This window comes from Symphalangus syndactylus, chromosome 15 (assembly GCF_028878055.3).
Source record: "Symphalangus syndactylus isolate Jambi chromosome 15, NHGRI_mSymSyn1-v2.1_pri, whole genome shotgun sequence".
Lineage (NCBI taxonomy): Eukaryota > Metazoa > Chordata > Mammalia > Primates > Hylobatidae > Symphalangus > Symphalangus syndactylus.
Window position 1 is genome coordinate 13,660,955 of NC_072437.2, and position 144,179 is coordinate 13,805,133.

At 41.0% G+C, this 144,179-nt stretch overlaps 2 protein-coding genes across 6 annotated transcripts; both read left to right on the forward strand.

Moving 5' to 3' along the window:
• Positions 1–32,221: 32,221 nt before the first annotated feature.
• Positions 32,222–57,462, forward strand: ARGLU1 (arginine and glutamate rich 1). Of its 2 annotated transcripts, XM_055244236.2 has the most exons (4): positions 32,222–32,849; positions 41,107–41,332; positions 43,633–43,716; positions 56,624–57,462. In XM_055244236.2, exons 1-4 carry the CDS (start codon positions 32,503–32,505, stop codon positions 56,786–56,788), a joined length of 822 nt encoding a protein of 273 aa, XP_055100211.1. In that variant the 5' UTR covers positions 32,222–32,502; the 3' UTR covers positions 56,789–57,462. The 2 variants fall into 2 exon arrangements, with proteins under 2 accessions (XP_055100211.1, XP_063474715.1); XM_063618645.1 differs by lacking the exons at positions 43,633–43,716; positions 56,624–57,462 and adding an exon at positions 43,148–43,235 and having other exon boundaries at positions 32,258–32,849.
• Positions 57,463–65,039: 7,577 nt separating this feature from the next.
• On the forward strand, positions 65,040–110,878 carry EFNB2 (ephrin B2). 4 transcript variants are annotated; one of them, XM_055244545.2, is made up of 5 exons: positions 65,040–65,867; positions 87,864–88,147; positions 104,782–104,874; positions 105,627–105,740; positions 107,195–110,878. In XM_055244545.2, the coding sequence occupies exons 1-5, from the start codon at positions 65,746–65,748 to the stop codon at positions 107,581–107,583; spliced, it is 1,002 nt and encodes a 333-aa protein (XP_055100520.1). In that variant the 5' UTR covers positions 65,040–65,745; the 3' UTR covers positions 107,584–110,878. The 4 variants fall into 4 exon arrangements, with proteins under 4 accessions (XP_055100520.1, XP_055100522.1, XP_055100521.1 ...); XM_055244547.2 differs by lacking the exon at positions 105,627–105,740; XM_055244546.2 differs by lacking the exon at positions 104,782–104,874.
• Positions 110,879–144,179: the final 33,301 nt, after the last annotated feature.

Here is a 144,179-nt window from a genome sequence, read left to right on the forward strand (position 1 = left end):
AGTTACCAGTACTGTGCCAGTGTTAAGATGAGTTTTGATGCATACAATGGAGTCCTGTGAGATGTTAGCTTTCGGGGAAGCTGGGTGAAGGCATGAAGGAATTCTATGTAGTATCCTCACAACTCTTCCGTACGCCTAAAATCATTTCAAAATAAAACCACAAAGGAAAAAATAACTCGCCTGTTGGCTAAAAAAGCATATGGGCTCCATGAAGCAAAATCTTAGACCAGCGCCAAACGTGCAGGAGTAAATACTGAGTCCATACCAGGGAGGATGGAGACAAAACTGCGGCACCCACCATGTGGAGTCAGCCAGGCCATTTGCAGACAGAAGGCACTGCCTCCCAGCCTCTTCCTCAGCCCACTTGCTGCACAGTTAGATAGAACCAGCTTGCCTCACCTTCTGATAGAAAAGTGAGTTTAAATACAACAAAAATAAAAAGTAGAACGCAAGTTCGACTTGGACAGAAAATACATTTACTTAAACTAAAGCAACTCTCAAGGGAGTGTATGCTGCATGCCAGAGAAGTCCAGGCTAAGGTCCAGAAGATACAGGAGGGCTGAGGTGCCAGAAGACTCAGTGGAGGGAGTAGGTGTGAGTCTGGCTCCCTGACAGGTGTGTTGGAAGGGGGGAGTGGAGAGTGCATCACAGCTGAGAACCACGGTGAGAAAGTGAGATGGTGGGCAGGGTATTTAGGAAAAATTAGACCAACTGAAGTGAAAAGAAGGCCTTGTGGAAGGCCTGTGAGAGATAGTGTGGCAAGGTTTAGATGCTACACACACTGCACACACCAAACACACACAACACACAGTACAACACACACATCACGCACAACATGCAGCATAATGCACGCACCTATCACACCACACACACAGCACAACACATGCAGCACGCCATACACACACATCATACACATACAACCCATACAATGCACACAACACACATACACCAATCACATCACACACACACACACACACAGACACCACACATCACACATCCTTTGCATAAAATGAAAGTAAACACCTCATTCCTTGATCTAAAAATATTAAATACGGAAAAAACTACATTTGGTTGTAATATAACAATTTATTCATATTTCCATGATAAGATATTTGTTCCATCTTTCCTGTTTCCTCCCTCACTCCTTCCACTGGGCCTGGTGCCCAGGAGCCCAGCTCCTCCTGGCCTGGAGAATGGAGCCAGGCTCCTGCAGACATCTGGAGGCCTGGCCGCCTGCTCCTGGGTGTCAAAGGGCAGGCCAGCAATGTGACTGCTCTGTGCACAGATGCCAGGGTTCCTCCTCCTTCCAGACCATCCTGTCCTGCCTCCTCCACCCTCGATGCTTTACTTTCTCACTTCTTCTTGCTGTCCCCTTCTAGAAAGACTTCGATTCTAGATCTCCCACTCTCCCAACTCAGCTAGTTGCCATTTTGCTTCTACTTTCCACCGTCTAAAAATGCTCTGAATTTGTCATTCATCTGACATTGTCCTTCCTCATATTCTTTGTGTTTTTATGTTTATTGTTTATACTTTTATTAAAATTACTTTTCTGTTATTTCTGTTGAAGATTAGAGAAGGTAAGGAAATTGTAAATCACAGATGTTCAATGCGCTGTGTTTAAACAAAAGTCTCTATAATACATTTTAATTGTGGAAAAATGGGAAAAGAGCCTGGGTAATCCAGCAATTAAACTGAATTCCTTCTCATCTGAGAAAAAGTTTTGCTTTCATCCAACCCCTAGGTTTTTCCAAATAAATGCACACAAAAGCATGCACAAGCTCATCTATGTCCTCGTTCACACCCACCCACACACACTGCAGAGATTCAGAGACCAACCAAGGAGCACTACATTTGAAATAAAGTGATCTCAGATTTTTGGCAATAGGAGTGCTCAGCATGATATACAGCCTGTTTAGATAAAAATCATCATAGCTTTCGCCATAGATATAAATGTGCTCTAAGCATGCATGACGTTGCATCTTAATCCTGTCATTATCGAGTGGAAGCAACTTTTATGAAACAAACTTAAGCAATGGAAGCTGGTTATTTAAAATAAGCTGGAGTCCCTAGTCATCTAAACAAATAAGAAAATTGCGGACTTAAATTTCTGGATAGTATCTGGTTTTGCTCCAACCTTCAGACGTCAATCCCCCAGCTGAATCTTTAAAGCCGTACTCCCTACCACAAGCCAGGCTTTAGAGGACAAGATTGTCAGCTTTCAGAGGCTGCTGTCCCTACCACTCCTGCTCAGAGGCTTTGTGCGCTTCCCTGGCCACCAGTCCCCAGCCTCCAGGACGGCTGCAAACCCCCACCCCATTCTGCAACATTAGAAAGCATTGATGAATCCGTGGCATTTGTTTTAGGGGTGCTGCTGATAGGATTGGCGTGAGAAGGGATGTAGCAGAGATAGCCTCCAGGAAGTTGGAGACAAAATATTGTAATATTTCTTTTGTTTTTTTGAAAAGAGGGTGAACTTGAACAAGGACTTTGAGATCCTCCAGCTCTAACCCAAAAACAGAACTCCACAAATATAAAATCTTGTGAGGGCAGGCATCTTATCCTTCCTCATTGCGTCATCTGGAGGATCTAGCACAGTGCAAAGCACATACATTTTTGTTAGATGAATAAATAGTATTACTAAAGGAAAACAGTTCAGTAAAAACCCTGCACATGTACCAGGTCATTTTACTTTTTTTGTTTGTTTGTTTTTTGTTTTTTTTTTTTGTTTTTGTTTTGTTTTTTTTTTGAGACTGAGTCTGGCTCTGTTGCCCAGGCTGGAATGCAGTGATGCAATCTCGGCTCACTGCAACCTCTGCCTCCCAGGTTCACGCAATACTCCTGCCTCAGCCTCCCAAGTAGCTGGGACTACAGGCATGAGCCACCACATCCATCTAATTTTTGTGTTTTTTAATAGAGACAGAGTTTCACCTTGTTGGCCAGGTTGGTCTTGAACTCCTAACCTCAAATGATTTGCACACCTCAGCCTCCCAAAGTGTTGGGATTATAGGCGTGAGCTACTGCCCCCAGCTGGGTCATTTTACTTTAAACATTATTTCTAAAAATTTTTACCATAAGAAGCTTTAGGTTATTATTTCTTAAAATTTAGTAATACTTTCTCTTGTTTTTTCTTCAGGGTCATCTTTAAACAATTAGTCAATACATATGGAAACATAAAAATATCAAACCACAAGCATAGTTTTATTTTTACATTTAACTATTTAAAATATGAAAAAAAAACAAATACTTAAACTATAGATCAAAAAGCAAATTTGTACCAGGATGCGCAATACATAAAAACATAAGTTTAAAACCATTTCACCTGGAATTTATTTGCTTATTTGTCTATAGGCAAACAGGTGGGAAATGAAATTTATTTTTCCCCAAATGGTTAGTTAGCAAATTATGTCAATATCAATAAATAAATATCAATTATTTATCCACTAGTGTATGTCATATTTATTATGTATTAAAAGTTTATGAGAACTTGTGTTTGTTTTTGAATTTTCATTCATTCATTCAACCATTTTTATCGAGCAAATACTATGTTCTAGGCACTGTTTTAGGCACAAGGAATATAGCACTGAATACGATGGGCAAGACCGCTGCCTTTTGTAGCTTTTGTTTAAGCAGTAGGCACAGACCATGAACAGTGATTCCCGAAAACGAGGAAAAGCAAGCCACAGCAAGCCACAAGGGTGACTGTGTGGGAGAAGGCTGGGAGCCATGTGAGCAAGCATGGTCAGGACGGCTTCTGTGAGGGGTGGTCTTTGGGCAGACACCTGAAAAAAGCAGAAGGAATAGGAATAATGCAGGGAGTTCTGAGATGGAGTAAGGAAGTCAACCCCACAAAAGTATGGGGGTAAAGGAACAGGAAGCACAGAGAGCCTGGGGCAGGGACAGGTTGGTATCCGGGGGAAGAGCAAAAAGGCCACTGTGGCTGGACTGAAATAGACGAGGAAAAGTTTAGAGGTTTAGGTTGGGGTCTTTGGGGGCCATGGAATGGTATTTGAATTCTGCTTTATATTTGGTGGGAAGCTAAGGAAGACTTGTTTGCTAGGGAGTGCAGTCTGGTTCACATTGATTAAACAAGCACTTTTGTTGCTATGTGCAAAGAACTGGCATTCGTGAGCAGGGACAGGATGAGAAAGGCTAGGTGAGAAGCACTTCGATGGGTGTAGGAGACTAGGCTGGGGTTACAAAGATGCTGAGATGGGATCAGCTCTAGTGTATAGTTAACTGAGAGCTTTCCAAACCAGCTAATGTATTGAACATAAGGAAGAAATTTGGCAACGGAAGGAAATTTGGAGATGGTTTGAATAATGGGGTGAATGGTCGTGCCATTCACTTAGGTGGAAAAACTGCGGGTATGGGAAGTTCCAGTTAAGAACACCAAATTTTGTTTGGAACATGCTAAGGTTGAAAGTCTTCCTATCTATCCAAGGGGCAATGTTAAGCAGGTGATTGGATATACAGTTGATCCTTGGACACCGCAAAGGTTAGGGGTGCCAACCCTCCACGCAGTGAAAAATCTAACTTTGGACTCCCCAGAAACTTTACTAATAGTCTACTATTGACCAGAAGCCTTAGTGATAACATAAATAGCCCATTAACAAGTATTTTGTATGTTATATGTATTATATACTCTATTCTTACAATAAGTTAAGCTGGAGAAAAGAAAATGGTATTAAGGAAATCATAAGGAAGAGAAAATATATCTACTATTCACTAAATGGAGGTGGATCATCATAAAGGTCTTCTTCCTCATTGTTGTCACATTGAGTAGGCCAAGGAGGAAGAGGGAGAGGAGGGGCCATTCTTGCTGTCTCAGGGGTAGCAGAGGTCAAAGAGGTGGAGTAGGTGGAAGGGGAGGCAGGAGAAGCAGGCACTCTCGATGGAACTTTTATTGGAAATAAATTCAAATGGAAGTGGATCCACACATTTTAAGCCCGTGTTATTTAAGGGTCAACTCTACAAATCCGGACTCAGGGGAATGTTCAGGGCTGGAAATACAAGTTTGGAAAGCGGGATGGGGGTCTCCAGCATTCAGGTAGTGTGCAGGGCCTTGAGGAACTCCTTGGAGAAAGAGTATATAGAGATGAGAGGAGACCCAGGGGAAAAGGCAGAGGAATGACCAGTGAGTGGGGAGTGGGGAGTGGCTGGAACCAGTAGAAGAAAATACTTTGAGAAAGCAATAAGGAGATGCCCTGCCAAAGCAGCTGAGGGGTGAGTGAAATTGGGGCTGCACATGGTCCCCTGGACTTGGTGAGCTGGAGGTCACCGGCCATGCTGACAAGAGCTGCTCTCACATAGGAGTAGGGCTCCCAGCAGGGAGAGGAGTTGAAGGAGAATGGGGAAAAGACTAAGAAACAGTGAAAACAGAGATAGGTATATGGAGAACTGCTTGGAAAAATATGTAACCAGGGAGGTTTTCTGCTCGTTTGTTTTTAATGGGAGCTAATTTAGCATGTTTGCATGCTGATAAACCACAGGTGAAAGATAAAGTGACCCATGCTGATCAGACGGAATAAAGGCAAGGAAAAGAAGTGATTAAGATCTGGCCCCAATTCTTTAATCCATCTTGAATTAATTTTTGTATAAGGTGTAAGGAAGGGATCCAGTTTCAGCTTTCTACATATGGCTAGCCAGTTTTCCCAGCACCATTTATTAAATAGGGAATCCTTTCCCCATTGCTTGTTTTTGTCACGTTTGTCAAAGATCAGATAGTTGTAGATATGCGGCATTATTTCTGAGGGCTCTGTTCTGTTCCATTGATCTAGGTCTCTGTTTTGGTACCAGTACCATGCTGTTTTGGTTACTGTAGCCTTGTAGTATAGTTTGAAGTCAGGTAGCGTGATGCCTCCAGCTTTGTTCTTTTGGCTCAGGATTGACTTGGTGATGTGGGCTCTTTTTTGGTTCCATATGAACTTTAAAGTAGTTTTTTCCAATTCTGTGAAGAAAGTCATTGGTAGCCTGATGGGGATGGCATTGAATCTATAAATTACCTTGGGCAGTGTGGCCATTTTCACGATATTGATTCTTCCAACCCATGAGCATGGAATGTTCTTCCATTTGTTTGTATCCTCTTTTATTTCATTGAGCAGTGGTTTGTAGTTCTCCTTGAAGAGGTCCTTCGCATCCCTTGTAAGTTGGATTTCTAGGTATTTTATTCTCTTTGAAGCAATTGTGAATGGGAGTTCACTCATGATTTGGCTCTCTGTTTGTCTGTGATTGGTGTACAAGAATGCTTGTGATTTTTGTACATTGATTTTGCATCCTGAGACTTTGCTGAAGTTGCTTATCAGCTTAAGGAGATTTGGGGCTGAGAAAATGGGGTTATCTAGATATACAATCATGTCATCTGCAAACAGGGACAATTTGATTTCCTTTTTTCCTAATTGAATACACTTTATTTCCTTCTCCTGCCTGATTGCCCTCGCCAGAACTTCCAACACTATGTTGAATAGGAGTGGTGAGAGAGGGCATCCCTGTCTTGTGCCAGTTTTCAAAGGGAATGCTTCCAGTTTTTGCCCATTCAGTATGATATTGGCTGTGGGTTTGTCATAGATAGCTCTTATTATTTTGAGATATGTCCCATCAATACCTAATTTATTGAGAGTTTTTAGCATGAAGCATTGTTGAATTTTGTCAAAGGCCTTTTCTGCATCTATTGAGATAATCATGTGGTTTTTGTCTTTGGTTCTGTTTATATGCTGAATTACATTTATTGATTTGCGTATGTTGAACCAGCCTTACATCCCAGGGATGAAGCCCACTTGATCATGGTGGATAAGCTTTTTGATGTGCTGCTGATGGATTAAAGACTTACATGTTAGACCTAAAACCATAAAAACCCTAGAAGAAAACCTAGGCAATACCATTCAGGACATAGGCATGGGCAAGGACTTCATGTCTAAAACACCAAAAGCAATGGCAACAAAAGCCAAAATTGACAAATGGGATCTAATTAAACTAAAGAGCTTCTGCATGGCAAAAGAAACTACCATCAGAGTGAACAGGCAACCTACAAAATGGGAGAAAATTTTTGCAACCTACTCATCTGACAAAGAGCTAATATCCAGAATCTACAATGAACTCAAACAAATTTACAAGAAAAAAAAAAAAAACAACCCCATGAAAAAGTGGGCGAAGGATATGAACAGACACTTCTCAAAAGAAGACATTTATGCAGCCAAAAAGCACATGAACAAATGCTCATCATCACTGGCCATCAGAGAAATGCACATCCAAACCACAATGAGATACCATCTCACACCAGTTAGAATGGCCATCATTAAAAAGTCAGGAAACAACAGGTGCTGGAGAGGATGTGGAGAAATAGAACACTTTTACACTGTTGGTGGGACTGTAAACTAGTTTAACCATTGTGGAAGTCAGTGTGGCGATTCCTCAGGGATCTAGAACTAGAAATACCATTTGACCCAGCCATCTCATTACTGGGTATATACCCAAAGGACTATAAATCATGCTGCTATAAAGACACATGCACACGTATGTTTATTGTGGCACTATTCACAATAGCAAAGAGTTGGAACCAACCCAAATGTCCAACCACAATAGACTGGATTAAGAAAATGTGGCACATATACACCATGGAATACTATGCAGCCATAAAAAATGATGAGTTCATGTCCTTTGTAGGGACATGGATGAAACTGGAAAACATCATTCTCAGTAAACTATCGCAAAGACAAAAAACCAAACACCGCATGTTCTCACTCATAGGTGGGAATTGAACAATGAGAACTCATGGACACAGGAAGGGGAACATCACACTCCGGGGACTGTTGTGGGGTTGGAGGAGGGGGGAGGGACAGCATTAGGAGATATACCTAATGCTAAATGACGAGTTAATGGGTGCAGGAAATCAACATGGCACATGGATACATATGTAACAAACCTGCACATTGTGCACATGTACCCTAAAACCTAAAGTATAATAATAAAAAAAAGGGCTAATATTCAGAATCTACAATGAACTCCAACAAATTTACAAGAAAAAAACTAAACAACCCCATCAAAAAGTGGGCAAAGGATATGAACAGACACTTCTCAAAAGAAGACATTTATGCAGCCAAAAAACACATGAAAAATGCTCATCATCACTGGCCATCAGAGAAATGCACATCAAAACCACAATGAGATACCATCTCACACCAGTTAGAATGGCCATCATTAAAAAGTCAAGAAACAACAGGTGCTGGAGAGGATGTGGAGAAATAGGAACACTTTTACACTGTTGGTGGGACTGTAAACTAGTTTAACCATTGTGGAAGTCAGTGTGGCGATTCCTCAGGGATCTAGAACTAGAAATACCATTTGACCCAGCCATCCCATTACTGGGTATATACCCAAAGGATTATAAATCATGCTGCTATAAAGACACATGCACACGTATGTTTATTGCGGCACTATTCACAATAGCAAAAACTTGGAACCAACCCAAATGTCCAACCACGATAGACTGGATTAAGAAAACGTGGCCCATATACACCATGGAATACTATGCAGCCATAAAAAATGATAAGTTCATGTCCTTTGTAGGGACATGGATGAAACTGGAAATCATCATTTTCAGTAAACTATCGCAAGGACGAAAAACCAAACACTGCATGTTCTCACTCATAGGTGGGAATTGAACAGTGAGAACACATGGACACAGGAAGGGGAACATCACACTCCGGGGACTGTTGTGGGGTGGGGGGAGGAGGGAGGGATAGCATTAGGAGATATACCTAATGCTAAATGACGAGTTAATGTGTGCAGCACACCAACATGGCACATGTATACATATGTAACAAACCTGCACATTGTGCACATGTACCCTAAAACTTAAAGTATAATAATAATGAAATAAAATAAAAGTAAAAAAAAAAAGAACAGTGATCTATTGATTAATGAGGTTGAGATAAAATAAGTGCTTTCTTTTTAACTACATTGTAAACTGTTTTAAACATATATTAAACACATATTTTACATTCTCTTTGGTATATCATTAAATAATTTTCTGTAAAAAAAAAAAAAAATCTGGACCCAATTCAAGGGTTGAACTTCGTTTAGGGCAGGGACAATTCTTCCATTTCTATTCCAATCCCTTCATCTGTCTCTCTAACCTTGGGCTAAATCCACAACAACCTAACTCTAGAAATCTATGGAACATTTTAATGTCTGATAAAACAATAGACATTTTGCTAATGTTATATTTAATCCCTATTTTAAAAGTTTACTGTAGAGTATTTTGCACAATTTTTCCAGATGATCTTAAATTTTTAGTATAAAATTAATTTCAACTACTTTATTAATTGAAGTGACAATACATTCATATGGTTCAAAATTCAAAAGTTACAAATAACATACAATAAAAATCTCTCCTTTACTAGTGCTTCCCAAACACGTTTTTCCCTCCTGGATGCCAACATTGTCACCATTTCTTGAAAATTCTTCCAGAATTATTTTATGCGTATATAAACAAATATTGGTATTTTGTTCTCTTTCTCCTTTTTGCACAACTAGTGACATACAGCTCTGTCTGTTGCTTTTTTCACTTAAAATATATCAAAGATTTTTAAATATCAGTAACTAATGAGCATTCTCATTCTTTCAAAAGACAATCTGATTAAAAAAAAAAATCCTCCATGAAGTAAGGCCACATAAGAGAAACACAAAAACTCGAGTAAGAAATGGCAAGACAGACTGGGTGCAGTGGCTCACGCTGTAATCCCAGCACTTTGGGAGGCCAAGGCAGGTGGATCACAAGGTCAGGAGATCAAGACCATCCTGGCCAACACGGTAAAACCCCGTCTCTACTAAAAATACAAAAATTAGCTGGGCGTGGTGTTGCATGCCTGCAATCCCAGCTACTCGGGAGGCTGAGGCAGGAGAATTGCTTGAATCAGGGAGTCAGAGGTTGCCGTGAGCCAAGATCGTGCCACTGCACTCCAGCCTTGTGACAGAGCGAGACTCTGTCTCAAACAAAAAAAGAAATGGCAAGACAAAACAAAATAAAGCAAAACAAAAATTAAAGGAAAAATTATACAGAAATGAAGACAAATAGGAAGACAAGCAAGGGATAAGAGATACCGCTGAGAACATAGTAAGAGAAATAGAAGATAGAAATGAGAAAAACATGCAATTGAAATGGAAATTAAAAGTTTAATAGGATTCAAGAGAGATGAAAGACTGAAAAAAAACCAGTGTACTCAGTTAGAATCTTCCCACGTATAATAACATTATCAATAATAACAATAATAGAATAGAACATATTAATAAATTTAAAAACTTTCCTCACATAAAAGAAGATGTAATTTAAGGGAAAAAAAGTCTCCCACTATGTCCAGGAAACTGATTAGAATCATCAACACATATATCCTAGTAAAGTTATCTGACCACAAAAATAAAGAAAGACTGTGTTGGGCAGGTAGGTAAAAGGATTATTCTGGCTTCTGATTTCTTCACAGTGAAATTCAAAACCAGAAGACAATGGAGCAGTGACCCTAAGATTCGAAAAACAAACAGCAAGAACAGAAAACCTATGATTCAAGGATTTTATATCCAAGCAAGCTGTCTTCAAATACAAAGGTTCATAGATTTGAAATTGATGACCTCCCATGACATGCTCTTGAGGAACTGTCAGAGCAAGAACGTCAGCTGACTAAAATTACAACAGAATTACTAACTCTAATGTGGTGATTAAGGTTAAAGAGAAGAACATAAATGTCATATGTGCTGAGGATGTAGAGATGACACAACTGACAAACTTAAGGAGGGGAAGAGAGAGGGAGGTAGAGTCAATCCACACCAGTTGCTGGGAGTGGACGATGCACTTTAAAGATGATACATCAAGTACTAGAGGTGTTAAGCAGATTACACAACTCAGATGTAAAAACAGAAATACAGCATCATTGACTAAAAGCAGCTTATAGAATAAAGGGAGGGGAAAGATTCGAATATCATCATTGCTATTTTAAAAAAGTAAAGGAGTAAAGTATGTGCAATATTACATTTATCAAAGTAGCCAATAAAACCAAATACATACTTTAAATATAAGGACTCTACACAAAAAGCAAAGAGGGCAGATTATATAATGAAAGACTTTTTAGAACTACCCTAAAAACTGAAATACAGCACAAAATAATGTGAAAGAGCTAATATCAAACATTTCTGTTAATCACTAAGTGAAAACAGGATTAACTCACCTATTAAAAGGAAAGGGTCTTCAGATATGAACACAAAGCAAAATCCAACCCTATGCTATGCACAAGAGACATGCAGCACAAAAGCAATTCCATTCCACTGAAAATTAAAAGATGGGCCAAGTACAACCAAGCACATGCAAACAAGAAGAAAGCTGTGGTCTCAATATAAATATCAGACTGGGTAAAATCCAGGCCCCAAACCATTAAATGTGACATGAAGGGTGGTTTTTAATGCACTAAATACCCCACCAGCAGTATTACCAAGAGATTCCACGAGACACAAGGAGAAACAGACATAACCCAGCTGTAGAAAGAGACTTTAATTCATCTCTCAGCATATGACAAATTCACAGGACAAAGAAAAGGCAAGTATCAATTGTCAAAAGAAACAGTGATTTCAATATAAACACTAAGGAAAAATATGTTCAGTTATATTCAAGACAAAGGATAGATTTCCTAATATAAAAGAGCTCCCCAAAATTGATGAGAAAAACAAGAAACTTAGAAAAAGCAGCAGGCAAAGGATATAGACTGCTCATAGAAAAACCAGTGTGAATAACCCTTAAACATATGAAAAAATGCACAACCTCACTCATAATATGAAAAATAGTAATTGAAACTACACTGAGATGCACAATATCTAACTAATCAGCTTAGCAAAATCCCCAAGTTCTCCAGCATAGTCTGCCAGAGAGGCTGTGGGGAGGGTGGCACTGGTAGCTGGTAGGAATGTTCCAAATGGAAAAGGCCAACTTTGCAAATGCAGGCTTTGGGGAGTTGTCTATGAAGTGCAATCAGCAAGTTCCAGCAGTTCACAGGGTGCAGCAAGAACTTCCTTGACAGAAAGAAAAATGAAAACGATATGCAGTTAACATTGTGAGATTTAGCAAATGAAAATACAGGTTGTCCAGTTAAATTTGAATTTCAGATAAACAACACTTTCTTTTAGAATAAGTGTGTCCCAAGCATTGAGTATGTTCAGTGCAATATTTGTGGCATGCCTAGCCTAAAAAATGATTGTTGTTATTTAATCCAATTCAAATTGACTGGATGTCCCATATCTTATCTTGCAACTCTATACATAGTTAAATGTATAAATGGCCAAGAAGTCATCAAGAAAAAGGCACTCTTGATACTTAAAGCTTGATTTTGAGAGCTCAGTCATTTAGTAACTACATTTATTTTTTGTAAAACACATCACTACAAAGGGCCTAGAAAGTCAAGCCTCCAGCTCCCAGCAGTTCTTTGAGAACAATTCACAAAGCAAAGTGCCTTTTCCTCCCCTGGTCTTTCTTCCTGTTATTAGGTGTGTCTCTGTAAATTGTTTATCACACATGTCTCCACCTTCTGTAAATACTGTAGCTAAGGTAGTTTCACTGTCATTGAGGTCTGACTCAATGAAACCCTGCAACAGTCACAGTCATTGTTCTGGTCAATGAGATCCTCACTCACAGATCGAATGGAAAAAAAATACCTTCTGCAGGGTAATTGATCATCCTTCTGTATCAAGATCCACAAATGCTTTTCCCACAGTTTCCACAGAACCAGGAAGAGCAGGATGGTTTTGTTTTATTTTGTTTTTAAATCCAGTGATGAGGGGTCTGACATGGTAGCTATTTCAGTGGTTAGTAGTGGTGGTTTCCAAAAAGCTCTCTCTGAATGTCTGTTTGTGCAAAATGTAAAACAAACTCACCCCTGAGATGTGCACTGTTTGGAGCTGCAAGTGAAAAAAATCTATATTCTCTGTGTTGTGTTTTTAAAAATGATATACCCATATTTTTAAGGAAAAAAATTACTAATTCCCTTGTTAAAGTGCAGTAAGGCAGATTTTATCAGGGCCATCGCCATAGGAGTAGGGAGCATTGCAATACGGTTTTGCAGCAGGAGAGAGAGGGCAGGCTCAACTTGCAATACAGTAAGGAAAAGTAGAGATTTACAGCCAAGAAACAGGCCGGAGGTCATTGGGCACAAATTACTAAGAGGAAACATTAGGGGTGAAGGGGGATTCTGGTTAAACTGACCTAATAGGATTCTCACTGAAGGCGGGCTAAAGGGATCAATCACCTGGGAGATGGTGGAGGATGAGGAACCTGATAAGACACTGATAGTGATCAGATATAGAGGGTGGAGGGTTCTGGCTAAATTGACTTAGCAGGATTTGGGACCATGCAGAAAACACAGAAGCCCAAAATTCAGGACCCAGTTGAGACGAGAGTTCAGAAAAGCCTAACGAGATTTTGCTTGCTTGAGGAGAGAATCTTTGTCAACACACACACACACACACACACGCACACACACGCAGCCTTAAAAAAGCAGGCTTATTCTTTTCCCTGCACTAAGATGACTTCATTTTAATCAGGGTTCTCACTTTTCCAGGAAGGGCCACACCTCTTGCTTTCTTCTGACCATTATTCATAAAGAACATCCCATTTGTATTATTCCATTCTCACACTGCTAGAAAAATACTACCATAGACCGGATAATTTATAAACAAAGGAGGTTTAATTGACTCACAGTTCTGCATGGCTGAGAGGCCTCAGGAAACTTACAAACATATGGTGGGAGGGGAAGCAGGCACTTTCTGCACAATGTGGCAGGAGACAGGGTGAGTATGTGAAGGAGGAACTGTCAAACACTTATAAAACCATCAGATCTCATGAGAACTCACTCACTATCATGAGAACAGCATGGGGTGAACCACCCCATGATCCAATCACTTCCCACCACATCCCTCCCATACATAACATGTTGGGATTATGGGGATTACAATTCAAGATGAGATTTTGGTGGGTAGAGACAGCCAAACCATATCATTCTGCCCCTAGCCCCTCCCAAATCATGTCCTCACATTTCAGAAGACAATCATGCCTTCCCAACAGTCCCCCAGAGTCTCAGCTTATTCCAGGATTAGCCCAAAAGTCCAAGTCTACAGTCTCATCTGAGACAAGGCAAGTCCCGTCCATCTAGGAGTCTGTAAAATCAAAAGCAAGTTTCATTACTTCCAACATACAATGGGGGTACAGGAGTTGGATAAATGCTCCCATTCCAAATGAAAGAAATTGACCAAAACAAGGTGGCTACAGGTGCCACACTAGTCCAAAATCCAGCAGGGCAGTCATCAAATCTTAAATTTCCAAAACAATCTCCTTTGACTCCATGTCTCAGATCCAGGGCATGCTGATACAAGGAGTAGGTTCCCACAGCCTTGGGCAGATCCTTCATGGGCTGGCATTGAGTGCCCACAGCTTTTCCAGGCACATGGTACAATCTGTCAGTGAATCGACCATTCTGGGATCTGGAAGACAGTGGCCCTCTTCTCACAGATCCACTAGGCAGTGCCCCAGTGGGGACTCTGTGTGGGGGCTCCAACCCCACATTTCCCTTCTGTACTTCTCTAGTAGAAGGTCTCCATGAGGGCTCCACCCCTGCAGCAGACTTCTGCCTGGAAACCCATGCATTTCCATACATCCTCTGAAATCTAGGCAGACATTTCCAAACCTCAAATTCTTGACTTACAGGTACCTGCAAACCCAACACCACATGGAAACAGCCAAGGCTACAGGCTTGCACCCTCTGAAGCAATGGTCCAAGCTGTACCTTGGCCTCTTTTAGCAACAGCTGGAGCTGAAGTGGCTGGGGGATTAGGCAGGCCCTGGGCCTAACCCATGAAACCATTTTTCTTCCTAGGCCTCTAGGCCTGTGACAGAAGGGGCTGCCACCAAGATCTCTGACATGCCCTAGAGATGTTTTCCCCATTGTCTTGGTGATTAGTATTTGGCTCCTCACTACTTATGCAAGCTTCTACAGACAGCTTCAATTTCTCCCCAGAAAATGGTTCTTTCTTTTCTATCACATCATCAGGCAGCAAGTTTTCCAAACTTTTATGCTCTACTTCCCTTTTAAACATAAGCTTTAATTCCAAACCATCTTTTTGTGAACACATAAAACTGAACACTTTCAGAATAATACTGGTCACATCTTGAATGTTTTGCTGCTTAGAAATTTTTTCCATCAGATACCCTAAATCATGTCTCTCAAGTTCAAAGTTCCACAGATCTCTAGGGCAGGGGCAAAAATTCAGTCAGTCTCTTTGCTAAACCATAGCATGAGTCCCCTTTACTCCAGTTACCAATAAGTTCATCATCTCCATCTGAGACCATCTCAGCCTGGACTTCATTGTTCACATCACGATCAGCATTTTGGCAGAAATCATTCAACAAATCTCTAGGAAGCTCCAAACTTTCCCACATCTTCCTGTCTTCTTCTGAACCCTCCAAACTGTTCCAACTTCTGCCCATTACCCAGTTCCAAAGTCACTTCCACATTTTCAAGTATTTTTATAGCAGTACCTCACTCTCTGCAGTACCAATTTACTGTATTAGTCTGTTCTCACACTGCTACAAAGATACCACCCAAGACTGGGTAATTTATAAACAAAAGAGGTTTAATTTACTCAGTTCCGTATGACTGGGGAGTTCCCAGGAAACTTACAATCATGGCAAAAGGGGAAGCAAGTACCCTCTTCACAAGGCAGCAGGAGAGGGTGTGAGTGTGTGAAGGAGGAACTGTCAAACACGTATAAAACCATCAGCTCTTATGAGAACTCACTCACTATCACTAGAACAGAATGGGGGAAATGGCCCTCATGATTCAGTTACCTCCAGCTGTTTTTTCCTTGACATGTGGGGATTATGGGGATTATCAGAAGTACAATTCAAGATGAGATTTAGGTAGGGATACAACCAAACCATATGACCATTTTTATTCAAACTCCTAATATCTCCATCACTTTGCTGATAATGTTTCAAGTCATTGGTTTCAAGTGAAGCTTTGCAGTCTGTAAAAGTCTCACTGGTTTTAAGAGAGACTTTGAAGTCCTCTCAACTGCTGTCCACTCCTACCTGATACCCAAGGAGCCTTGTCACCTACTACCATCTTGGATCATCGGTAACCAAGGTTCTGCCCCCACAATCCATAGTCTTCAGGAGCATCTTTTGCTCACTGTGGATGGCTGTTGCTCTGGGGACACTGGTGGATATTTACTTTACAGAAGACTATGAGGTCCACCTCTGTGAAATTGTGGGCACATCTTTACAGTGGCCATTCCAAAAGGAAAGGGGGTAAGCCTGCCCTTTCTTACCTGCATTATAGCTTATGCGATGGTATGTCTCCTTGAGGTCATAGTTTCTCCCTCGAACAGGAGTACTGCCTTTAGCAAATGGGTAGTAAATAAACTGGATTTCTACAACAGGTAGCACTGTTCCTACGGCCAGAGTGTTTAAAGCTATTTTCATGTGTTTCTCTGTATTAATTTTTCTCAAAAAGAACCCTGCCTTTTTCTATACAGCTGGGCCCCATGAAACCATATTAATTTTTTATCAGATGTACAATCTAGAAATGTTGTTTTGTTTTTCTCTCATTTTTTAATTGTGTGAAGTCATGAAGATACGCTCAGTGAAGAGAGTGGTATAATGACCCATATAACCTTTGCTTAGACGTAATTATTGTTAACATTTTGCTGTATTTGCTGCTCATATTTTTGTCACTGTCTGTAATACACATATCATGAAATTTTATTCCTAAACATTTTAAAATATACTATTAAAGTCTTAGGGCATTTTCTTACATAATCATAATTATCATGGTCACATATAAAATTAACAAAAATTCTTCAACATCATTCAATACCCAAGTTTCCTTTATTGTCCTCAAGGTGTCCTTTACAGGTGGTTGGTTTAAACTTTGATTGATTCAACAGGGACACGCATTGCATTTAATTATCTTATCTAGGAAAGTCAGCCTCCTTCCAACACCTTGGCTGTTTATTTGTTTGTTTTTGTGTTTCACATTGATTGTTGACCAGTCTGATTCCAGATTTTGGCTACAAGTAACCAGAGACCCAAATCAAAATGCTTCATACAATACAGGAATTTGTTATCCTATGAAACAAGAAATCAGAAGGGAGGGCAAGGCCACAGCTGGCAATTCAGTGGTTAAGCCAGTGGCTCAACAATAAAATCAAGGTCAGAGGCTTTCTCTGCCTTTCTTCTCTGCCATCTGCATCATGCTAGCTTCCATCCTCATGCTTATCCTATGGAAGTTGCAAGAGAACTGCAGCACTTTCAAGCATCTTAATCCCATAGGTTTAGAAAAATCAGAACATTCCTTCAAGAGTCCCTTTAATAGAATGAGACAAACTTTCTCAGAAGCCTCCCAGCAGAATTTTCCTAATATTTTGTTTGCCAGATTGTGTTACACGCTCACTCCTAAACCACTCACGGCCAAAAGGAACAGAGCAGCAGTGATTGTCTTCAATACATTAATATTTACCCCCACAGGGGCTAAGGACGGACCAAAACAACATGGCCTCATGACACCTGAATAATGTAGGTTATTTGTGACAGCGAAGTATGGAGGGAGGCTGGTGGTTAGGCAGTCAATTGCATTGCAGCAAGCCTTGTCCTAATAATCCTTGTGTATTATCAGTTCCACATAATATATATGTTATTAAATATTTCCTTCCAGATTTGGAAATCAGTCATGCTGTTGATGCATATTCACAATGCAAAGCCAAAATGTAACTGATGTGCCTTATTTATCTGGCAGCAATGATCAGGGCTTAGTAACCCACAGACTAGCTGTAAGGTGCATCTATATTATGACTGTCCAATGCATCCCTCTTCTGCAGTGTAGGGTATATCTGCCTCAGTCCCTGTTCTGTTGCTTATAACAGAATATCTGAAAGTGGGTAATTTATAAAGAAAAGGAATTTATTTCTTACAGTTATGGAGGTTGGGAAGCCCAAGGTCAAAAGGCCATCCTGGTGAGGGCCTTCTTGCTGGTGGGGACTCTCTGCAGAGTCCCGAGGCAATGCAGGATACAACATGGTGAAAGGATGGAGCATGCTGGCTTAAGTCTCTCTTTCTCTTCTTATAAAGCCACTAGTTGCACACCCATAGAACTCATTAATCCAGTAACCCATTAGTCCTTAATTTATGAATGGATTAGTCCAGTCATGAGGGTAGGACCTACCTCTTAACACTGTCACTTTGGGGACTAAATTTCAACATGAGTTTAGGAGGGGACAAATGTTCAAACCATAGCAACATTTGTTTTGGGACAAATTCATCTCAAACCAGATGCTATTGGATCTGGTTTGAAACCACTGATTCCTTACTTTGCCCACAGTAAAACAGAGCCCTAAGACACAGATTCAACTGTTCATGATCTGGAGAAACCTGGTAGAAGAGCAGAGCAGTGAGAGAGGGAAGACGAAGCAGCCAGTAACAGTAAATCATCAAGCCACTGCCGCTGTGGGCAGCTGCACCCTAATCCTGCAGGGGAAGCTGGGGAACAGTGTGGAACTTAGCTGGGAGGCATTGCACCTAAGGAGTCAGGGGCTGGCACAAGGGGAAGTAAGTTAAGTGAGAGCCTGGTGCCAGGTATGCATGGAGAACAAGACCACGCACCAGGATGAAGGGCAGAGGGTGTGTACTGATGAGCACTGGGGAAGACAATCTGGACGGGATGGGGCAGTCTGGACAGGTACAGGGATCCAGAGTATAGATGCCACTGAAAGGTAGGTTGAGAAGCTTGGATTCAAGTGACAGGCGCTTACATGCCATTTACAGCTTCAGAAATGAGGAACAAAGTCCTGGGCTTGGATGGAGACTAAGAGCAGAGAGAGAAAGATAAAAGGGAAAATCATTTTGGAGAAAGGATGAATAGGACCAGGGCCAGATCCAGGGCCAGGTGACCTGTAGTCACACAGCACCCTGAGCTCACAAAGGCTGGCACCTAGCTTAATGCTCTGCTACTCCCCTCTTCAGATTCTTAATCTTATCTTTGAGGGTGTTTTCTATGTAAAGTTTGATGAGAAATGAAGCATGCTGTGGAGTGGGGGACCTTGCAGCCTTGGCTCACATGAAACCCACCTTCACCACCTCCCCTGCCCAAGCCAGCAGCACCACATCTAAGGCCAATGACAGAATGAGCCCCCACCCAGATGTTAGCTTGACCCGATGTGGAGATCACGCATTGGCCATGGATTGGGCATTGCCTTTGGAAAGGAGGTGTGCCTGCCTGCCTCAGTTCCCTCGCTCTCAGCTAGGACATGAATCCCAAGTTGGTGGGCAGGGGGTGCGAGGGTGGCAGCAGGATGCTTTTGAGGGTCTGCATTTGCCTGTGGACCCTTTCCTTTTTTAGGAGAAAACCAGACATTAAATTACAAGAAAAACAAAAACAAAAATTATCATTACAGCTCGAGAAAGAAACCACTGAAGAAATGAAAAAGCTTTATAGTTTAGTATCTTTAACAACACTCTTTTTCCTGCTTTTTGAAGAAAAAGTCCCCATGTTTTCATTTGCAGTGGGTTTTTCAAATTATGCAGCCAATCCTGGATAGGAATGAGTACCTAGTGGAGGGGGAAATCGTGATGAATCAAGATGGTGCTAAAGTTTCAATGGTGGATGATGGGGAAATCTGACAAAACTCAACATGTTTATGGAGAGAAGACAGAAGACAGGTGTGGGCTCAGAGTTAGAGTGCCTGGATTCAAATACAGTGCTATTTAACAGCTGCCTGTTGCCTTCCTAGACAAGTGATTTAAGTCCAACCAGATTCATTTTCTTCTTCTGTCAAATGGAGGAAAACAAATATGTTAGTTATCTCTCTCTCATTTCTTGTAAGGATCCATGGAAAATGCTGAGCTTTGTATCTGCCACATGGGAAACTGGTATTGTTATTGGCCACCTGAGAGGTGCCTTTCATCTGATGACAGGAGCTTCTGCATTCTGAGTCATTCATGGGTGCCAATATGCCTGACTGGAGTTTTCTGGCAATTTCCTTCCCATGGGACTTCACTTTAGCCAAGCCAGAAACACCACCTCTATCCTCCACCTCCTCCCACCTCCTGACTGCCTTCTATTTTCATGAACACAGCAGCTTTGCTTCTGATGATTAATAGTCTTGGGGCCAGGCACAGTGGCTCACGCCTGTAATCCCAACACTTTTGGGGGCCAAGGCGGGTGGATCACGAGGTCAGGAGTTCAAGACCAGCCTGGCCAATATGGCGAAACCCCGTCTCTACTAAAAACACAAAAATTAGCCGGCTGTGGTGGCGTGAACCTGTAGTCCCAGTTACTTGAGAGGCTGAGGCAGAAGAATCGCTTGAGCCCGGGAGGCGGAGGTTGCAGTGAGCCAAGATCATGCCACTGCACTCCAGCCTGGGCAACAGAGCGAGACTCTGTCTCAAAAAAAAGAAAAAAAAAATGTCTGGGATCCTGGACAATTCCTAAAGGAGGCAAAGAAGGACACCTTTACAGTGAATGGGGTGGGCCCATGCAGAGCCTTCAAAAAATGTCTACAAGAAATACCAAGGCTAGCATTGTTGTGGGTATTGAGAGCAAATGAGGCAAAGAAATGGCTTTCAGCACGAGGCAATACGTGGTAGCTATACCTGCTATGAATAATAATAGGAAGAACTAGAATTGAAACATTGAGATTAGATGTGTTTCTACCTCATTCTGCCATAGACAGCTAAGTGTGGCAAAATAATGTCCTCTCAGATAAATGTTGGCTATAAAATTCAGTCTTGAATCTCTAATGATTCGATTGGCACAATTACAGGAAGAAGCCAAATCACAGCTCTGCTAAGGACCTGTGGAGTCCACTCAGTGCGACCTTTCATTTTGCAGTTAAGGAAAGTAAGGACTAGAGAGGTGCAACATCTTACTCAAAATTAAACAGAAATCCATCAGTATCTTTCAACTAGAAGTTGATGCCATTGTCATTGTATGTTACGTGAAACATGTATCTATTAAAAGCATTATGATGATTTTAAAACACACATTCTTTTAATTCTTTCCATCCAGAAGTTGAGCTTAGTTCTCCTCCCATTAAATCTGGGCCAATTGTAGGGACTTCACTGGTAACCAGTAGAATATAGCACAGCTTTTGAAGCTATGAGAAAAGCCTCTGTTGCTTCTGTCTAATTCTCTTGGGTCACCTGCATTTGGATCACTGAGCTGCCACAAGACCACCATGTTGTGAGGAAGCCCAGGCCATATGAAGAGGCCACATGAAGGTGAAACAGCTGATAGCCTCAGGTGAAGTTCCAGGCAACAGCCAGCATCAACTGCCAAATTGAGTCATGCTCCCCATTCTGCCTTTGACTCTTCTCAGCTCAGCCCCGAGACATTGTGGAACACAGACAAGCCATTCTCACTGTGTCCTTCTCTGAATTGCTTACCCACAGAATTTTTGAGCATAATAAAATGGACGACTTTTTTGCCACTGTGTTTTAGGGTGATTTGTTAACCAGCAGTTGAAACAGGAGCAGTATTTTTGTTCTACTACAGACTTTTGGATGAGAAGCAAAAAAGAAAAATTCATTCCTAGTCTATTTTACTTTCACTCAAGGCCAACTAAAGCCAAAGTACTGTATTTGGTTTGAAAAGAGAAATAAAACTGGGCTCTGCATTTTCACTTTCTGCAGCACAGATTCTTTGAGGAACAAATAGAAGGCAACCCCAAGAGGTTTTTCTTTTTTAAATGTCACGAGATTTTTCAGATGATAAACGTTTGCTTGGCAGTATAGCTCCCAAGCAAATATCAGGCAATTCATTAATCACACATATACAACAATTTTTCTGTGGAGAAATTTTTTCATTAAAAATGCAAATATTTTAAATGCTAAAAATATTTTCCATGCTTTAAACATCTCTTAAAAAATATTTGAAAATATGAGTAACAAAGGGTTTCTCTGCTCTAAAGTACAATACAGCTGATTTACTTTTATAATATAAATATCATTTTTTCTCCTAATGCTGAAAGCCAAGTAAACAGCAAGGTGGGCTGAGGGCTTGTGTGGGTCAGATGTGCTTTTGGCAGTCACTGAGTTTGCCTGAGGAAAGTCTAGAGGGCAGACAGACACAGTCAGCAACACGGAAAACCAAGGCAGTATACTCAGTATTTTTATTCATTTCCTAGGGCTGCTATCATAAATCACCTCAAACATGGAAGCTTAAAACAACAGAGATGTATTATCTCACGGTTATGGAGGCTAGAAATCCTCAATTAAGGTGCCGAGAGGGTCATGGTCTTTCTGCAGGTTCCAGGGGCGGCGCCTTCCTGGCCTCTGGTAGTGGCTGGCAATGCTTGACATGACTTGGAGCCACACCGCTCCCATCTCTGCTACGTTGTGTTCTCCTCTGTGTGTGTGTCCATGTCTCCTTTCCTCTTCTTATAGGATACCTGTCATGTTGGATTAAGGGCCCCCCTACTCAAGTACGGCCTCATCTTCACTCAATTATATCTGAAAAGACCCTATTTCCAAATAAGGTCATGTTCACAAGTACCAGGGGTTAAGACATCAACCCAGCTTTTAGGGAGACACGGTTCAACCCACAGCAGTGTCCTAAACAAAAAATCTAAATAAACAGCTGTGGTGGCAGGAGGAGATGAGGATTAATCCGGGGCACCCCTGCTGCTGCTTTGCAGGTGGCCCGAAGACCCCGGCTGTAAATACCGACTGGCTGTGAAGCTGTGCAAAAGTGACTTCCCTCACCAGTCTCAGAGTTCTTACCTGTGAGTGGGGGCTGACTGAGACCAGTGGCCCTGGGCAGGCCCTGCAAGCACATCCTCCTGCAAAACGCTGACACCCAGGCTGCACCCCAGCCAGCTGAGCCAGAACTTGCATGTTACCAGATCTCTCGATGATTCTGTGCACATTAAAGCTTGAGGACTACCTAACACAGTTCTTGGGGCATAATGATTTGCCAATAAATGCTAATCCCTTCTATTCATAAACAGCACAAAAGCACTTCAATAAAACAGCTGAGTTTACATTTAATTTAATAACTATGGACTGCAATGAAAGGGAGAAGGGAGGAAAGTAGGCCGTGTTTAAACTAACTTCCTCCTCCAGAAGGAAACTGGCTAACAAACAACAGGCTGTGTGAGACACTAACTTTGGGGACTCTTTTGAATATCTCAGCTTTCTTTTTTTACTTAAGGAAAGATCGCTAGGCTCAAGTGGGAAAAAGCCATTCAGAGAGAGGAGGTAGCTCAGATACATTTTTTTGAAAGGTCATGTTAACTGAAAAAAACAAACACAGGAGTTTAGAGATCATTAGTGTATAATTCTAATGAGAATTTAAATATACATTCACATTAAAATCTAAAAACAACAACCAACGAAATAAAAATGCTTGGAAGTCATCTCTACCCCTCTCCGAACAACAACAAAAACAAGCTGAAAATCAATCACTTTTCTTAGATCCATCACAGAACTGAGGTGGGGGATAAATCAGCACCCTGAAAACTGAAGAGATGGGTGAGTAGGGAAAGTGCAGATCAGCTCGCCGGAGGCACAGGCCACTGGAGCTGGTGAGAACACTTGAAGGGTGCAGCTGACAAATCTCCAGGGGCTGAGGGTGGACTAACATGAGAGTTAAAAACTACTGGGGACCCTAGAGCAGGGTTGTGTGACATATTTTTTTTTCCTCCAAGAACCCCACCAGGTGGGGTGAATATACCCCATGCATGGCCAGGGAGAAGGGAAGAGTAACCATTTTGAAATACGCCCAGATCATTCTTCACAACAAACACCAACAAGCCAGAGCTTTATCCAATTTGGGGGAAAGGAAATGACCCAATTGCAGTCCCCTCTAGCCTGCCTTTTCTGGCATGAGAAGAGAAAAACCATCAGAGAAACACTGATGAAGGTCACAGCCCGGGGTCACAGGTTCACTGAAATACTGAGACCTGGTCATAGGATCATGAACTGGTTCCCCATCCCACATCTTATCCCACATCAACAGGGCTCCCATATAATAGCAGGGGGGTGCAGCACAATAAAACTTCAAGGACCAGACTCCTAAGAAAAAGTTCCTGAGAAACCCACAAACAAAAGGAGAGCCAAAAACCAGGACCGAGGACAAATAAGCTTCTGACACGTACAGCTACAGGGGACAGTAAGCACAGACTAACTTTTAGCCAGAAAAACATCAAACTTCTCACCAAAGGCCTGTCTGCTTGAGTTCTCATAACCCAGTACATCATGTCTGGCTTTTCACAAGAAATTACAAGACATGACAGAAGGCATGGAAAAGATAAAGCAAGCATCACAGTCAGACTCAGATATGGCAGAGGCTTCAAAATCATTATATCAGGAATTCAAAGTAACTGTGGTTAAAATGTTAATGAAAAAATTGGACAACATGCAAGAACAGATGGGTAATATAAGCAGAGAGATGAAGATTATAAGAAAGAAGCAAAGAAATCTTAGAAACCAAAACCACTTCTGTAACAAAAATGAAGCATGCACCCTGATGGGCTCATGAGTAGACTGGACACAGCCGAAGAAAGAATCAGTGAGCTTGAAGAGACATCAATAGAAACTTCCCAAACTCAAATGCAAGGAGCAGAAAAAAAAAATTTTAAAAGAAATAGAATATGCAAGAATGGTGAGACATAACACTAATGAATACCAAAAGGAGAACAAAGAAAGTGAAGGAGCAGAAGAAATATTTAAAGATTATAATAATGACTGAGAATTTTCTAAAATTATTAACAAAAATCAAACCATAGATTAAAGAAGCTCAGAGAACATCAAGCACAATTAATATCCCCAAGTCAACACCTCAGCATATCATACTCAGACTACAGAAAAACAAAGACCTAGAGAAAAATCTTGAAAAAAGCGTGGCGTGGGGGTGGCATGGTGGAGGACACCCACCCAGAGAGGAACAAAGATGTGCATTCCATTAGACTTCTAGTCCGTAACCAGGCAAGTGAGAGAGTGGAATAAAAGATTCAAAGATTTGAAAGAATAAAAAACTCATGTAAAATTTTGTATCCTGCAAAATTATCCTTCAAAGGTGATGGAGAAATTAAGACTCAAATCAACAAAACTGAGGGAATTTGTCACCAGTAAATCTGCCTTGCAAGAAATGTTGAAAGAAGTTCTTCAGAGGGAAGGAAAAAGATATAGGTCAGGAACTGTTCTCTACCTAAAGAAAGGAAGAGAGTTGGGGAAGGAATAAAAGAGGAATCTTAAGTTGTCCTTAGAAGCCCTTACGGCTGACAGTGTTGAATTTTACCTGTGTTCTTAGAAAACAGAGGAGGCTAAGAAATCTCCCATCCTTTGTGTTAGAGGAAATGACTTAACTTCAAGATCCCTCTACCCTGTATGACTTAAATTAGATTCATGGAAGCCCCCTGTATTAGTCTGTTTTCATACTGCTATAAAGAGCTGCTGAAGGCTGGGTAATTTATTACTTTCAATGGCAAAAACCACAATTACTTTTGCACCACCCTAATATAAAGGAAAGAGATTTAATTGAATCACAGTTCAGCATGACTGGGGAGGCCTCAGGGAACTTACAATCATGGCGTAAGGCCATGGGGAAGCAAGGCGTCTTCTTCACAAGGCAGCAGGAAGGAGAAGTGCTGAACAAACGGAGAAGAGCCCCTTATAAAACCATCAGATCTCACGATAACTCACTCATTATCACAAGACCAGCATGGGAGAAACCACATCCATGATTCAATTTCCTCCACCTGGTCTCTCCCTTGACAAGTGGGGATTATGGGGACTACAATTCAAGGTGAGATTTGGGTGGAGACACAAAGCCTAACCATATCACCCCACCCCCGCCCCCATTTACTTATGACGGGCCAGACATGGGCCTTCCAAATTCCTATTCTTTGCCTCATAAATTAGCTGAACTATTTTTTCCCCTGAAATTAATGGAAACAAAATGCTTGTTTATTGAACTTTGGTTAAGTTTATCTCCTTTCCCCAGGTCCCAGAACCTTGGCCCACCATAAGCCTGAGTGGGTCTTCACCCACTCCTAAGAACAGGCTGGCCTCCAGAAGAACGTTCCCTGATCCACTACCCACTTTTGGGACCCCTTCATCTACTTCCTCACATCCAGTTCTTTTAAACTTGTTTATTCCTCCTATAAAAGAAAACCCCTTTTTGCCTAACTCTTGAGATGCCTGCAGATCTCATGTGTAGAGTGTTCTATTTATTACAACAGTCTCCCCGCACCCCACCACCATCCAACCCCTTCCAATGATGCTTTTGAACAAAATCTCTCCTAAGTCGTGGTTTATTTGACACTGTAAATTTGGCCTCCCACTTTGGCCTGGCTCCATGTCAGAGCCTGCCAAGCTCACACTCCCATCTCAGGAATCAGCTCCAGTCACTGTCCAGTCCGAGCAAGTTGCTGGGAAGTATGTCCTTAGCCTTCTATGCTCACAGCACCAAGAGCTTTTGCTGCCTTGCTTTTCATGCACTTGAACAGAAATGACAGAGATCTCCAGGTTTGTTGCTGCTGGAACTATCAATATGTGCTTTCCCTAGTCAGGAGGTATTTTTTTCCTGCCTCTTGAGTAAAGACTTCCCTTTTTAACAAGCTTTTCTTCCCTTGTTTGTTTGTTTGTTTTTGCATACAGTCACACTCACAATTAGTCTTGCATAGCATAGGGACTCCTGACAATGGTTTTAGATGAATTGATGATCATTTGGCTTAGGAAAAAAAAATGTACAATGTGTGCAGAACTACACATTCTGAATTGAATCATAAGATAGTTTTTAGAAGCTAGAGTTCTCCAGATTTCCAGATTTTATTGCCAGAGCAGTGATGAAAGCAGTTTACTCATCTTCAAATTATGTAATATTCTGTAATTGTGAATTCTCTTTAAAACTCTTCAAAGAACCCATGCTGCTAAGAAAAGCCAGACAACACATTCCATATTGATTTGCTCATTCTGAATGTTTTGTTGAACGCCTCCCATCATGTGCTCCTAGGTCCTAGGCCTGAGATTGATGACCCCAATATTAGACATGGACGCCGACTCCCCCAACCCCCTGCCCCACCAACCCCCGAGCCAAAGGAGCTCACTTTTTAGCTAGAGGGATGAATATTAAATAATTAATGAACATGTTTATTTTTATTTTTTTAAAGTTTACTTTCATTGTGTTGACGTTTACCTTTAAATTATTGAACACATTTATATGTCATTTTTAAAACTTACAAATAAAGCGCTGCCAAGGAGACAACCTGCCAAGGGACTGGGAGTCAGTGGGATAGGGGGAAATGGGCATAAACTGGGTGTCAAACAGCTCAGGAAAAGCTAGGTAGGTGAGATTCTAAGAAACAACACTATAGAGAGAACAGGACCATGGTGCCCAAGGACTCCACCTACACTGTAAGTGTAAACATAACTCTCTGAGCAACTAAGATGGTATTTTCCATTAACAAGGCAATCAATACTTATGACGCTTCATAGGCATGTTGCAAAATACATCTCAAATTTTGAAAAGCTGGCAAGAACAACTGAGGATCAGTAATTTAAGAATTAGGAGTATATTAGTCCATTTTCACACTACTATAAAGAACTGCCCGAGACTGGGTAATTTATATAGGAAAGAGGTTTAATTGACTCGCATTTCAGCATGGCTGAGGAGGCCTCAGGATACTTACAATCATGGCCCAAGGTGAAGGGAAAGCAAGGCACCTTCTTTACAAGGCGGCAGGAAGAAGAAATGAACCCAGGAGGAACTACCACTTATAAAACCATCAGATCTCATGAGGACTCACTCACTATCACGAGAACAGCATGGGGAAACCACCCCCATGATTCAATTACCTCCACCTGGTCTCTCCCTTGACACATGGGGTTTATGGGGATTACAATTCAAAATGAGATTTCGGGTGGGAAAACAGCCAAACCATATTAAGGAAGAAAGATACATTCATGCATCTCCTATTTTTTACATTAAATTGTTCTTTGGAATGATCTGGATTTGAATGATGTGTTATTTATATTTGGCCATCCTAATTATTCAAACATGAACTGAGGAAACGCTTTTATTGGAGAAGGGAATGGAGGAAGGGAGGCAACTAAAAATTTTAAGAGTCTGAAAACAAAACAAAACAAAACAAATGAACTCAGGATAAAAAAACCAGCAATTCTTTTCTTTCAAGGTGTATTCGGCATATATTTATCGAGGTTAGCTAACCCATAGGGCGTCAGTGGACACAAAACAGTCAAGATGCCAAGAATTTGGATTCTGGTGGCAAAAAAATAGTCAATAAAGAAATACATGAGAAAATAAGGTGAGTTCGGGGAGTGTGAAATGTCAAGATTTTGATAATTATACTACAAAATGCAGGCATAAAATGTGTATGTTCCTCATTCCTTCAATGCATCCTCAGAGATGATCCCTGGTAAATTAAGGGCTTTCATGCACTTTTTCCTTTTTTTTTTTTTTTTCTGGAGGCAGCCAAAAGACATGGCCAGAACCTGAGCAGGATAAATATCATCTTTTTTTTTTTTTTTTTCCAGACAGAGTCTCGCTCTGTCACGCAGGCTGGAGTGCAGTGGCCCGATCTCAGCTCACTGCAACCTCTGCCTCCTGGGTTCAAGCAATTCTCTGCCTCAGCCTCCCGAGTAGCTGGGATTACAGGCACCCACCACCACGCCTGGCTAATTTTTGTATTTTTAGTAGAGACGGGGTTTCACCATCTTGACCAGGCTGGTCTTGAACTCCTGACTTTGTGATCCACCTGCCCTGGCCTCCCAAAGTGCTGGGATTACAGGCATGAGCCACCACGCCTGGCCCAATATCATCCTCTTTTAAAAGCTCCATAATCCCCTCTACATCTACATCCAATCTCCAGTGGTCTTGTAAGAAGAGGACAGACGTACAGTAAAGATGAAGACAGGGACTAAAGGCCAAGGAATGCCAGCAAGCACCAGGAGCTAAGTGAGAGGCAGTGAACAGATTCTTTTCCAGAGCCTCCAAAGGAACCAATTTTGCTGACATTTGATTTTGGACTGCTGGACTCCAGTACCGTAAGTGAATAAATTTCTGTTCATTTAAGACATCAGTCTGTGGTAATTTGTTGGGGCAGCTCTAGAAAATTTATACACTAACTCATTGGAAATAACTATATCTTTTTTTTTTTTTTTTTTTTTTTTTGAGACGGAGTCTCGCTCTGTCGCCCAGGCTGGAGTGCAGTGGCACAATCTCGGCTCACTGCAAGCTCCGCCTCCTGGGTTCACGCCATTCTCCTGCCTCAGCCTCTCCAAGTAGCTGGGACTACAGGCGCCCGCCACCACGCCCGGCTAATTTTTTGTCTTTTTTAGTAGAGACGGGGTTTCACTGTGGTCTCGATCTCCTGACCTCGTGATCCGCCCGCCTCGGCCTCCCAAAGTGCTGGGATTACAAGCGTGAGCCACCGCGCCCGGCCGGAAATAACTATATCATTAAATAGACATCATTCTGGATTATATATATAATATACATATATATAAACAAAATTCCAGATGTATCTATATATCATATCATATATTCACACCATATATGGATATAGAAACCATATATATCATTCTCACTGGATAGGTACAGATATGTACAGACAGATGGTTAGATTGACAGAAATATTTCTACTATAATGGGGGTAATTCTATGCATTCTATATTAAATGTGATTTTACTTGAATGTATCTGAAGTAAAAGAATAGATCTATCCTTCTATTGCACCGTTTTCCTATTTCTGTCCTAAAATCTTGTCGTTCAGTTTATTCAGTTTTGTGTAGCGCAAACACGTACTATTTGCTACAGTCTAAATGTTTGTGTGCCCTCCCAAACCCAGATGTTGAAATCTAATCACCAATGTGATGGTATTAGGAGGTGGGGCTGCTGGGAGACGATGGTATTAGGAGGTGGGGGCTGCTGGGAGATGATGGTATTAGGAGGTGGGGCTGCTGGCTCTGCCCTCATGAATTGGATTAGTTCCTGTCTTAGTCCATTCAGCCTACTATAAGACTACCTCAGACTGGGTCATTTATAAACAGCAGAAATTTATCACTCAGCGTTCTGGAGGCTGGGAGTGTAAGATTAAGGCACCGGCAGATTCAGTGTCTGGTGAGGCCTCACTCTCTGCTTCATAGATGACACCTTCTTTCTATGTCTTCACATGGTAAAGAAGGGGTGAACGAGCTTCCTTGGGCCCCATTTATAAGGGCATTGCTATGGCTTAAATGTACCTGTCTCTCTAGAATTCCTGTGTTGGAGCCTAAAATCCACTATAATAACATTAAGAGCTGAAGCCGTTTTGAAAGTGATTAAGAAATGAGGCTCCACCCTCTTGAATGGGATTAGTATCCTTATAAAAGAGGTTGACAGGAGTGTCCTAGTTCCCCCACCTTTTTTTTGCCCTTTTGCCTCCATCGCTTCCCTCATGTGAGAACACAGTGTTCGTCCCTTTCTGTGGACCCAGCAACAAGGCACTGTCTTGGAAGCAGATAGCAAGCCCTTATCAGACACTGAATCTGCTGGTACCTTTATCTTGGACTTCCTAGCCTTCAGAACTCTGAGACATAATGCCTATTATTTATCAATCACTCAGTCTAAAGTATTCTGTTACAGCAGGAGGAATGGACTGAGATAGGCACTAATTCCAGTTATGAGGTTAGAGCCCTCATGACCTAATCAATATCCCAAAGCCCCACCTTTTAATACTATTGCACTGGTGATTAGGTTTCAACATATGAATTTGAGGGAACACAAACTTTCAGACCCTAGAGGTGCCACTAAAAGAGAGCTCAGAGAGCTAGCTTGCCCCTTCTATCATGTGAGGGCACTGTGAGTAGGTGCCTTCTGTGAGTCACCTGTGAATCTCTGGGTCCTCACCAGCGACCAGATCAGCTAGCACCTGGATCTTGGATTTCCAACTTTCAGAACTGTGAGAAATAAATTTGTTGTCCATAAGCTGCCTAGTTTATGGTATTTTGTTAGAGCAGTCGACACAGACTAATACACTACTCTTCTTTGTTTCCAAGTTTTATGGATAATTATGTGATCTTCCATATAAAACTTAAAATTAATTAGTTCTAAAACACATATCCCCAAGAGAATTTGGGACTCTCATGAGAATTGCACTAATTTTGTAATTTGACTTGGGAAGAATTGACAATATTTTTGATACTGACTACTCATCTAAGAATACAGCATGTTTTACATTTACTAGGGCCTTATTACTGCCTTTTCAGTAAAGGTTTATAATAAAGATTGTGTACCTTGTTAAAGTTTATTCCTAAGTATTTTATGGTTTCTGTTGCCATTGTGGAGGAAATATTATTTCATTTTTAATATGTTTTTGCTTATTCAAATAATTCTAATTTTTCTTCTACTTAGTTAAGCTTTATTATTGCACTCAATTTTAAAATTGAGGCGCCTAGATTTTCAAGGGTTCCTGTTATCTGCAAATATTAACATTGCCTTTTCCTTTTAGGGCTCAACAATGACACAGTTTGTTGTACTACATAGGGACGAAGCTTTTCGTGGCTAGGGTTGAGGAGGGCTTGCTGGTTATGTGCAAGGGCTTTGCACAATATGACCTAGGTTCACGTCCCTGCTCTGTCACCTACTAGTTGTGTGACCTTTATTTAACCTCTGTGGACCTCAGGGTCCTCATCTCTGAAACGTGGATAATAGTAGCACTTAATTCAAAATTGTAAGAATTAAGCACTTGTTAATACATTAAAGCATTTAGAAGGCACATTAAGCCCTATAGTAAGCATTAGGTTACATTCATCAAAACCTGCTGCATACTTACCTCCTGCAAGTCTCATAAGCACTTCAGAAAGTGTGGTGTCTCCATTCTACGAATGAGGAAACTAAGCTCAAGGCAGCAAGTGATGAGTGCAGGGTCACTTGGAGATACATTTTAGGGCTGCCCCACAAGACCAGCTCCTAGAAAGTAATGCAATCAATCAACTTCTGAGAGGCAGGACTTAAATCCCATTAAAACGTGCTTAATTCATTCAACATGGCGTTGGCATCTTACCAGGGAGGAAAAAAAAACAAGAGTACGCCAAGGCGAAAAGGAGAGTCTCCATCTATTGCGTCTCAGGCTTCCGCCAAGACGGGCGAAAAAAACGAGTCCGCTCGGAAGCGCTCGCCTGCCTTCGGCAAAAATCGTCAGGAGGCGGGGTCCACGCTTCGGCACGTTCCTCGCACGGCATTGTGGGAAGGGCGGCCGGTGCAGCCACAGCTGCCATCTTAGGGGCGCCTTGCGCTGCGGCTTTCTCGTTGGAGGTGGCCTTCGTGGCAGCTGTAGACGTCGGGAAAAGGCATAAAGTCCGTTGGCCGACACCTTTCTTTCCTCCGGCCTCGGTAGAACCGCCAGCCCGCGTCCGAAGGCGGAGGCGAGGGGAACTGGCCGCGTGAGGGGCCTGAGGCGAGCGGTTAGAGCGTCGCCCGGAAGGATGGGCCGGTCTCGGAGCCGGAGCTCGTCCCGCTCCAAGCACACCAAGAGCAGCAAGCACAACAAGAAGCGCAGCCGGTCCCGGTCGCGATCCCGGGACAAGGAGCGCGTGCGGAAGCGTTCCAAATCTCGGGAAAGTAAACGGAACCGGCGGCGGGAGTCGCGGTCCCGCTCGCGCTCCACCAACACTGCCGTGTCCCGGCGCGAGCGGGACCGGGAGCGCGCCTCGTCCCCGCCCGACCGCATCGACATCTTCGGGCGCACGGTGAGCAAGCGCAGCAGCCTGGACGAGAAGCAGAAGCGAGAGGAGGAGGAGAAGAAAGCGGAGTTCGAGCGGCAGCGAAAAATGTGAGTGCCCACGGGGGGAGGGCCCGGGACGTGCGGAGAGCGGGGCGCGGGCCGAGGGCGTGGGGCCGGGGCGGGACGGCGCGGGCCGGGAGAATGGCGGGGACGGTCCGGGGCTGGGGACCCGGCGCGGGAACGGGCTGGAGAGGCGGCGGCGGGGCGGGGCGGGCAGGCTTGGCGTTTGGAAAGCTTGGGGTGGGACAGACCCACGAGTTGTTTGGGATGGAAAATTCGAGGGCTTGAGCAGAAAGGGCTTAAATAAGAGAAGGCGATTTTGGCGCGAGAGAGGAGTGGTGTCCCGGAAGTAGGGGTGGAGTTCAGAGTGAGGTCGGAGAGCTGCGTCGTTTTGTGAGGCCGGGAGCGAGCTGGCCTGCACATGTGGAGGGTGGTGAGCGTATGCTGGTCAGCTTGAGAAGGAGAGAGAAGGGAATTAACCTTTGAGATGCGAATCACAGCTGGCCAGAAGCATTCTTCTATTGAAGCTCAAATTTGGGACAGGACTTAACTACTCTCGGGAATCATACACTTTAGGTGGTCCGCCAGAAAAATGCATTTTCACTTTAGTGTATTCCTATTGTTAAGGTGTTGGGATTGCTTTTTTCCCCTTGAACCTACACCCTCACCCCTTCTCTGAGATGTTAAAAAAGAAAAGATACACCCTAAGTGTACAGTGCGATGAGTTTTTTGACCTCTGAATTCACCTGTGTAATCACCATCCCAAAGCCTACCCTTTTTTTAACTTGCTTTCTATTCCTCTAGCAAACACGTGCAGTTTTGTTGTTTCCCTTACACTGTGCTTCTTCAGAAGACACTTGAATAGTTGCTTTTATTTTGGCGTTGCTCACATGAAGGATATTAGTGAAATCTAGAGTTAGAGTGTGTTTCCGAAAATGTCAGCTCCCAAGTATTTCTGGTTATGAAAGTAGATGTGGATAAATAATACCAAACTAAAGGAATTTTTGGGTTTTAAAATTTAGGGATTTATTGTGTGTTTTGCTTTATGATCATCGTACTTTGATGCTCTGGGTATTCAGTTTCCAAAAACCACATTGAAAAGTAGATTTGAACAGTCCTACTAACTCCCTATTCAACCAGCCATACTTGGTCAGTTCTTCAGTGAATATTTAGAAAGTGCTCATGAAGCAAGAACGTGACTGAATTTATGATTTTCTCGAGGTGAGTTTATGTGTACTGAATTGACTGCAGGGTCTGTAGTTTTCTGTAGTGGGGTTTGTGTTAGGTAGATTTTCCAGCACACACACAGCTTGTTTCTAAAACCAAAGTTACTAAAAGGTAGGACTGGAGCACTAATATTACAGAGGAAGTTGTACCTGGAGCTGTTTTGCTTCCAACACTCCTTTGAAACACATGCAACACTCATTTTTCCTGTACTTAGAACTGTCAATGATATGTATGAAAACAAAGTTCAAGTAATTGTTTCAAATTAAACCTTGATTTTGTAGAATACAACTTTTGGGTCTGCAACAAGGCCCTTAGCTATAAAGATCTCAAATAGCTCTCAATAGATGGATGTATGAAAAGTTACCTAAGACATTGCTGAGATAATTTCTTCATGTGAAAACAAAGGAGACCTCCAAAGAGTAATAACTTGCCTTTCACTAGAAAGCTATGTAGGAAAAACGAAAAGAAACTTGGTTTGCAAAGAATAAATAGAAGCATTTAGCAGGTTTCACATGGATAGCAGAGAAGAAATTCAGGAATGAAATATGGCAAATAGAGGAGCTATATGGTTCTCTGGTTTGAGAGAAGACACCAACTGCCAATAGTATTTAGGAGGGAGAAGGGACCAGGGCTGGCAGCTACCTATACTCTAAATTCCTGGGTGCCGTGCGATAGGCATTACTTAATATATTCTAATGCCTTGGAAGCAATGCAGAAGAAACAATGGAAAGACTTAAGTGTTGGAGCTTTGGGAATGTAAGGAAACAGTTTTCAGTCTACATATCCTGTTGGTTATTTTATTCATTTAACTGATGTTTATTGAGCGTTTAATAAGTGTCAGGCACTGTGCTAGGTGCTGTTAATATAAAGATGATTGGCCCTTCTCCAAGAGTTTGATCTAGCTCAAAGACAGATCATTAAATAGGCAATAATACAGTGTAGTAAATTTAGTGACAGTAATATAAACTGTATAAAGGAAGTATCCTGTGTGGGTGGATGATATAAGAATATGACAATGTCAGGCAAGGTATAGGACATATGTGGAGCACAGAAAAGAGCCTCCTCCCCCGACTCCTGCCAAAATAGAGGAAATGGTCTTAAAAGTGGAATAATCAGGTGACTGTTGACTTAGAACACGAAGTTCTATAAATATTTAAGTCATGGAGTGACTGGAGAGGTAAATAGAGGCTGGGAATCATGTTAGGGTTATTGTATGTCATATTAGAGCTTGGATTTCATCCTAGAAATGGGAAGGATTTTAAGCAGGTAAATGACATGGTGCCTTTTTTGTTTTGATTGTTGTATAGGATGGAAACTAAGAGGTGGGTACAGAAGTTTACACAGGAGTAGCGAGGATAGTTGTTGGAATGGAAAAGAGGGACAGATGTAAGAAACATTTAGAGTATATTAAATGGAATGTGGGACTTCAGAAAAAGAATGGTGGTTCTCATGTTTATAGTGTGGCTATTGCAACTCATCTACCAAATGTTTCAGTAACAACCATGTGGCAGGTACTGGTAAAAATGTCAGAAACTCTATAAATAGTGGATAAGGGAGAGGGAAAGGGGATAAGAGAATGGTGCCTTCACTGTGAGCACTAGTTTTGGATATACTGTACTGAGTTTATCCAGAGTTGATCATGTGAGACTGAAGCCTAGCTGAGAGGGGCTTCACTGAATGTCAGTGAAACCTTGAGAGTATATGGAATGACCCAGGGAGAGTGTGGAGAGAGGAGAGCGGTTCATTCAAGGAACTGAAAGAACCTTAGGACATGCCTGTATTTGCAATTAGGAAGAGGGAGAAAAGCCTGTGGTGGAAGCAGAAAGGAATATGGTAAAAATGCAAAGTGTCAAGTGCCCTTAGAAGAAATCTAGTTAGATGGAAAGAGACCGTAAAATAAGAATCAACCATTGGGTTTAACTAATTAGGAATTCTTTGGTAAGATTGGAAACCTTATTAGTTTACCACCTACAATTCTGAGTTGTTGAATAAATCACCTACTTCTTTTTTTTTTTTTGAGACGGAGTCTCGCTCTCTCACCCAGGCTGGAGTGCAGTGGCGCAGTCTCGGCTCGCTGCAAGCTCCGCCTCCCGGGTTCGCGCCATTCTCCTGCCTCAGCCTCTCCAAGTAGCTGGGACTACAGGCGCCCGCCACCACGCCCGGCTAATTTTTTGTATTTTTAGTAGAGACGGGGTTTCACCGTGGTCTCGATCTCCTGACCTCGTGATCCACCCGCCTCAGCCTCCCAAAGTGCTGGGATTACAAGCGTGAGCCACCGCGCCCGGCCTAAATCACCTACTTCTAACCTTGTTTTTAAATCTGTGAAATGGAGATAATCTGTCTTGCTTGTTGTGAAAATTGGAGATAATGTATTTAAAGTAGGTGATACTTGGCATATAATAGTTCTCAATAAGTAATGTTATTTAATGTAACTAACTTACATGGAGCCAGACCAAGCCTGATGAATTTAAGAAGTGATCTTATGAGTTGTAATCTTAATGCTTAAAAGGTAGGCCTTTACATTTTTAAAGACTTTTACCCTCAATTTTGAATAGGCAATTCACATGGTTCAAAATTCAGTTCAAAAGATCTTCCTCTCATCCTAGTGTCCCAGCCATTCAGTGTGGTTCTTCTCACCCCGTCCCCACACCAGTAGCACCATTTTCTTAAATGCTCTTTTGAGATGCTGCATCCATGTTGTATCAACTGTTGAAAAAATAGACAACTGAAAATAACTTGCAGCAAATCAGGAAAATGTTAATGGCATAGTAACTTACTCTAGCGTGTGATATCTAGGTTAGAATATCCTTGGTGTTCAACTGGATGACGGATTAAGAGCCTTCTAAATTAGAGTATCTACAGTGAACTGGGATCTATATAAGTGATTCTTAAAATACTTGGGCAGTTCGTTGTGAGAGCAAAGAAGAGCTTTTAGGAGGAAATTGATTATATGGAACCGCATATTTTTGGAGGTTAAGGCTCTGACAGAACGTTAAGGCATAAGACCTAGCTGATGTTAAGAATATGTATTCATTTATTTATTTATAATTTTTGTAGAGACAGAGTTTCACTGTGTTTCCCAGGCTGATCTTGAACTCCTGGCTTCAAGTAATCCTTCTACCTCAGCCTCCCAAAGTGCTGGAATTACAAGTGTGAGCCACCATGCCTGGCCTATACTTTTTTCTTTCTTTTTTTTTGGTAGTTAAATCTGTGTGCTTGTCTTTGCCCCTCTCATTTGTCCTGCAGAAACCGATGTAGGGTGGTAGTATAGTGCTTGCTTGAGATCATTAGCTTTGGCATCTGCGTAGGTTCAGAGAAACAGCTCAGCAACATCCAGTGTGCTCGATCCAGAAACTTCAGCTCCTTGTTCTTAGTTTCCTCAGTAAAAATGGGATACGTACCCACTGCATAGGAATAATTATATGATTTAGATGATGACATGGTATATAAAGCTTTTGGCACAATATTATATGTTACCTATTAAGTAATAAGTAAATGCTGTTTGCTAATAATAATTGAGCGAGTCCTAGAAGTAAGCCCCTAGGATTGAGTTCCCACATTTTAAAGATGTTTTAAAATAATGGTGCCAGTTACTCTATAACAGTGCTGAAGTGCTGTAGCCTTATGTTTTGTTTTTAATAGTTAGCATTTTAAAGTCCATTGTGACTAGTGGTTTTTTTTTTTTGTTTTTTTGTTTTCTTTGAGACAGAGTCCCGCTCTGTCACCCAGGCTGGAGTGCAGTGGTGCAGTGGCGCAATTTCAGCTCACTGCAGGCTCCGCCTCCCGGGTTCACGCCATTCTCCTGCCTCAGCCTCCCGAGTAGCTGGGACTACAGGCGCCCGCCACCACACCCAGCTAATTTTTATTTTTTATTTATTTATTTATTTATTTATTTATTTTTAGTAGAGATGGGGTTTCACCGTGTTAGCCAGGATGGTCTTGATCTCCTGACCTCGTGATCCGCCTGCCTCAGCCTCCCAAAGTGCTGGGATTACAGGCATGAGCCACTGTGCCCAGCCTGACTAGTGTTTTTAAAATACATTAGAGCACAGAGAAAATAGGACCTAGTATTATACCGTTTCCATTGAAAACCTTGAAGATCTTGATTTAATGCTTTCATCAGTATAACACATTATTGGCAGGGGAATGGATATTCAGCAGAGGAGTGTAAGGACGACATTAGAGAAAAGAACATCATGAGGGTAACAACTACTATGGCAAGGGTTTTGAGGAGTGAATAGGCTGTTAGCTGATACCTATTTTGCAAGACACCAATGACCCACTCAAGAAAGTTCAGTGCCTCTTATGGGAGTAGGCATAATAGTGGTTTTATCATTGATTATGATGATAAATTTGCCATCAGTAAAGATGAACTCATGCTTAGTTCAGTTGTATATGTGCTCATTGGTTTGCTGAACTCAGTATATGGCGAGGGGATAAAATTGAGCTTTCCTTCAGCACTGTTTCTAAAATTTGATTTAAAATTTTTTTCTGATTACTGAAGTAGCATTTTTAATTTTACCAAGAAAAACAGCAGAAATTATATTCTTGCTAACACTTGCAGGCAAACAGTTTTGCTGTGGTGCCCTGAACCCAGCCTGTTGGAAAGCTTAATTTTCATGTTGGGATACCTTGCAGTTCCTCCAGGAACAAAGGGAGATAAGCAGCTTTGTGAGAAACTGCACTGGGTCATTTCTCATTCTCCAGTGTTTCAGTTGAGCATGGGACTTTCCACTTGCCCTCCCTTTGGGCTATAAAGTCCCTGAGCTGTAGTTAGAATTGACTCCTTAGCAGCAGAGTAGTCCACGGCCTGCCTGTACTGCCTGTTACATGGGCCCGCTGGTTTGATGTCATCAGTGGAAATAGAAGCAGAGAACAGACATTCTGATTTGGCTTTTGCTGTAAGTAAATTTATTTGGCTCATTTTCTCCTTACTGACCAAAGCTATGGAAATGAGGCCCTGTTAGCCACTGCGCTTTTGCTGAGGAATGGCTTGACTGCCAAAAATAACCTTGAGTGTGTATCAGGTCTCTTCCACCTTCACCAAATTCTTAAGATGGCAACTTTTTACTCCTAGGGCCTTCTTTCTACTTTGTGTGGAGTTTTAATTGGAACTGTGTTACATTATCCTTTTTTTAATAGTCAGTACTATGATTCACTTAATATTAATTAAAAGTCACATTGTACTGGTTTTGAAATTTTAAATATTAAGTTTCTTCTTAGGCTTCTCTACATTTACTAATTTCAGAAGAACGAACTAGCAAAAGTGTGTGTGTGTGTGTACACTTTATTATGAGAAATTTACATATACACAAAGGCAGATTATTATCTTTATTCTTGGGTACTCATTATCCAGATTCAACAGTTGTCAGCCTTGTTTCATTGATTAGTTTTCTTTCCTTTTGGGTGAAGTAGAGAAACAACATTTTATATGGAAATGTGATTTAATTTCTACTGAAGTTTCTGTCTGGTTTCCTTTTATATGCTCCCAGTGATCGATTATTTTTAGTATTGGGGAAGATACCTGCTCTCTTACTGAGCTGCTGTAGATAAAGACTTAAAACAACAGAGTCCTGAGAATGAGTGTTGGGCAAACATCTAGGCCCTTAAAGGAAAATATGCTTTCTCTAGTACCTACTGTCTCCTTGACAGAAGAATGTAGAGGATAAATGTAGAAACTGAGATGAATCAGATTGTTTAAGACACATTGGTATTAGTGTGTTATCACTGTGAGTTAGTAACGGGAGTTGAAAATGAGAGCCCTTGGGTGAGAATTGAATCCTCCCGAAGAATAGAGTTGAGTTGAAGTGGATTGGGGTATTTAAAGGTCACTTAGAAACTATAAAGTCTTTACTAAACAGATAAATTGAATGATTCTCATATATATGTATGTCAAATGAGTCATCAAAAGATAAAGGTTGCAGGTTTTATTTAATTTTGAGGGTTGTGAGAAAGTTGGAACATGAATCGTCCTCTTAGGATTTAGATTTACTGCAAGAGCCTCAGAATTTATTCATTCAGCACAAATTTATTGCCTCAGAGTGCTATTAACTAGAAATAGTATGAACAATATATGCAATATAAAATTTTTTAGTAACGTTAAGAAATGGATGAAATTAATTTTAGTGTATATTTTTATCCAAAATATCATTTTTAACATGCAATCAAATAAAAATAGGAGATCATTTATATTCTTTTTCTTCATACTAAATTTCAGTTCGGACCAGACACATATGACTAGTGGCTATCACTGAATATCATTGGTATGAAATGTGCAGTATTTCCACAGTGGTGCCTTGATGAATGTCAGTAATTTCAGCACAGAATTTTATTTTGAGTAAATTGGTTTATAATATCAAAATGGGATTGGAGTAATTAAAACTGTAGTATCATGCTTTATTGAACTTTTTCTGGTAATAAAAATATATTTTTACCCACTTTCCCATTTCTAGAGGAGCTTTTAATTGAAAATCAATTAACAAAAGGAAGAAAAGACATAGTAAGGAACTATAAAGCTAAAGAACTTCAGTTCAAAACTTAAGTTGGTCATATTTTCAGTAAAAACTACACACTATTACTCCAGCAGTCTGAATCTCTTCAATCTGTGTTTATTCTCTCTTTGCTTAGCGGGAAATGAATTCAGCCAATCTGAGTTGCCTGCTACATAATTTCTCGTTACTTCTCTGTAGCTCAGCCCCAGACGAAGGGATTGGCAAATGAGCAAATCCATATTTTTTAACAACTTGTCCTCTGATTATAAAGTCGATAACAGAAGTAGATTTTCTGTTTCAGATTTATTGTTCCTAAATTAGAACTAATGAATTAGGCTCTTTGTATATACCTGTTCTCGTATTTAGAATATGATAAAGGATAAAAGGATTTTATATTCATTTGTATTTCTGTATCAGTTAACATCTTGGTATCTGTCATTTCCTTAAATGTGACATGAAAATGAATTCTGAAAAAAATCACTGAATAATACCAGGCTCAATGGCTTGATAGACTTAAAACTAGTTTTGTTTAAATTTATAGTTTTAAAAATAAATATCTAACTCGTTTTTTTCACTTTGTTTGCTAGTCGACAGCAAGAAATAGAAGAAAAACTCATCGAGGAAGAAACAGCACGAAGAGTGGAAGAATTGGTGGCAAAAAGGGTGGAGGAAGAACTGGAGAAAAGGAAGGATGAAATTGAACGAGAAGTTCTCCGAAGGGTGGAGGAAGCCAAACGCATCATGGAAAAGCAGTTGCTCGAAGAACTCGAGCGACAGAGACAAGCTGAGCTTGCAGCACAAAAAGCTAGAGAGGTAACGCTCGGTCGTTTGGAAAGTAGAGACAGTCCATGGCAAAACTTTCAGTGTTGGGTTCTGCCTCCTGCTCAGTTCAGAAAGAGATGGAATACAGACTATCTAATTCCTTTCTCGTCTAAACTTAACATTGCTGCGAAAGTTAATTTTTTAGCCTATTCAGAAGTGCTGACTGATAACTTAAAACTTGGAAGCTTTTATAAAACATATTCAAGGATACTTTTTGATTTAATGGAACTGGCTATTTGAGAAGTGTTTGAAACTTTTGCCATGGCTGCAGGACTTACATTCTTTTTTGGGAGGACGGTGGGGAGACAGGGAGTGGTAAAGGGAAAAGGTTAAAAATCCACCTGTGGTTGTATATTCTTCTATTCTGTCACTCTGTTACCTAGACTGTGAGAGGCTTTTGCCTTCAGTCAGATTAAAAAGAGCAGGGCCTAACATTGAGTGATAGCACCTGCTTTGATAAATAGGTTTTCTCACTCTTGTTTTTTTCCTTCTTTTATCCCTCACTCCTTCCCCTAAACCCTGCTTCAGCACAGTGGACTAATTCTAGCATTCTGATCATAAGGCCCTCCATTTTCCTAATGTGTTTCAAGGAATCTTTTTAGGAAAAATATCCAGATTATTCATCCACTTTTTTTAGTATCTACTAACAACTCCTTTTTTTCTCTAGAGAGTTATGAAGGAACAGGTTGTCCTTGTCTGGAGTCAAGCTAAACACATGATTTGTTTTATCAGCAGCTGGAGCAGAAGTTGAAAATGTCTTTCTGTGAGACAGTAATTTGCTACTGAAGCTTTATAGCTTGTTTGCACTGATTACTCCAGGATCCAAAAACTTGGTGAAAGCCACTGAAACACTCAAGGCAAATCACTTTACAGCCCTGAGTGTCTGTCACCATAGTTTGCATAATGAATATGAATCCCATTGGCGTGTGATGTAGGAAATCCTGTAGTTGTATTTTCTTGAACTGAAATATTTGACTCAAAATAATTAAGACTTATTGTCATTTTTCATCTTGGCATTATTGTGGACAAGTTGACATATTAAATCTCCTTGCTTTCTGGTAAGCTTAGCTTTTAAAATGCATTTTCCCTTGTCCTGTCTTTAACTAGATATACATGCTTATATTTATAGTGGGTTTCACAGACTATAAAATTGAATGTATGAAATTTTTATTTGTATCAGTGCTTTTAATAATGAAGATATTTTTGGAGTAATGGTGCTGTCTTGTAGCGAGTTATTAATCATAGTAAGATTTTTTTCTCTTCATTTGCTTTTTTTGTTTCATATTAACAATTTTTTTTTTACACGGACACAACCCTCTGACAGTCTTTCCAAATATTAAAATCATTTGAGTATGTATGCTGTGATCTGAACACTGCTCAAGCCATCAAGCAGTCTTCATACAGTTTGCATTATAAAATCTCATTAAATTCTCCAAGAAAAAATAAGTTGAAGAGTTTTATTTCCTGACCATGCATCCCCTGGATTTCTGAGTTTCAGTTCAGATTGTAGATGACAATATAAGCTGCCTTCCGAAATTGTCAACATCTGAATGTTAAGTCCATTTTCCCCATGGAAGAAGCCCGTAGTTCCATGAAGTATGGATTACCATTTGTATTTTTCACTAACAGTAAATGTATTTTTCTTATTAATTGTTTGCCTTAGGAATGATGAATTACATTTTTTGTTCCTTCTTACCATAAACATCTGCATTCCTCAGCTCAGCCTTCCTTGTATGTTGTTTCTTTATAAATGGTTGAGCTGCTGATGCAGGTATTGCCAAGCTAACAGTACAAATCATTTTAAAGAGGAAGCTGGCGCGTATGGCAGCCGAGGAGCACACTCTGCAGGACACTGGACAAGACAGTAAATATTCAACTTTTAATGCTGATTAAAGGAGTATAGGTAAAGAATACGTAGGTATACATAATTGGTGAGACAAATATTCACTTTATTTATATTTTATATATTATTTTTTTAATTTGGTAAATACTATCCAGTTTTGTAGTTGTCCTTGTTGATTTGTGTGATATTAAAGTATTAGTAATAATTGCCAGGAAACTATCATTAGGGAGGGTTTAGTTGGTTGCTGTTTGGACTGGGAGGGATGATTTAAATTTAGTGCTAGAAACCAATTTTAGTGACTGCACAGTTTATCATTTGTCAGACAGAAGGTAGCTATAAAGCTACCCTGTAAGTCATATCAAAAAAGTTCAGAGGAAGATTAGTAAATATTTATCAATAAAAATAAACATTTTGTTTTTCTAATATCTTTACATATCCTCCCCTTTAGGAGGAAGAACGTGCAAAACGTGAGGAGCTAGAGCGAATACTGGAAGAGAATAACCGAAAAATTGCAGAAGCACAAGCCAAACTGGTAAGTGTAAAGCATACGTGAAAAGTGTTTTGTATTTTGCTTTATTTCCTTTTTTCAGATTTTGTGGATTGATTTTTGTGCCCTATAATTTGACTTATTTTGGGGGGATTCTCTGGACTAACTTTAAAGGCTTTTTGAGGCAAGGATAGGAACAATTGAGATTTTTACTTCCAATCTGGACAGAACTTCAAAATTTGCAGTGATTTTAAAAAACAAGTTTTCTGGGGAAATTGTTTTGTTCTCTATCCCCAATTTTTTCTTTCCTAACCTCATTCACATTTCTCCTATGCCTAAAAAGCTAATAGCAACAACAAAAGCTTGGGGATATATTTAAACCAACTATAATATGCAGCATTTTACTTTGTATTAGTTGGCTTGTTACCAGGAGTAGATAGTATTTATTTGATAGTAAGTGCACCACAGTAATTTCCTGTTCCTAGTTTATAATCTTAAGAAATACAGAGTCTTCGGTAATTATGTAATATAGAAAGATGGGGGTGGGGGAAAGCAAGTTGTAAGCTCCAGTTACATGGTATAAAGAAATTTTGTGGTTATCAATGTACAGGAAAATATCCAAGTGGGTCTAAGTAGTTAACAGTGGATCCCATTGAGAGTAGGGATGAAGGGATGAAGGAAGACCATAAATAACCTTAATAAGAATGTAAAAAGTTAATATGGGGCAGTTGTTTCTAGAACATCATCTTCTGAAAAATAGTGTACTCTGGATAAGAGAGAATGCTAGAAATATTCCAGATAACTTAGTGAGCATGGCACAATGGATTCTTGGTAAATATCACCTGGTATTTGTGAAGGCCATAATGGAATCTATTGGAAAGCCATAATCCGCTTTCCCAAAGAAAATCTTAAAATCTGCTAAGGTAGAAAAAGCAATAGGAATGTGAAATGGATGAGTCATTCTAAGTTATATTGCTGCATGCTTATGAATAAGTATGGGATAACTTTTTTTTTTTTAGTGATTCCAGGATTCCATCATATAAGGAGAGAACCTCAGTGCAGATAGGAAGAAGAGGGAAAGTGTTCAATCTGAATTTGAGGTTAGAAGGTTGAGTGAGCTTTGAAGGGTAAATACACTCTGGTTTGTGAGGCATAGATGTTTCAGAAAAGAGGAAAAAAATATGGTTGACAGGTAAATCATTGAATCAAAATTACTGAGCAGGTGGAACTGGACCTCCTTTTAGGACACGTTAAAGAGATTGGATAGCTGTGGTGGGTTCATTATGTGGGTGGCCTGGAAGCGTGGTGTGCCCTGCCAAGATCTTGATCCCTTCTGACCCTGTGGTAGCTAGGGACGGCTTGGCCTCCTTGCATTATTCTTACAGTCCTCTATTGTTTGCCCACATGAAAAACGAAAATAAGATTTTCAGTCTGTGATCACTGGAAAAAATATTGGTAGGCATAACCTTATACTTCTCAAATGGTAGTAAAAGTTCAGTTTTTGTTTTTTAATCCCAGTTTGTCTCAGACCTCTACTTTTGCAAAATACAATTAAGATGAATTACTAGAAAAATGAGGTCATACTGCTGTAAAAACTTCTAAAACCCTTGTATTGATTTGTCCTTGTTGGGGATTGATTAGTTTGTAGATTATAAGTGGTCTGTGGGCCATGCTTAACATTAGCACTTTTCTAGATCACACAGATTTAGATTTGATCGGAGTGACACTATTCTTGCTTTGTTTTGTTTTTGAGACGGAGTTTTGCTCTTGTTGCCCAGGCTGAAGTGCAGTGGCACAGTCTCGGGTCATTGCAGCCTCCACCTCCTGGGTGGGTTCAGGCTGTTCTCCTGCCTCAGCCTCCCGAGTAGCTGAGATTACAGGTGCCCGCCACCATGCCCGGCTAATTTTTCTATTTTAGTAGAGATGGGGTTTTACCATGTTGATCAGGCTGGTGTTGAACTCCTGACCTCAGGTGATCCACCCGCCTCGGCCTCCCAAAGTGCTGGGATTACAGGTGTGAGCCACCGCTCCTGGCCCAGAGTGACACTATTCTGATGGCATGCTTGTGATAAACTTCAGTAAAAAACATATCTTAGGGAAAAAGAGGCTTGGATTTGAGAAAGTCGAGTAAGAATTTGAACATATTTAACATGGCTGCTTACAGTGTTCAATAAAGTTGGAAGCATGGTAAATTGATACTGGAGAATTTTTTTTTTTTTTTTTGATGGAGTCTCTCTATGTTGCCTAGGCTGGAGTGCAGTGGCACAGTCTCGGCTCACTGCAACCTCCGCCTTCTGGATTCAAGCAGTTCTCCTGCCTCAGCCTCCTGAGTAGCTGGGACTACAGGTGCCCACCACCACACCCGGCTAATTTTTGTGTTTTTAGTAGAGACGGGGTTTCAGTATGTTGGCCAGGCTGGTCTCAAACTCTTGACCTTGTGATCCGCCCGCACCATCCTCCCAGGGTGCTGGGATTACAGGCATGAGCTACCGCACCCGGCCAAGAAAAGTTTTTTATTTGGTTCTGTTGGTAGTCATATGCTGGCAGGAAAAGTAGGGTATTCTTTGTGTATGAGGAGACAAAAAATGTATAAAGATGGCAAGGTACACGTTGAGGCCCACTTCCACTTTTATTGCCTTTTTCCTTCCCCTTCCTCTCAATTTTGAGCACTATTCTTTAATCTTTATGTATGTTTATTGGGAAACATGTAAAATACATTCAAACTCCTATTAAAAGTACTTGATACCATATAATGCAAGAAGAATGAGAAGCATTCTGGCCTCTAGAAAGTGATGAATGATGAAGGATGATCAAAGGTAACTGTTTGCTAAAATCTGTATTGAGAAAAGCAACTTGATGAAAAAGTAGACAAGCCATTAAGTGCTTTTAAATAATTTAACATATTTTGGAAACAAAGACAACTCCAAAAAAAGTTACTAATACCATGGAAATATTTGGTAAGTGGTATAGGTAATGTAAGATAATGACATAGTTGCCCTGGGTGGCCTGGGAAACCTTCCTAGAAGAGGTAGTCCCTTGAGCTGGGCCCTGATGGATAGGTGGAAATTCTATTAGGAGGCGGACAAGAGCGCGAGGAAATGAAACAGGGCAAAGGCCTTTGAGGTAGTAGAATAAAACAAAGGCAAGGGCATGGAAACTTGGGATATTGGGAGAAGTAGCTGTAGTAAATGAGCAGCCATCCAACCTTATGTGTGCTAAGAAGTTTGTGTGGAAAGCGGATTATAGAAAAGACAAGTTGACAATGAAAGTACCCTGGAAGCGGGGAGGGAGATTTCTTAAACATTTTAACTGAAAAAAATAATACAATGATGTTACAGATCAGTAAAGAAGACTAACTTCCTAATTAAAAAGGAGATTTGTACACAAGTAGGACAAGAAGCAACTACAATAAATTTCTGAAAATATATCTCAACCTCAGTAGAGAAGCAAAGAAATGTCCCTCTCTTTTCTTTTTCCTTAATAGAAATCCCCTAAAGCCATTGTTTTTCACAGTGTCCTGTGTTGGCAGGTTATGATACAGATACCTCTTTACCTGATGATCATGAGAATTCAAATAGGTATAACAGTTTCCGAAGACAATTAACAGTAAATCAGTAAATATAAAAAACTTTAATTCTGTGTCTAAGAATTTATCTCATGAGATAGAATCATTTACAAATGAATTTACGTACAAAGATAATCTCAAATTATTTAAAATAGAAATGTCCAAGTTGTTGGATTCATTATTATTATGCAGTGGGTTTTTCTGTAGCCAAAAAGTATTTGATAATTCAGGGGAAATACAAAATAGGAGGTAGATAAATACAAAATTTATATATCCAATATGATCCTTTTATTTTGAGAAACATATACTTGCACATTTTAAGAGACAGAAAAGCCAAAATGCTAAAAATAGTTATCCTTAATTGGTAGTCTTATGTGTAACTTTATACTTTTCTTCAGTTTCTACATGCTACAAGTAATGTATATCACTTTTTTGATCACATACAAATAATAGTAAAGAAGTTAAAGTCATACTTTTGACTTTTAAGTAGCCTTTTGTGACACAAGTTCACAGATTGAATCCCGTAATGACTAATAAGGAATGTGTTAGCCTAGCCACACGAGCTCACTCATATGTGAAAATCGTTAAGTGCTCTAGTCCATGGGTAGTTACTGTTTTTTTCAATTCCACATTGTGTACCAAGATACTTGGTTTGTCAACAGAGACAGAAGTATTAACCAACAAACGTACTTTATTTACAAAGTAAAAGCATCCAAATATGACTTAACTTGGCTTTTTGGCAGATTGTTCTTTGTTCTTGAGTTAGTGTTGGTGACACATAACTATCTTTAGGTATTTGAAGGGTTAATACAATGGAAAATTTTAATTTTCTTTTGTTAAAAATAGTGCTTAAAATTTTTTGAAGTCTTCTTCATGGTGTTTTTATGATGTGCCTGGGAAAATCTCAGATACTGTTCCGAAATGTATATGAGTTTTACTTTTTTCGAGAGGGAAACAGACTTAAAAGTTGGGGCTAGATTTTGCTGTAGAGTAAAATACTCTTCCAGAAGATTGTGTCAGCAGGAGGAAGAAACTCTCAATCTGTACCCTTGTCAAGATTGTAAATACAAACCATACAACCTGGTTAGTGAATCTGGTGTAAACACCTCAACTATAATAATACATTGATAGTTTCTAATAAAAATTTTAGGTAACATACTGGTCAAAGGAAGGACAAATTACTTCTGATGGGAGACGGGTGTTTGGGGTTTTAAAGTATATGCAAGTTATAAATTCTAGATTTACAGATCTCTTTATTAATGAAATAGTTTTCTTCTCACCCCTTGCCAAGTTCATCATGTTATACCACTTCGTATCTCACCAGTTTGTTATCTCAGCAGTTTGAGAGAAGAAAAGATAGTGCCATGTTTGAAAGTTGCTTATATATCAAATGTGTACCACGTACATAAGTTTAAAATAAACCAGAGTTTGCTTTGCAATGGAGAGATGGCTTTCTTTTAAATGAGTTTGTATGGTAGGCTGAAAAATCCCTTCTGTCCTGTATCCATGAAAAATAATCTGTATTCTAATACCTGGAATTTGAATGTGCCCATATATGACAAGGAGGGCGGGGCTTTTGCAGATGTGATTAAGTATCTTGCAATGGGGAGTTTATTCTGGATTATCTGGTGGGCCTTAAATGCCATCACATGTATTCTTAGGCAGAGGGAAATTTTAGCATATAGCACAGACAGGAGAAGGAAGCTAAGTAAAGACAGAGGAGAGAGATTTGAAAATGTTGGCTTTGAAGATTGAAGTGATGTAGGCTGAAGCCAAGGAATCCTGGCAGCCACCAGAAGCTGTAAGAGACAAGGAGCAGACTCTCTGCTAAAGACTCCAAAAGGAGAATGGAGAATGGACACCCTGCTGACACCTTGCTTTCAGCCCAGTGATACTGATTTCAGACTGCTGGCCTCCAGAATAAATTTATTTTGAGCTGTTTAGTTTGTGGTAATATGTTGCCTAAAAATGTGGAAGTGGTTTTGGAATTGGACAGTGGGTAGAGGCTCCAATTTTGAGTCACATGATAGAAAATGCATACGTTGCCTTTAAATACTGTTGGCAAAAATACGGATTTTAAAGGTGCTTCTGGTTACGGCTCAGAAGCAAATTAGGAACATATTATAAACTGGAGGGGAAGAGATCCTTTCTATATAGTGATAGAAAGCTTGGCTAAATTGTGTCCTACAGTTGTATGTAAGGCAGAACTTAAAACTTTTTCATATTTAGCTGAGAATTCTAAGTAAGTGTTGAAGTTGTAGCCTGGTTTCTTCCTGTTTATAGTAAAGTGGCAAGAAGAGCTAAATTGAAGAACGAACTGATAAGTATGGAAAGAACCGTCAGCACTTGATGTTGGGAAAATCTCAGGCTATTCAGATGGCAAAAGATGTTCACGGTTAGAAAAACTGGCTCTGGAAAGAAGGCCAGGGGTATTGCTAGACAGCCTTTTGTTTGTGTGGAAGAAACTATGCATGTAACTCATAGGTTCCCGGACTATCTCAGTAAAACCCGGAAATAGATGAGATTATCCAGGAAATATCTGTGGAGAACGATGTTTAATGATGTGACATGTAGGGGACCTCCAAAGTTTCTGAGAATGTTGTGTCAGCAGAAACTGCCAACTGGGACTGAAAAAGACACATGACACGATGAAGGAAGGTGTTCAGACTCCTGACAGAATCCACACACATAGGAAAGGTGATGTGAAGACAGAGATTTGAGGATATTGACCTTGGAGTGAAGTGTCCACACACCAAGAAACCTTGGCAGCCACCAGAAGCTGCAAGAGGCAAGGAACAGATTCTCCCCTAGAACCTCTGGAGGAAGTGTGTCACTGCCAACACTTTTGATTTTTGTTCCAGTGATACTGATTTTGGACTTCTTGCCTCCATAATAAATTTCATCCAGTTGCAGTTTGTTACAGTGGCCACAGGAAATGAACACAGTTGGAAAAAGAACAGAGTATCTTAGAGTGAGCATTTCTATAAGTTGAAATGGCACAATACTTAGGAAAAATAAGGCAACAAATGTAAATGTCAAATATTTTAATTTGAAATGAAGTTTTGAGTAAGTCAGGTAAGGATTTTCAGAGAGCGAGAGGCTTTTTCCTGATTGTTAAGATAAAAAGCTGGTTGAAGACCTTATGTTAATGTATTTGGGACAGTAATTTAAAAAATAAATTTCTGGACATGAGTGAGTATATTGACATTGTGAAGGATGGGTTTGTAGGACACAAACTGGAAACACGAAGCCACTGAAGGCCAGTCAAAAGATGGGGCCTTGAATCACCAAAGTAGCAGTTCTTAAAAACTGTAAGGGAGAACTAATAAACTTGGTAAGTGAAGAGGTATGAAAAAGCCGGGACGCAGGGGGAAGTCTGTTGTAGGAACCAGAAAAGACCCTCCTGATGTAATCTTTCCTAATAAACTCATGCCAGGTATCCCCAGGCATTTAAGGAAAACGTAGTGCACAAAATAGTGAATGACCAAGACAGAAGAACTGTAAAAAGAGAGAATGTAGGATACAGAAGATTAAAAGAGCCACATCTAGATAATACCTTTGTTTGTGAAATTTTAGAACAGAAAGTATAAAGAAAACCCCGAAGGCATCAGATTTTCCTTGGCAGAATTACAGAGCAGTCTCTCCAGAGTGCTCAGGCAGTGCTTTTTGTACATAATATTGCATACCAAGCTCAATCTGTCACTTCCTCCTTTTGAAACAGTTGTCTTCACTTCAGGTAACATGGAATCCATGGAGATATTATCTAAGGTTGAAGTTTCAAAAATGATTTAAGGTTATATATAAATGTCACTAGAGGGGAATTAAGAATAAAAGGGGGTAAAGGGAGTAGGTGGTGACAGGAATTTAGATGGTAGCTAATGATATCCCGTAATGATGGTTTGGCATATTAGAAACCCTAAGGAGGTAAGTGTGAGAATAAATATGTTGTCACAGGGATGAAGGGGATCCTTGTGTTTTACCCTTCTGTTATTTAACGTTGTACATGGAATACTTCACAAAAATTTACCGACATAGTTTACTAACTGTCAGAACTAATCGTATCAAATGTATTTTTTCATTTTTTAAGTCATTGGTTATCTAAAGTGGGATATACATTTAAAAAGTTAGGGAAGGGAAGATGAATAAAGGAATTAAAATTATAAATGGCAGAGTGGATCAGGCTATCTTGGAAGGTTTAAAATGTAGAAATCACATTTCTGAATAGTGGCATAGTTTCTAATTGTGCTGATTTTCATCCATTTCTATAATCACTCTTGAAATATTTCTGTGGATTTTTAAAATTTTATAAAGTTACATATATTTCAAATAGAGAATAGATTTCAGTATCGTTGCTAAAGGGACTGTTGCTAAAGACTACCTTGATTAAATTTATAGACAGTTTAAGAAGGAGAATGCTTAGAAAAGTAATCTATAAAATGAGTAGATCCTCTGGGTAAAGACGGTAGGGCAGAGGCCGGGCGCAGTAGCTCACGCCTGTAATCCCAGCACTTTGGGAGGCCAAGGCGGGCGGATTACAAGGTCAGGAGATCTAGACCATCCTGGCTAACAAGATGAAACTCCGTCTCTACTAAAATACTGCAAAAAAATTAGCCGGGCGTTATGGCACGCGCCTGTAGTCGCAGCTACTCGGGAGGCTGAGGCAGGAGAATCGCATGAACCTGGGAGGCGGAGGTTGCAGTGAGCCGAGATCGTGTTATTGCACTCCAGCCTGGGCAACAAGAGCAAGACTCTGTCTAAAAATAAATAAATAAATAAATAAAATAGGGCAGAGATTACTGGGAGGGGTAAGTAGACCTTTTAACTATAATGGAACATTTTTTGTGTGTGTGTTTCTTATCACCAGTCACTCTTTAGCTTGGGGTACAAGGTTGAAAGCCACCTTTGTGAGATTGAACAGGGTTATGGGCATAATGGCTAGGAGGGTCTGCCCCAGTGTAATGGTTCTGGTATTGTCGATGTTAGCTTTCTCCTTGGCCTCCAAGCTGTCCACCACATAATCCTTGTGAGTGAGTTGCTTAGTATTATTCATCTGTATAAATACATATATGCATCCCCAACCCCCAATGCAAATACTGCTTTCTTGTGCATAAATGTGAAACAAGCAGGGAAAGGAACAATGGTTGTATTCTCTGGCAAGTCAAGTCATCAGGAAAGAAAAAGTTACTACAGAGAGAGGGTAGGATATAGGAAAATACCTAGCAAATAAGGTGTTAGGGTCATACCACACTTACAGATGGTGGATGAACAGGAAACCAGCTTTTATCACTTGAGAGACTATATTAAAATGAGAGATGACTGTGGTTAGTGTCTGAATAATCTTTTTTTTGTCAAAGTGTAATTAAGATTTATGCTTAGTTTAAAGCCATAGTAGAACAAAATACCAATATTTGTATATAGACAGTATATTCAACTAATTTTTAAATCATTGCATTAAATACTTCTAGTAGGCACTGTATGCCTAGCATTGGTGATTAACATTGTTGAGCCGTAGTCCCAGAGAAAATCAACTCTTCTGTACATACATTCACACACACTTTTACCTTCTCTATTTGTAGACCTAAATGAAGAAACTTGATTCTTTACCCAATCTAAAGTGCGGAATTAGTATTTTATCTGAAGGAAGTTGCTGTACTTTAAAAATCTTGATTTTAATTAGGCAAAATGATCACATGGTTCAAATTTTGTTTTTTTAGGAAGAGAAACAGTGAAGTCCCTTTACCTTCCCCCCAACCCAATCCCCAATCCCAACCCCATCTCCAAAAGTGTACTCAGTTACGTGTTTTTAAAATCTTTACAGAATGTCTGTAAAAGCATATTCAGGCAGATACAAATGCATAATATTTTAATTCTCCATTTATTGCACAAAAGTAGCATGTATACATGGAACTTTATTTTTTTCATTTAACGGTGTAACTTGGAGATTTTTCCATTGGGGAACATAGGGGCCTCCTTTTTTCCTCTTTCTTAATTTGTTTTTAACAGCTATACAATATTCTGCTTTATATATCTTCAGTAATTTATTTAGTGTACCCCATATTGGTGGATATTTGGGTTTTTTTCACATTCTTTTCTTTCTATAAACTGTGTTGTAATATGTAACCCTGTAAATATATCAATTTCGCATGGGTGCAAAACTTGCACATTGCTGTACAAGTATATAATGTAAATTCCAGAAAATGTACTTGCTGGCATAAAGTATTACGAAGATGTAATTTTGGTAGTGTGAGAGTGCTCTTTATATGATAGCATATGTGTGTTAGTCCATTTTTTTGCTGCTATAACAGAGATAGGGTAATTCATAAAAATATTTGGCTTAGGGTTCTGGAAGCTGGGAAGCCTAAGAACATGGCACAGGCGTCCCATGAGGTCTCCTCATAGTGGAAGGCATCACATGGCGAGCAAGCTAGACAGAGAGGGCCCTAGAGGGAGAGAAAAGTGGTGGCCAAACTCATCTTTTTATCAGGAGCCCGTTCCCATGGTAACCAACCCACATCCCACTTGGGTGATAACAGAATTAATCCGTTCATGAGGATGAACCCCTCATGGCCTAATCACTGCTTAAATCCCCCACATCTTAATACTGTTAACAGTGCCAGTTAATTCTAACAGTGACCTTTGGCGGACATATTGAAATCACAGCAATGTGCTGTCACACTTTGAATTTCTGTCTTACAGGGTAAAAAAATGGTATATTTGTAATGTTCATTAGATTTCTCTTACGGATTAGGGTGGTGATGTTCTGCTTTATGTACCCTCACTCTCCAGGGCTCTAGTATGCTTTCCTAGGGTTGAGTTAGAACCTTAGAAGAAAGTGAATCTGAGTATTTATATTGATAAAATGTTTCTTAGGCACACGCACACATCCAAAGAAGCCTTACTACATCTTGATTCAGTTGCACACACTAAGCTCTTACCCCAAATTTGTGATGATTTATTAAAACTGGATAAAGTAATTGGCATATGAATTCACTAATGATGACCGGTAGCAGGTAATTCTTTTTGTTGTAATATCAGTGAAAGCCTAAGGAAGAGAGTGGCTATTTGAAATAGATTGTGATGTACAGGTAGGATTTCCATAGAAGGAAAGAATGACATGAGCAAAAGACGGGGGAACAAGATAGAAAGAAGAATTTAGAAGAGGAGTTGAAACCAAGCTGGAGCCAGCTTATAGAAAATCTTGTCTTAGAGAAACATTATACTTTAGGAAGTTAAGCTGTATGCCATGGACAGTGGATATCATTGGAAATTTGAGAACAAGAAAGAGTGAGCAATGGTCAAGAAAGGTGAGTCTGGCAGTATCATGTAGGATGGATTGAAGGACACACTGGAAACAGGGGCACCATTTTAGATGTACAAAAGATATGTGACCCTAAACTGGTATGCTGGCAAAAGAAGTGAAAATAAACTCTAGGCAGAGAATATAAAACAAGAATTAACAAACTTGACTGAAGAAGAGATGAAATAAAGCTATAGAATTTGAGTGGCAGAAGGGAAAGTGTAAAGGGCAGATTTATTTTAAGGATAAAGTGGAAAAATTTAAATCTTAAAATGTTGAATTTTGAAGCAAGTCCTAGGTCTCCCAGGTGGATGTGTCCAGTAGCCAGGTCTAAATGTAGCATAGGAAAAAGTTTTTAGAGAGCTGTATCTTAAAGATATCTTTTAGCTCTCCGTTGGATTTTCCACCATGCTCACCTGCCGGATTCTCTCACTGCTTGTAATTCTGATCTTTGTTATCTCTGGCCTTACTTGGCTGCCATTGATTTGTTCCAATACCTATCTTTTAGTCTACGTCACATTGCTGTCTAAACTTCTTTGTGTTCTTCCCTTTTTTTGCTACTTAAGATAAAATTTAAACATTTTGTATTGCATACCAGAGTCCTGTTAACTTTTCCATCTTCCTCTGCCATAAAGCCTATAAACCAGTCACATTACACTTTATTTATTTATATATATATATATCAATGGAGACAAAAGAAGTAATTAGTGTATGGCATTAGAGAATGTATCAGAAGAGAGAACATTTTTAAAAGACTTAAGTGAACAGAAGAATTTATTTGAATAAAGAGAAAAATCACTGAATTTGATAGATTTTGACCATACAGAAGATAATTTTAGTAGAATAATGGAGATGGAATCAATGACCTAAAATTTGACTTTGAATGGGAATAGGTAGGCAGCTCAAAGGATGCAGTGAATGTTTTAAGATCACAGTCAGATAGAGGGGGAAAAAGGATAAATCGTGACAACTGATATTAAAAAAGGGTTAGAGCAGGGTTTCTCAATTTTGGCACTGATTGGATCATTCTTTGTTGTGGGAGCTGTCTTCCGCATTATAGGATGTGTAGCATTGTCCCAGTCTTCTACCCACTAGATGCCAGGAGCCATTCCCAGTTGTGGCAGCCAGAATCATCTCCATGCATTGCCTAATGTCCCCTTGGGGAAGGGATTAAAATTGTACTTGGTTGAGAATTGAAGATGTGTGTATGGTATCTCTACGAAGCATGAGAAGGGCCTGACTTTGGTAAAGAGGGGGAAATCTGTAGAAGAATGCAGGAAAGAAATTGCTTGACATGGAAGGAGTTGAAGGCACTGCAGGAGTGGAATCAGTTACACCAGTGTCCTTTTGAAATTAGATAGCACTTTATAGTTAGTCAGGTCAGAAGGTTTTCTAATATTTTTCTTCAGGTAATTGGGTCTGTGGTGTTTCTTGGTTGTCTACTGATACTATAATATAGTCCCTTTTTTTCAGCGTGATTTGACCACACAAACAAAAAGCCCCAGTGGAGATTTTTTCCTACGTTTTTGTTTTTTGTGTGTGTGTGTGTGTGTGTATGTATGCCCTTCAACTATAAATATGGTAATTGGTAGATAACCTGCTCTTTGAGTAAATCTGTGCCTTGGTTTATAATTAACAGTCTATTAATCTGGTACAATGAAGTTAGAGATAAAAATAGGTATAGAACAAAATCTGTCATCTCAACATGTGATTTGTGGAAATTAATTTCCATTTCCAAAATGTGTAAGTGCTTTTCCATAATTTGTTCATTTATTTTCATTAAAAATGAAAGACAGAAAATGTAGATACAATTAATAAAGGGTTCTCTTTTAATTTTCTAAATTCTTTTTTCTCTACCACTTAAACTACATGACCTTAGTCAAATTTTATGACCCATGCTATTGTGTGTAAGTTGTCACCTCGTAACTAAAATATTGTGAAGGCATGTAATTCATAGAAAGTCCTTGTTTTTACCCCCTTTTTTGCATTTGCATTAAAAATTTTTTTGTAGATACATAATAGATACACCTGTTGCAGGGGTACATATGATAATTTTTAATACATTTCTAATTTTTACTTTTAACTTTCAGGCCGAAGAACAGTTGAGAATTGTTGAAGAACAAAGAAAGATTCATGAGGAAAGGATGAAACTAGAACAAGAACGACAACGTCAACAAAAAGAAGAACAAAAAATTATCCTGGGCAAGGGGAAGTCCAGGCCAAAACTGTCCTTCTCATTAAAAACCCAGGATTAAATTGCAAACTCTGAACTTTTTACAAAGAAAAATGGAAAAACTTTGTATGGTAGCTTCATGTTGAAGTGGTTTTTTGTTTTTGTTTTTGTTTTCATTTTTTTTTAATTTGTAAAATCTGGAAAGTTAGCTTGTTCTAATAGGGGCTATGCTCTGCAATTCCCTTTTTTTTTTTTTTCCTTCCACTAAGTCAAATCCTTATCAGATCATTGTTGTCTTCTAAGGAGTGACGTATTTTTCACGTGTTTGGATTCTATATTAGTGGTCTGAGGAAGAGCAGATCACATTGTAAAACTATGGATGGTCTGATAAGGCTTTTACTGACCCCACTGACTTCAGAGTTATACTCTGTTTGCTACATCATAATGCTGGTTTTGCTGACTTTTTGTTTTTTTATATATTTATAAAAAAAGAAAAAGTTGGTGATTGCACTGGGAAATTCCCAGGGTATTACTGGACCTATGTGGTGTATTGTTAAACCAGTGTCCTTCTGATACTGTTGCTCTTGATGTTCCTGATACAGGTAAGGAAACAGGTGGTCAACTCTGATACAAAGTACATATACAGTTCAGTATTGTCTCTGTTCATTTTGTTTTTATTTCATTGACAAAATCAAACCAGCATTCCCCATTGTGTAAATAAATGATTTTGCTGAATAAAGTAAAGTCTTAAATTCATATGTTGAAGCAATTTTTTTTAATGTTATGTTAAGTCTTAAAGAGGGTGGTTCACTTTTTGATGGTCAACCATTTAGAAGTCTTAGAACTATATTTCCTCTTGTTTATACTTTTAACATAGGGTTTATATGTACATTAAATATACTTGTGAATTAGTATTTTATGGCTATTTTTACAAATATCAACTTTATGCTGATAGAGCAAATGGCATCAGCGTTACCTTTAAGAAAGACTAACAAAACCCGGAAGATTTAAATTCTCAAACCTGTGCCTCTGTTTTAGGATATAAGTATTATCACAAATTATACTTAATAAAGGCTAGAAAAATGCTTTTAAATTATGGAATCTGAGATCATTTTCAGAGTGGGCCATCAGAAAGAACTTAGCTTTATACTGTCAAAAAAAGGCTAAGATGGTCAAGTCAGTTTCATTGTGTAGTGTACTTGCACGTTTATTTTTAGGACAAACACATTAGAACTTTATGAAGTTTTTTTTTTTTTTTTTGCATGTGGAATCTTATGGATGGCTTTCATATTATACACTAGAATCTGCCTCATTTACTCTTACATATGTTTAAGTATACTGGTATTAAAACATTCAAGAAAAGGATATTGATCTAAAATGCTACCTGAGATGCATAAACATGTCATCAAGTAGAGAAAATATTTTTATTTTTGCCCAATATTTTTTAGACAGTTTGATTATTCTTAAAAATTGAAAACGTAAGTTAATGAGATGACTAAATGGTAGATTATTTTGTGTGTGCATGCTAAGAAAAATGCTTTAGTTTTGAGCTCTTCAATGAGTCTAATTGTGGTAAGGAACAATATAAAATCAGTTTAAAGATCTTTAAAGGTAGAATTTTAAATAGGCATGAAATATAGTGAGAACTTTTAGTAAACATGCTACCTACTCTAAAATCAAACATTTTATTTTCCTAAAGATATACGTTGCCAAAAAATATTTTATCTCTAAATATAGGTTAGCTGTAATTATTTCATGATTCTGTTTTTTTGTTTGTTTGTTTGTTTTTTCAGTGTAACTTTTTTTGGTGCAGATTCATGGTTCCTAAGTTCTGTATTCAAGTTTTTGGAAATGTTTATTTAAAAACTGTTATATACAAGTGTTCAAAACATTGTATCTAAAGAGAGTAGCCTGGACTTAAAATATCTGAAATCAGCTTATGCGTGCCTTTTAATTTTTTTTTAAGTTTCTTACTGCCACATATGGTGTGAAGTGACAGTAAGCTGCTTAATGACATCCTGCAGTATCTGCTTGCTGCTGGAGATACCAGTGAGATGTTGAAATTGTTCCTGTGCTTGGTAACTACTTTCCTCTGCCAGGCTATGGGAAAGAGGATGTAATTGTGAATAATATACACCATCCAGTCTTTAATGTGCTGCAACAATGTAGTAATTTGTTTTTTTCATTTGTTCCCACTGCCTTTGTGTACATAGAAAACTTAAAAATTTCCCCCAATCTATTAGAAGTTAAGATGTTCCCTAATTTATTAAATATGCCTTTATTCACAATTTGTTTTTTTAGGTTATTCTTAATGCATTATAGAATTAACTATGACTTTGTTTATTTTTATTACAGTATGTAGTTATTGACATATTGTGGTTTGCAGAATTATCAATTGTATAAACTAAACCTTTAAATTAGCTTGGTGTGAGGACTCTTTAATGCTTTAAATTGGGGAAGGGGTTTGTAGTATGAGATTTTACCTACTTCAGTTTCCTAGGAAGATGCAGCGAATCAGACTATTCTACCCTAAGTTATCTCCGTATTCATTTACTGTGCTAGTATGTGTCCATAGCTTTTTTTTTGTATCACCACCTGTCCTGGATTTAGCAGTATCTTAAGAATTTTCAGTGGTTTGTATTTTTTTCAATTTTCTAAGTATAGTAAGCATAGAATCCTGGCTTGTTGAACTCTATGTATCATTTCTGCTGCCTCATTTTAGAATGAGGAGCCTGTTACTTCACTGACATTTCTCCAAAGCTATTTCTATCCATTAGAGCGTCTGTTTTCAGTTGTCTCAATTTTCTGCATCTTTACACCCAAAACCATTCATCTGTTTTGTATTAATGGCCATGAGAAATACTGAAGACAGGCTATCTTAATTTTTGAGGCTCTCCTCCCCCTCCAGGGGAGCCTTGTGAACAAGTACCAGTGTTATTAATCAGATGACCTCAAGGGACTGCTGAAGGTAAAAAAAGGCCTCAGCCTAGAAGTCTAGAAGGAGTGTGGAAGCCCAAGCAATAGGCCCTACTTTTTGATTTGTTGAATTGCCATTTAATAGTGGTCTTGATTGTTTCACTATCTTTGTTTGTAACGTTTTTTGTTTACTCTTGCTTTGTTTTTGGCTTTTAACATTCAGTTGCCCGTGATGATGGAAAATGTGGTGCAGTAATCTAGAAGATGTGCATTTGCTGATAAACTACACTGTTCACTTTGTAGATATACTTAAGATGAGTGGATTGTATTACCTAATCTATCCATCCATCCATCCATCCATCCATCCATCCATCCATCCATCCAGTATTGGTTCTAGAGTAACTGATTCAGTGCTGGCAAACAGCGGAAGTGGGGGATACAGAAGACCTAATTAAGGGGTTTGTGTGTGAGAGAAATAACTAGCTTCTTACTCCATTAAGTATTTCTTTGGAACTTTCTTCTGATTTTACAAAGCAATACAAATCAGAATGGTTGCTTTTACATCTATATAAGTGTTCCACATATTGAATGATAAGTGCTTTTATACCTAAGTCATCATTGGGTTTAGAAATTAAAATTTAATTGGAAGTCATAGTTGAAGATTTATCTTTTTCTGAGCCTCCAGTGGTTGATCACACGATGTTGCGACAGTTCTATTTTTCTATTTTTATTTTTTGCTCTATCTCTGAAGAGCCAGTACATTAGAGAATAGTAACTCCAGTGATCCAGCTGTTTCTCTCATCACTGTTTTTGTATCAATGCTATAAAAGTGTATTTGTTTTGTCTGTTTTTTGCCTCCCCCCGCATGGTCTCTTGCTCTGTTGCCCAGGCTGGAGTGCAGTGGTGCAAGAAACCATCTTGGCTCAGTGCAACCTCCCACCTCCGGGTTCAAGCGATTCTCCTGCCTCAGCCTCCTGAGTAGCTGGGATTACAGGCACCCGCTAGTACGCCTGGCTAATTTTTATATTTTTAGTAGAGACGGGGTTTCACTATGTTGGCCAGGATGGTCTCAATCTCCTGACCTCGTGATGCACTCACCTCGGTCTCGCAAAGTGCTGGGATTACAGGTGTGAGCCACCATGCCCGGCCAAAGGCGTATGTTTTTAATATTGTGTGTTTTCTAAGATTGCTACAATTGTTGATTAGCAAACCTGGGCTTATTAGGGTTAGAATAAAATGGGTTTGTTTACCACTTGGATGATTCTCATTTTCTAGGTTTTCACTTTGGATTAAAGAAGTGACAAGTAGAATAAGGAGTTAACAAAATAATATATTATTGCAGCTGGTTTTAAGTGCTGTTGAAGCTGTTATTGTTGAGTAGTATAAAGAGGAGGCAAAAAATGATTTTATGGACCCAAAAGACGAGATCTGTTACGATTGTCAGAAGTTTTCCTTATGTTTATAAGAGTAGTATTTAACTTTTAAATTTTCATCTGTGTCTGTATCAAGTCAGTCTGAAAAAAACATCCTGTTTAGAGAGGTTAAATATTAGAATTAATCATGTAATCAAGAGAGTGCACAGCTAGCTAGCCATTATCTGCTCCTTTATATCCACCACACCTCTTAATCCAGCTTGGAATGATGAGTGGAGTTCGGTCCTCCACACTTGGTTTGCAAATAAAGAGATGAAGTTTCATGCCAGGTGTGCATGCTTGTTGGAGCCATTCGTATTTCCATGTGTGCTGTTTTTACATTAATAATGCTGTAAAAGAAATGAGAGGTTTAGCTTCAGATTAAAATGGATACTAGTGGAAAATACAGTATTTTTCTTCCGTAAGGAATATGTGACAGTCTATAAGGTATGAGTTTTCTCTAAACTTCCTAGAGAGAAGAATGATTCTCTTTTGACCAAGAGCCTAATGTAATATTTTTCCTGCCAAACAAACAGACTAATATAAAATGTTTCAGTGTTTTAACAATCTGAATTTCAGAAGCAGATGGGAGAAGGGTGTTTAGCAAAGTTGATTTTAAGAAAGGGTTTTATTTTCTCCTGTCACATCTTTCCCTCAAGGATAAATGGGGGAAAATATGATTTGCTAGAGAGTGCTGAAAACGTCAGTGACTTGTATGAAATAAACAGCATACAATGCCAGGAAACAAAGGGTATGATTTTGCGAAAGGCTTACAAGCTACATAGAAAATGTATGGCTTGGACAACACTTAGTCAACACATATCAAATTTATTTTTCTGTAATGTTATTTAGATAAGCTTTTGTTTTTGTATAAGTTCTGTTACATATATCTTTTGAAATATGTCCTAGAAGTGATGGAATACTGTAAGAAACAATCGTAAGTTCTAAAGACCAAAACATGTCTAGGAATTCAAAGGGGTAGGAACATAACTACTTAGATGCATTTTTTTGGTTGGAGGTGGGGGGTTCCACTCTCTTTAAGCTGCGATTTTCTGTCATCTCATTTTACATTTATTCAGCTTTGTGTTAACTTTTATAACTCACTATGGTATTCTTTGAAATTCCCGAATCCTTACTTATTTGACTTATCAAAACTTTTTTTTTTTTGAGACGGAGTCTTCACTGTCACCCAGGCTGGAGTGCAGTGGCGCGAACTCGGCTTCACTGCAAGCTCCGCCTCCTGGGTTCACGCCATTCTCCTGTCTCAGCCTCCCGAGTAGCTGGGACTACAGGCGCCCGACACACGTCCGGATAATTTTTTATACTTTTAGTAGAGACGGGGTTTCACCGTGTTAGCCAGGATGGTCTCGATCTCCTGACCTCGTGATCCGCCCTCGGCCTCTCAAAGTGATGGGATTACAGGCGTGAGCCACCTCGCCCGGCCTTCAAAACTTCTTAACTCTAGAACACAGTGAAGTAACTTCCTCTGCTGAAATAAAATCTCATTTGATGAGGGTTTAAATACATCTGCTAAAAGTATAGATTTCTAGAAATACATTGATCATGATTCAAAGTGTGGTAAAGAAAAAAATTAACCAAGTTTTCCCAATAATTGTAAAATGAAGTCCAAATACCAAGAGATACGACACTGATGTGATTGGTTCTTGGTTTGGCATGCTTTGGAAATTCTACTTTGTCTTGTGCATGCCAGTATGACATACTTTTTGCCTGGCATGTTATACAATAGTAGATATAAATGGCTTTGAGGTGATGCTTTTAATTACCAAAATTACCGTTAAATAGTAGAATGTTGACATCTTCGAAGTGAGCTGCTACTGCTGATGGTTTTCACATTGTCTACATAGAATCTCTGTTGACTGAAACTAAGCTGTATATTCTCACACTTTATACTATAGATTTGTGTGTGTGTGTAGGATTCCTTTTCAGTCAAATATGCACTTTGTTTTGAAAAGGAAGCGATTTTAAAATGTATATTTACATTTGTCCCAAGGTAAAACGCTTTGGATGTGAGACTATCTGATTTACTGAAAATGTTATTTTTGGAAGCTGGCTTATTTTCAGACAATGCAAATTTCCTGTATTTCCTCTAGTTTACTTGGAGAGAAGGACGTAGTGAGCTAAGAGGTCACAATTTAAATTTCACAATATAAGTTCGTCAAAAGGTACTGAGTACCCAGTGTTCTTTTAAAAGATCATTAAGCTAACTTTATATTCAATTTCAATGAGTTCCTTAAATGATATTTTAGCATATTAAAAACTAGCCCTTTCTCACCCTTGTCAAGTTAGGAGTCATAGTGCCTGCGCCTTCCTGGGTTGTTGGTGTTTCCTGGGAATCCGCTGTTCAAATCGTCATACCGTGGTGGAGCCTTTTTAAAATAAACTTTATATATATATATATATATATTTATATATATATATATATATAGTTTGAAGGCTTATTTAAAATGAAAATAAATTACGAAAGATTTTTGCTCTCAAAGATCTGTTTGGAAGAGTAAGTGTATGCAGTACTTTGTATGCCTTAATGTGTTTTCGATCTTAAACTAGTCTTCACAAGCGTTTACCACTCCAATTGAGATGTACACGTTAACTTAAGACTAATGTTTCAAAAACGGATACTTAAAAGCAACGTACCATAAAAATCTTCAGAAATTGTTACAAAGAAGAGTGAAAGAAAACAAGGTGTTTTACCATATGCATTTTCGGTTTTAAATTTAGCGTAGTGGATAATTTGTTTTAAAAATACATCATTTGTAGAATTACTGCCCAGTTTGTGTTTGAAACATAAATCCTGGGGTGGACGACATTAAATTTAAAAAAAAAGTGGGCATACAGTATATTTTAATTTTTCATACTGAATCGTACATTTGCACTATGCCTTATTTCTACCGCGTTCTTCCTACTGTTGGACATATAAAAAGATTTTCCTTGGAACTGTGACTTGTTTAGATGCTGCAGGATGCTGGATCCGGGTCGGTGGACCGCGGAGCTCTCGAGATGCGGAGAAGCAAAGCTGGCCGCTAGTGGGCGCTGTGGCTCCGTGGAAGTCACGGACGAGCGTCAGCACCGGCGCTCGACCGGGAAAGTAGCGAGGAGTTCCTGCCAGCTCTGCTCTGAGGTCTTGCAGGCGCCGAGTGAGAAGCACATGCCTTGACTTTTCCATCTCACACCCTCTAAATCTCTGGTCACTTTGGGAAGCGCGCGTGTCTCCTAGAGGCTAGTGAGACGGTCCCCGCGGTCGTGCCTGTGCCGGCGACACGCGGGGAAAGCTCCATGGGCGCCACCTTCCCGGGAGGCCAGGAGGGAAGAGGGACGCCCGAAGAGAAGGCGGGAGGCGACGACGCTCAGGCCCTGATTAGAGCTGCAAATTCCGGCGCCGCGTCGCGGGAATCGTCTTGCAATTCCTGGCCCCACTGACTGAAGCTGAGCCGTAGGCGATTGGTACCAAAATCAAGTGAGAAGCCCTCGCCGAGCGGCGTCGGGAGAAGCGCGCAGAAGCCGGGAGCTCTAAGGGTGCGCGCGGAGTGCAAGTCCTGCACGCGGGGCAGCGCCGCATCTGCGGAGGGGGGATGCCGAGCCGAGCCCGTTGCCTTCCGCACCGCGCGAGGGAAAGCCGCGCCCTCTGATTCCGCCGAGGGGGAAGGCGCCCCCGGGCGCGGAGACAGGTGGCCCGCTACTCGGCCGTCGCTGTTTCCACGTCTGCACCGCGCCCAGAAGGCCTCTCGCCGCCCCGGGGGCGCCCTGTGCACGCGCTGATCACTTCTCCTGCCCGGCGTCTGCTCCACTCCCACCGCCCGCGGGAGCCGGGGGCGGGGCTCACCTGTCAGCCCGAGCCCCTCCTCGCAGCTCCCAATGTCGGGCGGGGATGGCGGACGGACGGACCGACCGCCCAACCAGCGCGCGGTTGCTGAGCCGCGGGCCAATGGGCTTCGCGCGGCGGGGCGGGGCCCCGCGTTTATAGCTCTCTGACAGCGCGCCGGCCGCGCTGACTCTCCTCGGCGGGGACCGCGGCGCCGGCCGGAGCGAGGAGCTGCGCAGGCAGCGGGTCCCGGCGCCCTCCCCGCACACAAAGGCCCGCGCGCGTCCGGAGCCCGCGGCGGGGACCGAGCTCCCTCTTGCCTGCCCTGGGGGCCGGGAGCCGCGCGGACTGAGAAGGCTCCTGTGTGCCCGGAGGCGCCCTACTCCGCTCGGTGCTCCGGGACATGGAACCGCGCCGACGCGGCGCCCGCGCGCTCGGGCCGCTGCCCGCTGCACTGGATCTATAGTCACAGGCGGCCCCGCTCGGGGCGCAGCGCCCGCCGCCCGCGCCGGTCGTCTCCGCTCCGGGTCTTTGTGTCCCAGCCCGCACCCGCCCCGCCGCCCCGCGCCCACCCGCCAGCCGCGGCCGGCCCGGCACCCTGGAGCCGCACGGGAGTCGGCCGTCCGAGCTGCGTCCGGCGCGGCGCCCCGGAACCCCGAGTCCGCCGCGCCGCCGCGCCCCGCGCGTGCGCTCCCGCCCCGCGCCCTGAGGGCCCCGGAGAGCGAGCGCATCTGGCCCGGCGACCGCTGGAGCTGCGCAGCGCGCCCCGGAGCTGCCTGCAGGCGCACGCCGTCTTCCCCGCCAGTCTGCCCTGGAGGATTGGGGGTCCCAGCCTGCGTCCCGTCAGTCCCTTCTTGGCCCGGAGTGCGCGGAGCTGGGAGTGGCTTCGCCATGGCTGTGAGGAGGGACTCCGTGTGGAAGTACTGCTGGGGAGTTTTGATGGTTTTATGCAGAACTGCGATTTCCAAATCGATAGTTTTAGAGCCTATCTATTGGAATTCCTCGAACTCCAAGTAAGTGGCGTCCGCGATCCCCCTATGTCCCTGCCCCGGGGTCCGCCGCGCCGCCCGGGCGGGAGGAGAGGTCAGTCCGCGGGGCCTCGGAGCCTGTTTCTGGAACCTCGGTTCCACGTCCCCCACCCCCAACTCCACCCCATTTCACTAGGTGGAGACTCCTCGCTCGGTTTTCCAACCCGAGCGCCGCTGGAAGGGGCGGTCTCCCTGCCTTTCCTCCCCCGAGCGCTCCCGGGCGCTAAAAGCTACTATCGGCTCGGGTGTCACGTCCGGGAAGGTGTCCGATGGCGATACCTGACCCTCTCCTGTTTTCGAGGACGAAGGACATGGCCACAATCTAGTCTGGCCGGCACGCGGGGACTGGTGGGCTCTGGAGAGAGGCGGAGATGCTGCATTCGCGGGGAGCGCGGGCGGCGTGGTCCGGGGCCCGCGGGCGGGCGGGCGACCGGGGTGGCAGGACGCGAGCAGCGGAGTTCGTCCTGGAGAGGGGAGCCTGGAGTCGCTACGCGGCCCGCAGAGCCCTGGAGCCGGGGCGCCTTGGCACCGCGCCGCCAGCCCGAGGGTGCGCGGGGAGCTCGCCTGCTTCGCAGGAGAACTCGGGCGTCGAGCCCTTTCCTCCGCGCGGGGGAGACGGGCCTTAGGCTTCTCCCTGAGGGCCCGCCGCCCCTCGGCCTCCCGCTTCGTTCATAAGCCGTAGCTCCGGAGTATGCGGTCTCGATGGCCGACCTGATTGTAATGCACATCCTATAAAAGCTTAAGGCCCTGCCCAGTCGACACTGCTCCTGAAGCCTTCTCCCTCGGTACCCTGGTAGGAAGGGGGTCCTTAAGATCAGATTTGCTCTTACCGGACGCTATAGCCGGGAGCGAGCCAGGCCTTGTGGAGAGTAACTTTCAGTTTGGGCCACCAGAGTGCATTCAGAATTTAGAAAATCCCATCCATCCCTAAATCTGTGTGGTCATAACTCGTAGTCATCTGGGCATTCAGTACTGTATATCCCCTTATTTCGAATCACAGCCAAAACATGTTTTACAGAATCATGGAATTGTAGTCTCGGGAAACTTGGAGAAGAAGTATGCAGACATTAGCTGGTTTCTGGAGAAAACGTTTGAGATCAGAAGCAAAATCAATGGCCTAATTGAAGTTGAGCAAGTTGGGCCTGGTTTTAGGAGAAAAGAAATGGGGGATTGATTTAGAAATCACGTCTTAATTAAAGGAGTGTCCATTCTCTTAAAAGTGTCAAATTTCAAATTCACTAACATGTTAACCAAGAATCCCTTCATGAAATGGGCAAAAACGTCGGTTACAAATCGGTTTAAACAAATGTTTGTATGATGCTAGAAGGCACTTTCAACACCGCTCATACGGAGAAGTTACTTAGCTCAGCGTCCTTCCATGTAGTCTGCTCTTGCATGGATTATATTTTTAATGTAAATTATTGTATTTGCTGATGAAGTACTGGCGGCGGCATCTTTGCATCGATGCCGGCTTGGGAGGCGCCAGGTGGTGCCGGAAGGAGCCGGGCTAGGACCTCGCGCTGCAGCGGGTCCCTGAGTCCGGGAGAGGCGGGCGGGCGGGCGAGGCGGTCGGGGGGAGCCCGCGGCGCCGCTGCCCGCCCGGTGCCTCCAGAGGTCACTCTTCCATGCGGAATCGCGCAGCGCCAGGCCTCGCCCCTCCCCCAGGCCGCCTTCTCCAGCCACTCTGCACTTTCACTGACCGGCTCTCTTTGAGGCTGATTTTTTTTTTCTTATGAGGATTTAATATTTCTGTTTAAATCTAGTTGAAAAAAATTCCGTTAGCCTCTTCAGCGTTTAGTTCGGTGTGTGTGTATCTTTATCTTTGCGTTATTAACTATGAGTTTGTGTGTATCCGGTAGGAGAATTAGAAATATCTAGTTGGGAGAAAAAGAAAGGTAGAACAATAGTTATTTCAACCTAAGGTTTAGACATTAATAACTTCTTTCTGTAATGTGTCGAGGTGGGGGGTCCTGGGGGGGAGGTGACAGGTATTTACCGCCCCCCCCCATTCTGATGATGAAGATGAGTCTGTCTTTCCAGCTATGTCCAGACCTGCTAGGGCCCTGCGTTTCCGGAAGCCTGCCGTTTGCGCGGTTGAGGTTGCTGCTGCTGTCTTGTCCTCCAGCAGCATTTCTTTTAAAATTCTCCTGATAACGGCTTGCCTGGATGACTGGATCATGTGTCCCTGGAAAAGGTCTCCTTTGCAGCTGAATGCTAGCTCCAGAGATCAGAAAGATTTCTCCCTGTAGGAGCCATAGGAAAGAGCCCTCTCTAAGTTTTTGAGAATGCATACAACCCCCTGACGCCAGGGGGTCGCTTTCCTTGGGCAAGTTTTGTATTTATTTCCAGGGGAAAGTTTCAGTCGGTAAATATGATGTGGCAGGAAGGTAATCAAATGCATTGAAGTTTCACATCAGTTCCTATGAACTGTGGAACAATTCATTTGTAATGAAGCCGCCATCAGTAATTAGATTTGTTTCATTCAGGGGTCAGCTTTTTTAGCAGGTGGTCGACACAGGGAGCATGCAGCAGCTGTTTGGATACAGCGTCCAGAAAACCCTTTGTAAATTCAGCGTCTCCGTAACGACTTTAATCACATTGTCGGCTCGCCCGTCCCTGACTGTATGTAATAATGGAAAGATGTCCTGCGTGCTGAAACGGTAGCTGCCCTGTTAGGTTATTCACATTGCTTTGATATGTTCTGGTAGAGTTGGGTCCGTTGTAGCCATTTTGGTTGTTTAAAGTTTTTTTTTTTTTTTTAATTCAGCAGAGAACAGTAATGCCTTGCTTCCGTTTTTAACTAACACTTCAGTAGAACATTTTTTCCCAAGAGGGATATTTTGGCCTAAGTAAAGTAGCGGGCTCTTTTTTTAAAAAAATTAATTTTACTTTAATGTGAGCAAATCTGTATTGGTATGGTGTTCTGCAATGCATTACACTGACTTTGTTGAAAATTTCGAGTACTAATGCCTTATGTCTGGGGTTACCATTCCCTATGCATCACATACTAGTTAGTTAACATAGCATTTTGCTTTTCCCATGTAATTTTTTCCCTATATAATACTGGATTCCTGATACTAATTGGCTTGATACAAAAGAATGGCTGGATAATATCCAGATAACGTATAATACGTGGGCTTCACCACAATCAGGCTCTGAATAAATACAGACCTGTTAGAGATTGATAAAATAAACTACAATGGACGGTGCTGTTTAAACAGTCCATTCAATAACATATATAAGCCAGCCTGCCTTCCATTGTGTCTGAAATTCTTATTTTTGTAGGTAAACAAATGCACATTCAGCACTGATTGAATAGCCCCTTGAACTATGCTCCACAGTTTGCGTTTGGGTTAATCTTGTCGGTTTTAATATAGAGAGAAAAAAGCTCAAAGCACCAGGGGTGGAATTGTTAGTGCTTTCACATCCACATTCCTCACATTTTGTCAGGATGATAAACTGTAGGTAATGGACTGTCGTTGTTCTACAGGACAAGTGAGCCGGGCAGAGCACAAAGACCAAGCTAAAGCGATACCTCACAACATGCTTGGTAGCCTTGTTTTCAGATGAGAATTTATTTGAGAATCACGTGTCTAGGGACTGCACATCTTAACCTCAGCAATTACAGCTTCAAGCCCCAGAAACAGGAGCTAGAGGTTAAGATGATTTGTTAAGCACTTGGTTCTAAATCTTTTACAAAGCATAAGCTGTTGACACTTGTTCTGCCGATGCAAAGAAATGCAAATGACTCCAGCATTTCCAAAGGCTTCTGACTTAAGCTAAAGTATGTGGACAGGTGAATTAGCCATTGGCCTGGAGACCAGCTAAAAACTATGTGTTTGAATGGTTTCTCCATAGAGTCAGCTGAAGAACAATTGGTAGATTTATCTTAAAACCTCTTGTCTGTAAACTTACTGAGGTGCATCCTTCGGTTGGTGGATCAGTGAGATAATTGCCTTCAGATGGGCATTGCAACTGGAGCAACTAAATCCTTGCTGTCTTTCCTTCCTCTGAAATCTTCCAGGTAGCTCCCGAGAGCTTCAGTATGACACCAAACTTTGGGCAACGTTTTAGAGTGCGTTCACCTAATGGGAAACTATTCGAGATCCCACCGTGACTGCAGTAATGCGTCATAGGAATGGGAGTGGCAGGGAAAAAGGAAATACAGATTGTAGACCCTAATACAAAAATTTTTAGGAAAGATATTTCTTTAACGTTTTATGAAAACTTCATTCTTAAAATACTTAATTGCAAACTAGACAAATAGAAGTGCTCTTCTAAGGAAGGTGATTAAACTGGTCCTCCTATCAGCCTAATCTCTGCCTGCCTTTGCTGCTGACATAAAGAACCTGTTTTTCAGGTCACTTAATATACATCTACATAGATTTGCTTATGAGCTCACCCTTTGTGTAGCGGAGTAGAGCCTTAAAGAGGAGTGCTCAACTGTTTAAAATATTTTGATTAAAATATGCAGAACCCATAGAACTATAAGCTTCTGCTCAGGAATTAGCTCTTTCAGGGAAGAGCTCCCCCCTTCTTTTTAAGGGGGGAATTAGAAGGAGGCTGGGGGAGGAATATAAGAACAGCAAAGAAGGAAGGATAGCAAATGGGACATGTTCCGAACAGCTTGGAAAAACTCCTGTGGCTTCATTGTCTCTATAAAGCCAAAGAATACAAAGACATCAGCAATTCAGCCCTTCTCCCATGATGGAAGATGTAAACCGTTGACATGCCTCCCCTGTTTAACTTGTTTAATTCTCATTTTAAATTCAGCACGATACTAGCCGTGTGAACTCTGAAGATTTCTTTAGTAATCCATTTTGTAGTTCCGAATCAAAAACAAAGTGAAAGGGTCTGACACAATTTGCTTTTATTTTTAGGCAAATCAACCCTGGTCATAGTTAATAAGGGGATTACAACTCAGACTAGGTCTTTACAGATGTGATGTAAATCAAGGGCAGAGTATAAAGAAACTGATCCCTTTTGATTGAAGTATGGTAAAAAGGCATAGAGAAACTAGCAGCAGTAATCTGATTGTATGGCAATAAAACCACCATTTTCTGTCTTTCAGATAAAAATAATGTGGTAAATCCATGCAGTTCATAAGATGTAAAGGCAGATAAAGGGTGAAGCCATGGCAACATATAGATTAGCTTGATGTTAGAAATGACACGTCTCTGAAAAGGGCACGGGAGGAAGGCCCTTGCCTCCAGGCTGTTGGGCATTATGTGAGAACCACACAGACTTGGAAACTGGGATTAGGAAGTATGAAAGCTCTACTTGTGGTCTGGGATGGCTGAGGCGGTAAAGAAAAGCTGCTCAGTTCTTGCTCATTGGTGGTGGATAATATGGCAAAGGTAGATTTCATTGACTGCCTTTTTTATAGATTGAGATTGGGGCTGATTAAAACTTCAGATCACTGCAGTTGTTAGGGCCTGGGAGATTTTCCTTTTTAACTCCTGGCCTAACAGCGGCAGCCGTTCTGTAGGATTAACTGCACTTCGCGGTCGTTGCCTTAATCTATTTGGGCTTCAGGCAGGGACATGCTGGGAAGGAACAGAGACCAGAGGGGATAGGTAGGGCTGGGTTTATCTGAAAAGAAAACAGAGACCTTTTGATTTCAGCCATCTTTTCAGACCAGCTCCCTCTCCCACTGCATGGGAGAAGCAAAGGTAAACAGGACACATTGTCCCTCTCCCTCAGCCACAGAGCTCTTCTGTGAGTTTTGTCTTTCCCACCCTGGAAAAAAAGATATAATACAATTTTTAAAAGGGGAGGGAGGAACTTAGTTTTAATTCGAATGAGTAGTAATCCAATATGCCAAAAGCAGTGGGCTCTACCTAGATGTAATTTTACTCGTAAATGTGAGTCTTAAAACTTTGAGTTGAATGGGGTAGGCTGTTAGAGGTAGTATAAATTACAGGATTATAAAAATGCTAGTGCTGCCCAGCCTTAAAGTCAAAAACAAAAAAATCTCTGTGCTGTTGAATCTTACCGCCCTCTGTCCTGAACAACCTTGTAAGTAAGCTAGACTTTTGTTTTTGCCTTCCATACTTTCCATTTCAGCCATTAAACAAAATAAGCCATTGAAACCACGATTGGGTTCCATGCAGAGTGACATACGCAATTGGGTCAAGCCAGAAGGAAATACTTGCTCGATTGCCCCCTATTTGGCATTACAGGAAAGTCTCAGCACTTTGGAAGAGTCTGAACTCTCAAGACATTGGAAATGCCAAAGGCAGCAAACACCCTAAGTGTCTTTCTTGATGGAGTGCATCTTGGTGTGTTTTACAAAGGGGAATTCAGTGCTGTTATTTATTTATTTATTTTTTTTGACAGCAACATAGGTCCCTTCTAGACTCTTGGATTCTGTGTCTGACAAAAATGGTCATTAAATCATAAATATTATAGTTTAGACCCATTTCACTGATTTTGTTCCGAATTCTCAACTGACTTGAGCATCTGTTTGGGGCTGTAGATACGTTGGCCCTTGTTGCCTGTTTTTCTTGTTACTATGGGAATTACTGTAGCCATTACTATGTAGCTTTCATAGACTAAAAACATTTTTAAAGTGTTGCGTATAGGCTGGCCATATCCAGTGCCTGTTACTTTACTTTCTTTTTCTAACTTAATTCAGCAATCTGTATTAATAGATCCATTTCATTTGTCTAGCTTCATCAGAGAGGGGCTACCCCCTAATTTACAAGCTGGTCACATCGAAGCACCTTGCATTCTACACTCGACAATGATTGCTAATGGCCCATTCAACTAAAGTATTTGCTTGTTAACAGGGAACAGAGCATGATAAATGTCCAGCAAGCTTGCCGCCTCCTTCAGCTTTTCAAACGCAGACTGGTGCATATTTATGGCAGGCAAATGACAAAAGAAAAAGCTGAATTGCCCTGGCCTCCAGCTTTCTATCAGAAACAGGGTTAAAGTGATTAAAGCAGTCATTCAAGAAAGCCCTACCATTTGTTTACTAACCTTCATCCAACATTTAGCTTTACAGTCTACCTGTGAGAAGATATTTCAGAAGTATTAGAGATAAGGAAGGAGGATCTAGCAAACCAGTGAAAAGAGCAGGTGACCAGTTATAAAATGCTTTCCATGCACATTGAATGCCAGGCGAACCTATTTCTGTTATTCCAGCAGAGAACCAGCAGTGCCTCTAGACTATTAACATATTTTCCTTTCATGTATAAATTCAAATATGTAATTCTAGTCCAAAGCATTCTGTGGCTGGTAAGTACATACTTGCTGATTTCAAATAAGAAAACGTGGAAGGGAAAGCTCCATTAAACAAGTTGTTTCTGCCCTTATAATTCTCTAAACAAAATAGGAAGAAAAAGTGGGCAGTAGTGGAGTATTAATAGTGTGCTCTTTTCATTCTCTAAAGCATGAGTAGGTAAGCGTTCACACTACTCTATGGCGGGCATACATTTAGAGCGCTGTGAATGAACCACTGCTGTTCTGCCATACTTAATTTATTTATATTATTATTTTTATTATTTTATTGTTTTTATATATTATTATAATTATTTATGTATATTACCAGTTTATTTTCTCAATTTAAATCCTGTTGCATCCAATTTTAATTACAGTATTTGTATCTGTCTTCCCATACTTGCTACCCACATCCCCATTGCCACTGCGGCCTTATCCGTGTACACCACTCTCGTATCACCCTAGAGTAATTATGAGTGCTACCCAGACTTTTGAAACCAGTAGAGACAACATGTTTGTCTTTGAGGAAAGCCAGTGATGCTTTAGCATTTTTGGCAGGGGTGGATGTGTGTTTAAGTGGGGTGGGTGCAACCCCTTACTGTCTGCCTAGTCTACTGTTGTTCCCCATCCACATTCCCTGCGGGGCACCTAACCTGTGTGCATAGCAAAGAATTTCCGACCTTCAGAGCCAGAAGTGTTTCTCAATCGATCTCTTCCAGCCTAGGGTTATAGCTGATGAATTATAATCCTTGCTCTTTCCACACCTTTACCTGGGCTTACCATGGCCCTAAAACATTTGCCCAGCATCAGAATTGTCTAATGAGTGAGTGGGGCAGGGCAAATCATGTTCCAGACCAGCTGAGAATGTACCTAGCTGCAGAAGAAGTTCGAAAATGTCATCTTTTACTTATCTATCAGAACTATATTCAAGGTACATTTTAGATTTTTAAAAAATGCAAGTTCTCGTAGGCCTCGAATCCCCCCTTTCTATGGGAAAATGGATCATTATTATAATGGACTGTCCAGTAAAGTTTTTGATTTCTCCTAGACATGTTCTCTGTCTTTCTGACACAGATCAAGAGTGATCTCTTCAAGTCTTTTCTTCATAATCCCACAGCACTTTGTACTTAGATGTACTTAGAAAGAACCATATACACGGTACGTCATGATTGATATACAAGTCTTCACCACTCTACCTGTCCTAAAAGTCAGGGACACACCTTCTTCATTTCATCAGTCCCTACTTCTGTCCAGCATTGGCATCCAGTAAGTATTAGTGGAATGGACAGACAACCCAGATTTGTGTTGATGGCAGTTTAGCCTGTCTTAACTGTCATCCTTCTGCTACTAGACATGGATGAGACCTGAGACAATGGGACTGCTCAGAGGTCCCTGGCACTTGAACTTTAGGGCACCAGAATCCCCTGTAGGGCTTGAGAAAACAGGAGTTTCTGGACCCCACTCCCAGAGTTCCTGATTCCTGAGGTCTGGGATGGGGCTTGAAGATGCACATGTTGAACAAGCTCCCAGGTGACGCTCGCAACTGCTGCCTCAGGGCCACACTGAGAACCCTCGCCCTACACCAACCTTTCTGGGAAAACAACTCAACATTAAAGCTGTTTGGGGATCTCTGAAGAAATCTGTGGTCCTTGCCTTGTTGGGGGAGCATCAGGGATCTAACCATTGATGGTGGAGTATTTGTTGTTAATTCAGCAAGCAACTATTAAGTGTTAGGCCCGTTACTCGGCTCTAACAATACAAGGCAGAGTGACCTGTACCCTCGAGATTTAAAGTCTAAGTCCAGTAGAGAGAAGCCCAGGTGGGAGCAAGCACATTTAGAGGTAGGTGCCTGGTGCAAGGTGGGGACACAGAAGAAGGGAATGGCATTTGCCCCTGGAGGGGTCCGGAAACAGCCCAAGGGAGGAGGAGCTTGAGTCTTGAAATACTGTGGGCATCTCTAAGCAAAGTCACAGTAGACCGAAATAAAGAAAATAGTAAGCAAGCCAAAGAAACAGTATTTCCGCCAAGGGCAGCGTGTGTCTATCACGTCCACCTGTGAACACGCCCCAGGATTCCCTACATCAGGCCATTGCTCAAGACAGACCCCTCACAGGAACAGCTAAGTCACTGATTTCAGCTACTTTCATGTGAGAATTATCAGTACCTACTGCTCTTCAAAATGAGTATGATCCTGGATAGGTGAGGCAATTCGGTTTTGCAGAGACAGCAGGGCAAGTGCCATTGTAGTTTAGTTAAGGGCACAGGCTTTAGAGTTTGGCTATGTGAGTCCAATCCCAGTTTAGCCATTTATTAGCTGTGTAGCTTTAGGAGCAGTAGCCTTAGTGTCTCTCAGTTGTCCCATCTCTATAATAGGGACAATAACATAATAGTGCTGAATAAAAGAGTAACAAAATTTTGGTCAACATTTACTGTATTTAAAGAACTAAGCTCCGTGATTGGCACAATGAACCAATCAATAAAACACCAGTTGTTATTAATAAAAGTCAGTTGAATATGTACTGTGTGCCCGGCCGGGTTCAATTTGCCTTTGCATACAAGGAAAAAATTAAAATACTCTGTTAATAAAGACTATAGCATAATACTTTCACCTTAAACTCCTTGATGTTAATTTATTTTGTTTACCTGCCAAACTTCTACTCATTCCTTATGACTTGTCTGCTACACGAAACACCCTTTGTATTTCTTTTGTCCTATTAAATTAAGTTCTCTCTGCTCTACTTTCCTGCTTTTGGTGCTTTCTAATAACACTTTTAACCGTGGACTTTCTCATTCATCTGTGCAACTGTGGACTGAGAGGAGGCTCTTTGAATTCATTTTGTATATTCTAGTAGAGAGTACTGTGAGCAGTTGGGTTGTTGAATGAATACATTAATTCAACCTGGAGGGATGGGCAGTATTGCATTTTTTACATTGATATTACATGATATTTAGAAAACTGCTTAACTGGTGGACGTTGTTTTATTAACAGCATTTTGTGTATAGCACTCACTATGTGCCAGCTGCTATTCTAACTGCCTGACAAATACTCCTGAAACCTTCATGGTAACCATATGAGGGAAGTACTTTTAATATATCCATAATACCAATGGGGAGACTGTGGCCAAATTGGTTAATTAACTTAGCCAAAGTCATATTGAACTAATAAGTGGATTTAAACCCAGCTCGTCTGGGGCCAGGATCCCTCTTTTAATCCTCTGCCTCCTGCTTATGCTGTTGCATGGAGTAGTCTTTATCATATAACTAAATTAAGCATGCATTTGCTTAAAGCAGTGCATACATGATGGATCAAAAAGTTTGTGGTATAATTGGTTTAATTCTGTCATTATCCATTTTGATTTATAGTCACTTTCTTATGATGGTCGTGTAGTTTTAAATGGAACCTTTGAATCTTTGATATAATAAGGTTATGTCAAATCTCGGGTATAATAAGGTTATACCCAACGGAAACAGAATAATGATCAGCCCATTTAAAGGATAACTGGAGAGTTATTACAATATATAATAGTCATGCATATATGGAGTATTATTCCTTTGACTGGTAACATTTTCCTTTTAAAAATTGAAACATTTGATTGTTTCTTGTTGGGAGAAAAAGAGGTCAGATTTTTGAGGGGAGATCCATTTGGTGAGATGCTGAGTGTGTGTCAAGCTAAGGAGATAGTATGACATCTTTTTTAAAGTCTAGTCACAATTAAATGCCATTTTATTTTCGATTTTGGGATCGGTGCCAGCTTCCAGCTTGTCAGAGCTGAGAAGACTCAAATCAAGTCCAGGCTTATTTCTACAGCAAACTGGGATTCTGGCTTCTTGCCTGTGGATTCATTCAGTACAGCCCATCTGGCTTTTGATGTTCTGCAAGTTTGGAGCCATTTGTTTAAGGAAGCCAGGCGGTGAATATTGGTGGGCCTGGGGTTCTCTTGACTCCAAGTGGTGCCCCTTGGTTTGCATTTTCACCATGCTTAGCATCTGCTTACCTGGAGACCATGCAGCCGCCGGCCAGAGGTCTCCAACAACCAAATCTTCATGCCTTTTAGAACTCAGGGTCCCCAGCACATCCTCCTTCCTCCTCCTTGTCCAATTACTTTCATGCAGTTCTCAGTAGCTGCTTGTTTGAGCCACTTATAGTATTTAACTTCTGGGGTGTTTTTGGGTTTTGGTCAAGGTAATTCCAGGCTGGATGTGGTGACTAAGCAGGAAATATATGGGTCGTCCACGAAGTTACAGTGGAGCACTGTTTCTATTTTCCTAAGGTACACAGTTGTGGGGGTGATCCCTATGGAAGTCAGGAACCCAGTCTGATTTTGCTCCGTTTTGATGTTAGCAGTACAGACCTGGCTGTTTTGTAGCCTGCTTTGTTTTTCTTCCTTTTCTTCCCTAACTCCATGGGCTGTGGCAAAGCCCTGAGACGTGCAGGAAAATGTCTCCTGTCATACGCCCACAGCAGACCTAGCCCTGACACTCCTCTGAAGCCCAGGAAGGAGATATCTGTGAAGCAGCCTGCTCGTAAAGCAATTGCACACAGCCTTGTAAACTGTGTTACTAGGCTGATTATGGTTGACTGGCAAGGTGAATCTCTTATAGCAAGAGAGAACTTGGAGAGTTTTATCTCATCTTATGCCTTATTAATTTGTTCATTCTTTAATTACACAGACACCTATTGAGCAACCTATTTATGCAAGGTACCTGGTCGGGGGTCAGAGGGAGGGTCCCATGGTAAACAAGACAGACTCAGTCCTGGAGGAGCAGGAATGGCAGCCCCTTGCTGGGCTGTTGGTCCCACCAAAAGGGAAAGCTTTCACTTTAATAATACATGGGTGAATCATTTTTGTCAATAGGCAAAATTCTTTGTAGTTAAAAAAAAAAAATGTGATGGTAGGAAGGAAAGGGATGGGCAGAGGGTTAAAACAAAAGATATGCTCTCCCTAACTCTAGATTGCAATATTGTTATGCTTGTCACTGTAGCTTAATTCCATTTCTTTGAGTTTTTTCAATGCCAAGGCATTCCCTGTATGATTTACGTGAGCCTTTCATCTCCACGATTTTTCCCACTCAGGTAAATGAGCAAATGGATTTGAACACTCATATCTAAAACAAGAGAGAACCAGCTGGAAATGCCCTTTGAATTTCTTTCTCTATGAAAACCATTTTTCTTTCTGGTGCCTCACCTATAAATAACAAGAGTTCCACCTTCCTTTATAGACTCTTGCTAAAAGCGTGGTTTGGAACAAGACTGTACAGGTGCACACAAATTACAGTTGGGAAAGAAGCCTGCAGTGCATCTTGTCTCTGAGGGTTATGAAATCCTCCTTTTAGTAATGGAGCCAGCGTGATCAAGCCAGCAGGATGAAATTTGGCATTTGTGAGATCACACCCCTTCTCACTTGCCCACTGTACGTAGCATCCCAGCCTTACTCTTCAAATCTCCACATTTTTTCTTATCTAGCTATGAAATTCATAGGCTGATTTTTTTGGGGGGTTTGTGTGGGTTTTTTTTTTTTTTTTTTTTTGGCAAATAAAGACCTGCATTTTTATTTTGAGATAGGTGGTTGAGTTTTGTCTTTAATTTCATGGCAGAGATTTAACTAGTCTCAACTTTTGAAAAGACAACAATGATATTTGGGGATCACCCACTTAAAGTTAGACTTCTAGATGATTAATACCAAAAGTAGATGATTTTTTAGCCTCAGCCAGTTATAGGTATGCCCCTCTGTGAATTGGAGGCTTTTATGACAGTGAAAATCATGGCACAGATAAAAATTAAATAAATACTTCTGTTATTTTCCTGAAGAAAAAAAAAGCTTAAACTATGAGAATACTGTCTTGGAGCATTTTAAAATAAAATTAACTTCAGCCAGCAGGATTTCGAGCATTACATCACAAATGAAAAACTAGATTCACATCAAAAGGAGTCAGTTTTCATTCAATTGTGCAGCACTGTGGGCTGTGAAATTTAATATTATTTTGACTCATATGCTAATTGTAGACTGACAGAGGAAAATGGATTGTGTTTAAATAAAAGGATACACAGCATCACACGCAGCTCTGTCAAATACAAGTTGAGGTCTTTGGGCCAGGAACTGGGAGCCCTCTAGCTCTGTTATTGCAGATTCAAGTTTGACAAATAAAACTTTCCTTTAGACTGTAGTTTAATTACTTTTTTTCAAAGGTATGCATGATGAAGAGGCACAAATACACCTCACCTTGAAGAGTTGCTGAACTGGTTTGTGTGCCTATCAGCTCACCATGTGTTTGAATTTCTGTGCTTCTCATCTTTCCTTTTCTTGAAAAGATTTTGCTTGTCATTGGTGTGAATTGTACCCCCCACCCCCACCCATCTAGTCTTTGCTCTCAGATTTATAACACTTTAATGGTTCCAAATTGTATAGCCTGCTCTTAGACCCCTTTTCTTTTCCTTGAATAAATCAGGTTCATGTTGCAGATGATATTTGTTTTAGGAAAGTGTGAAAGAAGGGGCACCTGTGAAAACAGGCAATTGTTCCAACACACATATACATTCAAATTAAAGCAGAAAATGTCAATTAAAGCCTCCAATTACTACCTTATTTCTTGGAGGTTTAAAGCCGCTGAGAAGATAGTGGCGCACTCGCTGGAAGTTTTAAGGTAATTACTTTTTACTCTAAGCAGTGGTATCTGGTAACCTAATTCTGTATAAACCTGACACCCTATAACTACACCCCAGTATTTCTCTGATTTCAGAATAAGTCTGCATAGAAACTTGTTCTGATGTTAAAGTGCAAAAGGGGGCAGTAAAGTGCTATCCACAAAAAAGGAAAAAACATTTTCCAAGTATTTCTTATTACTGCGTGTGTCTTTCGTAGGCCCTGCCTTTATTTATTCATTTTATAACAAAACTCTTATGTTTGGGGCATTGAGAGAATACCTTATTAAGCTGTTGCAGCAATCTAGCATTAAATGGAAGACATGCAAGACTGAAGATCCTGCCTGTTTATGAAGTGTGCCATCAAATTCACATGCTCATGATGCAAAGTCCTTCTTTGGGAGTATTTGTATTCCTAAGTGCACAGAGCACTTCGGAAAGGAGCCTTGGTCTTTGGTGTTAATGCTCTTCTAGCTCCGTATAGACGTGGCAGGCCCGCAGTACATGGTGGGGTGAAGGGTCAAGGGTTTGGGCTTATCCAGAGCAGCGTGCATCCTTTGTCAGGAGGTGACTGGAAACACCAGCCAATTACAGCAGAACTGCAGACTGCTCATCCGCATTCGGAATTGCAGACGAACCAGTTTGCACTGTGACTTCTCTTCTTCACTGTAAGCTTTGGCATTTAATTAAAAGTTAAAGCCTGTTATGGAAGAAGTAGATGTTTTTCAAAATGGGGTAAATTCGAAGTGTACTTAATACAGAACACTGGCTTGGGAATAAACCAGTAATATTACATGAGTTTTGGTTTGCAACTGCTAGGCCTGAGCTTCTTTGTAAAGCTGGGATTTAGAATCTTTGAAATGTTTGTACAGTTCAGTGATTAAGCATAAATTGTATATATTCCCTATTTTTCACTTATTTGAGTAAACAAGTTTGTTACTACAGCTTCTGTGGACTCAGATTTATGTATTAAATAGGCCACACCTTCAACTAGGATAATTTTATTTATCTGCTTGCTAGGGAATTGCATCAAAAGGTTAAGTCTGTAGGCATTAAATATTTTAAATGCTTATTTTTAAAGTCAGTTATGAAAGATAGCACAAAGTTTTTCTGAAACTACATTAAAAAATAATGTTTTAATCTTATCACAAAAGCATTGACTATTTATTGCAAAGAAAACACAGAAAGCTAAAAATCATTCTAAGTCCACCATTCAGTAGCCCAAAGTGGCCTCAGGTAAAGGCGGTGTGTGTGTGACCATTTGTTTATGGTTGTCTCCGTGCAGTCAGCAAAATAAACAGAACAACATGCCATGTATTATTGATGTGTATATTTTCAACTGAAATTAGCCATCTGCTTACAATGATCATATACACTAATATAATTTTGAAATGAAAAGAAAAATAATTCTTTGTAGAGAGTAATGCGAATTGATTATGAATCTCGCCCTGCTTGGCAGTTTGCCCCAGAGGTAGAAGAGCTTTATGTGTGGGCCTTCTCCCCCCACACACATTTATTCCGCTCGCACGTGCACCAGCATCCATGTCAGGACTCACCTTGTCCTGTTACATGAGTAACATGGCCCTGCTTCTCAAGTGCATGATAACTGCCATAATTACACATAAATATTAAATATTTAAATAGATCTTTACGTGTGTAATACTAGGTAGAAGTGGCTCTGGATCGAATCTGATGCTTTTTAAATAGAAGCTTTCCCACAGCATTTCCAAGCACTGTCATCGTGTCTGTCTCAATTTGGGATTTACCTGGCCTAGTTGTCTGTCTGGACATAGAAACTGGTAGTTCCTGTTTGTATCTTTTGTGTTCTGATCTCTTTATTCTGTGTCAGCTAAATATTCTTGCAGTCAGTTACTAACATATTAACACATCCTTGTTTGGAAACTTTGGCATATCCTTCCATGGTTTCCCTCCGTGGATCTATTGCGTCCCTCAAGAGAGCCACCAGGCATATTGTCACACATTTCGTGTGTGTTTTCAGAGACGACACCAGCATCAAGCGGCCCCCCAGCGATTTGGGTTTTCTTCTCAGTTAATCTACACTCTTTGGCCAACCTTGAGAAAACTTGTAAGAAGCCATCAGATGTTTGTGCTAAGCTGCATGTAGTATGGTCAGAGGAAGAAAGAAGCAGGGAAAATGGAGTAGCCATGGGTGGGAGGGGAAGCAGGGAGTGCAATTTCGGGTTCACTACACAGCTCTCCATAAACTTCTCCACTGCTGGCTTCCCACGGATCCTCCTATTACACTGGGCAAAGTGCAGAAATAGATCAGGCGACCACTGCCTTCGTCCATTTCCCAGGCACCCTCTGAGACCTGATAATGCAATACAGGTCAGCAGAAAAGTCCAGGCTTGACATCCCAACGTGCCATGGTCTGGTCTGTGAATGAAAATCACATGAGATGACTTCTGAACTCCAAGTGGCTGGTTTATGTTTTCAGTGTATTAGGCCTGTGTTTTAAACAAGCATGTGCTCGTGGTGTAGGTTAAAACTTTCTGTTGTCTTCATTAATTATGCTATGTTCCAGTCTATTAATATTAAAGAATATTGTGTTGCATAATGACTTTTTTTTTTTGGAGACGGAGTCTCGCTGTGTCGCCCAGGCTGGAGTGCAGTAGTGCGATCTCGGCTCACTGCAACCTCCGCCTCCCAGATTCAAGCAAGTCTCTGTCTCAGCCTCCGAGTAGCTAGGATTACAGGTGCCTGCCACCATGCCCAGCTAAGTTTTGTATTTTTAATAGAGACGGGGTTTTACCATCTTGGCCAGGCTGGTCTTGAACTCCTGACCTCATGATCCACCTGCCTCAGCCTCCCAAAGTGCTGGGATTATAGGCGTGAGCCACCACGCCTGGCAACATAATGACTATTTTTTAAAGTTTTTACAATTATGACTGTGAAGTTGAAATGTCTAAATTATTAGAGATCCAGTTTAGATTACTAAATATTTATGTCTAATTGAGATTCTTAGACTTAGCCAAAGTCTAATACTTCCATGTAGAAGTATTAGAGTCTAGATTGGTGAAAAACTTGGAAAAAGCTTGGATGAAGTTCAATAGGTAATCCAGGAGTAAAAATAGGTTCCAATATCAGATCATTTCACCATAGGCGTGTTAGGTTTGGAAGCCCTACTTGAGTGTTTCCAGTTTTTTCCACATTATATTGTCTCTATATTTGATTCAAAGGCAGGGCACCTATTGTCTTGCTTAGGACTGATTCACTGGGAAAAACCACTGGAGTTGCCTATTTCCACTCAGTATGCCTCACTCTTAGAGCAGCTTCCCATGGTTTCCAGGGAGGCCCTCCAGTGAGAATGCGCCAAGCCACACGCCATGGCCTGGGAAGCAGTCCTGAACCTGGAGATTCTCTTGATGGAAAGGAAGAGGCAGCCTTCCCCTCCCAGGAAGACAGTAGAGAGAGCCTGCTCTGACTTTGCTCAGAGATGGAACTGGTCTGGCTCAGTTCTCTCTCCTACGTGGGACATGAATCACTCTTGGTGGTCTTTGCTTTTTATTTGGGCTTAAAATCAGCAGACTTTATTAAATGACACCTTCTCTAACCACTCTCTGTCTGGGCAAAGTTTAACAAGAACAGCCTCCCCCCATGTGGTATGGGTTGTAACTGTGGCAGTTTCCCTCTGCTGTTTTTGGTTACAAGATGAACATTATCTGAACACACAGAAAGAAATCTGTATTTGGCATCCATAATGGAAAGTCAGTTTAGTAATTTAAAACTAGCCAGTTATCATCATCATAATTCTTTTTAACACTTTCAAAGTCAGCATAGGAAAAGTGTATTGTTGAATATTACAAAATATTTAGGGCATAGATAGATGTGCTGTGTAGTTTGATTTATGAATGTGTCTAAGCAATCAAAGTAACAGAATTCAAATATAAACCCCATCACTTCAAAAATAAGAACTCTGTTTACTGACTTGATTATAACATATGGAACTCAATTGTTTTCCATTAAAAAATGATAGTATTAGGAAACTCACCCCATTTGCTTTTCATATATATTCTGCTATTTGCATAATTGTCTGGAGTCCATATGTAATATTAAATGTAAAACACAAGTGCCATGTAGCTGGTCTGTTTCTTCCTCACCTTTTGGTTCCTGGCCTCCTGGGGAAGGGTTGCACATCTGAGCCGTGGTCTCAGATGACTGCCTCGAAAGAAACCCCTTCCCTTCAGACACCACTGATGTGTGCTTGGTGTGGAGGTAGACTTTCCCTGGCTCTCCATGTGACGCTCACATGTGCGTGTCTTGATTTCCCTTAACTTCATGGACAGCTTGATTTGGGGGAAAAAAATGTGTTTTGCAACGCCGGAGTTATAATTGAATGTGCTGCAGTCAAAACTGAAAAGTGCGCAGAGAAAGGGGGCTTTTCCTGTCATGCTCATGGGGCACCAGTGTGTCTTCACCTGTTTTGTGTGTTAGGTCCATGTGTCATGCTGAAATGAAGAACATGGGATGTGTGGGGCTTTGGACAGTGCTGAGCCAAAAGCAAGCGCTCAAAAGCAGCTGTGTTTGTATTATTAGTGGTTCTGGAGGTGGCTGATTGCCTTGCATTTTAAGTAGAGAGGGATTGTAGAAGACTGCCAATACTCACCAACTTTTTCCAGAGAGAAGGGGTCAGAAACTGCATCTGCAGGGCTCCTTGATCTCCAGAAACGCCAGTGTGCCCGGGAGGGCATCTGCGGAAATCCAGTCTCTCCTCCTCAGTATGTCCTGTCCCGACTCAGTGGTTCTGTCTTCAGAATTCCTATCGTGTCTGTGATCTGCAAAGAGCGGTACTTAATTCGACTTCAATTTGTATAAATGTTAGCTTCTATTTGTTCATTCCTATTTTTTATTCAACTAATACATTATTTATTGAGCATCTACTCTGTGTCAGCCCCTTGGGCATTTAATATTGAATTAGTCACCTGTGGGACTTGCCTGCCCTCAGGGAGCTAGACTATAAATTCCTAATGATCAGCGAACTCCACTTTTCTGTCACTCATAACGTCTGGCACAAAATAGGTTACTTGAGTTGTTACACTCACAGTACTGTTGTTTGCTGCCATGGTGCTTTAGGAAGTGTGCGAGTTCCCGGGAGGCAGAGTCAATAACGCAGACTGCACGTAGTGAAAACATGGCCAGGAGAGCTGTAGTTCAGGCCCTCAGCTCAACTGCACTCTGTCCACTGAGAAGCCATAATTTCTTCAATTAAAGTGACTGTGTGCTATGGCTGTTTATGTATACGCTTAAAAAGTAAAAGCTGCTAAAGCACTCAAGGATTGAGGCCTTTTGTATTGATTTAATTAAAGGAACAATCATTGTTTTAATGAGCTCTAGAAACAATTACTTTTGAAGAGCCGAGGATCAAATTCTTGCCTCACGTTTTGCCACAATGTGTTCTGAAAGGTGAATTAATGCTTTTGGAATCATCAGGAATAGTGAGTTTTGTCACGATTTACTTTTTACAAGCATATCAAATATGCATATTGAAATGTGAGCCTCCCCGCCACACTTCCGTTTTGATAAGTATCCCCCTGGATTGCCATCACTGACCATTATAGATTTTTAACAAAGTTGGACAGTACACACTGAATGAAAACTTCACATCAAGGAAGGCCTGGCGTGTTTGGAAAATGAATTAAAAGGCTTATTAAATGATTTGTGTGACTTATGCCTTCTGAAAATATGCCCTCAAACACAGAGATCCCCGAAGCCACACCGACCCCTGCGTCCCATGTTCTTGATCTCACCGCATCAGCACCAGCAAGAGCTGTCGCTGAGACGGTGAGTGATGAGAGTCAAGAGGGGTGACTTGCATGGCCTGGGAGGAAACCTCCTGTGAATCTTTAGTTAAGCAGGGAAAAAAAATCCTTGTGAAGGAAACAGGATCTTGGGAGCATTTTGAATGAAGAAAGAGCATAGTGAGCCAAACTTGAGACATAGGGTGTAATGTGGGAGAGTTTTAAGATTTGCAGAGATGTACAGCTTGGGAGGAGGTGTAATGCATTTTCTTAAAAGAGCTGAATGAATGGTTGAGGAAATGGGTACATCTGGCTTGGTTAAGGATCCTAATCTCTGAAGCCTGGGAAGCCCCCAGGGCTTGTAATTTAGGAATACTTCCGCTTAATAGTAGCTAACTCTTATATAGTGCTGTCTGTGCAGGCTACAAAAGGAGCAGATTAAGGATAGAAAAGGTTTGGAGTGGTATGAGAAACCCTAGGCAGGAATTGACTCTTGGTGTTTGTAAACCTTAAAGATGTCCTAAAAAGGTCAAGGAATAAAACGGCAGAAAAAGGAAATGTCAGGAAGATGATCAATTTAACGTTTATGGAATTTAGTTTGTACTTACAGCCCGGCATCTTGCCTGAGTTTTTTAACCTCAGCAGCACATCAGAATTACTGTGTGTGTGTTGGAGGGGCTGGGGGAGATAAAGAAATTAGCCTCATCCACAAACATTCTGATTCAGTCTGTTACTTGAGAAACTGAATTGTGTTTTGTCCATAAAGAAGATGAAATTGTCTAGAGAGAATACATTGCCATTCACAGGGTTGAGGGGATACCACAGAGAGGCTTCCACTGTGATCTGCATTTGTCAAAAGTTCTAGAGAATTCTTCAACAGTATACACATGGTTGTTTTAAATATATCATTGTTATAAAAATTCATTTTGAGTTCTGTTTCACAGAAAGTTTTTTTGAATGAATGAATGTCATATGTCCTTGCTAAAGGAGCTCAGTTAAAAAAAAGGGGACCATCCTTCCTTTTGGGGGTTGTACAGTAACACATTCCCAAGAAAGAGGTAACAGCCACATACATTTTTCCTGCCAATAAAGAGTATGGGTTTTTAATATGAATCCAAAATATGATTTCTGTTATGTTTTGTGCTGCTTTGTAACCACACTCAGGCACTTTTCAGAAAATTAATACCATTCAATAGCATAAATCATAAACTATTCCCTTGGTATGGGTTTGAAATTGGGGGTGCCCTATCATCCTTGCTTTATCTCTTAGTGAATTATGACCCTGTAGTCATCATGGCTGGTGGGAGTCTCTGGTTAAAGAAAGGGTTGGATTGGAAGGATTCAGAGGCGATTCTTTGTTCTCAGGCTTTAATATTTTAATGAGCCTGCAGGCTTGGCTGCTTACGAACGAGCTGGGATTTCTAAGTGTGTTGTTAGTGTTAGCACTTGTAGAAGGATGTTCATTAGGAAGTTCTTGTTTCAGTTTTTCAGAGAAACTCCCCATTAAAGATCATTCAGGAACATGGCTCCCAAGAAAGAGGAAAGGGAGGAGGGAGGCTTTTAGCTATAAGCATTAAGGGGATATTGTATCAGTAGTCTTAGTTCTAAAGATTTGCTTCTGAGAATTAATTGGAGCAAATACATCTTAAGGGAAGGAAAAAAAGATTTGTAGAGCAGGGACAGTAGTTGTTGTCCTTGCAAGTAGAGGACTCTTCATTTTGCAGCTGAATCAATACCACAACTAATTATTTCTGGTTATCTTTTATGCGTTTGTAAGACATTTCTTTTGTTCAGTGTAATAAAAAACCCATTGTTTGATCAGTGACTGGCTAATTATGATAAGTAATTTGAAACATTCTTGATGAAACTTGTCTGTTAATTAACATCAACAGCACATGGAAACTAACAAGACAACAAAGTATTAGTGGATCCACTGTTCCCTCCAATTGATGAGCTCTCTCTGTGGCATGCCCAATAAACTAAAGCTGCCAATGGTTAAAAAATAACAAACATGTGGGAGATCTGACTCACCGTGGAGGAAAAGTTACTGTAAAGTTACACAAAGGAGTATTGAAATATTACAAGCGAGGGGGTGGTAAAGAAATGTCAGCAGGTATTCTGATCCTATGGCTTAGAGTAAGGGAAGTGGTTTCTCTCTGTCTTTCCTTTTTCTTTTAAAGCTTAATTCCAAAATACATTCATCCCATATTGATCTGAAGTAAGAGACTTTTGATAAATAAAAGCATGAATCTGAAAATGTATAGTTTGGGATTATCAGCATTGCCTGGCTATCTTGTAACTGTCATTAATACTGTTAATTTTTATCAACTCAATGGCTTTTTTTTCTTATGCTTTTAGATTTCTACCTGGACAAGGACTGGTACTATACCCACAGATAGGAGACAAATTGGATATTATTTGCCCCAAAGTGGACTCTAAAACTGTTGGCCAGTATGAATATTATAAAGTTTATATGGTTGATAAAGACCAAGCAGACAGATGCACTATTAAGAAGGAAAATACCCCTCTCCTCAACTGTGCCAAACCAGACCAAGATATCAAATTCACCATCAAGTTCCAAGAATTCAGCCCTAACCTCTGGGGTCTAGAATTTCAGAAGAACAAAGATTATTACATTATATGTAAGTATAATTTTATTCATTTATTTTATAGAAATTAAGATAAGCTATATAGGTTTGTATCAATTTTTTTGTTTCCTTAAAATTATTGTGGCAAATAATTTGATGAGAATCTTTGCTGAAAAATTGTCCCCCCCCCTTTTTTTTTTCAAAGAAAACTTCATTGAATTTGGGACCCTGTGCTACCAGTATTCATTAAGTATACATGCCCAAAGAGAAAAAAACACTAGAATTCTTAATAGTATTGAAATAAATGTATTATATGAATATATTCAGCATCTCTACTGACAAAACCATTTTTAAGGACCATTGGTGGATTTTGATAGGTAAATCTTGTGCATTGCCTTTTCTCTTCACCTATCCATCCATTCGTTCACTCATTCATTTCGTATTTATTCTGTGCCAGAGACTGTGCTTAAGGGCCAGGGATTCAGCAGTGAAAGGTGGTAAAATAGCATGTTTTCCTCAAGAAGTTATCAATCTAGAGAAGATGGAGCTCATAAATCAGAAAAATGGGGATGACAGGTTACATTAAAACCAGATTCAGAAGAAAAAGACAAAACTTGGTTTGCTCAGTGAATTACTCTTTTTTGCATACATATATATAATTTGACACCCTGTTTCAGGAAGAGATGGCATGTATCCTTTGGGTCATATCTGAGGCTAACTCGTGAGGACGTGAAGTCAGCTGATGAGCACATTTGGAGCCCACGCCTACTATGTGCAGATCTCTCGTCAGCCTCATTCCCAGGGCCCCAGGTGTTGTTAAAGCCTAGGTGACTCAGACAGCTGTTCACATTCAAGCAATGAAGTCTTTTTTCTTAATTTCTTTGGTTTAAAATTATAATTGGGTTGAATTTTCCAGTGGCTTGGTTACTACAGACTTCAGTTTATTAGGGAACTGCTGTCTACCACTGGTTTGTTATTTGCCCCAAGGTGGACTCTAAAACTTTAGGTAGGAGACTCTTGGTGATCAAACTGAAACTCTTGCATCTCAACCTATGAGCTGCACTTCACTGTTATTTTATTTTTTTAGAGACAGGATCTAGCTTTGTTGCCGAGGCTGGCGTGCAGTGGCGTGATCACAGCTTACTGTAGCCTTGAACTCCAGGGCTCAAGTGATGTTCCCACCTCAGCCTCCAAGTAGCTGGGACTACAGGCATGTGCCACTGCACCCAGCTCAAGAGCTACACTTTAAAGCACAGAATGAAAACCTATTTTTAAATAAAACTTGATACATAGAGTAGCTTACCAAGAATTAGTAACAACAACAATAAGAAAAAATAAAGTGGTAGAGTATATACTTAGTAAGGAATAATTATTATGAAATAAAAGCATTCTGAAATGAAACAGGTAGATGGGGTGGCCAAGTATGCAGAATAATAGGGAAATCTTTGAAAATGTAAAATAGTTACCAGGTAAAATAAATGGAAACTTTAAGCTTTTGGAAGCCTAACAATGTATTTATATTAGTAAAGACTTTATTATTATTATTATTATTTTTTTTTTTTTTTTGAGACGGAGTCTCTCTCTTTCGTAGGCTGGAGTGCAGTGGCGTGATCTCGGCTCACTGCAACCTCCACCTCCTGGGTTCAAGTGATTCTCCTGCCTCAGCCTCCCAAGTAGCTGGGACTATAGGCGTGTGCTAATTTTTGTATTTTTAGGCAAGATGGGGTTTCACCATGTTGGCCAGGATCTTCTGGATCTCTTGACCTCGTGATCCTCCCGCCTTGGCCTCCCAAAGTACTGGGATTCCAGGCATGAGCCACCGTGCCTGGCCTTAGTAAAGACTTTGAAAGTAAGACTTTTTCAGTGAAAGCTTCTGTTAAGCATGACATTTACAGGGAACTGAAACTGATCAGATGCATTTATTAAGAAGGTTAATGCCCCTGGGTGGGGTGGGAGAAAGAAGGTAGTGGTACGGGAAGAGTGGACGCACTAGAGATGAGATGCACTAGGGCAGTGAACGCATGTCCCTAGTGCATGGATGCAGCCCAAGTCCACTGACATGCCAGCAGACCCGGAGTCTCTCTTCTTACTTTAGCTCATGACTTCATGAAGCATGCTTTGCAAATTCTAAGTTCCCACTGGGCGCAAGTGGAATTTTAGTAAACATTAAGAGTTTAACCTTTAGTGTGAAATAATATGCAAGATATGCAAATAAAGAAATGTTTACCAACATCTCTTTGCTTAATGTAGTGAGCATTTAATAATTGCTTTTTATTAATACATGAGAGATTTGTATTTAGAAGCAGTTTAATTTATAATTATAATATTAATCTACACATAATGACATCTATTATTTTCTTTTTTTGGAAACTCTTCCTACCGCACTAATAGGTTCATTGCAGTTACTGAGCTACTGTGGCCATCAGAGCTCTCCTTAGAGTTATGATTTACCATGCAAAAGCATGTGGTAGCCTGGGATAAATGAATCTTTCTGAATATAGAATTGAGGGTCTCAAGTTTGAAACTACGAGAGGCTATTTGAATGTTGCTTTGCGGGACTGTCATAAGGGCTGGGTGAAGGACGCAGGGCTCAGAAGTTTGCCAGGAAGTCCAGTTGAGACTTTCAGCAGAGTTGAAAGACTTCCACGATGGCGTGGGCAGAGGAAGGCGTTTCAGATACTTGGGAAAATTTAGAAGCCAATTTCTCACCCACCCTACAGCAAAGCCCATTGATCTACAAGTTTCCCTAGAAAGGAAATGGGAAATACAGAGAACAAATGTTAAAATAGTTTTAGAAATTAATATTGACTTTGTATTGCTTCTGCATAAGTTCCAAGACACCAAAACAATGAATGAAGTTTAAAAAGTCACTACTTTGCGTGTCAGACAAATGCACACATACACACACACACACACACACACACACACAGTCAAGCTCTGTACTGGTTTTTTTGAGAAGGAAAGTGTTTGAAGTTAGTAATTTTTATATCAGTACATTTATAAATAGTGCTAGGTAGCACGACAGAAAGTATTAAAATTTACATGTATATTTTTAACACTTCAAATTGTTGGTTCACTTTGAGACAGTAAATAATATTGGCATTTGAGTTCAGCTTTAATAAATTCTACATGGGTTTAACCCCAAATCTGAGTGTCTAGTTGGTAAGCGCCTTCAGAACGAGCAGTGTTATAATAGATATGTTATTGTGTGCTGGTTTCTTTCCATGGAGAGGAAAGAGAGATCCGATGCTTTGGAGGAGTGCTTGACTTTCCCCCAGTGAGGAGCAGTCCAGAAGGACTGACTTGCACTGGGGAGTACCCTACATGAACAGCATTTCAGAAGAATTAATCCAGGAACCTAGAGTCCTACTTGCTAGTCCTGCTTCCTAAGCTTAATGAGAAAATCAGTTTTCTTTCTTTAAACTTTAATTTATTTCTCTAAAAAACACTTTTAGTATTGTCATTGTTCTGGCTAATGATGGCGGTCTCCTCCAGTTTCAAGCCACCTTGGGGCTGGGCATACAAATTCAATGTAGGATCACTGGTTAGTGTGGTTTCAAATGGACAGGATCCTCTGTAAATTCTTTAAAAACATGTAATTTGATTTGTGGTGTTACCTGCTTTAAAATATAGTCATCACACTTGTGAGTTTCAGACGTGAATATGAATTTTTAATTTCAACTGTATTTTTAAGCAACACTAAGTATTCACTAAGTGCCCTTAGGAGATAGGTGGCAAACTGATATGCGTCCTCATGCGTTCTTCTCATAGATGCTTATTTGATTTTTAACTTGTGGCAAAATTATATACGAACGATCACCTACTTACAATAGTTCCACTTAAATTTTTCAACTTTCTGATGGGTTTATTGGAGTATTAAATGTATTTTCAATTTAATGATATTTTCAGCTTACCTTGTGCTTATCAAGTATCAAGACATAGCTCCACCTAAGTCAAGGAGCATCTGTGTATAGGTTTTTATTCTTGTTCAGAATTGACTTTTTCAAGTGACCTATTTCAGTAATTAGCCCTGGGCCTAATTTGCATAATGAGATCTCCTAATCTTCAAGTGATGCAAAGATGGAGATATTATGACCATGTGGTCTGAGGAGACCTTTTCTTTATTATGCTCCGATCTTTAATTGCCTTAAAAACAGAGTAGCTAATTTACCTAACCTATAGTTAGTTTATTATTGTCTTTAAAGTTTTTTTTAATGTTCATAAAATAACTGTTCTGAAATTGCCCATTTTCAAGGGAAGCTGTGTCTTAGACTTACTAAATGCTCCAGTTGATACTGGGAAAGCCTTCTTGTGTTCGTAGCCTTTATCCATAGAGTTTCCTTTGCAGCACTTTCTGTGCCTGGTTTAGTTTCTTTTCAGAGGCGACACCCAGAGCTGAATGAGTCAGCAGGTTTGGTGTGTTGGCCCTTTGCAACAGCTGTCCTTATGAAGGTTCTGTGGGCTGGTTATTCTACCTTCACATAAAACCTTGCAAAATAACCCACAAAGAGGTTTTCGTCACACTACCAAAATCATGTGAGTCAGAGATGGATGAAAAATGAATGCCATTGTGTTCATACTTTTCAAGTGAACAGTAGCTATAGCAGAGCTGTTAGACAAAGAAAACCGTATTAATGAAGCACCTCCCAATTTAGCTTCATATGGCTTTTGCATCATTTTGCTGCAAATCCATAGCTAAGACACATCTTGTAGCATAGTCCATAAGTCATCTTTTCTAAGGACTGTTTGATCAAAGATTGTTCTGTGAGATCCACCCTGTGGTGTTCATGGCATCCTCTTGGAGGCCTCCCTCACTCTCCATACCGTGGCAAAGTCTTCCTTAAGAAACACTGAACGAGTCTGAAGAAGCTGCCATTTCTTAGGGCCCTCATTGGTCCAGTTGTCTATAGCTTTTTTTTTTTTTTAATAGCATGTAAAATTGGAAAGCTTCACAAACAGCTTTGCTATTTTTTAGAATGTACTCCACTTCTAAGCAAAATCACAAAATAAAGTAAAATGCTTGCACAAATATAATGAAGCAATATTCTTAAAGAATCAAAACAGAAGAACTTTAGAGTCTATTGCTTATGTTGTTGAGCATATATTTGTTTTCTTCTCTGCCTTTGCTTTACTTATTTCTGGGGTGTAGGTTTGGCAAGTAGCACTGAAACGTACTGAATGCACTGTTCTTTAGCAAGATAGTTAACGGAGCTTTCAAATGTCCTTTTAACATATAGATTTCTTTTAGAATATAGAATAATGTGTGGGCTGTATAAAGCCATTATGTGCTTTATTTGATGAATTATTTATGTACGATAAATGTAGCAAAAGCCACATTTCCATCATTAAATGTAATCCCATTTGGTGATACAGCAACATCAGCCTGTCATTTGGGTCCTCTGATTGAGGGGTGAGGATTTATGTTTGATACCTTGCGCATAATGGCTAAGTTCAAGCATTTAAACTCATTTTTATTTTTAACCTACAGCTGTCATCTTTGTAATACGATATTCATCAGAATCTTGCCAGATACTGTGCATTTGGGATATTGGGGGATACAGCACCACCACCACCCTCCCCCCGTCCAAGAGAAACAGATCAACGATCTTAGGTTGAGAGTCTGGGGTCTGGAAGACCTGAGTTCCTGAGTGCCCTTTGACAAGTAACTTAACCCCTCTCTGCCTCAGTCTCTTCCTCTGTAAAGTGGGGATAATGACAGCACCTGCTTCACAGGGTTGATGGGACTCCAGATGCGGTGGGATATATAAAATGCTTATTACTTCCACCTTTGACACCAAATACATACAACTAAGAGTTAACTTTGGAGCAGGGGAGGAAGTATGAGGCTCCACGCTGGAGGCAGACCTGTGCTCGGCTGCGGGCTGGAGAGGATGGGCCCCAAAAGCCTGGCTGATTTGGTCCATCTATAAAATGGAACTCCAGAGAGTTTACACGTTTCAGTAATACTGCATAACTTAATTATAAGATCTTCTCTCTTTGTCTTCTTCGAGTGTTATAAAAGCTCTTTTGTCCTTGAGCTTCCTTTACCAAGAAACATGCATTTGTGTATCTTTTTGTTCATGGAATTGCCCAAGCTTGTTAGCAGATCCTTTGTAAGACCCAAAAGAGACAGACAGGGGAGGAGTCTTCAGATACGTATAATCATTTTTCCCAATTTCCATGTCACCAGCCTTGCCAGGACTTCTTCTCAGTTCCCTGTTACACAATGAAAAGTGTATCTTTATTGATAATTTTAGTAGCATCCTAATGTGGTATAAATCGTCTTCCAGAGAAGAAAATGTGTCAGGGTTGCGTTATCACTGATGCTAGCTGGGAAAGTAGATCAGTCCATTAGTCTGATAATTAGAAGCATTGTTTCTGTTATTTCTTAACATCATGTGAACTCCTTTTCTGGCTGTATTAAAGGTTTTCCCAGTGTGTGTCAGTGAGACTCCTTACTGAATTTAATATGAATACAGATAAATTCTTTACACTTAAGGATTAAAGTCTCAGCTTCTGCTTAACTTGAGATTGCACTGAGAAACTTCTGGCTCTCAGGTATAATGGAGTCATGACCATGGGGATGTCTGTCCCATATGGCTCAGTGTGTAAGAAGAAAAAGCTGTTGTGGACGGAGACTCTGTTCACATTAAATGACATCACCTAAGCCATCATGACAGCAAGAATTATTTAGGAATTGCTCAGAACAAAACTGCCTTCATTATTTCATAAAATGTATCTTGGTATCTTTAGCACCTTATTTATGGCTTTGTAAAGGTTCACTGGGATTTATAAATAATTGGACAGTGCTAGAGACCTAGTATAAGAATGAAAGAGGACAGGCTTCTTTCTTAATAACCTTTAAACATTCACCAAGAAGATAAAACTTTAAAGCAAAATAAAACACATGAAAATAGCCAAGACACACAGACCAGATAAACAAATATTACTTTAACTTATTTGTATAGTTCTTAAGAGTCACATTTGTTCCTGAAGTTTCAAAATCTCAGGCTGGGTGTTGGATCACTTAGGGAAGTATTGTGGCCTTCACATACTCTTGTCTCACTTTGAAGTCTAGAAACACAGGTCTTAGAGCAACTTTTATCACTGTGAGAAAGCTGAAACTTAGAGAGTGTGAGTAGCTTAGTACAATTCAGTTGGCCATCAAATGTCAGAAACAAAACTCAATCCAGGGCCGCTGGACCCTTAGGCCGGCATTGTTAGTTTACAACAGTGCCTCCTGGGTCCAAACATCTAAGTGCACATGTAGCAATAGTAAAGACAGTATGCATGCATACATAACACATACGTAGAGACAGCAGCGTATACGTATACACATGTTGCATACATAGCAACAGCAGAGAAGCTCATGAACTGTAAAGGATGGACTGTATGTTTGTATCAGACGTTTTGGTACTGACGCTTTGTCATATATTGTGTAACATATAACCAGCTTGCAATCATCTGCCCCCAAAGTTGAACTAAGAAAATCCTACAGGGTACTAAGAAAGGAAGGCCACTGGGAAAAGGTGGTTATAATGGCAATTTGTTAGCTCTTATGAATTTTCTTTTTCTTTTTAGACATACTCTTAATTCCATTTTTTTCAATAAGTCTATACTACTTTGTGTTTTTGTGTTAGCAAGTACTTTGAGCCCCTCACTAGAAAGTTGCTACATAATATAGTTATTAAAAATAAAAATCTCTCAAACATACAAGTAGAGGTGGTATGAGACTTCAAATTTCCTTAGCCAAGTACAAGTGCAACAGTTTTGTTAGCTGGCTGGCTGGATAGACGGACTGATGGATTGGCAGGCCCTCAAGCTGGAGTGTAATTGATCTCATTACAGGGGAGCCAGGCTGGGTGACAGTTCTGCTTTGCAAGTGGCTTTTTGCATTGGTGAAGTAGCCCGTTTTGTTGTTCCTGATGTTAAACAGGAGATGAAGGTATTCTTTTATTGGCACAAATGTGGGAAATTGCTCTGGATTCTTAGAGGATAGAACATGTCCCCTGGATGGAATAAGGTTGATGTGTAGGGCAAATTTCGATAGGGGCACCTTATTGGGGTTACTGCTGGTCTCTAAATGGTCAAAGCAAACAACACGTCCATCTAAGCTGTGATGCCATGAGAGTGGCGCGTTTTCTCCTCTGCAGTGTTATATTCTAAACTGTCAGCAGACATTAATTCGGTCGCTGGTGAAGTCCCACCGCCTAGGGATGAACTCTGCCTCCGATGGATGTTTTCCACTTCAGTGCCACTCGTCTTGCAATTACTGGGTCATTAATATCATTGCATGCAATTAGTGACAGTAGAAAGAGCCAGAGGGTTGTGGGATGCGCACCCTCCCCACCATGAACTTTTTACTCTGACCCTTTCCCAGCTAGACCTTTTCGCATCTTGGCAATGATATTTTAATGATTGAGACTGTCAAAATCTTGAGAGCAGGCACTGGATTATGTGCTGGAAATAATTCACTCAAACACATGCTTCTTCATGTTTCAGAATATTTTCATTAGATATTATCACTCTCCCTTCCCTGGGAAGTTTCATTTTAAAAAATCTGATGCTTAAGTATAGCTAATATAGACAATAGGGAATTATGTTTTATCTTTAGAACTCTTACATGATTCTTTTCTTTAAAAATGTGAGCTTAGTCATTACTATTGAAGTGCTCATCTGACCACCTATTTTTAAAACACAATTCCTCTATCTTAGTAGATTTTGGCCCATATTAAGCATATTAAGACTGACTTTTTTTTTTCAAGACATGGGGTTTTATTGGGGGCTTATATACAGGAGAGAGAGAGTCCAGTGGCACTGGGCTGGACAAGATACCCGCATGGCCCTGTGGCAGTGAGGCGGGCAGGAAAACTGCAACTGCTTGCAAACAGCATGTAGTTTATCTATAGCATTTTCACCTAACACCATCCAGCTAATGACTTCCACCTGGCAACCTTCATTTACTCCAGAACTTAGGACCTCAAGTCTCTGTACGGCTCATGTTCCACAGGATGGGCCGAGGGCTCAGCTGTTCCTCATAGACAAAGAATGACTCTCCACGTTGACCACTCCCGGACTCCCTAGCTCAGAACCCATATTCAGGTGTGTCTAAGGCTGGCTCTTCTATGTGAAGTTACTTATTCTTTTACCACTGACTCTCATATTCCCACTAGATTAAGTTTTTCTGAATTACTGTGGCAATAAGAAACAGTCCCTTAAATTATACTAGAAGAAAAGCCTTTTTTTGTTTTGTTTTTTATTTTGAAATTGTTAAATTTTTTTTCTTAACTGAGAGATTCCACCTGCATAAATCGTGATAACTTTTAACAATAAGATCTTAGACTTAGAAAGTGATGTTTTTCCTCAACAGAATTTATTAAAAATCAAGACACCAAGGTGTTCCAAACAATATTTTGAGGGGAAATAAACAACTCCATAAATAATCTTACGTGGTTAAACATGTCTCTAGCAAAACAAACAAACAAAAAAGACGGGGGTTGGGGGAGGTGAAGTTTATTGCCAGTACTGTCTGGTCTTTCTCAGAAAAGCATCATTGTACATCACTGAGCCTGGACGGTATGTTTTCTTGATCTATACCCCCTATGTGTACATGTGCTTGCACGCACACACATGTAGACACGCACACATGTGCACCTGCCATCACTGCTTTCTGCTCTTCCGTCGTTTCACTCTTGAGTGTCTGTAGCCAGTAGCTTTCCAGGTCTGTATTGTCAAAGATAACTATGGCCCTGAATGTCTTCACTGATTGCTATTTGACATTCATACGGTTTTTAATGATTAAAAGGCTTTATGTGAAGGCTGTGATAGAATTTCTTCTGTTCTAGATGTGGTGTTTATTGCTTTATTTTGTGACTGTTCTCTCAGTAGATTGACCTTCTCCCTCAGTGTCCAAGCCTCACATAGCATGATGGCACCTGTAAACTCAGTTCTGTATCCTGGTGTCCTTTCTCTTCCCAAGTAGAAGTAATTAAGTAATATATGTCATCAAAACCTTTTAAGTGCACATACAAACAAAAACAACTTACCAAACTGCTTCAAAGTTGTTCCATTTTTAACAATCTTATTTCTGAGCTCTGGGTAGAATGTCCTATTATTGTTCATCATGAATATTTGAAATTAAGGAAATAAAACTGTACCATTTTCTTTAAAAGCATCCATTTGTACTTGATAACATCTTCAGTCATATTTCAATGCTGGCAAACAGGAGGGGAGGTCTAAAGTGTGACTCAATTTTAGAATCTACTTTTTCCAAATTACTCTGTTTAGTGCAGAAAACTAATTAATTGTGTTGCATAGAAAAGTCACTGAAGCTAAGCCAGTTATTACTTCTTAATGCATGATTTACTGCTTTAAATTTTCAAAACACAACCATAGCAATGTGATATTAATTCAAGTGATTCTTCCTATCATATTGAACAATATTTTCACGGGTGAAAAACTCACACATCCTACATCACTGATAGTTTATACAGTGTTTTAGCTGTGGCTTCTTGTATGCAAAATAAGAGTTAATCAAATGTCAGTGAGAACCGTCTCATCAAGTAGAGGGCTTGTTTTGTTTAAATTAACTTTGCTAAGTATAAATTTCTTCTTGAAAATAAATTCTTCTGGGCCAGGCACGGTGGCTCACGCCTGTAATCCCAGCACTTTGGGAGGCCGAGGCAGGCAGATCACGAGGTCAGGAGATCGAGACCAAACTGGCTAACACTGTGAAACCCCGTCTCTACTAAAAATACAAAAAATGAGCTGGGCGTGGTGGCGGGCTCCTGTAGTCCCAGCTACTCGGGAGGCTGAGGCAGGAGAATGGCGTGAACCTGGGAGGCGGAGCTTGCAGTGAGCCAAGATCACACCACTGCAGTCCAGCCTGGGTGACAGAGTGAGACTCTGTCTCAAAAAAAAAAAAAAAAAAAAAGAAAGAAAATAAATTCTTCTGTATTTTTCTTTCTTCAAGTGAAGCCATTTAGGGGAAGTATACCGTAACACTTTTGCTCTAAGATAAGGCAAATTTGGTATTATAGGATGAAGTACTATGTGATTTGAAGTAATGCTGAATTTTTAAACTATATTAAGGTAAACAAGAATAATGAGGCCCTTGGAAAGTCATGATTATATTTCTCATTTTTCTCATTTTAAAGCCACAGTGAAAAACACATAAAAGGAAGAAGCTAGAAAAAAAATGAATGAAATTCTCTTTTACCTTTTGGCAAATTAAATAGATGCTTCTGTTTCAGAAGATTTTATTAACTTTAAAGAAACAGTCATTTATTTTTGGCATTCAGTGAACATTATCATTTCCATGTTTAGAACTTTTATTCTAAGTTAGCATCTTAAAAGATAACTGTGAAACTCAAGGCATTCAACTACGTTAATTTGAGTTTCAGAAATTGAATTCTTGTTTCTAGAGTACATAGTTTGAATTGATGTCAGGGTGTTAAATAGATAAATCTTAGTTTCCTAGGTTGTATATTCACATTAATTATTTTTGTATCAGCCTTCTTATTTTTCAACTTACCTTATTCTTCTTTTTTTTTTTTTTTTTTTGACACTCAGATTTGATAGCCCTGTGGTAGAAGAAAACAGTAATATAGTTTGGTATGTTGTTGTCTTTGTGTTTATTTTAAAATCACGGCTTTGCTTTCCATGTTGTTACTGGATTATGCTTTTTTTAGTTCCTCAGTTTGCCAAGATAACAGTCTTCCGATCTTCAGAAGTCTGTATCAAGCTTAAGGAAACTGATGTGTAGGAAGACTCGCCTAAGAAGTCCAAATTAGCAAGGCTAGCATGTGAGAACATGCTGGAAAAGAATAGTTCCCATAGATATTGACAGGGAATGTTCATAAAATGCTACTTGTTTCATGGTTACGTGAGAGTGAGTTGTGTGCAGTGCAGCTGTATGTAAGGGCAACGTTTTTATTCCGACGACTCTGGTTTTCATGACCCTGGATGCTTACTATGTCTCTCTGGTGGACTTCTTCAACAGAGTTGATACAAATACTTGCTCTCAAGTGTCCATCTGCCCTCTCCTCCATCCTGGCCCCATGCAAATATGCTACATTTTTAAATAATTTGAAATACCCTCCATAGTATTTATATTTCCTGGTGCTTCATTCTTTCCATAAGAACTGTGATATCATTATTCTGTAGGATTTTTTTGTGCTTCCCCGTTTCAAATCTCTGTGCCTGTGAGACCCATATATCGGTATAAATCCAGAAGTTTGATTGTCCATCTGATTAGCACACGCTTAGCAATGTGGTGGACTAAACACAGCCAAGATGTGGGGCTGGAGCTTAGCCTCCTGGGAGCAGAGCGGTGAACATCAGATGAAGACATGTGAAAATGGAGTACTACTTCCTCTTCGCGGGGATGGGCTAAAAAGCACAGCCAGAAATATTCTTGCCCTTCCAGTCTGCTTTACAGTTACTCACTGGTTCTCTTTTTTTTCCTACTCAGATAACCAGTATACTCTTCCCAGTGACTAAGAACTGCAGATAAGTATAGGTGCAAATAGATGGCAAACCGCAGATGGCAGCTGTGTGGTTTCAGATGTGCTGGAGAACTTTTAGACGATGTGAACTTAAGGAACTTTTTTGCTGAGCAGTAATCTCTACCCACTGGAAATTAGGCCCTGGGGGGAACAATGTAGTGACTTCTATATACTTACTACATGCAGTTAGACCCCTGAAGCAAAAGCTTTTAAAAGCAGGCTGTAAAATGCCCATGTATCTTTATGAAACCTATTTTCCAACTGGATAGAGAAACTTTTCTGGTAATTTTTAAATTTGTAAAGTCTATTTTTTTCCTGAGCCAAGGGAAAAAAATATCTGGGCACTAAAAGCTTAGTTATAACAATGTTATTTTTTCTATCTCTGAATGATTAAATGTGATTTCATCTATTTAGCAATACTATGATTATGGCTGCATTAGATCACGCTGATAGAAAGATACAAAGAAAAACTAAGTATAATGAACTACCAATTGATTTTCACTCTTTCTCTAAGTTAAAAATTCCCAGTACATTCAAATGAACAATGAAAATAATTGCAAAATTGTCTCCTGAAATGGAAATAGATTTTTTTTCCAAGCATTAGCAATTTCTTGTTATTTTTCAAAATCAGCCACTAAGCCTTTCAAAGCTTCTTGGTGACTTGCAGGAGAAATCAGAATATTAATCTTGTGGTTTTATTTCAGAGTTTGCTGCCAGGAAGGAGGTATAATTGGGATAGGAGACTTTTTTTTTTTTTTTTTTTTTTTTTTTAGCTGTGTCACTGTTCAAGGAGGGGGGTTTGGAACCTCAGCATAAGAATTATACTCCATGATGAGGATGTAGCAGGGGAGAAGAAAGGTGATTTTCATTATGGGAAGCTATACTTACATCAAGTATAAAATAGACTGAAGTCATTTTGAATTATGTTATACTTGTAAAGTTTATCTCCTGGAGTTTCAGTTAGTACCAGCGTACTAACTGGGTTAAAACAGGGTTATTCATGGCACCTTAGATCATTTCTAACTCATGGCAAAAACCTTTCCTGGTGGAACGTGTAACTGTATTTTAAATGCCCCTTTATAAGCAACCAAGTATTTGGGATGTTATTTTAATATTAGGAGCGAATTTTTCAGTATCTTCCAGTAACCTTTGCAAGTCACAGGTTGACTTAAAAGGAAAAGAAGCAAAATCCTGAATATAGCAGAAAAACTGTCTGCGCTCAGACTGTTCAGCCCACTTTTGCTCACCACCCGGCAGGCACACTCCCCCAAACAAGCAGTACCCTGTGGCTTCAGAAGAACCTACAAAGGCAGCATCCGTAGATTTTTCCTTATTCAACTCTAAGACTTGAAAGTTTCCCTCTTCCCCCCACACTTTTTTTTTAAACCAAGAAATAAAAAAGTTTTCCCTCTTAAAGGTGCAAAGCAGTTTCATTCTTATGCAACACAGCCTTCCTCTTACTGTCTTATAGTCTGTGGATGTTAAATTATAGATTCCAATCGAATTTTAATACTCTAGAGATTTTACATTTGTGGTTGTCAAGACACCATTTTGGTAAACCTAGGGAGCTCCGCACAAAAGCATTGATATTCAGAAAAGGCACTGACCTACAAATTAAAAGAAAACAAGTGCAATAATGTGCACCTCTCGTGCTTCCAATTTGACAAAGTAGAAGTCATCAGTAGTTTCTCCCCTGCAGACGCAGTTCTCAATTCTATTTACAAGTAACTCTGCTCTGCTGTGCCTGTCTTTCTCTTGCTGATATTCATTTAATTGTTTTTCTTTTGGATCTGAATCTTTGATTGTCTTTTCCCCCTCAAGATTAAAATAAATAAATGTATATTCCTCCCCTTTCTTTCTGTGCACTGCCCTTCAGATCTCATTGTGTCATTTTTCAGCTTAGTGTTGAAACTTTTAGCAACAAAAAGTAAGTCATTTAACTTTGAGTTTGAGTGCACTTTTGCATGTAGGTTCATTTATGTGCATGTGAATTTAAAAACATTGAGATTCCACTTGAATGAAGTAAACCAAACATTTTAAACTATCAGCCAAATAGAGACATCAGCTTTTCACTTCTTTCTGTACACAGACATATCCTAATTTTTTAGAAAAATCAAACAGGAAAATTCTCAACAATTAATTGAAGATTATAGCACTGCTCTGAAATGGTCCAGAAATAGAGTCTGCTCATAGAAACTCATAGTTTGAAGCCTTTGGGAGGAAAGGATGCTTTAAAATTTAGGCACATATTTGGAGGAGGGAAAAGGGAAAGAGCAGAATGAAGAACTGAAAAAAATCACACACCGGGGCCTGTCGTGGGGTGGGGGGAGGCGGGAGGGATAGCATTAGGAGATATACCTAATGTAAATGACGAGTTAACAGGTGCAGCACACCAACATAGCACATGTATACATATGTAACAAACCTGCACGTTGTGCACATGTACCCTAGAACTTAAAGTATAATAAAAAAAATTTTTAATAGCCCCATTAAATAATTTTTTAAAAAGATTTTTTTTAGATTCACAGAAGTGTATAAAATTTTTCGGTATTTTTTTTAAGCTGTCTGCTGAACAGTTTCTTAATGGTCTACAATGTTTGTATCTACAAACAGATACTGTCTGCTTCTTACTGCCCTTCCAAGACGATTTTTATTATGGCAATTATTGCTCAGTTTCCCGGAAAAATTTATCCACAGTTAGAGAAGAATGAGATGTGATTGTGAGACTGTAAAGTTTAAGCAAGCACTCAGAGAAGCACAGTGATACGTATGCACAGAAGAGGCAGCCTTTGTTTTGAGGAAAACAGTGAAAGTAAAAGTTAATTCAAGACCACAAAGACAAGTAAATAAGTGCCTTATTTTTGTAGTTAATATAATTTCAGTGGAATGCATATTTCTACTATAAATGCATATAGAACTTGTTTGCTGACCTACTGTTTGGAAAACAAACAATCCCATTAGAAGAATGCCTTTGGGATTTATTTTTACCAGAAAATCAATCCTTTTTTCACTCCCTTGCAAAGTACAGTGTTACAAGACAAGACTTTGATAATCAGGTAGAAAATGGATTTAAATTGCAGAAATGTATATGAAACACTTTTGTTCCTTGCCCCTTGAACTTTAGGGGAATGAAAATGTCTAGCACTCTCCACCTTCTTTTCTCTCCTGGAGCTTGAACTGTAATTCAAAGCCTGTTTCTCAGATAGTACCTGGCAGCCTATCTCTTTACAGCTTGAGTTACAAAGCTATTCAGAGACCTTGCTGGTCTAAAGAGACAGAGCAAGGATGTGTTTAAATAGAGCACAGGCTATTGAAAAAAAAAAAGAGGCTGAAAATGGTAAAACGATTCTCTCCTTCCTTCCACTCCTCACTGCTGAGGTGGAGAGGGAATTCAATTGGTGAACACCAGCAAGTGGCTGGTAAAAGTCCCCACTTTCTCTCCAGGGCTGCCACAGGACCCAGAATGAGTGGTGAGCATGTGTGTGAACCCTCTATTCAGCCAGAGATTTCCCGCAACAGGTAGTTTGGTTGAAGAGGTTGACTAAGGTTGACATTGGCAGTAATAACACGTGTGTTCTTCTGATTTGCAAAACGATGGAGGAAAAAGGGGAGATTTTGAAGACCTGATTTCTGGTATACTTCTTAAGCATGTGTAAGGCTGAAAAAAGAAGACAAGGGTTGTGGGAGGCTCCTGGTCTAGTGTTTACAGAACTTGGATGCTTGACAAACAGAGCGTCAAGCTAATTGTTCTTGAAGCAGGAAATCTGCAGTGGAGGAAGCAGGTGTGGGGGCATGATTACCACGTTTGGAAATGGCTGCATTAACTATTTTGCTCTTCTGAGTTTGGCCCCAAAAGAGTCCACAGACTTTTTGAAAGATGCCATCCCTTTTATTTATAGACTAACATTAAATCAGTCATTTGTGAAGGAAGGAGAAAGTGCCTAAATAAATTTGGAGTCAGATAGCGTACATGCGGCAGTGTTTCCGATATCCATTTCTCTTTATTTCTTTTTCTTTTACTTTTTGGCTTTCAGCATCCCCATACTTTCAGAAAACTTGCGACTAAGAGTGAATTCTTATTTTTCAAATTGTTTTCAGACATTTCATGTTCATGTAAACTTGGCTTATTGATTTCCTGATTTTTCTTTATTTTTTTGTTTTGTCCATTTTATTTTTAATCAGCTACATCAAATGGGTCTTTGGAGGGCCTGGATAACCAGGAGGGAGGGGTGTGCCAGACAAGAGCCATGAAGATCCTCATGAAAGTTGGACAAGGTAAAGACCATCTGCTGCTTCGTGACGCCACTGTGACCTGGTGTAGCCCCCAGCTAGTGTGGTGCTAATGTTGCCGACGCCCACCTTCATTCGCTCTTCTCTTTAGTTTTCAAAGCAAACCCTTCTGCACTTTGAGCCACTGACAGATTTCCTCAAGTCAATATACTAAGCTTTTATTGGAGATCTCTAAGAGTTACGGTCAGCAAGGTAGAATGTCTGTTGCCATAGATAGATAGATAGATAGATAGATAGATAGATAGATAGATAGATAGATATTTCTTTTTAAAAAGCAAAACACTTTGGTTCAAAATCAAAATATCCAGAATGAAAACTAAAAGCTTGTGCAGTTTTGCTCATTTCTGAATCTTGACTACAGAAGAGTTTTGTTCATTGTGACTTTTCCAATATAGATAACCTATTGTGCAGAAAGAAATAATTATTCTTCTAATTAAAAATTGGTATAGTAGTCAATCAACTTGCTCAGTTAAATTGAAATGTCATCTGCAATGCTTTGCCTGCCAAATGCAAGAATCCCTATAGTTTCCACAGATGGCCTCACGATCTAAACCTCTGAAATAACTAGTATAACCATTTTGTTTTAAAAGAAAAATTATATTCTTGTATTTCACAGTACTTTGCATAAAGACTCTTATGTTCATTGCTATTCATGCCTGTTGAAATATATATGCAGCTCCTAAAGCTAGATATTGTCAGATGTCTGTGCTGTAATTAATCATTTGTTTTTCATATAGATGCAAGTTCTGCTGGATCAACCAGGAATAAAGATCCAACAAGACGTCCAGAACTAGAAGCTGGTACAAATGGAAGAAGTTCGACAACAAGTCCCTTTGTAAAACCAAATCCAGGTATAACAGCATGATCTGTGTGTATGGAGGTCTGTGGGTACCACATTCTTAGTAGTATCTTAAAAGGTAGGGCAGAGTCTAAGGACTTCTAACCAGTTAGGATTAGCTGGAAGTTACAGTGATCAGGAATCTTTGCTGTCAGTGAGTCATTATTAATTACACTCAATAAGAACAAAATAACTCATTCCAATGAAAGTCATACATTCAAAGGAGTAGAATTCATGAGCTGTAAGTGCCAGTTATTAGAACTACTCTGTCAGGCCAAAGGTTTCATTGGCTGACATTTTATCAAGCTGGTTGTCAACGCCAGCTTAAAGCTGATGTTAATGTATATATAATTAATGTGCTAATCCCTCATCTAATTATATCTAATCCACAGAGGGTTTAATTGATCCTCTTCTAAATTTTAAATGGTAACATTTTTAAATATTGCATAATAGTATTTTTTCAGGTGGTTATCGTTATTTTGTTTCACATTTTCCATGTAAAAGAAAATATTAAACAGGTCCCTGACAAAAGTGTAGAATACCAGATAAAATTGTCCGTTGTTGACCTTCGTTTTCTTAACAGTCTTGGAACAAATAGTTCTGTATTTGTTACCATGCTAATGAAGGTTTTAGAGAGTAGCTGTTGAGCAGACATCAGCAGTTTTGTATTAGGGATCTGTTGTGTGCTTGGTTGGTCGTTGCGCGAATTTATCATCTGCAGCAATATTCCATCTCTTTCCAAGAGTCACGGAGGGAAGTTGTTATTTCTAACTTTCAATGACAAGACGTGTCAAATTCTTGTGACAAACTGATAAATGGATAATATAATGATGCCAGGCAATTTTTTAGTGCTTAACATTTGGGCTGGCAGTCTGTTCGGTGTGAGAGTTTCTGCTGCCTTCCAAATATATTTTAAGTGTAAATCAAATAATACAGACGAGTTACGAGCTGAACATTTTCCCAGGCCCCCTCACTCCTTCCACGTTGCCTAGCTGTTCTGTTCTGCCAGGAGGCAGGGCTCTTCTTTAGAAGGCAGGCCCTTTGAAGGTTCGCATGAAACTCGCTTTCTCAAAGGTGGCAGAAGAGCAATACTACATAAACGCTCACCGCTGACCTGGAGAATTGGCCACTTCCCTTTTTCTTCCCTGCCGCTGCCCCAGGCTGGCTAACACGGGTTAGAAGATGAAGCCAGATCAAGGGCTGGCTGTCACCGACAGTCTGTGCTCTTGCTGGATAATGATACAAAGGCAACCCTGTGGCTTGGGAGGGTAGGAAAGTCCCTCCTGGAGATGCCTCTCATTTCCATTTGCGCTGAGCTCTTAGACGAGGTATTGGCGAGGCAAAGTCCAGCTTCTAGTTAGTAATAAGCCTGGCTTATTCTTCACATTTTTAAGGGTCATAAAAGCAGTCTGTCAGCACCGGGACAGCAGTAACCATCTCTGACCTTTTCTGTCTCTGCGTCTGCAGGTTCGAGCACAGACGGCAACAGCGCCGGACATTCGGGGAACAACATCCTCGGTTCCGAAGTGGCCTTATTCGCAGGGATTGCTTCAGGATGCATCATCTTCATCGTCATCATCATCACGCTGGTGGTCCTCTTGCTGAAGTACCGGAGGAGACACAGGAAGCACTCGCCGCAGCACACGACCACGCTGTCGCTCAGCACGCTGGCCACACCCAAGCGCAGCGGCAACAACAATGGCTCGGAGCCCAGTGACATTATCATCCCGCTCAGGACTGCGGACAGCGTCTTCTGCCCTCACTACGAGAAGGTCAGCGGGGACTACGGGCACCCGGTGTACATCGTCCAGGAGATGCCTCCGCAGAGCCCGGCGAACATTTACTACAAGGTCTGAGAGGGACCCTGGTGGTACCTGTGCTTTCCCAGAGGACACCTAATGTCCCGATGCCTCCCTTGAGGGTTTGAGAGCCCGCGTGCTGGAGAATTGACTGAAGCACAGCACCGGGGGAGAGGGACACTCCTCCTCGGAAGAGCCCGTCGCGCTGGACAGCTTACCTAGTCTTGTAGCATTCGGCCTTGGTGAACACACACGCTCCCTGGAAGCTGGAAGACTGTGCAGAAGACGCCCATTCGGACTGCTGTGCCGCGTCCCACGTCTCCTCCTCGAAGCCATGTGCTGCGGTCACGCAGGCCTCTGCAGAAGCCAAGGGAAGACAGTGGTTTGTGGACGAGAGGGTTGTGAGCATCCTGGCAGGTGCCCCAGGACGCCACGCCTGGAAGGGCCGGCTTCCGCCTGGGGTGCATTTCCCCCACAGTGCATACCGGACTTGTCACACGGACCTCGGGCTAGTTAAGGTGTGCAAAGATCTCTAGAGTTTAGTCCTTACTGTCTCACTTGTTCTGTTACCCGGGGCTCTGCAGCACCTCACCTGAGACCTCCACTCCACATCTGCATCACTAATGGAACACTCATGTCTGGAGTCCCCTCCTCCAGCCGTTGGCAACAACAGCTTCAGTCCGTGGGTAATCCGTTCATAGAAATTGTGTTTGCTAACAAGGTGCCCTTTAGCCAGATGCTAGGCTGTCTGCGAAGAAGGCTAGGAGTTCGTAGAAGGGAGTGGGGCTGGGGAAAGGGCTGGCTGCAATTGCAGCTCACTGCTGCTGCCTCTGAAACAGAAAGTTGGAAAGGAAAAAAGAAAAAAGCAATTAGGTAGCACAGCACTTTGGTTTTGCTGAGATTTAAGAGGCAAGTAGGAGACACGACAGCACACACAGTGGATTCCAGTGCATGGGGAGGCACTCGCTGTTATCAACTAGCAATGTGCAGGAAGAAAAGCCCCTCTTCATTCCGGGGAACAAAGACGGGTATTGTTGGGAAAGGAACAGGCTTGGAGGGAAGGGAGAAAGTAGGCCGCTGATGATATATTCGGGCAGGACTGTTGTGGTACTGGCAATAAGATATACAGCTCCGAGCTGTAGGAGAGTCGGTCTGCTTTGGATGATTTTTTAAGCAGACTCAGCTGCTATACTTATCACATTTTATTAAACACAGGGAAAGCATTTAGGAGAATAGCAGAGAGCCAAATCTGACCTAAAAGTTGAAAAGCCAAAGGTCAAACAGGCTGTAATTCCATCATCATTGTTGTTATTAAAGAATTCTCATCTATAAAAGGTAGGTCAGATCCCCCTCCCCCCAGGTTCCCCCTTCCTCTCCCGATTGAGCCTTATGACACTTTGGTTTATGCGGTGCTGTCCGGGTGCCAGGGCTGCAGGGTCGGTACTGATGGAGGCTGCAGCGCCCGGTGCTCTGTGTCAAGGTGAAGCACATACGGCAAACCTCTTAGAGTCCTTAAGACGGAAATAAATTATGATGTCCAGGGGGAGAAGGAAGATAGGACGTATTTATAATAGGTATATAGAACACAAGGGATATAAAATGAAAGATTTTTACTAATATATATTTTAAGGTTGCACACAGTACACACCAGAAGATGTGAAATTCATTGGTGGCAATTAAGTGGTCCCAATGCTCAGCGCTTAAAAAAGCAAATTGGACAGCTACTTCTGGGAAAAACAACATCATTCCAAAAAGAACAATAATGAGAGCAAATACAAAAATAACCAAGTCCTCCGAAGGCATCTCATGGAACCGTAGACTAGGAAGTACGAGCCCCACAGAGCAGGAAGTCGATGTGACTGCATCATATATTTAACAATGACAAGATGTTCCGGCATTTATTTTCTGCGTTGGGTTTTCCCTTGCCTTATGGGCTGAAGTGTTCTCTAGAATCCAGCAGGTCACACTGGGGGCTTCAGGTGATGATTTAGCTCTGGCTCCCTCCTCCTGTCCTCCCCCGCACCCCCTCCCTTCTGGGAAACAAGAAGAGTAAACAGGAAACCTACTTTTTATGTGCTATGCAAAATAGACATCTTTAACATAGTCCTGTTACTATGGTAACACTTTGCTTTCTGAATTGGAAGGGAAAAAAATGTAGCGACAGCATTTTAAGGTTCTCAGACCTCCAGTGAGTACCTGCAAAAATGAGTTGTCACAGAAATTATGATCCCCTATTTCCTGAACCTGGAAATGATGTTGGTCCAAAGTGCGTGTGTGTATGTGTGAGTGGGTGTGTGGTATACATGTGTACATATATGTATAATATATATCTACAATATATATTATATATATCTATATCATATTTCTGTGGAGGGTTGCCGTGGTAACCAGCCACAGTACATATGTAATTCTTTCCATCACCCCAACCTCTCCTTTCTGTGCATTCGTGCAAGAGTTTCTTGTAAGCCATCAGAAGTTACTTTTAGGATGGGGGAGAGGGGCGAGAAGGGGAAAAATGGGAAATAGTCTGATTTTAATGAAATCAAATGTATGTATCATCAGTTGGCTACGTTTTGGTTCTATGCTAAACTGTGAAAAATCAGATGAATTGATAAAAGAGTTCCCTGCAACCAATTGAAAAGTGTTCTGTGCGTCTGTTTTGTGTCTGGTGCAGAATATGACAATCCACCAACTGTCCCTTTATTTGAAGTTGGTTTCGCTTTGGAAAGTGACTGTAAATGCCTTGCTTGTATGATCGTCCCTGGCCACCCGACTGTGGAATTTGCACCATCATGTTTAAGTGAAGATGCTGTAAATAGGTTCAGATTTTACTGTCTATGGATTTGGGGTGTTACAGTAGCCTTATTCACCTTTTTAATAAAAATACACATGAAAACAAGAAAGAAATGGCTTTTCTTACCCAGATTGTGTACATAGAGCAATGTTGGTTTTTTATAAAGTCGAAGCAAGATGTTTTGTATAAAATCTGAATTTTGCAATGTATTTAGCTACAGCTTGTTTAACGGCAGTGTCATTCCCCTTTGCACTGTAATGAGGAAAAAATGGTATAAAAGGTTGCCAAATTGCTGCATATTTGTGCCGTAATTATGTACCATGAATATTTATTTAAAATTTCGTTGTCCAGTTTGTAAGTAACACAGTATTATGCCTGAGTTATAAATATTTTTTTCTTTCTTTGTTTTATTTTAATAGCCTGTCATAGGTTTTAAATCTGCTTTAGTTTCACATTGCAGTTAGCCCCAGAAAATGAAATCCGTGAAGTCACATTCCACATCTGTTTCAAACTGAATTTGTTCTTAAAAAAATAAAATATTTTTTTCCTATGGAAAAAGTGCCTTCAAAGTACTTTTCTTCTTTTCTTTCGTTTTTCTTTCTTTTTTGTTTGTTATTTTAATTTGCCTTCCTTTACTCTATTTCCCCCAAAATTACAGTAATCCAGAGACTTCTGCCCATGGACCCTGTGTGCCCACTTTTCAAATCGGGATGCGCACATACACAAATATTAATTTTGCTAAGAGCCGTGAGCTCATTATTCCCCATAAAACCACGAACTCACATTTCAAAAATAATATGCAATTGTGTAAAATCCTAATAATCCTCAACAGAAAATCTCTAGTGGCACCTGAATTGCACAGTCAGAATAGTTACCTGCAAAATTAGCTGTCTCAGGAAAAGGAGGGAAATGTACTCTTACCTTACACTTAATTCCAAATGGATCTAGTGTCCATAGAAGCAAAGCAGCTGTCTATCGCTTCATTTTTCTTAACAGAATAATCCTAGGGAGAAGGAAAAAGTCAAATGTTTTTGTAAAAACTTAACATTGATGAAAGCACATTTTGAGATACTGGTTGAAGGCAAGCCGGAGGCCAGCTGTGAGTTTAAAACACACTTTCGGTGGTCACCTTCCTGGGGAAGGTAACTATGTACCCTGAGGAGTGTGATTGTTTTTCAGGCCTCTTGTAGTACTGGGTATTAAGACTGATCATTATACTTCCTGGGTAGCTTTTTAAACAACCAAGAGTCCCCACCCATAGCAGAGAACTGCACACCCTTGAGGTCTCAGTGCTAAGATCTTTACATTATCTCAGCTTAATCCCTGCCATAGGAGTGAGACATTTTAGGTAGGGAGAATAGGAAAAGGCCCCTGGAGTCAGGAAGCAAGCCAGAAGAGTTCCCAGGTCTGACTGACTTGCCCAAGACCACACCCCAATCAGTGGAACAAACCATATGTTTCAAAAGTCCCCAGGTCATGAAGAAAGGCTGGTTTGGACACAGGGATCTACACAGCTTAGCATAGTACTCGTACTAGAGAAATGTTTGTTAAATAAATGTCTCCCTTCATCAGCAACAACAACAATCCCCGGAGGCCCAGGGTTTTCGCTGATGCTAGAATCATAGTTTCATCTATTCCAGGATTTTATCCTGCTGCCCACCTGCCTTCAGTTGCAGATCCAAGTTTACGGATGCAATTTTATGGCCAAGCAACTAAGCTGAACCCTCGACCGTATGTACCAAGGTCATTTCTGATTAGTTTGGGCAAAAGAACCAAAATGAAATCATGCATTTTCAACCTTTACTTTGTGGTCCCTATTACAATATAAATTACCGAATACACAATGTCATGGCTTGGACCTTGTTTTTAAACCACGTTTTCTGAGTGCCAAGCTCAGCTAAGAAATAAGGTTTGTCCACTTGTTCTTTTCACCTGGGAAGAAGGAACCACATGCAGAAGCTCCTTGCAGAGGGCGTATAACCAGATGCCCTTTGTTCTGTCTGAAAGGTGAGCCCAGCCTGCTCTGAGCACATTACTTCTCTGCACGGGCAAGCGTCCCTCAACTCCCTTTTTGGCAAAGCAGATGGCCATTCAAACCCTGGGGTAAAGGTTCGCAATGGAAATGAGAAAAAATAAAGTATTCCTTCCTGGGTAACTGCTCTCCAGCTTACTGTCAGTCTCTGACCCCAACCCAGAGAAGAATTAGCAAAAGAAAAAGAAAACTCCAGAGTAGTAAAGCTCACTTTCCTAATGTAGGTAAAAAAAGGGACGATTACCCTACTTTTGGACCTAGCAAATAGGTCTCAGGTGGCTCGGAGACGCAGTTGCTACTGCAGCACCAAGAACACTAGCTGGATGTGCTACTGCTTTAGTTTTTACTTTGGATGGATTTTTGAATTATGTTTGTGATATTTACACTATACACTTACTCGAAGGCAAATTTTCAGTGTTGTCATGGAAAAGAGTATTTCCTACTCCGATTCATTATTCCAGGTAGAAAGTCATTCATCAGTGATTTTGGGGGGAGAGGGGTACTAAAATATTTCATTATTTGTAACAAAATATAGCAAACCAGGTAGGTTAATCCATTTTTAGATGTGTCCCAAAAGCTAACGATATATGCAGCTTAAGATTTTTATACTTTGATAACTTGATTAGTGGAATCTCTTTAAAACAATGTTCATATGAAGTCAACCATATTTTTAAAAACAACCAACCCCCTCAAGAAGCCTCCAGGTATACACCAGGTACACAGGCATGCGGCAGAAGGAAAATAATACTAATTATAGCAGCACGGTTTCTGGCCAGTTGTAGACAGTTAACAAAGGTGTTAAATCATGAAAGGGGCACTTGGTTTCTAGCTGTATTTCTGCTACTGACTCATGCTGTGACCTTCAGCAGATGCTTTTATGTTCTGTGCCTCAGAGCCTCACCTGTAAAGTGAGACGGATGGATTCTAAGATACCGAAGGTCACTTTTGGCTTTTTGCAGGATTCGCAGCAAAAAGCCGTCACCATTTTCAGCTGTACAAAAGTATCTCCATGCAAGCCTCTCCATGTCCTAGTGTGCCGCAGACACAGCTCTGAAGTCTGCGGAGGTGGTGCCCAGTCGGTCCTACCTTGTCTTTTAGCTGCACGTGCCCATCCACCCACTGCCTCCAACAAGAACCCGCTGCCCGGGGCCGGGGGTCCCGGACTCTGCGGCTCTTCACCCCTCCCTAGAATCAAAATCCAAAAAGACTTCAGAACCAGCGATGTGTACATACTGATTGAGCTGGTGTTGCGAGCCCTTCCCTCTAATTGTTAAGTGGAATCGTTTATCTCTGTTTAAAAACATTTTCAGGCCACTGCAGGTGGGGTCCGAGCACATTCGCTACACCCTTCTACGTGAATGTCTGATAAAGACTCACCACAAGCCAGGCAATGTGTCGGGTGGTCACGGTGTCCCCTTCCACCAGTTAACTTAGCCCAACTTGACTTTGTCTTCCTTGTAGACTCAAGATTAATTTAACTTCCTGTTGAATATTGTTCATGCTGGTATCTGGAACACATCCTTATCCCTCCTTTATTATTTACACCTCTAATTCTGTAGTCTGTGACAGAGAACTGTAGAATTGAGAAACATCTTTTAGTTGATAATCGAGCTATTATTTCTTAACTAAGTGCCATTCCTGCTTAATAAAGAGATCACAGGGGTGTGTGTATGTGTGTGTGTGTGTGTGTGTGTGTGTGTGGTGTTTTAAAAGGCATGGTGACTCTTATCTTAAAATGTCCAAGAACAGTAGGGGAGATAAATTTCCTCAAAGCAAATTGCTGAAAATTAACTAGAATCTTAAACTGAATACTCCAAGAATCCTCTTCAGGTATATCATTTTTGTGCAGTGGCTTCATTAACACAACATTAAAGGAAGAAAAAAAGTAGTAGAAATTCATTTCTAGCTCTAGGATTCATCAAGTGGGAAAAAAATGCTCCGGGAAGAGCTCACAGCTTGCTCTTTCTTCCAGTGGGTCTAGAAGTATTTGATCTCTTAGTTCTTCATCAATTGAGTGACCTGCGTGATGTTCAAGATGACAAAAAAGATGTGAGAGAGGTTTCTATACACATAACTCCAACTTTTTTTTGCTTTGTTTTACATAAATAACTTAGTATAGCTTAGATTCCTTTACATGCTAAGAAAGCATAGAACCTGTGGAATCTGGGGCACCTCTGTCTGGAACTGCTGTTTCTTCATGTGACCCAAGGCAAACCACATAGCAGGTCCTTGACTTAGGCCAGCCATCTGCAATGTGGACTCCCTCGGATACTCATTGAGACTTCCTAAGACTTAGCTCAATTACACGCATCTAATGTTGAAGTGTAGGTCATAAAACACAACAAATCCAAAAATCTCACCTCTGTTTCCAGCAGAGAACACACAGGTTAGTAGGGAGCCGTGGGGGAAAGGCAGAACCCGCACTGGTTTCAGTCACCCTCAGCTGGCACCTTTTTATTAGATGGGCCTGAGACACTCAAAATGAGCTAACCTAAGCAGATTCTTGCTTATTGATAAGTCTAGAAGCTTCATATAATGAACACACACACGTGCATGCATGTATGCACACACACACACACACATTAATTTGTCCACTCGTATAACATCATTTATTTAGCACTTACTATCTACCAGGCAGTGTGCTAAATATTAGAGATTACAACATGAAAGACAGGATTCCTCCTATGAGGGAACTCATGGTCCAGTTAGCAATTTTAAAACCTCATGAATAGCAATTAGGAAACTTGGATGCAGGTGAGAAAGGAAGGAAGAAGGCTTACAGCCGCTCTAGGTCTGAATTCCTTGGGCATTGTTTTAGGAAGGTGTTTGTCTATTTGTAGCTGTCTTTCATCCACCTATATCTGCTGTTACTGCCAGTTCATTTTCTTTCCTTTTAAATCTTTCGTTACATATATGCCGACTGGCTGGTTAGGATGCTAAATTTAGAATCGCTGTTCTGTTCTTCAGAACGTCTTAGGAGTTTGCCTCAAGTGCCTGCCTCCAGCCTTAAAGGGCAAATCAAAAAGTTTCCAATTGGTTTCCAGCCCACATTACAATGTGTATGTGTATTTGAAAGACTGTTTCTTGGCTATAATTGGTAGTTTTCTGGTAGCTCGTTCTGAGGAAAGAATTGCAGAGAACTTTATGCCTGCTAACAGTAGTTAGCCCTGGACCCAAAAACAGTAGGAAAAAAAAAGGAAGTCTGAGTATCTGGGGTGTTTGCCAAAGTGACCTACAAGCTACGTGCAGCATAAGCATTTCAGACGAGCAGACGCGGGGCTCCTTCTGCATAAACCCAGGTCCCTGCCTCTTAACTTCCCTCTTTGTAAAAGGGGAGGGAAAAGATAAGGGTCTCCTACCAACTCCCTTAAATATTTCAGATAAAAATAATGACTGCATTAATTACACTTCAACTTACACCAGTTTATTCCTCCACACTGTTGGCTGGGTGTCAGGAAAAGATGAAAAACATTTTCCAGGAGTGCCTGTGTCAGAAGTTCGTATTCTGTGTAGCAGTCACACGTGGGCTTATAAAAAAAAAAAAAAAAATGTCTCTTTAGGCATGGTGGAAGCACTATTCTCCATTTCCAAAACTATCGGGTACTTTGCTAAACAATGGAAAATATACCTTGATAGTTTGGTCTCTGAAGCTCCCACTGAGGCCACGCTGCCGGGACTGGGTTTTTTGCTGCAAACAGTTGCTGAAAAAGTGGGAGGCATTAACGTTTGTGTGCAACACAATGAGTGGGGCCCATAAAGCCTTGTGTGCTGTGGACGTTAACCACAGGGAGAGGCAGCTGTCCATTGGAAAGGTGGCATACCAAGTCCTCACCTCCTAAAGATGGCCTGGTGGGACATGCTCTCTCCCTGAGTCACCATCACCTCAGAGACCACGAGAACATGGATTAAAGCCACATGGCTTTTCATCCCCTTGCTTTGTTTTTGAGTCTCGGTTATGCTAATTTTAAGAACAGATTCCAGAAAAGTGTTTGAAATATGGCAATAGAATTTTTTAACCAGCACCGCCAGCCAAGCAGGTACTAGGATTACGACAGTGATTAGGCAGTTTAAAGAGTCTGGCAATTCTTTATAAGGTCACCCCAGCTTTTTATAGCAGCAAACAGAAATCCTTTTGGAAAACTTTTCTGCTGCATACCATCGGCACCCGCGTGTTCTGTGATGCTTCTTGATTTTGGATATCAATATCTGATTTCTGATATTCAAATATGTCTACCTATGAACTCTGCAGAGCCCTAAGGTAGGGAGACTGAAGATCCGTGGTGCTTTCTGTTTGCAGGTGATGTGCTTTTTATCCCTTTGGTTCTTTTTATTTTTCCTAGTATTTTACTTTGGAAATTTTCAGATATACAGAAAAGTTGAAAGACAGAACAATGAAATCCCAGCTGTCTTCTATGTAGAGTCAGTAATCAGCACTTTGTACATATGTGCACAATCTGTATGTTTCTATGTACACCAGTATGTGTGTATGTGTGTATATGGATGTGTACACATTGTGTACACACATTCTTTGGCTGAAGAATTTTCAGATCTCACAATACTTTCTTCCTACATTTCAGCATCTCGGAAGATGAAACCCTCTTGTATAACTGCAATGCCATTATCAGTCTTGACAAAATGTACAAGCATTTCGTAATATAATCTACTATCTAATCTATTAAATTTATCTTTTTAGCTTTTTAAAAAAACGTGGATAAAAATAACACTATAACTTCATCTGATTAAAAATTATGATTCCTTTCCCATCCCCTCCTCCACCACTCAAAGTAAGCACTGGCATAATCAGTCTTGTCTATCTGTTCAGAAAAATGATATATGCACACACTTGCATATAAATAGTGTTTCTAAATGATCCGTATAGAGATCACATCACAAATACTGTTTTATGCCATGTATTTTTGGTAAGTAATATGTCTTGGAGACCATTCCTCATCAGCACGTTCAGAGCTACTTAAAAAAAAAAAAAAAACAGCCACATAATATGCTTGTTTATTTTGTCCATCATCTACAGGCAAAATATGGTTTTTAAGCTGTTCTGCATACTGCTTCATGAATATATTTTGGTTTGTGGAGAGACAGGAGGGCTCATCAGATAATTGAGGTACTCCACTATTTCTCTCAGCCTCACTTGCACATAGGTTGAGGGCAATGGGCCGTAGCTGGAATGATGTGGTGACATAAAAGAACAGGTGCTGGATCTTCATGTGCTCCTCCTTTCCTGCTGTAGTGACTGTAGATATCACAAGTTCTAGAAGGCACAGCTCAAAGACGATAGAAGTTTGGTCAGCCTGGATCCCTGAGTGACTTTGTGGAGTAGAGCCTCCCACTGACCTGCGGTACTATGCTCTTTGCATAATAAATAAAATGAACATGCTAAGCCGGAAGATTTGGGGAATTGTTTGTTACCACAGCATAAGCCTACCTATTCTCACACACACTTGATATCTCAAGGTATTTTTCCAAATATATCCTTCACCTAAATTCCTGGTGGTGAGATTGCTATATGAAAGGAAATAGCCTTTTGAAATTTTGATAGATACTGCCAGATTGCCTTCCAATTTCCTTCCTCTTTCACTTCTGGTTTAAATACATAATTTGTGTTCCACTCCATTTCTTCTCTTCTCTGGTTTGTTTACATTTTTATTCTGTGATACGCTTTACAACCTGCAAGAGGCAAATAGGATGAAACAGATTAATACTAAAAGGAGCCTTTAATTTGTTTTTGTGTTACTGTATTTAAAGTACTATCTCTGTTTTAAGTAACAACTGTTGAAACATTGCATATCACTTCGACGCCAGATGTGGAAATTAGAAATAAATGTAATACATGAATATATGTCAAATAATCTGAAGCCCCCCCTTGTTACAGTTTAGACTTCTTTTGTTTCTTAGCTGTGGATGCATAAGAGCTCTTTCATTAGTGTATTTGCTACTAAAACAGGACTTGATATCTGCTAGTGTGACCAGAGCATGTGATCTTGAGCTGTGGACCTGGGAACATGATGCAGAGAGATTTGTATTTTTGCTTGTAATAGAGAAGACGCCTAAGTGTAAGCCATGTAATTGCAGTCAGTTATCTTGCTAGCACAAACAAAACCGAGTATTCCGGATCTAATAGAAATTTCATCTAATGAGATTTAGGCAGTAATTCTCTCATGAATTTGATATACTTTGTTACTTCTTTCTCCTTTTTGAACCAGTAAGAGGATATGTTAAGAATTATACATAAAAATTGAAAGGCATGTGCTTCATTTATTTTGCCAAATATTTACTATCTCCCCAAGTGTCTTCCCATTTATTTAAAATTGTGCCAGAAGCTTTGCAGGAAACATAAAAAGCACCTAAGATAGAGCTGCTATGAAAATAGCAATCACAGCCCACTGTAGTAATCTTAGTTTTCTAAGAGAAACATAATCTTTTCAGAATAATAAATATTGTTTATTTTAAAAATTATAATTTTAGGGAAATAAGTGATTGTTTTGAGAGTTATGACAGCCTACTAAAGAAGTTCTGTAAACGTTGATGCCCTGTTTTGAAATAGAATTTCCTGTACCTGATGCCAGAGATTGAGATTCTATAGAGCTGGTGTGACCCAAGAATCTTTTTTCCTCTGCAAACATAGAAGATTGCTAGTGTATGAATGGTTGATAACAGCTCGAAGTTTTCCCTCTCATGGAGTTTCTTTTCTTTTCTTTTCTTTCCTTCTTAATAAACAAGGCTCAATCTCTTCAATTAAAGGACTTAAACTGTCTAACATAATTTTAGTGATCAGATATGAAGGGAGGATGAGGATAAGGAGATTTGTATGTTTGTACTTACATACTTTTTTTTTTCTTGGACAATAACTTAGATCTAGAACTTGAGCTTAAATCCCAAACCCCATAGATCATACTACATAGGAGGTTGCCCACTCTGTCTAGGGTAAGGCTTGACTAATCCTCCAATGAATCCTTTTACGAAACAACACCTACTCCCTCTACGCCTCTTCAGTGCCTGTCTGGGCCTTGCTTGTCTGCACATAATACAGATGGTTCAAAAATAGAGATCAAGCCAACAATCAGAGACTTTCAACAGAAAGACTGGCAAAAGGATCAGCCCTTAGAGAAATGGCGGGGCTGTTTTTGAATGAGTTGAACGCACCTCTGCTTCATTCTTCCTCCCAAACTGTCCAGGCCGCGGGTCCTGGGGCCTTCTGAGATTCTTGGGTTCCTCCTGGCTCCTCCTCCCTCATCTCATCACCCAGCTACAGAGTTTGTGTTGGCATGAACCACATCCACTGGTCGCCCTGCTTAGTATCCCAGCTCCTCCACCCCCAGATTTCAACTGTCTAATCTGATGAACAGTTTCTAAAGGTTAGAAGGCCTTGCTCAGGAAACATATGGTTTATTTAACTCAGGTCTTCTGAAGATAATGCCCCTGTTTTTCTTGTTTTTCCCAATAAAACATCAGCTCATAGCAAATCAATATAGAAATATTTTCTTGGCAATGAAAGCTTCTCTGCAACGTTCAAACTATGCCTTTGCTGTCCAGATGCAGGCCCGGCTTTGGCTGTGGTTCCCTAGAACAGTAAGGATAAGCATAATTTGTTTTTCTTTTCTTCCTTCCTCTTTTTTCACATCATAAACATTCTCATTTTTTTCTTACAGGAATTGAGAAACTGGGCGAGGTTTCTAATTACTTCAGCAAACACAGGCAATCAATAGCTAGCGGTCATAACCAAGAAGAGAGAAAATGGAGTCCGTTTGTTTTCTTTCGGGCTCTTTCCCTTTCTTTTTGCCAATTTCCACATGCAAGGAAATAGCTCATAGGGCTTGCGCTCCGTGGATCTGAGCTGCAGGAGGCCCCACAGAGCATTATAAAAACACATTAGAAAAAGATCATATTGCAAGGAGGAGCAGGCTCGGCCCGCCAGAGATCTCTCCCCCTGTGCTAGGAATCCAGTGGCATGCAACTCAGGGCAATGTTGCTCATCTGCACCTCCTCCTTCATCCTGCACCGTGCAAAATCGGCCAGCGGAGGCCTTCCTGTTCAGTCCAAATCATGGCGTATGTGATATAGAAGGAGGTTCTTTCAAAAATGCAGCGTCATCCTCTCACATTCCCAAAAGACAGCTGCGGGTGCGTTTCCACTGCAGATGGGCTCCGTGGGAACCCCATGCTGCTGCGTGTTAGCTACGAGCTCTTGAGAAAGCTACTTCACCTCTCGGAACCTCAGTTTTTTCATCAGTGAAAAGAGGTCTACGAACACCCACCTTGAAAGCTGCTGTGAGATTAGCGGGAATAACACGCACAAAAGCGGCTAGAAGATAATAGGCACTGCGTAACGATCTGTGAATAGTGTCTCTGTATTTCATACTATCTTGAGATACAGCTGATCTCAAGACTTGGCTTTGTGATAGGTTTTATTGTTTGTTGTTTGTTTTTGTTTTGTTTTGTTTTATTTTGTTTCAGATGGAGTCTCGCTCTGTCACCCAGGCTGGAGTGCAATGGCTAAATCTCAGTTCACTGCAACCTCCGCCTCCTGGGTTCAAGCGATTCTCCTGCCTCAGCCTCCTTAGTAGCTGAGACTACAGTCGCGCACCACCACACCGGGCTAATTTTTGTATTTTTAGTGGAGACGTGGTTTCATCATATTGGTTAGGCTGGTCTTGAACTCCTGACCTGGGGTGATCCACCTACCTCGGCCTCCCAAAGTGCTGGGATTACAGGTGTGAACCACTGTGCCCAGCTCTAGATTTTATTCTTGACCACAAATAATCCTGTGTTGCTGATTTATTTTTAAAAATACACCTCTTTTAATAGGCATGCAAACATTAGTGTCAACATTACATTATGTATACAGTGGTCCCTCCTTATTGTCTTCCTCAGTTTCAGTTACCCTTAGTCAACCAAGTTCTGAAACTATTACCTCACTACTCTTGTGCTCTGGGGCCATTATGACCTAAAATAAAGGTTACTTGAACACAGCACTGTGATACCTCAATGCTTGATCTGAGAACCAAGGCAAAGCTACTAAGTGGCTAATGGCAATCCAGGCTGAATGCAGACAGCACCAGCCTCCATCATGCTGCTAAGATCAGCACCATTTAGAACATATGCATGCTTATTTCTGGAATTGTTTATTCATGTCACAATGCCTGCATCATTCACCTCATTTCATCTCATCACACGGGCATCGTATCATCTCACATCATCACAAGGAGAAGGGTGAGTAACATACAATAAGATATTTTGAGAGAGAGAGACCACATTCACGTAACTTTTATGACAGTATATCATTATAATTGTTCTATTTTATTATTTTGTTAATCTCTTACTGTGCCTAATTTATACATTAAACTTTGTCATAGGTGTGAACATACAGAAAAAAGCATAGTGTATACAGGGTTTAGTACTATCTGTGGTTTCAGGCATCCACGGGGGTCTTGGAAGGTATTCCAAGAGGAAGCCACATTGTACAGCATCTTTAGATGTCTCTAAGGGAAGAGGAAATCCATTTGCATTTTTTTCCCAGAGTAAGGACAGAACATTCTTTGCACCTGACTTTCCTTCCTTTATTATTTAAGTCAGCATCAATATATACTTCATACTAAAATACTACTGACTCAGACCTAAAAGGAGATCAAGTTTTTCCTGGTTTATACCTGGTTTATACAACAAGGCAAAATATATGGTAGCTATATTAAAAGCATACACAGAATGTATCTCTACAAAGGTTCCCATCCCTGTGTCAGGATTCTACATGTGCCAGCTGCTGCTGGAGAGCAGGACTTTTCAAATGCGGAGGAGGGCAGGAGCGGAGGCACCCGCGAAGTTCCAGAATTTATGGGGTGTTGCTGAGTCCGCTTCTGGCAGAGCCACTGTGGCGTCGTTCTCACAGGGTGGAAGAGAATCTGACCGTCTTCACAGTGTATTTAGTGGGCACACAGATTACCCTCTCACCAAATGTGAGGGGCTGCACTGTGCCACCCAACATTCCTGTGTTCAAGTCCTGATCCCCAGTACCTCAAATTACTATTTGGAGAGAGGGACTTTATCTAGGTAATCAAGTGAAAATGAAGTCACTGGAGTAGATCCTAATCCAATATGACTGATGTTCTTATGAGAACAGGAGATCAGGACATAGGCACATATAGAGGAAAGATGGTGAGAAGACACAGGGAGAGGGCGGCCATCTACAGGCCAAGGAGAGAGGCCTGGAACAGCTTCTTCCCTCACAGTCTTCGGATGAACCCGAACCCTGCTGACACCTTGATCTTGGACCTCTAGCCTCATGTACTGTGAGAAAATACATTTCCGTTGTTTAAACCATGCAGGTGATGACACTTCATTATGTCAGCCCCAGCAAAACAAAACTTTGCAGTCCTAAATGTTCGCCCTGTAAAACAGAGAGAGGAGTACATACATCATGAGGGCTCCTAGGAATCAGAGGAGACCATAAACCCGAAAAATTTTCACAGCGCACAGCCCATTCTCAGAGCATGGTAATGTATTGGCTAATTAAACGTAAGCAGTTATTATGATGAAGGCAATAATAAGGGCATATAGAAAGTTTGAGAGGATATGCGAAATGGCAATGAAAAAAATGTCACTCCATCCTTAAGTTTGTCCTGTGGCAGCATTACATTCTTAGAATGGTAAGCAGTAAGTGGAATCATGGCCAAGAGTATAACTCTCTAACTCTTTCATATCTCTCAACCTAACAACAGCCAGCAATTTCCTTGAACATTTTCTGCCAATGATTCAGATTTCCAAATTTTATGATAAACAGGTAACAAAGACGCACAGTCATGAAGCTATTCACACAAAGGTTTAGGATTGGAGACAGGCCGTGCTGCTGCTGGGTCCAGACAGCCTGAGGAGCTTCTGAGTACAAGGGTCAGATGACAACATTAGGCTGAAACAACGGAGCTTAACAGGCCAGGAGTTCTGTCTTCTTGAGGGTTGCTTTATATTTCCTAGCATAGATCTGTGCATGCACCGAATCTCAAAACATGTTATGTATCAGGTACTTACTTTTTGTACATTTTTCTGAAGAAATTGTTAAATACTTTTATTTATTTATGCATCGGTTTTAGAGATGGGGTCTCACTATGTTGCCCAGGCTGGCCTCAAACTCCTGGGCTCAAGGATACTCCTGCCTCAGCCTCCCGAGTAGCTGGGATTACAGGAGCATGCCACCATGTTCAGTTAATAATTTTGCTTTTTTAATGGTTCGCTCAAATTATGTCTCAAAATGTTTGCACACATCAAAATCAAAACCCCACAAATTCAACAAATATGCAATGAGCTGTGACTATGCCGGTTCCTAAGCCAGGAACATGAAAAATACAAGAATGAAGATGGCTTAGTCAATCATGAAGTGGTTTTCGTGTCTCAGAGGAGGTAGGCAATGATACCCATAATTAGAACCCAGGGAGGGTGAGGTGGGGCCTCCACTAGGGCTGACACTCCTGGGATAACATCCACCAGCTTCTAGCAAGTTGCCAGGTTGGTGAGAGTCGCTACCCTAGAAGAAACGCCAGTGCAGGTCCCCTGAGGCGGGGCGGTCGGAGGGAGGGAGGGAGGCCAAGCAAGGCTTGCTGTAGCTCCTCTGTGATTAGCGTCACGAGTGAGTCATGCCGAGGACGGAGGGAGCTCCATTTCTGGGGTCTGTGCTTAACTCGTGCCATGAAGATAATATGCTTTGTTTTCCCCTCTCACCGTGAAAGAAGCTCACAGCTGGCACTGTGCTGCAGAGGCCAAGTGGTATGATACCTTAGCTCAGATAAGGATAAGGAACCAGTTACACATTGGCAGGGAGGGTCAGTTAACTCAGCAAGTGCCCAAACTCTCACAACCCTGCCCTGGCCCATGCACAGGCTGGGGACAGTGTTTGTCAAGTCCTTTAGACTGCAACCCAGCTAGGTTACACGGTTACCTAGCATGCACCCACGTGCACACACACACACACACCACACCACACCACACACACACACACCACACAACTAAAGCAGAAGCTTCATGAAAAATTTACTATTATCATATATGATGTAATGTGATGTTTTGTATACTTTTTTGTTCTCTTCCAGTTTTAAAAACAACCTGCCTCATTACATTTATTTCACTACTTTCCCCAATTTCCCATAGGTCAAAATCCATAGTGTGAATGAATAACACTGGCAGCGGAATCTTAAGATCCTCAAAAGGAGTTCAGTGTGCTATGGGTGTTAAAGCCATTGACGCAGTTCGCAAGCGAGAAGACATTCTTGCATCTACAGGGTTATAGTTCTTAAAATCTTGCCTCAGAATGAGTTCAAGTTTCTAAGTCTGTGCCTCTGTTTCCTCATCTGCAAAATGGGGAAACTATCAATCTCCTCGTGCTGTCATGACAGTTATATGATTGCATATAAGTAAAGTGCTTAAAACAGCACTGTCTGAAATGATTGTTTGCTTTTGTTGCATTTGTTATTGTTGATGCATTTACATACAGCAGATTCAGTGAACGGTAAACATAGTTTTTTTTTTAACAATTATTTAATTAAAAAAAATCATAACCAAGGATGATAGCATTTGCTTCCTCTCACTTCTCCTTTCAGGGTAGCAAATCAAAATTGCAATTCTAGGCCAGGCGTGAGCCACTGTAATCCCAGCACTTTGGGAGGCCGAGGCAGGCAGATCTCCTGAGGTCACGAGTTGGAGATCAGCCTGGCCAACATGGTGAAACCCTGTCTCTACTAAAAATACAAAAATTAGCCGGGTGTGGTGGGCAGGTGCCTGTAATCCCAGCTACTCAGGAGGCCGAGGCAAGAGAATTGCTTGCCCCCAGGAGGTAGAGGTTGCAGTGAGCCGAGATCATGGCTACTGCACTCCAGCCCGGGCGACAAGAGCGAGACTCCATCTCAAAAAAGAAACATTGCAATTCCAATTCATAAGAGCAAATAAGCAGCCCCCATGGGGTTTGTCTTAATGATCTTTACTGAGTTACAACTGACAACAGTCCCAAATAATTTATTATGGGTACAATATGCCAATAAAAAGAATATTGGCAAGCATTTATTTTATAGAAACTACGATTTCTATTTCTGCCATGAAGACCTTCCCAAAGGCTCTGGCCAGCTCTGTTCTGTTGAACTGGACTTCTAGCAGTGGGTGTGGGAAACTCACTCCAGGACGGGGCAGCTTCTCTCAGCCCTGATGGGGAGATGGGGTCTGGGCCTGCGCTTCAACTGCGGCCCCGCAGGATTCACGACCGCCTAGGGCTGCTGGAGGACCAGGTGGGTCAGCCCACCCCAAACCTGTGTCCCTAAGTGCCTAAGGCTGTGAATGCAAACTTTCCCAAGAGGCTTCCTGGGAAAGGATTGTTGGAAAACCAGAGACAAGGCTTACCAGCCTGACACAAGGCCAAATGCCAGGGTCAGCAGGGACACCTGATGCACGAGGGCACACACGCTGCTGACCACTCCGCCCTCGGCACTGGCCTGGCCCTCAGCCCTCACATGCTGTCGTCAGAGGCCTGAGCAAGGTACTGAAATGGAGGAAATGTACACACTGAAGAACATCTCACTGCCATCTCTGCTGTGCGGCGAGGGCACACGACTTCAATTCAGAAAGCATTTCAGTGTGCTACCACAAGCCGGGCCTGTGTCCGACCAGCTCCCTTCAAAAAGCACGGCTCGCCCAGCTTTCCATGCTGGGGGCTGACCTCAGGCCACAGCCACAGTGCCATGGCCCTTGGTAGGCATGTCACTAGGGTGGGGACTTCAGAGGACACTGGGTCACTCCTTGCAGACCGGAAGCTGGATGACACCCAGTTAGCTGGAGCAGCAGAGGAGGAAAATGGTGACCACCTCCCTGTAGTCAAGAGGAATTTGTTGAACACATGTAAGACCTTCCTGGAGAACTTTTACACTGATTAAGGGGAATTTAAAGGTGCTTAAAAGGGAGGTAGACCGGCTAGGGAAATTCCAGTCACGAGTGTAACTAGGAGCCCGTTTTACCCACAGCTTAGGAGGACCTGGGAAATGTGAGCCACCTTTACCATCACACACGGCAGGGTTTGGAACCTGGAACCCCTGATGGCTTTGTGGATATTATTCAGGGATTTGCAAACTCAGACAATTAAAAAAAAAAAAAAGAAAAAAAAGAAGCAAAACTACACACAAAAGCAAGAACAAAAGTAAAAAGACCGCGTCGTTATTTCTTCCAACCTCTAATTGAGATTTAGTATTTTATTCCATTGGGAACATAAGCACTTTCATATTCAGCCACTGCATCTTTATTTCCTTTCACAGCTTCTTTTGCAGGAATGACTTCATTCTACCGCCCTTTGCTGCCACATCAGGGCGTCGGGAAGTAAAGAGACGTGTCGGCTTGATCAGCACACAGGTCATTCCTAGAGAGATCAGCTCAGTCACGGAGCAGGCAGGAACAGGCACTCTGGAGGGGAGAGGCAGGCCCAGGAAGATGAGTCAAAGCAGGGATTGAAACTGCGGGATGAGGGAGTCAGCGCCTGGGAACCCACAGGGCGGAGTTAGATAAGAAGAAATGCACTCGGAATCTGGAGTTTAAATGGAGCCTGGGGTTTGTAAAGGGGAGTCAGGCGTTCTTTACCTTGTCAATTCCGACTGCTTTGTGCACAGCTGACTCAGAGACCGGGTGGGGCTGCCCTCCTAGGTGAAACCAGACCGATTAGAAAGGCAGCTGGGGCCTCCAGATCCTGCAGGCCACACCCTCCCAGCATTAAGGGTATGCCTCATCTGTGAAACCAACTCTCCTCCGTGAAGGAGAAGTGAAATGTCCATTTTAAAGAAAATCACTTCAGAGTTGAGGAGGCATGATTTCTGCATGCAACAAAGGCAGTATAAAAGGAGTTCTTAATCAACCTTTGTGCCAAGAACCTCTTTAGCAGTCTGGTGAAGCCCGTGGGCCCCTTCCAAGAATAATATTTTTAAATCCATAACATAAATACATTGGGCACCAAGGAAACCAGTTATATTGAAACAGCTATCAAAGGGAACCAAATATCTTGAAATACAGTTATCAAAATATTGAAGTAATCGTGATCTAGTACTACGTGTGCCTCTTGATTAACTCTTTAAGTAACAAGATCTAGTGTAATTCAGAGTACATAGTACTAATGGCAATGACATTTTTTTGCCAAAACCGCAATGTATTGTGGGGACATTTGCATTTTCTGTTGGTGACCAAGGGGCATTTCATGTTATACCTTTACAGAAAGAACAGTGTGGGCCCCTGCATCTTGTGGAATAGTGTGATGATTACAGGGGGAGTTTCACTAGAAAGCAGCATTCATTGATGTTGCTGATGGACTTACAGGAGTCAAACATTCCATTTTTCAAATTAAGAACTGTGATACTGGCTGGGACTGGTGGCTCATGCCTGTAATCCCAGCACTTTGGGAGGCCAAGGCGGGTGGATCACTTGAGGTCAGGAGTTCAAGACCAGCCTGGTCGACATGGTGAAACCCCATCTCTACTAAAAATACAAAAATTAGCTGGGTGTGGTCGTGGGCGCCTGTAATCCTAGCTACTCAGGAGGCTGAAGCAGGAGAATTGCTTGAACCCGGGAGACGGAGTTTGCAGTGAGCCGAGATCATGCCACTTGCACCATTGCACTCCAACCTGGGTGACAGAGCAAGACTCCACCAAAAAAAAAAAAAAAAAAAAAAAAAAAAAAAAAAAAAAAAAAGAGCTGTGATATTAAAAATGGCTTGGATGCATTGTTTTGGCCCAGAGAAGGGGCTTTGGAGTCAGACCGACTGCTGTCATCCTAGCTCTGCCCTCTGCCCCCTTTGTGACCAGAGCTAAGTTCCTTTACTTCCATGAGCCTCAGTTTTCTCTTCGGTGATAAGAGCACCTCTCACAGAGCTGTCGTGAGGCACACATGAGACCATGTTCCGAGGTGCGTGGCACATGCTGAGTACTCAATATGTCTCAACTGTTTTATTTTGTTTTGTGTTATTTAGATGCAACATACACAGGCTTAAATGAGCAAGAGGAATTCAATGGGATCCTAATCTACTTAAAAACTCTCGTGTGGGCGTTTCCATAAATGGACTAACCACATTCTACGTTACTGGCCCTAGCAGGGGCATCAGTTAGGGTGAGCACAGGCCTTAGGAAACAGGAGACACAGGTCAAGAAGGAACAGAGAGCAGGAAAGGATCCTCACTAAATATTGGAGACCCTGTGGGGGCTGGCTTGGCTGTGAATCCCAGGAGAGGTGAATCATTTGGGGCCAGAGCACAAGGAGAAATGGAGGAGACACTGCAGCCGGCACTGGCATCACTGGAAGAGAAGTTTTACTTTTCAATAAAAATATTTTCTCTAGAATTAGGAAACAGAATTAGGATGCTGGTAAAGATAATGCACTAATTATTTTTCTTTTTTGCTTTAATATATTCAAAGCAAAAAGTGTTTTTGAGTTTCTTCAAATAAGAAAAAGTTGAGCATAAAGCGTAGGGAATAAACCACCCCCACGCTCTGGGAGGGCAAGGCGGGAGGATCACCTGAGGTCAGGAGTTCGAGACCAGCCTGGCCAACATGGCGAAACCCTATCTCTACTAAAAACACAAAACTTAGCCAGGCATTGTGGCACACACCTGTCGTAACAGCTATTTGGGAGGCTGAGGTAGGAGAATTGCTTGAACCTGGGAAGCGGAAGTTGCAGTGAGCCGAGATTGCGCTACTGCACTCCAGCCTGGGCGACAGTGAGACCTTGACTCAAAAAAACAAAACAATCAAACAAAAAACAAAACAAACAAAACAAAACAAGACAAAACAAAAAAGCGGAGTAAGGAATAAACCAAATAGGTGCCCCCTGCATTTCAGTGCTTTTGCTTTCTCATGCTTATGAGATTAAATCATCTAAAAATATAAGTAGCGTTAAAGGGGGTAACACAACATGGGCATTTTCTGTTTCTTTTTATTGCTGCTGTTGTAGTGGATAAGAGTTTATTTAGACCCGAATAAAGCACCTAGTAATTCTGGAGGCCTGGTATAAAAGACACTCTTCAAAATTGAACTTCATCTTCCTCCTGGAACCTTCTCCTCGGAATTTCCCTGTTTCTCCCAAGGCCCAGCTACGATCTCCCCGCTCTTCCCTTCAAGCGATCAAAACAAAACTAGATGTCAAACCAACCAACAAACTGAAATTTATTTTTGGCATGCTCAGGGTTTCCAAAAGAGAAGAGAAATCCCTGTTTGTTCGTAGACTCTGCTGCTCCTGTCTTCACACCAAGAGAAACAGGCTGGAGAGCGCGCCTTCACCTTCAGAAGCAACGCTGCTCTTGGCATCTTTTGCTTTTTGCTTTGTATTCTTCAGACTGTTAGCAAAATGGAGAGCTGAGGAACCAAGGCATGGCTTTGATCGCTGTCAGAGTCGACACAGGATAAGCCCTCGCCCTGCCTCCTAGCAGCTCCTTATCACTCCCAATTATTAGCCCATCACCTCCCGTCTCCCCGGGTGCTGTGTGTCTGCAGGAGTCACTGGGAGAGGTAATGGAGGCTTTCACCGGCTCTGTATGTGCAACGCCAGGGCCGGCTTCCATGCTGTTACGAACAGCAGCAGTTGCTATCAAGGTGATTTCTCGACAGCAAAGGAATCTCATGTTGTGGCCCTGCCCTCACCATGGCTGGTGCCAAGCAAGGGCTGAACTGTTCCTTGCAGGCAGATTTCAAGGAAGGCGTCAACGCCTTTCATGTGCCGACGAGGACAAATCCCTGTGCCCAGATTAGATTTCCAGAAACACCTGTGAATCTTGCCCACACACCTGCAAGAAGCTGGTGTTTCTCTCTATGGAATTGTGAGGATGACCTGCCTCCTCCATTGTGCGTTAATAAAAAGCAGCAAAAGTGCCATTCACACAGGCGGCAGTTTTCTAAAGAAAGGGGGAGCTTTCGAAGTGCACGGTGGTGTCTCCCAGGCAACACATGAAGGGAAGATTGCTAAGAATCATGTCAATAGTTGTTAGAGTTTTTTTTTTCTTAAAAACAACTCACCTACACTTTTTAGTCTAAAATATATTTTGTCTTGTATCCCAAACTACAAAAAAGTCAACATGATTATTTCAGACATAGATTTACAGGAAAGGTTGAGGCAACCGTATCTAAGATGGAGACACAGGATGGTGAATTTCCAACTCATATAGAAGGGTCAGGTCTGAACTCCTGAACTTCTCATATGCTCCTGCTACATTCCCCTGTCCTTGGAGGCAGGAGTTTCAGGGATGGCTGGCCCGACCAGGGCCCCCCACACCACCTGTCTCCCAGTTCCCCTCTCTGATTTGTTTTTGTTACTTGCCAGTGTTAACTGCAGTCTCTTTTTCGCAGAGTTGGCTGTGCTGCCCGGGCTGAGGTTGCCGATGGTCCGCTTTGTGCCAGCTGGCAGGCTGGCCGGCTGGCTCGGCAGAGCAAAGTGCTAATTGAAAGGCGCCCTCATCACGCAAGGCTCTCAGTCGTCTCCTTGGAATGGCTGGTGCTTCTGACAATGTTATCAGCCAAGGCTGTGGCTCACATTGGTGAACCGGGGACATGCAAACCCCCAGCTTCACTTTGGCAAGAGAGGCTTGGCATTTGTTGCAATGCCAGGAGGTTGGCATGTGCCTGAGGCCACTGCAAATCTGGCATTTTCACTTACGATCCAATTCTGATCACTTCCCGGGTCAAGGAAAACACTTCGGTTGTAATCTCTACCTTTTCAGTGAATCATTTACTGAGGCAGCTGGGTTTGTCTACTTAGATAATTTAGGGGAAAGTTAAAAGAAGTTCTCCATACAGACTTGTTGGCTTCCAACTCTCATTTGACTTCTAAAAGAATAGCTTTCAGCAGCCCCTAAAAGGGAAAGGTTGAAGGTAGCCACCACCCCCCACCCCCGAGGGAAGATGCCATCCCTGCAAAGGGCAGGTCAGAGAGGTTACTGGAGATAATGGAATTTCAAAAACATTGTAAAGGAGCTGTCAGGCCGGGACACGCTGAGAGGGGAATGAGCTTCGGCTCCCAACAATTTGACGTCCAGGAGTAATGAAATGATGAGTCTATTTCACACAATGGACCTGTCAAGAAAGATAGTGTCGCTTTAGAGGACCCTTAGAAAGCTCTTCTTAGTGGCCTTCAAAGTATCAATTTTCAGGTGCTAAGTGGTAATTAAAGCTAGCAAGTTATAGTAGCATGCAGTGAAATTAGACCATGTCAAAGACAACAGAAAGGGTCAAGGTTCCTGTTCATTCCCATGAAGGGAACATTCCAACCAAGTCGATGTTGACAGTACTGGAGAGTACTTTTAAACTGAAAGGCGGAATGCATCTTTTTCTTTCATAAAGTATTCCGTTCTTGCTGGTTTAAGATTCTCCTTTGAGGGAAGAGTCTGCTTTGTTTATCTTTGATACTCAGAGAAATAGTTCATTGTTGTAAAAAATTATTTCCCCAGTAAGTCTTTTATTTTTTCGTAGAGTTTAATAGCAGAATTCTCTTTTCTTCAAATGGACAGATATGCTTCTTTCGTTTAAGAATTAGGTCATGTAACCTCTATTAACTCAGAGTGACTCCATCCTTCTCTTTGTGGTTTTCACCATGGTTGCTTATGAAGCTCAGAGCTGTTGAAAGTGCCATTGTAACAACAACTATGGTCTAACCTTAGTTTTTAGTACAATTATTAGTGATTCTTGCCTGGCTTTTCCTGTTTTCCTATTTTAACCATTTTATTATGCCTGGGCATTTCTTCTAAATATTTGTTTCAGGAAATCTTTCAAAAGAGACAAACTAAACCAATAAATAAATAAAATACTTAAATAGCAATAAACTTGGCAACAAACTGGGCTATGCTAGCTCCTGCCTGTGAGGCTTCTGGCTGTGGGGTGGCCGATGGGAGGATGGGTCCAGGGCGCCAGTGGACCAGGCTAGGTGTGGACAGGAAGGTTGTTTGTTTTATCAAAGAGAAGAGAGAGATGAAAGCCAGAGGCAGGAGGACAGCTGAGGTCACAGACTAAGAGAAGGTAGATCATGCATCAAATTGGAATGACAAGGAAAGGTATAAACAGAGATTAGATTGAGACAGCAGTAGCAGAGGAGGTTGAGGAAATGGAACCAGGAACCAGGTGCAGTGTAGGTGACATTTGACAGTTTGGGAACTAAATCTTTCAATGCTAGGCACACAGGGGTATCTCTTTTATGTAAACCATAGTTTGTCTCCTGGTTGGGGGTAAGAAAAGGTGGAGAGGATGGGGAGCTTCTTAGAGGAGCCAGACCAGGCCAGATCACATTTGCATAACACCCTGATGATGACTGATCAGAGAATGGGGCCACTGGGGCAGACTGGGGGGATCAGAGGGGGGCTGTAGTGGCTGCCCATGCATTCATCATGGGAGTAGTGGGAATGGGTGGATGGGGAGTCCGTACGCCATCTATGCGAACCACCAGTGAACTCTGGCCTGCGGGAAGGGGTTGCTTAGAGTTGCCAGACATGTGGGTTTTCACATGAATGTTCCAAGTTATTAAATGTTGCCTCAAGTTTATGAAACTGTGCAGACCTAAACAATGACAGTAAAGACCTGTCTGTGGACTGGATCCAACTCCTGGACCACCAGCTCGCAATCTCTAAATTACAGAGCTGTGCTTTAGAGTCCACAGAACACGAGGTCCAGTCTGAGCTCTGCCATTTGCAGGTTGTTTGACCTTGGACAAGGGCAATGGAAGTCTCTGGCAGCCTGCGACCTCCTCCCTCTTTTGAACTCTCTTCATCTGTCCCAGCCCTGTGGTTTTTATCGGTACCACTGCATGTTTTTCGGTATGTTTATATACAGTTGGCTCATGTGTTTTGAGGTCTGGGAAGACAGAAATTGTGGTTTATATTTCTTTGAGTCTCTCTCCTTTACACAACACTATAACTAGCATATTATAAGGGCTTAACAGTATCTATTGCTTAATGATACCTGATTGGATTTCCAGGAAACATTGAGCATTCATTCTCATACGATTTGTAGCTTATCTTTTCCCACTCTATAGCACCAGAACTCATAATTCTGAAAAAATAGACTTTGTAATTTTTTCACATTTTGCATGTCTTAGTAAAAATTACATTACTTTCCAAGCTGTACATCTTGATTGTTTTTTATTTTATTATATTTATATTTTTTAGGATTTCCAGTTCTTTATTTTGCCAAGTATAGCATTAAAAGAAGTGATTTAAAATATCCTTACTATTACTATTTACCATTTTCACTATTTCATAAATGAAAGATATTTTACAACTAAAAATTAAGAATAAGAATGAAAGAGTTAGAAAACAATTCTTTTCCAAAGAACATACAATTGAAAATATCATACCCACAGATATGAACATTCAGTAAAACCTAAATCTGACCACACATCACAGTATGCATAAATTCATACAGCTTCTAGACCTCGTCCCTAAAGGTGCTCATTCAGGACTGCGGATCTATATATTTAAAAAGCTCCTCAGGTATTTTGACCCTTTTTAAATGATAGCAAGTAAAATACTAAATTATAATTTTTTTTTTAATTGCCCCCCACCCACCAAAATTGAACACAACAAAATATGTTGTGACATTCAGGGATGACAGAACTGTTCAACGTCTCTGAAATCCTGGGTGTTAAGACAAGAAATTTTTTTTAAAAAAGGTTTCCACATATGCAGACTACTTATTTTTATTTCCCTCGGTGTAAAATATTGGATTTTTCCTACTTTCCTCTGTTACATATAGCAATTATAGGGAATTATGAAACTTCTAAATTTCTGATAACATAGCTCTAAATTAATAAAACATAGCATTTCACTCTCACCCTCAAACGGTATTAGCACAGCCCTAAAAACATATTCCTTAGCACACAGCATGTACTCAGTCATTCCTTTAATTTCTCTGCAGCTGCTACCCTTCCTGGCTGTCTTCAGTCTGAAGGTGTCTACATCAGGATAGGTTAGGTAATGCCCCAACAACAAATGGCCACACCATTTATGTGGATTCCACTACGAAAGTTTTTCTCTTTTTTTCAAATTTTTGAGACAGGGTCTTGCTCTGCTGCCCAGGCTGGAGTGCAGTGGCTCCATCTTGCCTCACGGCAACCTCTGCCTCCTGGGCTCAAGTGATCCTCCCACCTCAGACCCCCAAGTAGCTAAAACTATAGACATGCACCACCACGCCCAGCTAATTTTTGTATTTTTAGTACGAAAATCTCTCTATGTTGCCCTGGCTGATCTTGAACTCCTGACCTCAAGGGATCCACCCACCTTGGCCTCCCAAAGTGCTGGGTTTACAGCGGTGAGCCACTGTGCCCAGCCAAAAGTTTCTGTTTCATTCCTGCTTTATGTTCCTTGTGGAATGACTGAATCCCTGCCCCCTATGGCCTTCACTCTGGGATCTCCATCAAAGAAGTGATCTTTTTCTGGAAAAATGGTGGGTAGAGGAAATAGACAGATATGGTGAGCCACAGGCTGGCTCCTAAAACCTCTGTTCAGAAATGACACACATCACTTTCTATTGCTATGTTGCAGGCAAAACACTCAGGGCCAGAATTGTGCAATTCTCCCACAGTGAGGGTTACCACAAGAGGGACCCTGCAGAGAGGGTCACCAGAATATTGGCCAACAGTAATCCAGTCAGCCACAAAGTCCTCTGTGCTGTGTAAGGCTTTCCCATCATTCATTAAAATGTTGGTCTAAATTGTCAGGCATCCATAAGCCTTGGCCAGCTGAATAGCCAACTCTCTTTTTGTTAGAGACCTCCAAAAAACACTGATGGATTTTGTCGGGGAAATAGATTGGTTCAACATCTTTAGGGAGAAAACTGGTGATTGTGAAAATTTCAGATATGCATTTCTACTTCGAGGCATGTATCCTAGACACATTCATACGGGCAAGCAGTAGGAAACATGAGCAAGGGTATTCATCCCAGTGCTGCGAATGAATAAAAAACTGTAATATATTGATATCATGGAATTTCAGTGAACGTACAACAATTTAAATGAGATAACTATATATTGTACCTTCATACAGTAAAGCTGAAATGGGTACATGATAATTGAAATGAATAGGATACACATGTATTACCATGAATAGACATCAAAAAGGTACTGTGAACCCAAAACAGCAGGATGCAGAATTATATAGTGCAGTACAATATTATACATAAGTCCTTTTTTAAAAGCCGTGGTAATGTGTGTGTGTGTGTGTGTGTGTGTCTAACACGGTTGGGAAATACATATACATCAAATTCTCATGATGGCGGTTTATGAGCACCAGGCTAGAGGCAGGAAAAGGAAAGGATAGTTCACTTTCTTAAAAATGTTTTCTCACTTTTCTTTAAAAAGAATTAAATACAGCCGAATGTTGGCGTTGGTAGATTCTGGGTAGTAGCTGCACAGGTGTTTGTTTTGTTATTTTCTGTACTTTTCTGTAGTTTTTCTTAAACACACAAAGCAAAGAATTAGATTTGCAGATGTTCCACATGTTTTTGTAATCGTATTTTTTTGTGTGCTGCCTCCTCCTCCTGAAGTTTTTAAAGTAGACAGCCTCATTTTTTTGCCACAGATTTCAGTCTTTCACCTGGGTGTCATCAGTGAACTCAGTCGTATTCATTGTCCAGAACGTAACCCCTCCCTTTTTCCCCGCTGCCTGAAACTTTAGTTTCAACCCCTGGTCAGGGCTGGGAAGCAGCATTCCCTCGTTTCGTCGCTCAGAGTCACCCGGATTTCATCCTCACGTTACATAGAGTTTACCCCAAAATTCAAAGCTACTCTCAGGGACTGAAGGGAAATACATCCAGAGTTGTCAGATATATTTATCCATGGCCCAAGGGAGGAAATGATTTCAATCCTTTTATGCCCATCACACTTCCAAACATGTAAATTATGCCCCTTTCCCAGCCCTCTCACCAAACACATGGGTCAGGAAGATTCTGGGATTCATGCCAAGAAATCACCTCATGATTTAGAAAAATACAGTTTCTCAATATGGTTTTATAGGTAGCCTAAGGGATGCAGCAGGATAAGAATGAAGGCTTACGTGCTACTCACCACTTTAATAAAAATCCACAATTTCCCCCTATATTGAGGTTAGTCAACAACACTCTGTCTCTGATAAATCTCTCTGTTTTTGCTTTCAACCCATTGCCTGCTCTTAGTTCTGCAATGCACACTGAGTGTCACCTGATGATCCACTTTCCTAAGCCTCATAGGTGGTTCTTAGCAGCCCATCAACCTGTTAGAGCTGGCTTCTGAACTTTTGGCTTTGACATTACTGTTGGAACTCCTGCAGGTAGTAACTTAAGACTCACAGCAAGAAAACAAGAAGGAAAAAGACTATAATAAAGACGCTTCCTTCACATGTTGGCTCACGTATGGAGGGAAAAACGAGTTCGAAATGTGAGCTGTTGGCGCATTCAAAATAATTTTCCCCATCTTTACCTTTGCTATCAAGCAGCAAGGCTGTCTGCATTAACCAAACTTTCCATCAACACAGTGTTCACCTCGGGAAACCAAAAACTCCCTGTGAATCTCTCAGACTCTGGAAGTCTCCGGGGCTGTGTGCTTGCTGCACTGCTCTTCTCAATGATGCCATGACCCCATGGCGCCAAGCACAGCGTGCAAGCCGATGACTTGAACCAAGCTGTCTCTCCGCAACTTCAGATGTCCATATCTCACCTCGCAAAGCATCTTCATCTAACTATTGCATGGTGCTGAGTAGAAATAGTGAGAAGGAAGTAAAAGGAAAAAAATAGGTTAGTTAAGGAGAAACCTGCACATCAGGTGTGGATAGGGCGAACCCCTTCCATAGCAGAATGTGGCAAAACAAGCTCATGGAGAAGGAGAGTGTGGTCAGCAGGAACAACGGGACTTGGAAAATTCAGTATTTCAAGATGTCTGGCTTCAAAAAAGAGAATTTTTGGAAATGTTAAGCAGAGAAAGACATGCGGAAAAGTAAATTTCTAGCTGTTCTCAGACTGTTAGGTGCATTCATGTCCTTCATAAAATAGAAATATTGATTAAAAGGTTTATATGTAAAGGTTTTAACTTATCTAATGCACATAATATTCTAAAAAGTTTTTAAAATTACACTTTTCAGAGAGTAGTTGTCAGTTCACAGTAAAATTGAGCAGGAGGCACAGAGATTTTCCCTATTTCCTCTTCCCCCCGCATGCACAGCCCCCACTAACAACATCCCCCACAGAGGAGTCTGTTTATTACAGTAGATAGACCTGCACTGGCACACCATCGTCACTCAGAATCTGCAGCTTACATTAGGGTTCACTCTTGGTGTATTTTGTATGGGCTTGGACAACGCATAGTAACACGTATCCACCATTGTACCTGCAGTGTCACACAGCGTAGTTTCACTGCCCTAAAAATCCTCTGTGTCTCCACTAACCTCTGGCAACCACTGATCTTTTTACTGCTTCCATAGCTTTGCCCTTTTCAGTATATTTTAATACGCCGAGCAAAGCAGTAAGAGAAGCAAGGCCAACCCCCAAAGCAAAGTGAAATCGTTATAACAGTTGGTATCATATTAAACAATAATATTTCTTTAAGCTCTGCTCACAATACATTTTTGTAGTGGAAGATAACAGTTTCACAATACCACCTGAGAAATAGATGGTGACTCAATTTAAATATATATATATGTATAGTTAATAAGGATTTGTTTCCTTTTGTAATTATTTTGAAAAAACTTGTTTAGAAAAATTATGCCTGAAACACAGAAAAGTTCAGCTTTCTAAACCATCCAAACATCTAGTTTCAAATTTTTGCTACTTTAAGACATTTGTACCTGTGGTTAATTTAGACTCATTATGTAAATGAGTTACTTAATCTTATTGTTTTCCCAATTTTTTCTCAATATTTATTTTCAGATGCCAGCGCAGATGTTGATTGCTTCCATAGCTACTTTCAAAAAATTGAATGTAAAACTTGAGTACCATGGAAGTTTTAGCTGCTAAAAAAAATGTGAAGGAAGTACGAATTTACAAAAGGAATTCTGACTTCGGTGGAGTCCAAACATTAAAGAGGGCCTAGCATGGTCGTTTTCACACTAAGCTTTCTTCAAACAGATGAATATCACTTGCAAATAATTATTTTGAATTTCTCTTCTTTGTTGCAGTTTTTGCCATAAAAAAATACAGCAGCTGGTTGGGCATGGTGGCTCGTGCCTGTAATCTCAGCACTTAGGGAGGCCGAGGCGGGCGGATCACCTGAGGTCAGGAGTTCGAGACCAGCTTGGCCAACATAGTAAAACCCCATCTCTACCAAAAATACAAAAATTAACTGTGTTTGGTGGCACTCACCGATAGTCACAGCAACTCAGGAGGCTGAGGCAGGAGAATTGCTTGAACCCGGCAGGCGGAGGTTGCAAGTGAGCCGAGATCACGCCACTGCTCTCTAGCCTGGCCAGCAGAGCGAGACTCCCTCTCAAAAAATAAATAAATAAATAAATAAATAAATAAATAAAATAATAATAACCTAAGTTCTAACATTTGTATTTTCATTCTTGGGGACGAATTTATTACATCATATAATGAGATCGAGTTTGATTATTAGCTATATCTTAAAAATTAGAAATGGCATGTAAATTGGTTTTGTTTGTAGATAAAATGTATTTAAAACCTAAGCTCTAACTGAGCACTTCTTTTTGCAGGATTTATGGGGTACCTTCTGCTGTTCTTAGTTCTTCATAGTAACATTATTATAATGTATTAACATAATTTCCACTATGCATCTTATGGAGAAATGAAGGCAAGCTAAATGATTTGCTAATTATAATAAGAGTGTTAGAATTAGGCACATGAGTTTTTATTTTCGTACTACCACTCCAGGCCATTATTCATATGATATTGCCTCTAGTTTATACTTCTCAAAATGTGCACATAAATATACCTACAGCTTGTTAATGCAAATCATTTGTTACAGGTTAACTGAAGCTCCAAAAAGCTAAATATAATTGTTTCTATGTTAGAGGATGCATTTTACTAAAAATCGCTAAAACATTCCTTAATCGTTATACTTTTCCATCTCCTATTAATGTGTTTAATGGAACATTATCAAATTAGAATGTTATCATAGGGTTTGGCTAAAAAAATAAGTAAAATAATAAACAGCAAAGTATTTAGTCATAAGGACATTTTCCAGCTTTTCAGCTGATAAAATAAGTAAGCCTGGAAAGTAGATTAAGAAAATAATCAAAAGTATAAAAATAACAATACACATATGAGAAGAATTAAACATTCCTGGGCCAGCACAGACTTTGATTTTAACAACTATCCAGCATGAAAGAAAAATTGTTAAGCTGATGAAAGAAATGCATTGCTGTTTCATCGCTGCGAAGTTAAGTCCTGTAGTCTATTGCAACACAATTCTTACACCTTGAAAAGCAAGCTGACAGAGTAAGCTGGCACTTTAGTTGTGTCTGACCTCGATGCCCCGGTGTCTAGGCCAGGATAGCTTAATTAATCCGTAATTATCCCAAGTTCAGAGATTCTGGTAAACCACTACTTCCTAAGTGACTTTTAAAAACTGTTAACGACCATTAAAATGATTAGAGACTACAAAACGCTTCTACACTTGAAAGGAATTGGAGAGCCTTGCGTTATTTCCCCAGTAGCCCCCTGGCATTGGGCAAAACCTCCTTCTCTGCGGCGGAGTTGAGAAAATGGAGCACAAAGGAACTCACCCCTGTGCCCAGCGTCTGTGGTCGGGGAAGGGTCCTGGTGGCAGCAGAGGCTGTGCAGGACCAGGCCCTGATTTCAGGGTGGAAGTGCCCACTACAGCTGGGCATCTGGTAGACCTGGAGGGCACTACCCAGCTGTTGGGAAGGGATTTCCCCTGGGCAGTGGGCAGTAGGGCCCAGGATGGCCTCCCATGGAGCCCCTATCCCCAGACCCCCTCCTGCCCCACGGGGGATCTGGATCTTCCTACCACCCTGATGGCAGCGAGGGTGCTCCGGCGGCCGTCGTGGAGAGATGACGAAATGGATGTGGAGTGTCTCGGAGCCCTGGGGAACAGAGAGGGGCGCGTGCTTCTCTTTGTTTCGCCAGCGATGTTGGACAAGAAACCTCCCGTCTGTCTCAACTTTTACACCAGCTCTCTCTCCTCTGAAGTGGCCACTCTAAATAGTTGAAGCATCTCTGGTGCTCACACTTGGGAGTGCAGCTGAGCCAAGCCATTCTGGCTTTGGAAAGTGCATCAGATCATCCAACCATGGGCGATATGTGGGGAGATACATGCTCTTCTGCAAGCCATCTAGCGAGCAGAGGACGTGGCAGGTGTGTTTCTGCTCCCCCGAATTCACGTGTTGACATCCTCATCCCCAAGGTGACAGTATCAGGAGGCGAGGCCCTTGAAAAGCGATCAGGTCATGGGGGTGGAGTCATCATGAATGGGATTAGTGCCTTTATAAAAGTGACACAACAGAGACCTCTCACTCCTTCCACCCTGTGAGCTTAGAGTGAGAAGACAGCTGTCCCCGAGGAAGAGGCCCTCAGCAGGCACTGAGTCCGCTGGTGCGGTGAGTTCAGACATCCTAGCCTCCAGAATGGCGAGAAATACGTTCCTGTTGTTTACGAGCCATTCAGTCTATGGTATTTTGTTATAGCAGCCCAAACAAACTAAGTCAGGGGCTTATGTCTGGTTTGCAGAGAGAGAATCACCAGGCCAACCCAGCACCCCAGATAGATGGGCCGCGGTGACTGCCAGCTGGGCCCTGGTGCTCGCCGGCCACGTCCAGGAGAGAAAGCACCTTTGCTTCCCCTTTGGTATCTTGCTCGTGATGGTGTGCAATGCTTGCTGGTTGAATAAATGAGTGACCCAGTGCATAAACATTTCCCTCTGCAGAGTTATAAAGGCCACATTCAGACCTGCTGATTTCAGCATATTAACAACATCCAAAAACTACTCTCATGTCTCTTTCCAGGATGTTCAGTCAATTTAGCTAATGATACCTCAACTGGCTCAAGTGATCTTCACTGAGAGCCTGTTAGGTAGGTCCTTTTCCTAGGTCTTACGGGGGAATAAGTGGATGAAAAAGAAGGCTCCTGCCCTTAAGAAACTTATATTCCAATCAGGAAAAGTGGACATACATAAAAACCATAAGAAGTAAAATTGAAAAATGTAGTATAACAAGAGAGTACTTACACATATATAAATAAATCAGCTATTAAATGAAAAAAAAAAAAATGAATGAATAGTGGGGCCTTAACCAACTCTGCAGCTTTCAGCATCTTGGCTCTTCACAGCAACTTGCTCTAGCAGTTGACACTGGTGGTGTCTGTAGCACATCCCATAAAGAAAAGTTTCGCAAAGACAAAGAAGGCTAAAGTGGGCTTCATTAGGTTGGTGCAAAAGTAATTTTGGTTTTGCCATTACTTTTAATGCATTAAATACTTTTAATTGCTATTCCTTTTAATAGCTCAAATGGGAGGCATTAAAAAAAAAAGGCATTTTTCTCTTCTCAAATCCTTCCTGGTCTGAGTCTGTTTTCCAAAGCTGGAATGGAAGACTTGCCTCTTCTGCATTCCTGATGTTAATATGAGAGACACTTACATTCGGCTTGAGTTTCTTGGAGACTCCTCAAATTCAACATGTCTAAAAAACAGCTTATCATCTCAGTGGATTACATAAATGAATAGTGAATTGTTCATCCTACGATCCAGAAGTCTCAGCCACCCTCATGCTATCCTCCCCCATTTCCTCATATCCAATTTATCATCAAATCCTCGTGATTTCAGCTCCTAAACAAGTCCCTCAGCAGTTTCCTTCTCCCTTCCCCATTGCCACTGCGACGGTCCATGCTGTCATTGTCTGTTGCCTACACAGCTGCGTGGACTCCTACCTGGTGTCCTTGCACATATTTTGCCTTCTTTGTATCCTTACTCTGTGACCAGAGAGCTGCTCAGCATTCCCATCTGATCATGCCACTCTCATGCCAAGAGCCTTCTGTGGTTTCCATTTCTCCTAAGAACGGCCAGCTAGGCTCCCAATCACCTGCCTCTGTCTTCTCTGGCCTCGCCTCCCTCCCTTTGTTTTTGCTCCTCAGGCACACTGACCGAACGGGCCATGTCTGGGAACCCACTGTCCCAAAAGCTTTGGGCCGGTGATTCTCAGACACACTCAGATGCAAAGCACAGGAGAGGCACAGGAAAGTGCCTGCTGTGTTTTGTAAAACTGCATTGAGTATTCTGCATATTAAACTCATAACAAATACATAATTCAGTATAAAGCAGATACCATTTTTATTAAAAAAAAAAAATCTGAGAAAGACAAATGGTAGCAGGTCCTGAAGGTTTAGGAACTATTTATCAGGGAAAAGCGTGAAACGTATTTTATTTTGTTTTCCCAGATGAGGAAAAAATGATTTAAGTTTAGCAGCGAAACCTGCATCCTGGCAGGTTAGTGTCTGTAGTGAGAGGCCTGCTCCAGGCAGAGGCTGGACCCCGCAGATTTCAGGAGGCGGAGTTCCTCCATCGGGCTATGGCTTAGCAGGATCCCTTAGGTTTGGGTTTGGGTTTGGGTTTGGGTGTGCTTTGCTACTTTTAAAGCTCCCCGACATTTGTGGGAACTCCTGCCCCTCGCAGTCTAGCAGCACTGGGACTGCTGGGTAACGGGATTATTAATATTTCACCTAAGAAGGAGGAAGCATCCTGGAACAAGACAGAGGAAAGTGCCCCTTTCTAGCAAGAAAATGACTTTATTTTTGTGTTATTGTTATTTTTTGAGACAGAGTCTCACTCTGTCGCCAAGGCTGGAGTGCAGTGTCATGATCTTGGCTCACTGCAATCTCTGCTTCCTGGGTTCAAGTAATTCTCTGCCTCAGCCTCCTGAGTTGCTGGGACTACAGGTGTGCACCACCACATCTGGCTATTTTTTATATTTTTTGTAGAGTTGGGGTTTCACCATGTTAACCAGGCTGGTCTCAAATTCCTGGCCTCAACTGATCCACCTGCCTCAGCCTCCCAAAGTGCTGGGATTACAGGCGTGAGCTACCACACCTGACCTAGGAAATGACTGTTAAAAGTGCTGGAGAAATCTTGTCTACTCTCAGACTGTAAGAGAGGCATACAATACTTATGAGGGGTAGACGATAAAAGTGTTTGTTTATTTATTGATTGATTTTTTTCCGACTATAAAAGAAGCATGTGCTCGTTATAAACAGATTAAAATATATATACAAAGATTTAAACATAGAGAAGTCTGTAATATAAAAAAGTGAAATTATCTCATATCACCCAGAAATAACCACTGTTAAATAATTTTCCTCAGATTTAAGACAATTAATTTATGAACACATAAATATTATAAATAATTTTAAAACAAAATGGAATCTTTCAATTGCCTTCTTTCTTCCCTTCTTTACCAAGTTCCTTGCATAAGTTTCCATGTCTGTACATAAGTCTAGTTTTCTGTTAAGAACATTATTATCTTGTTTGGGTACTTTCAGTTTTATTTGATTTTTGTTTTTAATGCAGAAGATCAGTAACTGGGGAAAAAAACCATATTTATATATCATTAAATCTAATTTTATCCTTCAGGTTTTTTTTTCACATTAAGTTAATGGTAAGAATAGTTTTCAAAAGGAGAAATAATTTAATGTTTTATGTGGCAAAATGACCCAAAATTGAAGGATGGCTGGTAATAAACCCATTGGTGTTTATTTTCCAGGGAAAAGATACTTTCTGTTGAGAAATTATTTTTATATTTCATAGATTTGTTCTTTTTCCTTCTCTTATTTGCATAAATTAAAGTTAAAAAAAAATTTGCTGGTACTGGGTAATTTAAAGAGACACCTGCTCTGTGTTATGTGTTTGTGATT

Excerpts from the sequence above, each read along its gene's own strand:
- ARGLU1 (XM_055244236.2), top strand. The coding sequence starts at position 32,503 with ATGGGCCGGTCTCGGAGCCGGAGCTCGTCCCGCTCCAAGCACACCAAG. Across the intron at positions 32,850-41,106 it reads TTCGAGCGGCAGCGAAAAAT|TCGACAGCAAGAAATAGAAG; the intron begins GTGAGTGCCCAC and ends TTTGTTTGCTAG. Across the intron at positions 43,717-56,623 it reads CAGAAGCACAAGCCAAACTG|GCCGAAGAACAGTTGAGAAT; the intron begins GTAAGTGTAAAG and ends TTTAACTTTCAG.
- EFNB2 (XM_055244545.2), top strand. The coding sequence starts at position 65,746 with ATGGCTGTGAGGAGGGACTCCGTGTGGAAGTACTGCTGGGGAGTTTTG. Across the intron at positions 88,148-104,781 it reads CAAAGATTATTACATTATAT|CTACATCAAATGGGTCTTTG; the intron begins GTAAGTATAATT and ends ATTTTTAATCAG. Across the intron at positions 104,875-105,626 it reads CCTCATGAAAGTTGGACAAG|ATGCAAGTTCTGCTGGATCA; the intron begins GTAAAGACCATC and ends TTTTTCATATAG.